General features: G+C 47.0%; 8 protein-coding genes, 1 long non-coding RNA gene and 3 pseudogenes across 22 annotated transcripts; 7 read left to right on the top strand and 5 right to left on the bottom strand.

Annotated features, from left to right (window-relative positions):
- The window catches only part of LOC147977661 (uncharacterized), a 2567-nt pseudogene extending 1414 nt beyond the window's left edge, over positions 1–1153 (bottom strand).
- A 476-nt stretch (positions 1154–1629) lies between these two features.
- Positions 1630–3259, bottom strand: LOC125547260 (uncharacterized; annotated as a pseudogene).
- Positions 3260–4855: 1596 nt separating this feature from the next.
- On the top strand, positions 4856–9103 carry LOC147977660 (uncharacterized). 14 transcript variants are annotated; one of them, XR_015617904.1, is made up of 8 exons: positions 4856–5177; positions 5384–5472; positions 5601–5870; positions 5964–6224; positions 6704–6831; positions 6948–7392; positions 7525–7554; positions 7699–9103. XR_015617904.1 is itself a non-coding variant. In XM_087545864.1 (8 exons), exons 3-6 carry the CDS (start codon positions 6125–6127, stop codon positions 7390–7392), a joined length of 369 nt encoding a protein of 122 aa, XP_087401990.1. In that variant the 5' UTR covers positions 5275–5472; positions 5601–5870; positions 5964–6124; the 3' UTR covers positions 7525–7554; positions 7703–9103. The 14 variants fall into 14 exon arrangements, 3 of the variants coding, with proteins under 3 accessions (XP_087401990.1, XP_087401989.1, XP_087401988.1); XR_015617903.1 differs by lacking the exon at positions 4856–5177 and having other exon boundaries at positions 5275–5472; positions 5601–5653; positions 5750–5870; XR_015617902.1 differs by lacking the exon at positions 4856–5177 and having other exon boundaries at positions 5275–5472; positions 6948–7040; positions 7345–7392; positions 7525–7598.
- A 3341-nt stretch (positions 9104–12444) lies between these two features.
- On the bottom strand, positions 12445–22818 carry LOC125548217 (peptidase uncH). Its single transcript, XM_048711883.2, has 18 exons — positions 22534–22818; positions 21237–21406; positions 20403–20510; positions 20240–20311; positions 19971–20118; positions 19203–19285; positions 18564–18619; positions 18212–18339; positions 18030–18120; positions 17848–17913; positions 17535–17757; positions 17204–17305; positions 16985–17070; positions 16787–16909; positions 14918–14987; positions 14726–14817; positions 12849–12953; positions 12445–12750 (listed from the first exon to the last, which is right to left on the bottom strand). Exons 1-18 carry the CDS (start codon positions 22794–22796, stop codon positions 12637–12639), a joined length of 2100 nt encoding a protein of 699 aa, XP_048567840.2. The 5' UTR covers positions 22797–22818; the 3' UTR covers positions 12445–12636.
- Positions 22819–28560: 5742 nt separating this feature from the next.
- On the top strand, positions 28561–29162 carry LOC147977659 (fatty acyl-CoA reductase 1-like). Its single transcript, XM_087514501.1, has 3 exons — positions 28561–28754; positions 28902–28976; positions 29099–29162. Exons 1-3 carry the CDS (start codon positions 28561–28563, stop codon positions 29160–29162), a joined length of 333 nt encoding a protein of 110 aa, XP_087370627.1.
- A 21165-nt stretch (positions 29163–50327) lies between these two features.
- LOC147977658 (uncharacterized) lies at positions 50328–53304 on the bottom strand. The gene is made up of 3 exons (XR_015599492.1): positions 52977–53304; positions 50973–51046; positions 50328–50797 (listed from the first exon to the last, which is right to left on the bottom strand). It is a non-coding gene; the product is annotated as an uncharacterized LOC147977658 (long non-coding RNA).
- Positions 53305–60564: 7260 nt separating this feature from the next.
- On the top strand, positions 60565–136044 carry LOC147977654 (G-type lectin S-receptor-like serine/threonine-protein kinase SD2-5). The gene is made up of 2 exons (XM_087545858.1): positions 60565–63013; positions 135898–136044. Exons 1-2 carry the CDS (start codon positions 61841–61843, stop codon positions 136042–136044), a joined length of 1320 nt encoding a protein of 439 aa, XP_087401984.1. The 5' UTR covers positions 60565–61840.
- On the top strand, positions 84352–84981 carry LOC147977657 (uncharacterized). Its single transcript, XM_087545860.1, has one exon. It carries the CDS (start codon positions 84352–84354, stop codon positions 84952–84954), a length of 603 nt encoding a protein of 200 aa, XP_087401986.1. The 3' UTR covers positions 84955–84981.
- Positions 122598–123229, top strand: LOC147977656 (uncharacterized). The gene has a single exon (XM_087545861.1). It carries the CDS (start codon positions 122627–122629, stop codon positions 123227–123229), a length of 603 nt encoding a protein of 200 aa, XP_087401987.1. The 5' UTR covers positions 122598–122626.
- LOC147977655 (uncharacterized) lies at positions 126563–127767 on the top strand. Its single transcript, XM_087545859.1, has one exon. It carries the CDS (start codon positions 126563–126565, stop codon positions 127163–127165), a length of 603 nt encoding a protein of 200 aa, XP_087401985.1. The 3' UTR covers positions 127166–127767.
- LOC125542319 (L-type lectin-domain containing receptor kinase SIT2 pseudogene) lies at positions 131711–133927 on the bottom strand (annotated as a pseudogene).
- A 1301-nt stretch (positions 136045–137345) lies between the features above and the next one.
- LOC125546445 (G-type lectin S-receptor-like serine/threonine-protein kinase SD2-5) lies at positions 137346–139280 on the top strand. Its single transcript, XM_087516419.1, has one exon. The coding sequence runs from the start codon at positions 137346–137348 to the stop codon at positions 139278–139280; it is 1935 nt and encodes a 644-aa protein (XP_087372545.1).
- Positions 139281–142352: the final 3072 nt, after the last annotated feature.

Below are 142352 nucleotides of genomic sequence, written 5' to 3'. Positions count from 1 at the left end.
AAATTGTCCATACATAAGGAAATTAGTATTGTCCATACACAAGAAAATAAATAACATGACACTGATCTCAATGGCCCTAGAACAAACCATCAGCAATTCTATCTCTCAATTGATTCATGTCTACCGAATCTTGCTCCATTTCTAGATCCCTCCTGTTACGACGCCTTCTTCTTGTTTCCTCAAGGAGAGGTTGATAATTCTCATCTCTATCACACCTGTCGAATTCTTTATCCGCCAACTGACTTTCGTGGATAAAATTGTGCAAGGCCATACATGCAACAATAATTTTTGTTTGCTTGTGTAGAGGATAACTTTGTATTTTAAAAAGGATCCTCCACTTATTTTTCAAGACTCCAAAAGAACGCTCAATGACATTGCGTAGTCTAGAATGAGTGTAGTTGAAGTGCTCTTTTTTACCTCTCGGCATGGTGCCTTGCTGGAACTCTTGGAAATGGTACTTCTGTCCCCTATATGGTGCAAGATAATTCGCCTTGTTGGGGTAGCCCGAGTCAACAAGATAAAATTTTCCTATTGATGGCAATGCATTTCAGTCAAAGTCAATGTCAATGTATAACAATTCAATCATGTACTGAATGTGAAGTATGGTACCTGGAGGTGGATGAGGAAACTTGTGACTAAACCGGCTAAGGGCATTCTTGAAGGGCCTCATATCATGCACCGATCCAGGCCACCCGGCAAGAACGAAAGTGAATCTCATGTCGAAATCACATACAGCCATAACATTTTGACTACAGTAGCCATGCCTGTTTAAGTACTGCGGAATCTTGGTAGGTGGCACCACAACTTGCACATGAGTCCCATCTATTGCCCCAATGCTGTCATTGAACCATGGATGCCACTAAGCATTTCTTAACCTTTCATGCACAACTCTGAATTCAGGATCTCGTGGCTTAATTATGTCAGCCGCAAGCTTAACCACACAATGCAATACTGTGTCAAACTTCCTAACAACTGTCTCCATGGACCTTACAAAACGATTCTCACTCTGCCTAATGGACTGACCATCTCCCACCATCCATAAAAACATAGCTAGAGCCTCAATTGATGACATCTTCTTAGTAGACTTCATCCCATAAGAATCCACTAGCAAATTATGTAGTTTATGAAACACAGGTGGATACATCCTAAACATTTTATAGCAGTCTGTTCTGTGTCCCAGAGTTCTTAGTACCCATTCATAGCCGGACTCTTTAGCTTTTAAAATCCTCCTTTCCCCCTTATCCATGAAACGCTCAATGTAATATGAACCAAACATTTGGACGATCATACCTATATTGTTGAACCTTTTCCGCCTCAACTGGAGTAGTGCTAGCACTCTATTTCTCCTTGCATCTTCCTCTTCCTCATCACTAGAGTCCTCATCTTCCTCTTCCTCTTCACTAGACTCATCAATACTATCACCATCACTAGAGTCATCCTGCAACATATGAATTATGTTCAACACATAGTAATTAGGTGCACATAGCGATTCAAAACATAAAGGGTCCACATAGCAATTCAAAACATAAAGGGTTCACATAGCAATTCAAAACATAAAGGGTCCACATTAGCCTAACTCATCATAGGAAACATGACACAATAGGAGACACTTGATACATGACAACCTAGCTACGACTCATCTTCGTCATACATCTTCTTTGCTTTGCACCATCTCTTCAACCATATGAGCCTAGCTTGAGGGGTCTTCATGTTCTGGAAGACAAATCTGTTGTGTTTGTCCTTGAATAAGTCACATGCTACAAAGTACTCAATTGACTCCTCTTCTGCCCCACACTCAATGGCAAGTTGCTGACATGTAGCTACTGCTACCTTACGCTCCTCACTTCTCTTTGCCTTTTCTTTGCCTTGGTCTACAATTGCTTGCAATATAGTGTTTGATGTCTCAGCTTCCTTGTCCATTCTGGTGGTGATCTCCTTCAAGGTCCTCAAAAATGGACCCTTAGTTTTGCCATTCTCCATGTTCATTTTGATTTTCTTTAAAGGACTACTTGCTGTACTCCTAAAATCAATTGAGCTGGCACCCCTCTTGCGGGTACTGGTACTCATTGGGCTGCCATCGTCGTTTGCCTCTGTATCTTCATCGTCGTTTGCCTCTGTATCATCTGCTGGCCCAGGTATGTAAGCAGAAGTACCGTCCACGGCTACCTCATGAAACATCTCATGCAACAGTCCAATGTACTCAGGGTTACCCTTTCTAAATTTCTTGAGATTTGGTCTACTCTACAAAATAGTATTTGTACAACATTAGCATATGTCTCTATTGCTCATGTACTTGTCATTGAAAAAGCTTTAATTGTCGTACCTTGATCTCCCTCTCCCACCAAGCTATAGTTGCCGTAACTTCTCCATGTTTGCCGTGGCCGCATCCGGTTTGTTGCTGCAACCATACCCAATCATTGTACACACCCTTCAGGTTCTGGATTTTGTTCTTCACTTCCCTCCCTGGATGCCACAATTTTGTCTTTTGATAATATTTCTCCTTCATATTTTTGTAGCCCTGACTGGTCCAAACTTTAGCAGTAAAATTGCCATCCTCTATCTCCTCACAAGCTAACTCACACAAAATGTACGTATTTTCGTTTGTCCAATTAGCCTTGCTTTTTGGCCTCTAAAATAAATATGTATAAGTAAACAGCCTAAATCTCCCTGTTTCAAAGAAATGGTGTGAGCAGAATTTCAAAGAAAATTGTATACCTTCCTATGTTGGTTCAGCGTGTTCTCATCTTCATCTTCGTCTTCTTCGATGCCGTCATCATCATCCATCGGAATCGCCGCTACCTGCGGCTGCCTACTGCAGCCCGCGCCATTTGAACCCCACGACGTGCAGCAACTCGCATGGCAGCAACATCCCCTCCCCCCGGCACCACGACAGCCTTGCCGCGAGCACCTGGTGCCCTCGCTACGGACAGACCTTGGCGAGGTGGACGACCTCGCAGCGGCAAGCCATCTGATCTAGCCCTCTGTGGGGGGAAATCTTGACCGGAGCCGCTGTCCCGTTGGAGGATATGCGTGTACATGGTCATGTCGGGGTACGAGGCGGCGCCGCAGTCGGCGTTGAGGTCAAGGTCCCCAGGTCCATGCGCGGTGCGGCGACGTTCCCGGCCCTCGGAACGCGGCCGCCGGAACTATCACGCCGGAGACGGGGTGGCGTCAAGCCCCACCCTTCGCCGTCCATGGCCTCCGCCGCAGCACCAGATGATTCCGTTTGAGACAAGAAATCGAACGGGGCGCCGTCCATGAGGGATGGATCTGAGACAAGACACTCATCCGATTAATGGAAAAACAAGCACAAAACTAAAGAAATCGAACGGGCGCCGTCCATGGCGGATGGATCTTGGCCTTCAGTCTCACCTTTCGTCCTCGCACGAACAGAGGGAGGGGGAGAGGAGCGCTCGAGTAGTCGGAGGCGGGAGGCGCTGCAGTAGGCGGAGGTGCGGCGGTAGGCCGAGCCGGCGGGGATCAGCGGAGGTGGAGGCGGCCGCGGCACGTTTTGCGGGGGCCCGGCGCCTCCTATGGAGGCCCGCTGCTCTCGTCCTCGCACGAACAGAGGGAGGGGGAGAGGAGCGCTCGAGGGGGAGACGAGGGAACAGGAGGGGAACCGGCTGTGTTAAAGAGAGGAATTAAATGAGGGGAGAGAGAGCTAATCCATATTTTAGTAGGGTTCCCTTGACTAAAACTTTTTAGCCTCAAGACTAGTTCTAGTCTTTTTTTAGTCACAGGTGCATGGAACTTTAGCCTCTAAAAGAGACTATTTTTAGTCAGACTAAAAATAGTCCCTTGAATCCAAGCACCCTCTTAATCCAGTGGTGAGTTGATCTCTTGTGGCAGAGTGGGCGGGAGTGTGCTGCCACCAGCCCACCATGGACCGGACACGGAGAAGCAGCTCCAACGGCACCCCAGGGACGCGGCTGACCTCCTCCTCCTTCCCGTATTCTTCTCCCGCCGCTGCACCTCCCTCTCCTCTGTCCTTTCCTTGTCCCTCCCCTCCTTACTTCGCTCTCCCTCATCTTCTCTCTCTCCTGCAGGGACGCCACTGCTGTCGTGACCCTCTCCCGTCCGCCGTTGCTCGACGTGTGCGCAGCCCCCGAAACCGCGACCTTGGTCTCCGTCTCTGCAGTCTCCCGTCCGTGTGTGACCACCCCAGATCGAGGGCTCCTCCTGAGCACGTCGATGCCGGATTGGAGAGGAGGTGGCGGATTGGGGAGGAGGGAGAGGAGGCGGGGATTGGGGAGGAGGGAGAGGAGGCGGGGACGAACGGCGGCGCGAGGAGCTGCGCCAGCCGCCGCGCACGACGAAGAGGAGGGGATCGGGAGGAGAGGAGGCGGCGCAGAGGAACGGTGGGAGAGAGAGAGGAAGTGGAGGCAGATATTTTTAGGCCTCGCCTCATCTCTGCCCGGTACGCGCACACCTTTGTAACCCTAAAGAGCAGCTGATTCGCTGGACCCATAGCTATAATGGTCCACCCGGCAGCCACCTTCGAAGAAGACGTGAATGTATAAAAGAATAAACGGTTGACGATGCGCCAGCATCCAAAACGAAGCTACAGGAAAACAATCGACCGGCCCAACGAGCTTAGCGCACGCGGGTGCCCCAGGATGGCGGGTAGCACAGCCAGGTTTATCTTTACCTACTACTACTACTACTATATATATATATATATACACACTAATAAACCAGCTATTGTTTCTGGTCGTCCGTCATCAGACTTTTTGCAAAAACATCCCCCTGTTTCTGTGAAATTAACCCGCAGTCCTTTGTTAAGTGAGAAAAATGTTTCGTTCAGAAATTTTACAAATAAAACCCTGTAGTTTCACGGATTCAATCCGCCGTCCTTTTTGAAGTGAAAAAAAAAAACAGAAACACTCCTCTTTCTCCCCCGATCCCAGCAGCAAAGAAGCGCCCCACCCCGCGCGAGCCTCGATCCGGTGCCGCGCCGATCTGGCGGCGGGTGCGGCGTCTTGCTCCCGTGGCGACGATGTCCTGCTGATCCAAAGAAAGAGGGAGCCAGGGCGTGAGGGAGAGAGGAAAGAGAGGAAGGAGAAAGGGCACAAGGTGAGGGAGGCTCTCACCGGCGGTGGCGGCTCCGGTGACCGGCCGGCGGTTGCGGGCTTGGATCTGGGTGATCCTTCTCCCCCGCCCTCCCCCAACGGCACGAGGTGCAGCGACCTCTCCCCCCCCCCCCCCCCCCCCCCCCCCCCCCCTCCTCATCCCTTCCCCACTCTCGGTTGATCCCCAAGGCTGCCCCCCCCCGCCCCTCTCCCATTAGATCTGGTCCGGACGATCACTCGACCGAGCTCGATACCACACTGCCTGTCTTGGATGACCGGAACATATTGTTGGCCATCTCACACTTTGGTTGCAGCAATTGGATGTGCCCTGTGAAACCTGCAACATTTGAGCATTGCAAGCGGCGGTATGGCAGTCTGAATCCTGAAGTTCTTGGGAGTGCAGGTGAGAACAATCCTAATTTGTTAGCTCCAGACAACCGACGAAAGAATATTGGTTTCCATTCCCGTGTTGCCAGTTTTCTACCCCGTGAAAAAATTGCAACCTTCGAATAACCTTGTTAGTTCTAATAGGTTGAGCGTTTGTTGGATATAGGGGAGCGAGACCCATAGCTCCTTAAAAAAAGGTGTATTTCCTCTCAATCACTTGCACAAGCAAACAAGTACTTCCTGGTCAGTTGTATTCGTTTTGTTATATTTATGAGAACTGCCTTTTCAAACAGGAGAAGAACGGCTATCTTGCTTTTCTGAAATCAACATGAGCTCAGTCTGGAAAAATGTTGGATATTCTTGAAGAAATACTTGCGATGAAGGATAGCCATTGTTTGCATGCTTCCTCCCTGTGTAAGAATTCCATAACCATTGTATTGTAAGTATTGTAGTTAGCTTATTTTTTGGCACATCCATAAACAAACCAATTTCTGTATGATGATTTAGGGTGCATTTGGTTCCTAAGCCATCCTCTCAAGCTCCCATTTCGACAGTTGTGATCCCTGGGTCTGCGAAGCCAGGTTTGCAGAAGAAATTGGGGGGCTCAAGTCTGCAATCAAGGGAGTCTGCATGGTGGTCTCTGTTATTTGAAGGCAAGGTTCTCGGGAATGAGCCACTGGCTAAATCGTTTGGTGATCTCAAGGATGTGCTCTCTGATGTGGGAAACGTGCTCGACGACAAGCTCTGACTACTACAGGATCCAACAAGGTAGAATTAATTTAGTTGCGGTTTTATATTGCAAAACACGCTGAAATTAGAATTTATCCGAGTTTCTTTGTTTAGGTGGTGTTGTAGAAATAGCAATGTCGATGCTACTGTCAAATGTTTTGTTCAGTTCGTACGTGCTACTAAAGATGCACTCGATCTGCCTTTGCTCGGTTCCTGAAAATTGTTATGTTGATTTTGTTTTGAATTTGCAAGCATGTAGATTAAATCCAAATGTCCAATGATAAGAAAATATTAACCTTTTATCAATAGAAGTGTACACCGAAATATCACCGATTTGCCAAGACTACAGATTTTTGTTATTATTTTGGTTAATCGCATTAGATAATTACGGCTCTTTGGATTAGTCTTCAATCCTAATGCTTTGAAAATGCAAGCAGTAGTTCTATATACCTTCTAATCACTGGGGTGCTTGTGTTTTCCTTCGCAGTATTGTGATTATCTTCAATCTTTATCTTCAGGCTTCTATTCTGAACCAATAAACTTGAACAGCTACAAGAAGCATCTTTCCATGGAGCTTAAATGCCTTTTCCAATACATAGTTAATCAACTGACGAAAGGATTGGGTACTGAGCTTCTTGTACTTGAGGTTTGTTGGCTATGTCGAAACTTTCTTGCTGTCTGAAGTTTAAATTGATGTACCATGTAGAAACTCTTCAGAAAATGGCAAATGTACAGTACACTGAGAACATGACTGATGAACAGGATGCTATGCCAGGAAGTGAAACGTTGTGGCTTCAAGGAGTGAAGAAATTGGATTGGGATCAATGGAGTAAATCAAACGAGGATGCAACTCATGTTCGTGTTGGTAGTCATTCAGACATTTATTAACTATGTAGCAAATAGTTCACATGGTAGAGCTAGCCGTGGTGCAGAGGCTAGATAGTTTTAGTATTCAGACTTTCAGTTGCTGCTAGCTCTACTCTGCTTTGTCCTTTCATAATGGCAATGTAGCAGCTGTGTGATACGTTTGCAACACGGAGTCTTCACTGCATATTACCTACCGGAACCGATATGTGTTTGTCGACATAAAATTTTAACCTAAATTTGCTATTCAGGTGGCAAATCCAATAATTGATGTACTGTATTTGCATTTTGCAAGATAATTTGGCTGCCAAAGTGCTACATCGTATCTCACTGGACCTATTGAGTAAGTGGTAATTTTTCATTTATATACCATTCAGATTTCTATATGCACTGTTCATAGATTCCTTGCATTGTTCAGTTACCAATTTTCGTAAGGGTCATACTTACTGGACCATGTCACACCCTTCCAATGCAGGTTGCTTCCATGACCATACTTCAAATAGGGGTATATTAGTTTGCCTCTCATCATCAACTTTGGACCCTCTTTATGTGGGCATTTTTTTTCAAAGCATACTTGTATAAAATAAACTGTATTTGGTTTTCAGTTTATATCTGTCCATGGTTTTGCTCACATTACAAATTTTGACAGCTAGGCAGTTCCCGAGTTCGGTCCAACTGAAACACTGCATTTATCTTTCTCCATGAGTATGGTGGAATCCAACATCCATTCAACCTCTAAATTGGGGCTCCATGGCTACCAACCGATGGAGCAAGACTGGAGACCACCCTCTCCTCCTCCAATTTGGAGCTCCATGGCTGCCATTCAACAGGCGCACTGCCATCGTTGCCTCCTCACCGCCTCACCTAGGAGAGCACAGGCGCCAACATCGCCCACGACCCGATCAACAAACTGTAGTTCAATTAGGTCTGTTGCTCCTCTTACATGCAGAGCCTGGGAAGATCATGGTCTTCTCTCATTCTCTTGTGAACAATATATACACTGTAGGTATGCGAGAAGAAATATTGTATTGCTTGGAAAAAGATATGCGAAATTAGGAGGCATCAATTTGACCATGTTTACAAGCTATTAGATGTGCATTTTTAAGATGCGGTTGTCATACTTTGTACTGGAATTTGACTTATAATTCTAAAAATTTGCTGAGCAATGTATCAACAGAATGCAGCTGCAACTTGAATTTTTTATGTCAACTGGACTTTAGATGAAGAACACATCTGTTTCTAGAATGTTGACCTGTTTCTATATGCAAAATGATCTATTGTACTTTATAAAACTAAATATGTGCAATGGTTGCTGACAAGGAATTTTTGCTTAATGCCTTTCTATTTTCTCTCTCATTTGAACCATAATGAAGATGATACGGTCAAATTATTTGAGGTGACTCATCCTGGTTTATTTTCTCATTGTCATATAAAGTGCCAAATATCAATATTCTACATTAATTTGCTGCCAATATTTTACAAATTAGCTTCAGTTATTTATTGTTTTGCATCTTTTTTTTCTTGAGATGCTTCTATATATATTTGCTGCGCACGACCCTTTTGTTGGTTACTTAATAATAATTGACATGTTTTTTTCTATACCTCACTCTTTCTTGGTGTTCCTGTTTTCTGTAGAATCAGTGTGGTATATTTCATAGTTGATGCAGTTATGCCGTTGTAGGTGTGCTTTTCTGGTACAGGGAGGAGAGTTCTATTTTTTTAGAACATACAGTAAGGATAGTTCAGCAGAAACTTTCACAAAGTAATAGTTATGTATTGCCTATGCCCGTGATATTGTTCTAACTTTCAGGAAGTGGTATCGAGGAACGTGTTTCTTGATGAAGGATCAAGGCAGATAGTTGAAGTACAAGATGCAAAAGTATGGAAATTCGTGGGCAGTCTGCTGCTTCTTTTAGGGGAGGGGATGGTGGTTCCCTTTATTGGTATCAAATAATAGTTACACTGTTTATGAGATTACATTGAGAAAAGCTCAGGGTTCATCCAATTACAGTGGTTTTTACCCTAAAAACAAAAGCTAGCTAGCTCTTGTGTCATCTCTTTCACTTCTCTTGCATGGTGCTTGCATTTGATCTTCCAATTGGATTAACAATTTAAGCATTAGTTTGTGAAGCCGGCGGATTGATGAAGCGCACAGTGGTCGAGGGAGACATGATGCGAGAGAGAGAAACTTTAGCACTTGTTTCGACACACATTCATTCCTCGCCCTTTCTCTTCAGCGAAGCACGTACCTATACGTACTCTAATCTAAGCATCACAGAAGTGAATTATAACTTCGAAACTGTTTAAAAAAATCTATAGGAATAACCCGTTAGTATTTGATTGAATAACTTTGAACCAGTTACTATTTTTAAAATAGGATGCTGTGTTGAAATAGAAGGCGGCAGTCTCCATCCATGTTTTCACCGAGTACTGTTTTCTCCCGTTGCATCGCACGGGCATTTGTGCTAGTATGTTCAATGACTTTCCTCTTCTCTTTTAGCCTGTCAATTCTCTCTGCTGACTACAGCATGTTAGGGCATCTCTAGCCGCGCCCCCAACAGGCCCTCCCAGGCCACTTTTTCGGCGCCGGTGCCGAAAAAACAGCCCAGTCGCGCCCCCAGGACGCTGAAAATCGCCGGTTCGGACCTTTTTTCCGCCCGGCGGTCACACGCTGAACCCGGCGCGCTGGGGAGCAGTTGGGGGCTCCGGCGCTAGGGCAAAGCACGCCTGGCCCACACCGAAAGGGAAAAGTCAAGGTTTTCTTCCCCCGACTCGCCTCGCACCCCCCGCGCCCTCGACCACCACTAGCTATATCCCGGCGACGGCCGCCGCCCTACTCCGCTAGATAGCCATTCCCCGCCGGAAAATAGCAGCGCTTCGCCGCGGCAGCCCCTCCCACAGCAGCTGGGCGTTTCCGGCCGCCGTTTTCGGCCGCGGAGGCGCGGTTTAGCGGCGGGTACACGCCCACCGAGCGCAAGGTGTTCGGCGTTTTGCCTAACTCGGATGACGAGGAAGAGCTCGCCGCGCTGCTGGAGGAGGAAGCCGCGGCCGACGTCTAGGAAGAAGAGCATCTCATGGTGCTCGCCGCCCTCGCCCAGCTGCTAGCGAGCAATGAAAAGCCGCGGCGAGGTGGCTCGGTGCCGGGGCGGGTGAAAGCAAAGAACCGACATCGTCTCGAAGGCTACTGCATGCTCTACTCCGACTACTTCGCCGATTCTCCACTTCATAGCAAGAAAACATTTCGGCGCCGTTATCGGATGAGCCGAAAGCTCTTCCTCAGGATTGTGAATTCCATCCGGGAGTTCGACAACTACTTCAAGTGCAAGATGGATTGCACTGGCGCTCTTGGATTCACCTCCATCCAGAAGTGCACGACAGCGATGAGGATGCTTGCATATGGAGCTCCCAGTGATTCACTCGACGACTATGGGCGCATGGCCGAGTCCACCAGCATAGAGTATTTCTACAAGTTCTGTCGGGCAGTGGTGGCAGTGTTTGGGCCACAATACTTGAGAACATCCAATGCGGAAGACACTGCTCGGATCCTAGCCCAGAATGCAGCAAGAGGATTTCCTGGGATGCTTGGAAGCATCGACTGCATGCATTGGAAATGGAAGAATTGCCCATTTGGTTGGCAGGGGATGTACAAAGGCGCCAAAGGCGGTTGCAGTGTGGTGCTTGAGGCGGTAGCCACACAGGACCTCTGGATTTGGCACTCCTTCTTTGGTATGCCAGAAACTCACAATGACATCAATGTGCTGCAGTGCTCTCCTGTTTTTGCCAAGCTCGTTGACGGCCATTCTCCTCCGGTGAACTTTGAGATCAATGGGCACCAATACAACAAGGGGTACTACCTAGCAGATGGCATCTATCCGAGATGGTCGACATTTGTGAAGACGATCTCAAACCCTGCGGCAGGAGGCAAGAACGCCTGGTTTGCGAAAGTTCAGGAGGCTTGCAGGAAGGATGTCGAGCGGGCATTTGGTGTGCTCCAATCTCGATTCGCTGTTGTTCGGTACCCCGCTCAGACCTGGTCCAAAGATCAAATGTGGGAGATTATGACTTGCTGTGTCATCTTGCACAACATGATCATCGAGAGCGAGCAAGAAGACCCACTGTTTGACACTGAACCATACTACAGGCAGGGGCCTCTAGCCGAAGTTGATCACAATCTACCGGCAACTTGGACTACCTATCTCAGTATGCGACAGGAGATCCGAGACCCACAGGTGCATCATCAACTGCAGAAAGATCTGATTGAGCACCTATGGAGGCTCAAGGGGGACGCCGTGTGATGAAATACGAGTTTTTATTTGTTGAACTATATAATTTGTATTGAACTATTTGTTGTTGTACTATTTTGTTGAAGTATTTGATTTTTCTGTGATGAAATATGTGATAAGAAATAATTGTGTTGATAATTGAACGCCGAGACATGGCGAAACCACCCCGAATATGGGCCTATTCTCGCCCACATGGGCCCTTTATTCGCCGAAATTGGGCTGCAAATGGGCCAATTTCGGCGCCTGGGGGCGACGACTGGGCGCAAAACCGCCCCCAGCGCCGATTGTATCGCCAGCTCGCCCCCAGAGGGCGATTTTTATGCGTCCTGGGGGGGCCAACGGCTGAAGATGCCCTTAAATCTCTGAAATGCAAGGCAATTTTCTCTGCTATAGTATGACAAATTTTCTTCTATAGCATAACAATTATTTTTTCTTTAGCACGAAAATACAAAGGTGAACATGGGTGCGCGCGCACCCACGTGAATAGTAAATTCATAAAAAAATACAAGAAAAAAATTAAAAAATTCTGAATTTTTTGCAGCATGAAACTTGGTCGATCATTCTACTCACGTGTGAAGTTTCATGATGTATTGACACCCATGGTATTCTTAGTGAAGAAAATAAAATACGACCATACTATTCATTAAACAGTGTTTTAATATAGTTTTGATTAGCTTCGATTTTGTTATTTTTTTCCCAGATTATCACGGATGTGATGTCTTCGTGAAATTTCATATGCGAGTATACTGGCTGACTATGTATATTACAAAAAATAAATTCAGATTTTTTCAATTTTTCAAGTATTTTTTAAAAATTTACTATTCATAAAGGGTGCATGTGCACCCATGTTTACCAAATCCGCGTCTTGGCAAATCTATTTGTTATAGGATAACAAATCTCTCTATTTTAGGATGGCAATTCCTGAAACGTTTCCCGGAGAGGTTTTTTGAGCGAACGCCGTTCACTCGCGTGAGCCTCCATGAGGGAACGTTCATTCGTGCAACGTCCTCCTGTAGTGAACGTCAGCTCTCTATTAGGGTCCACAACTTTTTGCATGCTCCACTTGAAAACATGACATGACTAGAGAACGCTCTTTCTTGTTGCTGGGCTAGTAGAAAACATCATGGTGGGCATCTCGTTCTATTTCACATAATCCAAAACAAATGTGAAGAGACGCACTGTAAAACACGTAAACAGTATTGTAAAACACGTAAACAGTTACATAGCGGCAAGACACCATTACACTAAAAAGTCAAGTTCTAAAAGAAAATGTAAGCTGACGCTACGATTGTTTCTTCTGCACTTCAATCGAAGTTTTCGATCTTGATTGGAGTTATATCATCCGCCACCTCAAATTTCCCGACTAATCGAGCGAAAAACACCATCTGCTGCTCCAAGGTAAACTTGATGTTTTCGGCCTGTTCAGAGTGAAAAATGTGAAGATGAAATCCATGACAACCTTGAAAGTTAACAGGGTAGAAGATGTAGTAAGGCAACTATTAGTACAGTATTCAACCTTGCGGAACCCGTGCTGCTCCCCCTCGTACTCAACCAAAGCAACAGGCAGACCTCTTTCTTTCAAAGCCTGGTATATTTTACGTGCCTGGTTTGGTGGTACGACCTGCGAAACATTAAGGCAAGTGAAATATTTTGCTACGGTCTATTTCGGCCTTAGCTAAATGCAGGTTGTAGTTTTGCACAAAACCAGAGCAAACTTTTGCATGTGAGATTGCACCTGACATTTTGCACAAAGAAATGTTGCAGGCAATGATTCATCAATCTTAAGTATGTTCAACAAAGTACATACAAACCCTATGCAAATATGCACTAGTAGAAAACAGGGCTATGGTCCAGGCCGGCTCAGCCCATTAGTCCCGGTTCAGTCTAGAACCGGGACTAATGTGAGCATTGGTCCCGGTTCGTGCGGCTAAGGCATTAGTCCCGGTTCACTCGGGCCCTTTAGTCCCGGTTTAAGACATGAACCGGGACTAAAGGGTGCGATGACCTTTAGTCCCGGTTCGTGCCTCAAACCGGGACTAAAGATTAGACCTTTAGTCCCGGTTTGAGACACGAACCAGGACTAATGGGGTTGAGACCTTTAGTCCCGGTTCGTGCCACGAACCGGTACTAAAGATCCCATTTTCAAACTCTACGCCCCCCCCTTGGATCGCCTTTTCAGTTTTAAAAAAAATAAAAGAAAATAATGGAAATATCAAAAAAATAAAAGAAAATAAGTTTCTCATGTGATATGTGGTCTAGTTGTTGGGAAAATTTGCAAATGTGAATTTTGACTTTATTTGCAAAATCTCTCTAAAATTTGTAAAAATGGGCATAACTTTTGCATACTAACTCGGATGAAAAAGTTTTTTATATGAAAAATCATCTACTCGAAAAGTTACATCCAAATTTAACAGGGGGACAGCATTAGTTTAAGATCTAGAGTGGAAAAAATTGAAAAATATTCAAACAGTGGGCAAACTGTGGTCAAACAATGGTCAAACTAATTATTCTAGAATATTAGTGTTACTAAATAATTATTTTAGTTATTTCAATTTTGGTCAAATCTGGTCAAACTGTGGTCAAACTGTGGTCAAACAATGGTCAAACTAATTATTCAAGAAATATTAGTGTTACTAAATAATTATGTTTTTTTAAAACAATAGTTTCAAACTCAAACAGTGAAATGTGTCACTTCATGCTCAAGCAAAATTCCTGAAGGTTAATAGGATTGGCATCTTACTATTGTCAGGAAAACAACAAGTGCAGACTTGGAGCGAGGGAGAATAGAACCCGGAAGTTAAGCGTGCTTAGGCTGGGGGAGTGGGAGGATGGGTGACCATTCGGGAAGTTAGATGATTTGGAATGATGAGGGGTGATTAGAGGATAAATTGAGAAGTGATGAGGGGTGGTGATTACAGACTAGAGGTTAAAATAATTCAGAAGTTTGGAAATAAAAATAATTCAAAAAAAAAATCAATTTTTTTTTTCAAAAAAAATCATAAAATTTCCTTTAGTCCCACCAACCGGGACTAAAGGTGGAGCTCCACGTGGCCGCGCCCTTTAGTCCCGGTTCTGGATTGAACCGGGACTAAAGGGTCAGGGCATTAGTACCGACACTTTAGTCCCGGTTCAGAAACCGGGACTAAAGGCCCTTACGAACCGGGACTATAGGCCCTTTTTCTACCAGTGATGGAAGCCTGGCCATTAGTTTTACAGGACGAACTATAATATGACAATCTGAAGAACAGAGTGGCTAATCCACTACAGAAGAAACATGATCTCAAGAGTCCAAAGATAACTTCAAATGTTAAAGAAACACACATGTGCATGGTTCTACTGACTTGTGTACTCATGAATTCATGATAACCAATGTGGTTGATGATCAACACCTACCTTATCATCCAATCCTTGAAACAGAATTACTGGGCATGTAAATTTATTGACAAAGTTGATTGGTGACCTCTCATAGTAAGCTCTTTCATTTCCTGAAAGGATGTAGTGGAAGAGGCAACTATTAAATTAATCATACTAATTGATGCGTTGAACTCCCCTTTCCAAAACAAAAATGATGAGATACTTTCTTACCGACAAGATTGTCGATATAATGGGAGTCATATTTCTGCGAGTCTGCTCTCATCAAAGACAAATCACCAATCTGATCATCAATTCAGCAAAAGAGTTAGTTTTTATGTTTATACAAACAAACAGCAAAAAAATAGAATGACTAAATTATAGCAACCAAAATGGCACTAAACTGCATTTTCAAGTTTCAACCAGTCCACTAATAAAAACGATCGTATGGATATGGTTATTGGTTAATATGGTATCGAACCAAGACCAGGCCGGTTATGCAAAGCTGGACGTTCGGTTACCAGCCGGTTGATGTGGTTATTGCTTATCATTATTGTTGGCAAATTACTAACCGCTAAAGGTTTGGTTTATTTTGTACAAAACCGAACTAATTTGGTTATTACCAAACAACGAACACTTGCAAGGCCCAGCCCATCTCAGCGCTCATCCTGGACAATTGGGCTCTTCGCCTTTGGTCCGACTCACAATTAAGCATGAAACAATGGTCGGCCGCACAACATTAGTTCGTTATGACATTAAACTAGCATGTGTACACTATCTACTTGGTGCTTGCTAATGCTAAAATGCTTCCTGCTATAAGAAAATGCTATATGATATGACTAATGCAGCATAGATCCGCCTTGTTGTGATTGGCTGCTTGTTGCTTGTTGCTTGCTCCTTGCTTAGGTGCTGTTGGTGTTGATACTAGCATGCTTCTGATGTTAATTACTCAATTTGTCATGTGTAAATTTGTACTTTGTGATGTGAACCTGTAAAGTCATCGAGATACTTTAACTTATTGTCAATTTGTCATGTGTTAATTTACCGCAACCGTACCAGAGTTGTTTGGTATTAACTGCAACCAAAACACATAAAGAATTCATGAAACATTTAACAAACTATTAAACCATATTAACCAAACGCACCCAGGGTCATTATGGATGGCATGATGACTAAGATTTGTCCATAAGCCCTAGTCCCTAGAGCACTCCTTGAGCTTATTCCCAAAGCCAGCAAATACGTTGTGAGGATATATTATTAGCTGTATATATCAACTAAAAAGGCACATCACACTTGGCCCTGTTCGGAACTCGGAAATTTCACAAGAAAGAGTTCAACTCCCACAAGAATCAGGAAATTTTCCTGAGTTCCAAATAGAGGCTATAAGGATGCGCACAGGGACACATGATGTTCTTGAATATTCCTGCCTTGAGCCAGGCAAAGAGATGCAGCCATTAAGGAAACCTACAGTTGGAGAAGGACTAAGGTCTAAGAGAGATCTCTTTGCGTTCTCCCTCCGAATGAGCAAGGTGCTTGCGACGCCGCTCCAATCCTGGCTTGGCTTATGACCAAGAGCCTAAGCTAGGGCGGGTATTATGGAAGATTTTAGAATTTCTTTGCTTCCAAATGCACCAGACGGCATTAATGGAAGCTTCCATGAGGAAAGGCCTTGCGAAATCTCTTCTGGCCCAAGAAACCATTGAGTTGGTACTCTCATTATAGCAGCTGAAATGGAAGCCAGCAGAGGAAAACTTCGGATTTAGCTTCTGCTGCTCTTTACCTACCTGAGGAGAGTAAATTTCTTTGAGAACAGTAATAGGTTTCTCTTCTTAGTGTAGGGTTTAGCATCTACTGTGGTCTGTTCTGTTGTATGTAGAACACTTTGTTTCTGTTTTATAATGAAATGGAGAAGGGATTTTTTTCGCGTATCCGAAAAAGGGGATGAATGAACAAATATAGCCTCCATGACTACCATTTTGAGAATGCAGGCACGTACTGTTTCTAAGAAAACAAATACAGAAACTGCAGAAACCACTGAGTATCTGGTGAAAGTTTGTTTATAGCAAGCCAATAAATAATATATTCTGAAAAGATAGCACTTACACCATACAAAGATGCTCCAGCCTTGAATGTATCTCTGAATGCGAGTGAAGCTAAAGTAGTGTATCCGCCCGCTGATCTCCCCGTTATACATAGGCGTTGTTCATCTACGCTCCCGCTCTCGACCTTAATTAAGTAAGATGCACTGTGAGCATTGTTAAAAATTCTTATACTATTAGAATCGTTGATCATAGGACGTACCAGGAATCTTGCACAGCTGCAACAATCATCAACATCGACAATACCCCATTTCCCCAATAATCTCTCTCGGTATTCTCTCCCATATCCTTCAGTTTATATTTCAATATAGTTTAGCATACAGTAATAACAATTAATAATTTAAATGAACCTGAAGCCTTAATTACAATCAATATAGAATGAAGAATCCGTCTAATCTGAATACTAGAGGCAATGACAAACCAGTGCTTCCTCCGTAGTTAACATCAAGAAATGCCCATCCTCGACTAGTCCAATACTGGACACTAAGGTCTAGAATTTCACGTGTTTCAGCCGTAGGTCCTCCTGAAAATTGTGGGAAGCATCAAAGCTGCATGGTTTTGTTGTAATTATGGAATACGGAGGATCCTGTAACTCACTTAACAATCCAACTTTCAATGAAATAAACGGACACGTGCGTGCCCTCGCACACCCACCCACCCACACACACACACACACCGCACGCGCATGCCACACTGAAATTGTCTACGAATAATTATTTTGAGACATCAAAAGGGTTCATTAATTTCCTTACCATGCGTTTTGACCAGCAATGGAGGCTTTTCATCTGGTAAACCTTGAAACATGGGATTCAAAGGTGGGTAGAAATAGGCATACGCCTTCTGCCCAGGGCTGGATGTAGGGAACTCAATAAATTCTGGGGTGCTGAAGAAAGGTCTATACTGCAAAGCATCTGGTGAGGAAGACCAGACTATTGAGAAACTAATTGCTTTTGTTTTGTTCTTATCCAAAGTCCCCTGGAAAGAAACACATACATGTTGCATGAGTTGATGCTCTAATACATCGTCGGTACATAACCAATAATGTGGATGTCACATCCTAGACACCTTTGCAATTGACATTGGGACACTTGCAGATGCACCTTCGATATAGAAGTAATCATTTCCAGCAACCTGCCAAAACACGGAAGAGGTCATCTCAACCACCAGCATGAAATTGATGTAACATGACATGGTACATACATGAAACAAAAACTTCAGATGGAGGACCTGTAGATTCTGGTACTTACCACATTGGACAAATCGGAGAAAGGGGTGTCGAGCAATGAAACTGAGCCTGAATCACAATCTAGAACACCAAGATATGACCTTCCGAGCTGCCTGTGTTACATCGGTATTGGGATTGTATTTAAAGATGTTTCATCAACAAAATATGACAATGAAACATACAACTTTACAGAATCATCAGAACCTGTAAGTTAAAATGATGTGATTGCTTTTTCCAAGAAAAGCGTAAGAGCTGTTGCCAAAAAGCCACAATGGTCTGGTGAACTCAGCATCTAATGTGTACGCCGGAACAACCTCATTGCTGTGTTCAACCTGATACATAGTGCAGAGATATTTTACGCAAGCAAAGATCAGATGGTGACAAAGAATGTAGTATTTAATCACCATGCCATTTTTCATGACATTTAAAGTTATTACTCCAATCTCCATGACCCAAAACATGAACAGTGTCATCAAAATGTATGTTCCATTCTTTGTCCACTCCCTCTGTCAGTTATGAAAAACAGAGCTCAAGTACTGAAAGAAAACCACATTACCCATTTATAAATGTTCCAGAATCCACTCTCTCTGTCAGTTATGAAAAACAGTTCTCCTGCAGTTTGCATGCATCAAGCCATGGTTAAATTCTGGTTGTCAGTAGCCACCTTATAGTCGTAGAAGCGAATATATTAATACTAAAGTTGTTTAGGTAATCAAACAGTTCAATCACTAGGCAGTGTGATATGTGAACAGAAGACCCAGAAAACAATAGCACATATGCACTTCCGTATTGAAGATAACCTTTATTGATCTATAGAGAAAAATTCCCCACAAACTATGATAGTCCATTTAGTTAAAGCAGCTCCAAGAAATATTGAATCAATAAATTGATAGACCAACAACAGAAACTAGTGACGTCAATCTCAACATAATATAAAACAATCCGATCGTCAAATAGAAGAATGTACTGAAACGATGAAAAAGCACAAGTAGAGTAGGTTGTTTGACTTTGTTCAAGAAAACTACTTTAGAAACCATGAAGATGTGCAAAAAAAGTGTTTAACTTACTTAAGAAACAAAACGAAAGAGCGAAATAATACGCTTACGAGGAACGTCTTTATCACCCAAGTAAGCATAGTAACATATCTTTAAGAAAATAACAAGGAATATAGGCAAATTTAGCTGGCAAATGACACCTTTTGGAGACCATTTAGGCTCAGCAAGGGATTCCACCAGCATTGGGTTGCCTCCAGCAACACAGACCCGTTTGGTCAACTCTCTGCACACAAACAAATCAGCAGCAGTTAGAAATTTTAAAAGCCCATGATAAATGGAGTGTAATACTAGAGCTTGCTGCAACATATTAAGCACACTAGTCTAGTCACTAATCTAGCCTGTTCCATGATGCAAGCTACTCCCTCTGCTCCTAAATATAAGTCTTTTAGAGATTACACTACAAATTATATACGGATGTATATAGACATACTTTAGAGTGTAGATTCACGCATTTTGCTCCGTATGTAGGCCATGGTGGAATCTCTAAAAAAACTTATATTTAGGAATAGAGGGAGTAATATATATATACAAACAGAACCCCATATACGCTTCTAGGAAAATGTGAATACTGTATAGTTCCTTAATTAGAACGAAAATATGCAAGTCCAAGTCAAAACTGACATTAAGAGAATGTCACTGGTTGGGGCCTGTGGTGGTCTAGGGTTTTATAGCCGTTCACCAGAATGGCAAGGCCGAAAGTCTCACCACCCCGGAACCATCTGGTGGAGCTACGGCACCTACGCGAAGACAAGGATGCCATTATATACGCCAGGCCGATCAACTTGTATGACAGGTAAACAAAACAGATTTGGATCCTAAGGATCTTATCTAAGGAAACAAACTGTATCTAATCTTACAAGGAAACACAGCATGTACTAATATCTAGTTCAAACGATAATTCCATTTACCCGCTTTCAGAGAAGTAGCCGACCCAGAGTTCTGATTTATCCCATGGCATGTTTGGATGACCCCACTCAATCCATGCCATCCGCTTTTTGTTTTGATCAATTCTTGGAGAAGCATAGAAGTCATTCCCACTGACCAGCACCTTCGGTTCTTCAATACAGAAAATATGTGAGGTACTGTCAGTCAAAACATCAACCCAGAGTAAACATAGGAAGAATCAAACAAAAATATAGATCTACTTGGTACAAGCTATATAATTTTCTAGTCTTACCATGGATATCCCCACCGCTTAAGTTTATACACGCAATTGTTGTAGCGGGATTCAAGTTACTCGTTCGCCGATCTATCAAGAAATTTGAGCATGTCAAGAGTACAATAGTTCATCCTGCAACTAGACTACATGTAAGTCTGTAAACAAATTATATGTGAAGTACCTTCCATCACAGTAACATAACGGCTGAAGTGTGGATCAAAGACACCACCAGCATAACTGACGTCAGGTGCACCATAATCGGGTGTAAGAGGCACGGGCAGACTTCTAACTGTAATAATCATGTGAAATGATCTCAAATGAAAAAACGTCATAGTTTAATTTAATTTGCCGAAGATGAAATATCAAATGGTTCTAAAGAGATGATATTACTTAGTGCCAATTCCTACAACCCTCCTAGCCATCTTGTGTACTCATCCTTGTACAGCCTTCTTAGTTTCTTACTTGTACAGTTTTTTATAATTAACAAAACATATGCTGCTGAGACCTCCCCTACAGTTTTCAGTCAAACAAGATTGGCTAGTTTTCTTGTCAAACACAGCATATCACTTCGTCGGCTGTCAATGATAAGTATTCAACCTAAATGCAAGTTCTTCTCCTGCAGTCATGATCCATGACTCATGAGGATTAGGACAGAGAGCCTTAGCTAGCCTACCTATTGATTCCGATATTGGGTGATCCCACAGATAAGTTTTTTAGGCATTCAATCCTGGGCTTCAGAACTACTCCGTATATTGTATCGGCTATGTTGGCATCACTCTTTCTCTGTTATATTTTCCTTCATACTCTATTGCATATTGTACTCGTATTACCCATTTGAATGAACACAATATGCAATCTATGCAGTAGCCCATGAAGGGATATGTAATGGAATGTAAGATTATTGTATCTGACACCATACAATTCCAACTTAACTACCTGTTTCTATTGACATGTCACATGTGGATTGGTGTTATGTTGAACTAGGTCCATTATAAGTGATTACCATCCCACTTACTTTCAGTCGGCTGCTTGTACAGACGTTGATCCTTGTAGTTTGAGAAAACAACAGTATTATCTTGGACTGCAAATGCACCACCTCCGTATTCTTGAACAAGGGTGCGTGCTGCGAATTCCTGAGGTATGACATCCACAGGCTTGTCACCCTCCTTTACAATAACCATACGCCTGGATACAAAATTAGTTAAATATGACACAAAATATTCAATTTTGAGTTTGGATGCAAACTAATTGAAGCCTACCGAGACTGAATATGGTACAACAAATATTCAGCGTTAACATAAAGTAATTGACACAAGCCGAGGAGTTCGATATATTTTTCGAAAAGGGGCGCTTTATTACTTAGGAGTTCGATATATGGCATCATTGATTGTGGGCAAGGAAGGATTTTATCATTCAGTTCATCTGAATTACCAATACCATTTTATCTTGTGTGTAGGATGCATGCACTCATGGCATGCAATTTTATTCAGACAAAAGGCACTTGGACCTGTTTTTCACTGAAAGCGAAGTTTTCAGAGTATATATGCTGGTATCCAGCAGCTTACAGAAAATAGTATACCACTACAACTTCAACCAGGCACACCAAAAGCCACACCCACATAACAGCAGAAACACGACCCTACGAACAAACACTACTGCAAGCCAGGAAAAACAACAAGAAAAAAGAGCAGTGACTTGGAGAAAGAGGCCTCATTTGCCACGACGAATACGCTGGGGCCATAGCTTGCACGCTTGAATGTTCTCAAGCATGTTGACTTAACATTCATCAAGCAAATAGATCTGTGATATGTCAAATTTCATCACTCACATGCTCCTGTGCATGAACTTTTATAGTTTGTTTATACAGAGAAAAACAGTTTCAGACTTCCAGCTATAAGTCGTGGAATGAGTGTCGTTTGGGATGTCGTCCCTCTTCTCAGAACTGCCTAAATATAAGTCTTTTTAGAGATTCCAATATGAACTTCCTAAAAAGAGTTATATTTAGGAGCGGAGGGAGTAGATCTATACTCTTATGGTAAACAAAATACTAATACGCGGAGACCATAACACCCCAACTCCAAATAACATTTTCGTTATATTCAGTGCTATATATATGCACTTGAAGTGATAGAACCAGTCAGTCCTCTGGTACAGTGGTGCGTGCCCAATGCAGTTAGAAACAACTCCAGATATGCCCCTACAATGTTTAGCAATTCGAAGCTACGAGGTACCGTACAAATCTGGGAGCGTCTCCTCATGCCTTGCGGTGAATCAATAAGCAGTAGTAAGCATTGACGCAGTGGTTTACTCACCCTTTCTCCTCGGGGCGTCCCTCGATCCATAGTAGGCGGCCGTCTCCGGCAAGGGCGATGCCACCGAGGCGCTTGTCGGCGCCGGAGACGACGTCTGCGGTGATGGGCGACCTCCAGGACCCGTACGGCGCCGCCGTGGGCTTCTCCCCTCCCGCGGCGTCAGCCGGCGCTGGAGAAGCTGGGGAGGAGGAGGACATGCCGGGCGGCGCGGCGGAGGCGGATGCGGGGGAGGAGGCGGAGCAGGCTGGGAGAAGTGTCGCCATGGCCGGGGGCGTGGACTGTGATTTTATAGGGGTTTAGGTGGGGTTTTGGGACTATGGTGCGAGTGCAGCATCATTCTGACTATCATCCCGAATATGAAATCAAATCAACAGAGTTTTTTTCCTTTAAAGAAAATAATTTTTTAACTGGAATTTTGCATTATATGTTCCTTAACAAAAATGTTCTTTTAACTCGTACATTCTCTGCATTATATTCCGAGATTGAGCTCCCGTAGGGAGAGTTTCTGCCGTGCGTGTTGTCTTTTCTCTGTGTGAGATTGAGCTCCCCTGTAACAACAGCCGGTGTACCCAGCCCCAACTTGGTTACTCTTCGCTTTGGTGAAAAGCAGAGCCCCGCGCCTGTTTGTCTAAAAAGATGAGCTAGGAAATTTGGCGATCACTAGCCTTGGTTATGATGGTGTCTCGGGCTGGGTACAACAACTTGGTTGTTTCTCTCTTGGGGAGGGAGATGGGTTACTCAGATGGGCACTAGCCATTGTTTAATGGACCCGGATATCCAGCGAACGTCAGATTTTTTAGGCATGACAAATCGTAAGTTTTTCATGGCAAGCTGTGTTTGTAAGGATGGCAAGTTCAGTTGACTAGCATAATAAATCCGCCTCAGTTTATATTTTGCTAAAAAGATGGCCGTGCTTGCAAACTAAAATTGTCATCCTCGCGTCAGTATAAATTCCATAAAAAATATTTTATTTGCCATGTGTAAAAATCTGATGCCAGCGATTCCTATCTGCTATCGTCCATGTGCAATAGGTTAAATCGGACGTGGCAGGTAACTTGGTTGTCTTTAATTACCTTCTACGTTAGTTTTGTGGACGTCCACGGGTCTTCTCTCTTGCAAGTCTGGCTACTCTAGCCTTAGTTAGTTGTTTAATGGTAACGCAAACGATGTCAGTCAGGGTATTCGCGCCGTCACATGCTTACTTATATACCAACCATAAATTAAAAGGAGCGGATAGATATCGAGACCTCGAGAGCAAGCGCCTTAACAATGGGCCTTTTTTCATCAAACGACGCTAATCACAGTAGGCAAAAAGAAACAAATGACACCATAAACGCAACAAACTGTTCAACCATATGCCTTTAAATTGAATAGATGCTCTAAGAATAAACTTACTTAGCTGATCCAGGCACACACAATTTCTTGATTGTGGTATAAAGCTAGACTTGGTAGGTTACTGAAATGAGACAAAGTTCCCACCAACCAGTTAGTTAATTTAGCCATTTTTGGGGAAAATAATAATTAGTTTAGCCATACCAAAATGTCACAGGAGCTTAACTTAAAGGCTGTTGAAACACCTGATGCCTCGCATCAATGAATCTACATCCATATGCATATCTTAATCAGGCGGGGGCCAAGTTGACTAGTCGTGTCGTTCTTATCAGTCTAGACCAATGTGACACCTGGAATCATAGAACGCCTGACATCTGAAATGTGGTCACAAACACCATAGATGCGATGATGAAATTTCACATTTTCGCTGACCAATTGGTGATTTGTTCTGCCTTAAAACTCCTAAGGAGTGACTGTAGCTTAAGCCCGCGTTATCTAGCAATTGTTTTAGAGCATAGGCACTCCTGTCCCGCTTAAATAGGAAACAATGTCTTTTAGTGTTCCCGCAGAAAAAAACAACCATGTCTTTTAGTGGGAGACTCGCCCGAAACAATTTCAGCTAGTTGCGCAAGGGTTTTACTATAAAAAATTCTAGATTTGTTCCGTAGTTGCACACACTGAAAGTTGCATCATTTTTCTCACTGAAGTCGCATTGCCACACAGATCCACATGTCCAGGGTTTCCCCAATAAGATAGTTATAAACCAACAAACACTGTCAATATAAACAATATCATCTACCTCCCGATAGACTTGTAATCGTGTTTGCCATCGAGGGAGGCACTTCATCAAGTAGCAAGAAAATTTGTAACGAGCAAGTAACGATATTAGTAGCAAAAGTGCAGCAAGGTAGCCCAATCCTTTTGAGGCAAAGGACAGGCCAAAACAGTTTCTTATAATAGGCAAAGCGTTCTTGAGGATACACGAGAATTTCATCTAGTCACTTTCATCATGGTGATTCGATTCGTGTTCGCTACTTTGATAATTTGATATGTGGGTGGATCGGTGCTTAGGTGTTGTTCTTACTTAAACAAACCTCCTACTTAAGATTAACCCTCTCGCAAGCATCCGCAACTATGAGAAAAGTATTAAGAATAAATTCTAACCATAGTATTAAATTTTTGGATCCAATCGGTCCCTTACAGAATAGCGCATAAACTAAGGTTTAAGCTTCTATCAGTCTCATAACCCATCATCTAATAACTACTCCATAATGCATTTCCTTAGGCCCAAATATGGTGAAGTGTCATGTAGTCAACATTCACATGACACCACTAAGGGAATCACAACATTGATATTATCAAAATATCAAACACATATCAAGTTCACATGATTACTTGCAACATGATTTCTCCTGTGTCCTCAAGAACAAAAGTAACTACTCACAAATGATAATCATACTCAATATCAGAGGGGTATTAAATAGCCTATTGGATCTAAAAATATAATCTTCCACCAAATAAACCATATAGTAATCAACTACAAGATGTAATCAACACTACTAGTCACCCACAAGCACCAATCTATAGTTCCGGTAACAAGATTGAACACAAGAGATGAACTAGGGTTTGAGATGAGATGGTGCTATTGAAGATGTTGATCGAGATTGCCCTCCCCAAGATGGGAGAGTTGTTGGTGATAATGATGACGATTATTTCCCCCTCCGGGAGGGAAGTTCCCCCGGTGGAATCGCTCCGCCGGAGGGCAAAAGTGCTCCTGGCCAAGTTCCCCTCGAGATGGCGGCGCTCTGTCCCGAAAGTCCTCTCCTTTTTTTCTAGGTCAAAATGACCTATATAACAGAAGATGGGCACCGGATGTGGGCCTGGGTGAGCACAACCCACCAGGGCAAGCCTGGGCTCCCTGGCGCGCCCAGGTGGGTTGTGCCCACCTGGTGGGCCCCCTCTGGTACTTATTTGCTCCAATGGTCTTCATATATTCCATAAAAATTCTTCATGAAGTTTCAGCTTGTTTGGAGTTGTGCAGAATAGGTAGCCTAACGTAGCTTTTCTAGGTCCATATTTCCAGCTGTCGGAATTCTCCCTCTTTGTGTACCTTGCATATTATGAGAAAAAAGCATTAAAATTACTCCAAAAACATTATTATGCATAAAAACATCATAAATAACAGTAGGAAAACATGATGCAAAATGGACGTCAACTACCCCAACCTTAGACCTCGCTTTTCCTGAACCGAAAACCGAAATCGAAAAACATGTCCACATGCTTAGAGAGAGAGGTGTCTATAAAAACAAAATACGGACATAGAAGCATCATGTTGATTATTATAACAACAACATATTTAAACATAAAACTTTTATCATAGAACTTTTATCATAGACTTCTCATGAATACGTGACAATTCATCACACTATAGAAGTATAAAGCATAAACTCTATTAGAAACCAATAAACTATGTTCTCAGTCAACTTTGTAACTACAATTAATCATCTTTTTAGGAAGGGTCACGTATCGGAGCCTTTAGGTAAGTCCACATATTCAACTATCATATAGTCTTCTATGATTGCTAAAACTCACCACATACACATGAGCAAAACTTTTCAACCGGACACATAAAAAGATAGGGGCTTATAGTTTCGCCTCCCAACGTATTCACCTCAAGGGTGATGTCAACAATAATAACTCATGCCACCCATATTGAACTGGACATATGTACCTAGATCTTTCCTCACCACATGATGCTTGCCAAAGGAGAAAATAAAAAGGAATAGAGAGAAAACTTTGTCTCTTTGCATAAAAGTAAATACATAAAAGTAAAAGATAGGCCCTTCGCTGCGGGAAGAAGAGGTTGCCATTCACTTATTTGTTTGTATGCTCAACCCCTTAGTGCAAAAGAACGTCATGTTGTATTGCCCCTTGTGATGGTAACCTTTATTATGCAGTATGTCGCTTTTATTCTTCACCATCACAAGTTCGTACAATGCTCAATTTTCTTTTACACTAAATGATCTCACACTTTTAGAAGTAATTTTTATTGCCTTATTGCACCCATGACAACTTACTTGAGAGATCTTGCTCAATCCGTAGGTAGGTATGGTGGACTCTTGAAAATAAGATTTGGGTTTAAGGGTTTTTGGATGCACAAGTAATATCTCTACTTGGTGCGGATTTTTTGCTAGCAAAGATAGGGGGCAAGCACCACATGTTAAAGGATCTACGACAATATGACTTCTATGTGAATATGAACAAACATAAATCATTAAGTTGTCTTCCTTGTCCAATGTCAACAATTCTAGCATATAATATTTTGATGAGGGCTCGCAATCACAAAAGATTTCTAGGATAGTATATTTATATGTGAATCTTATTTTCCCTTATTAATTATTTTCTCTTGAGCTTGCGTTGGTTTTTTCCTTGAAGAGGAAAGGGTGATGCAGCAAAGTAGTGTAAGTATTTTCCTCAGTTTTGAGAACCAAGGTATCAATCCAGTAGGAGAAAACGCAACAAGCCATCGAATACCTGCACAAACAAACACCAACTAGCAACCAACGCGACAAAGGGGTTGTCAATCCTTTCACGGTTATTCGCAAAGTGAGATCTAATAGAGATGGATAAACGGTAAAGTAATATTTTTGGTATTTTTGATTTATGGAACGGAAAGTAAAAGATTGCAAAAGAAAGTAAATAGGAAACTAGAATTATAGATCGGAAACTTATATGATGGAAAATAGACCCGGGGGCCATAGGTTTCACTGGAGGCTTCTCTCAAGATAGAAAATATTACGATGGGTGAACAAACTACTGCCGAGCAATTGATAGAAAATCGCAAAGTTATGACGATATCTAAGGCAATGATCATGAATATAGGCATCACGTCCGTGTCAAGTAGACCGAAACGATTTCTGCATCTACTACTATTACTCCACACATTGATCGCTATCCAGCATGCATCTAGAGTATTAAGTTCATAAAGAACGGAGTAACGCCTTAAGCAAGATGACATGATGTAGAGGAATTAACTCAAGCATTATGATGAAAACCCCATCTTTTTATCCTCGAGGGCAACAATACAATACGTGTCGGTTCCCCTTCTGTCACTAGGATAGAGCACCGCAAGATTGAATGCAAAGCTAAACACTTCTCCCATTGCAAGAAAACCCAATCTACTTGGCCAAACCAAATCGATAGTTTGAAGAGACTTGTAAAGATATCAAATCATGCATAAAAGAATTCAGGGGAGATTCGAATAATATTCATAGATAAGATGATCATAAATCCACAATTCATCAGATCTCGGCAAACACACCGCAAAAGAGTATTACATCGAATAGATCTCCAAGAACATCGAGGAGAACTTTGTATTGAGAATCAAAGAGAGAGAAGAAGCCATCAAGCTACTAGCTATGGACCCGTAGGTCTGTGGTAGACTACTCATGCTTCATCGGAGAGGCAATGGTGTTGATGTAGAAGCCCTCCATGATCGATTCCCCCTCCGGCAGGATATGCCAAGCAGACCATGTCATTCTTCGTAGCTAACCTGGATTTGATAATGGAAGTGGTGAGTAATCAGTTCACAAATTACCAACCAAAATTTGGAATGAGACTTGATTAAGGTACAGGTGATTAACCAGCCATGAGGTGTGGTTCTGGTGAGGGTGGTTTGGACAGATTCCAAGGGACATGGTGGTGAACGCTATGATGGCTGCCATGGTAGCACACTCGAAGGATCAGCAACCACATATCATCTACCATGTAACATCATCACTGCACAACCCCGCAACCTACGCCGTCCTTGCAGATTGGGGCCACCGCTACTTCTTCTACAACCCACCATGCACAGGGAGGAATGGTGAGTGTGTGTGGCTAAAGAAGATGTGATTCTTTAGGAAAATTGTACATGATGAGCGTGTGCAGCTAAGATTGTACATGAAGGAGATTTATGAGCTCGTCTTGTGATTGATTGGACAGATGCTTCACCTAGTGAACATTACACTCTGTGGTGTTTTCTCACGGTGCTACAGTGAATACAACAGGAAACACAGATTCGTCACGCAGCTGATTGAGCTCTACGTGCCCTACGTCCTGTTCAAAGGACGGTAAGCAACTTTTTAATCTTGTCAGAACATAGTTTTCTTTTTGCTTTTGCAAAAAAAACATTCTACAAATATTTGTTACCTAAAAATTTGCAGTTTGAGTTGATTTTATCAATTTGATGTAGCTTTGATGATAACAACTTGGAGAGACTAAGGATGGTGAGGAACAAGGATCAAAATAACAAATAAGCATATTGCTTTGATTTTGACCCCAGGTCCATCAACTGGGATGACTATTTCTACAACGTTCACATTCCTGGCGTGCTCATATATATGCAGACTGAGTTACATTCGACTAGCCAAAATTCAAACGATGTTTCTAGGCTTTGAAATACAGTAATTTTACTGCTTCCACAGACTTTGTACTAAACCAGTGACAGGTAGTATGGATCGGATGGAGTATATTATTTATGAAACTCTGGTGAATATGTATTGTACAATATTTTGTTACGCTTATGAATTCTATCAATAAAATACATTTCTTGTATCAGCTCTATGTAGTATGTAGTATCAGCTTGTGCATCAATAAACTGTATGTCAGATTTTTTTTGAATATATATAAACACTATTCTGATCACGGGATCAGAATAATATTCTGATCACAAGCTGACCTGCCCTGCTAATAGTACGTTGAACTTCACTGTGAACTATGTTGAACTTCCGCCAACATTGCCCAAATGGGGCTTGCGATATACCGTTGGAAAGATATGGACACCAATATCATGACCCAACTTAAATTTTTGGCAAAATATAAGCGGCTTAAGAGCACTTTTGAAAACCCTTTTTTTCACACAAAAAACGTGAATCGTATTTTCGATCGCATTTCTAAACCGTTTATCGGAATGAGGCATATAATATGGCGTTGGAAAGATGCTGCAAAACCGCTCCTTCCACATGTTGAAAGTTTTTTCTAATTCCTTATGGTTAAAGAGTAATTTGAAAAAACGTAAAATTTCGTAAACCGAACAGCTGAGTTCATATTTTCGATGTCATTTCTAAACAGCTGATCCAATTGAGGCATATAATATGGCGTTGGAAAGCTTATGAAAATGCGCTACTTTTTCATTTTGGAAGTTTTTTCTAATTTTGAATGGTTTAAGAGTAATTTAGAAAACGGTCCAAGTCCTACCGAGTTCGTATTTTCGAGCTAATTTTTTAACCGCACGTCCGAATGCAGCAAATGATGTGACGTTGGAAAGTTTGAACAAATGCGAAACTTTTTGGTATGTATTGTTTCTCCCAATTATTTACAGTTTTAAGTCAGTTTCGAAAATGGCGAAAAACGTATTTTCGCCGTATTTTCTACAAATTTTAACGGAAAGGCGCAAATAATATATCATTGAAAAGCTACAAAAAATGTGAAACTTTTTCATGTTTATGGTTTTCTCTGATTCCTAGCTATTTTCATGTAATTTCCAAAACGGCGAGATTATTCGTTCTGCCTTTATCGCGAAACTGATTCTTCAAAAATGCACCGCGTGAAGAACCTGAACTTCTCGGCACGTGTATTTGAACTTCACTCTATTTTTTCACGTGCTTTTCTTGCTCGTAGCTCTTCATCCACCGCTCGTAGCTCTCCATCCACTCACTGGAATTGAGCAAGTGATATACCGATGGAAAGCTATTGTAAACACACAACTTTCCCGTGTTGATCATTTTTTCATACTCGCGACGATTTTAAAAGTTTTACATCTCAAATTCATTCACTATAGTAGTCGAACTTCATGATGTTTTCACGTTGAACTTCTATGACGTATTTTTCGTTTGTAATTTTCTCATGTTTTAAATAGTAATCTCGCTCGTTGGCGGGTTTTGCTCTCGGGTCGTGATGAAATTGCGTTTTTTACAATTTTACTGCCTGAGTTGTTCGACCTGAACTTCTCCTAGTGCTAGGTTGAACTTCGGCCAACATTGTCCAAATGAGGCTTCCGATATACCGTTGGAAAGCTATGGACACCAGTATCATGTTCCAAATTAAATTTTTGGCAAAATGTAAGCGGTTTAAGAGCAGTTTTGAAAATCGTTTTTTCCTCATACAAAAAACATGAATCGTATTTTCGATCGCATTTCTAAACCGTTTATCATAATGAGGCAAATAATATGGCGTTGGAAAACGGCTGCAAAACCGCTCCTTCCATATGTTAAAAGTTTTCTCTAATCCCCTATGGATAAAGAGTAATTTGGAAAACCGTGGAATTTCGCAAACGAAACACCCGATTTTGTATTTTTTCGATGTCATTTCTAAACGGCACGAGAATCTGAGGTTATCCAAATGATATGGCATTGAAAAGCTTACGAAAATGCGCTACTTTCTTATGTTGAAAGTGTTTTCTAATTTTGAACGGTTTAAAAGTAATTTAGAAAACGATACAAGTTCTACCGAGTTTGTATTTTTAGCTAATTTTGTTACCGTACGTCCGAATGTAGCAAATGATATGGCGTTGGAAAGCTTGAGGAAATGCGAAACTTTTCTGTATATATTGTTTCTCTCAATTCTTTACTGTTTTAAGTCAATTTTGAAAATGACTAAAAGGGTATTTTTGCCGTAATTTCTACAAACTTTGTCGGAATGGGGCAAATAATATACCGTTGAAAAGCTAAGGAGAATGCGATTTTTTTCCATGTTGATGGTTTCCTCTGATTCATAGCCGTTTTCAAGTAATTTCGAAAATGGCGGGATCATTCGTTCTGCCTTTATCGCGAAAGATTCTTCGAAAATGCACCGCGTGAAGAACTTGAACTTCTCGGCATGTCTACTTGAACTTCACTCTGTTTTTCACGTGCTTTTTTTGCCTGTAGCTCTCCATCCACTCACCGGAACCCTCACCGGAATTGAGCAAGTGATATATCAGTGGAAAGCTGCTATGAACACACAACTTTCCCGTGTTGATTGTTTCTTCATACTCGCGACAATTTTAACGGTTTTTCATTTGAAATTCATCCATTGTAGTAGTTGAACTTCCTGCTGTTTTCAGTTGAACTTCTGTGACGTATTTTCGTTTGTAATTTTCTCATCCATTCATCAGTGTTACACAAATGTTATTCCTTTTGTACAAATCTCTCTCACAATAATTTTTTTAACTTTCTCCAACAAAGGACTTGAACTTATAACAACAAAACTTTTATCCTTTGCTTTTTTATTCTTTTTTAATACAAAATGTACACCGTGTATTACATGAACTTCTTGCAGTTATCAACCTAAATTTCTCTCGGTTACATGAAAATATTTGAGTTTTTTAATGAATTTTTAATCTGATTTTTCTTAATCCTTCATTATGAATTTTGAAGCGCTCTATTTATAATAGTTGAACTTCTTTTTATTTTATTTTTGAACTTCTTTTTTCCATTTTTTAATAACGACGAAAATCTGAGTTTTCTATAATCATCGAACTTCTCCATCTTCTTAATATGGACTTCCTGGTTTTATTTCTTAATCCTTTTTTTATGAAATTTTGAAGCATTATTTTTTTAAAAGTTGAACTTCTTGTTTTTTATTTTTGAACATCTTGTTTCCATTCTTTAATAGCGAGGAAAATCCGAGTTTTCTATAATCATCGAACTTCTCCATCATTTTGGTTATTTTTTAAAAAACAAGAAAAATCCAAATGTTTTAATGAGCATCGAACTGCTCTGTTCTTTTAACTTGACCTTCTTGAACACAACATTTTGACCTTTGCATAAATGAAAAATTAAAATTTTAAAATTTTAGACATCGGAAAACCCTTTTTTCTAAACATTGGATTGCTCTGTTTATAAATGAACTTCTTAGGTTTAACATAAAAAAATTGTACAAAGAGTTAACATACTTGCCCTTCCCGAACACAACATTTTAATCATTAACTTGAACTCCCGACGGATCTTTTTTTCTGTGGACTTGAATGTGGATACTGATCTATTTGAAACAACACGTACTTGTGAGAATATGCCCACTTGTGGATACTGATCTATCTGAATCCAGTGAACATTATTATTTTAGTATATCTTCTTCTAATCATTTAGTACTACTCTGCACATGGTTCCATAGGTGTTGTCACTCACGGACATTAGCACAAGCACCTGATGTTCTAGTACAGGAAATGACCAAATGAAAATCAAGAAATTATTTCTAGCATGCACTTTATTTTCTTGTATACCACTTACATATCCACCAAGTAACTTAAACAGTACAGAAGAACCTGGCCGAATGTTCATTAGCACAAACTGTAAAAATGAGCTATCAAAAACACACACAGACGTTCAACCATAGCAGCAGCCATCCAAGTACAGCCACAGCAGCAGCCGTCGAGCAGACAAAGTGCAGTAGTAGCTCGCCTCCCATACAGAGTGAGCACACACACATCGAGCTGAAAAGGCTGGCCAGACCGGACTTCACAAGCGGCACGGCCACATGATAACCCACAAGTATAGGGGATCGCAACAGCTTTCGAGGGTAGAGTATTCAACCCAAATTTATTGATTTGACAGAAGGGGAGCCAAAGAATATTATCAAGTATTAGCAGCTGAGTTGTCAATTCAACCACACCTGGAAACTTAGTATCTGCAGCAAAGTGTTTAGTAGCAAAGTAATATGATAGTGGTGGTAGCGGCAACAAAAGTAAAGACAGCAAAAGTAATGTTTTTGGTATTTTGTAGTGATTGTAACAGTAGCAGCGGAAAAGTAAATAAGCATAAACCAGTATATGGAAAACTCGTAGGCACCGGATCAGTGATGGTTAATTATGCCGGATGCGGTTCATCATGTAACAATCATAACATAGGGTGACACAGAACTAGCTCCAATTCATCAATGTAATGTAGGCATGTATTCCGTATATAGTCATACATGCTTATGGAAAAGAACTTGCATGACATCTTTTGTCCTACCCTCCCGTGGCAGCGGGGTCCTATTGGAAATTAAGGGATATTAAGGCCTCCTTTTAATAGAGAACCGGAACAAAGCATTAGCACATAGTGAATACATGAACTCCTCAAACTATGGTCATCACCGGGAGTGGTCCCGATTATTGTCACTTCGGGGTTGCCGGATCATAACACATAGTAGGTGACTATAGACTTGCAAGATAGGATCAAGAACTCACATATATTCATGAAAACATAATAGGTTCAGATCTGAAATCATGGCACTCAGGCCCTAGTGACAAGCATTAAGCGTAGCAAAGTCATAGCAACACCAATCTCAGAACATAATGGATACTAGGGATCAAACCCTAACAAAACTAACTCGATTACATGATAAATCTCATCCAACCCATCACCGTCTAGCAAGCCTATGATGCAATTTCTCACGCACGGCGATGAGCATCATGAAATTGGTGATGGAGGATGGTTGATGATGACGACGGCGACGAATCCCCCTCTCCGGAGCTCCGAATGGACTCCAGATCAGCCCTCCCGAGAGGTTTTAGGGCTTGGCGGCGGCTCCGTATCGTAAAACGCGATGATTTCTTCTCTCTATTTTTTTCTCTCCAAAAGCAAATATATAGAGTTGGAGTTGGCGTCGGAGGGCATCCAGGGGGCCCACGAGGTAGGGGGCGCGCCCTAGGGGGGGCGCCCCCCACCCTCATGAGAAGGGTGTGGGCCCCCTGGTCTTCATCTTTGGCGAGGATTTTTTTATTATTTTTTCTAAGATGTTCCGTGGAGTTTCAGGTCATTCCGAGAATATTTATTTTCTGCACATAAAACAACATCATGGCAATTCTGCTGAAAACAACGTCAGTCCGGGTTAGTTCCATTCAAATCATACAAGTTAGAGTCCAAAACAAGGGAAAAGTGTTTGGAAAAGTAGATACGATGGAGACGTATCAACTCCCCCAAGCTTAAACCCTTGCTTGTCCTCAAGCAATTCAGTTGACAAACTGAAAGAAAGGAAGAAAAACTTTTACAAACTCTGTTTGCTGTTGTTGTTGTAACTATGTCAAGCCAGCATTCAAGTTTTCAGCATAGATCATAACTAACCACATTTGCAATAAGTCTCAGGTCTCATGATTACTCATATCAATAGCATAATCAACTAACAAGTCATAATAATAAATCTCGGATGACAACACTTTCTCAAAACAATCACAATATGATATAACAAGATGGTATCTCGCTAGCCCTTTCTGAGACTGCAAAACATAAATGCAGAGCACCTTTAAAGATCAAGGACTGACTAGACATTGTAATTCATGGTAAAAGAGATCCAATCATAGTCATACCCAATATAAATTAACAGTGATGAATGCAAATGACAGCTGTGCTCTCCAGCTAGTGCTTTTTAATAAGAGGGTGATTACTCAACATAAAAGTAAATGGATAGGCCCTTCGCGGAGGGAAGCAGGGATTTGTAGAGGTGCCAGAGCTCGGTTTTGAAATAGAGATAAATTGTATTTTGAGCGGTATACTTTCATTGTCAACGTAACAACTAAGAGATGGCGATATCTTCCATGCTAAACACATTATAGGCGGTTCCCAAACAGAATGGTAAAGTTTATACTCCCCCTCCACCAACAAGCATCAATCCATGGCTTGCTCGAAACAACGAGTGCCTCCAACATACATCAGGTCCCAGGGGGAGTTCTATTTGCAATTAATTTTGATTTAGTTTGCATAAAGCATGGGACTAGGCATCTCGGTGACCAGCCATTTTCTCGTGAGTGAGGAGCGGAGTCCACTCCTCTTGGGAATAACCCGCCTAACACGGAAGATAAGGACAGCCTTGGTTGATACATGAGCTATTCGAGCATACAAAACAGAATGATTATTTGAAGGTTTAGAGTTTGGCACATAAAAATTTACTTAGAACGGCAGGTAGATACCACATATAGGAAGGTATAGTGGACTCATCTAGAATAACTTTGGGGTTTGAGGGATTGGATGCACAAGCAGTATTCCCGCTTAGTACAAGTGAAGGCTAGCAAAAGACTGGGAAGCGACCAACTAGAGAGCGACAACAGCCATGTACATGCATTAAAATTAATAAACATTGGATGCAAGCATGAGTAGGATATAATCCACCATGAACATAAATATCGTGAAGGCTATGTTGATTTGTGTCAACTACATGCGTGAACATGTGCCAAGTCAAGTCACTTAAATCATTCAAAGGAGGATACCACCCCATCATACCACATCATAATCATCTCAATAGCATGTTGGCACACAAGGTAAACCATTATAACTCATAGCTAATCAAGCATGGCACAAGCAACTATGATCTCTAATTGTCATTGCAAACATGTTTATTTATAATAAGCTGAATCAAGAATGAGGGACTCATCATATTTACAAAAACAAAAGAGGTCGAGTTCATACCAGCTTTTCTCATCTCAGTTAGTCCATCATATATCATCATAATTGCCTTTCACTTGCACGACCGAACGGTGTGAATAATAATAAGAGTGCACGTGCATTGGACTAAGCTGGAATCTGCGAGCATTCAATAAACATGAGAAGACAAGGCAATATGGTCTCTTGGTTAAATCAGCAATAATGCATATAAGAGCCACTTCAACAATTTAATTATGGTCTTCTCCTACTGACCCCCAAAGAAAAGAAATAAAACTATTTACACGGGAAAGCTCCCAACAAGCAAAAGAAGAACGGGAAATATTTTTGGATTTTCTTTTTAATTATTACTACTACAGCAGAAAAATAAACTACTACTAATTTTTTGGTTTTTCTTAAGGTTTAACAAACACACAAGAAGAAAGCGGGAAAAAGAAAATAAACTAGCATGGATATTACAGTGAAAAAGTATGAGCACCGACATCTAGCAATGAGTGTGTGTGAGCATAAATGTAATGTCTGTGAGAAATACGTACTCCCTCAAGCTTAGGCTTTTGGCCTAAGTTGGTCTATGGCCACGGCTGGCCCGGCGGATATCCATAATAATAGTTGTTGGGGTCGTACTGTGATGAGGAAGAATAGTTGATGTGCAGTGGTTATCGCCTGCTGAGCGCAGCGTGGAGTCGAGCTGCCTCTGCTCTCCTCTCGTACTCTTCTGCCTCCTCTCTGGTAATAACATATCTTCCTTTTGTCTGTGAATCAAAGAATGCAGGAGCAGGGAGAGTAATACGGAAAACACGTCGTGTATCAAAAATTAAACGATATAAGAGAGGTGATTCAGGCCTCTCAACAAAATGGTGCGAAGGCATAGAGTCATAATCTGAATATGCAGGAGGCAACTCCGTATCACCCTCACGAATGTCTATCTCAAGAAAATGAGCTAAGCGGGTTGCATAAATTCCTCCAAAGAAATCACCATTATGTCTATTATGATGCAACCTATGAGCTACAATGGCTCCCATATGATAAGATTGGTCTCCTAACACAGCACTCATAAGAATGCTGAGATCAGGGACACACATGTGACATGCTTCATCCTTAGCATTTATGCATCTACCGATGAAGAGAGCAAAATAATGTATAGCAGGAAAGTGAATGCTCCCTATGGTAGCCTGCGTTATATCTCTATATTCCCCCACAGTTATACTAGCAAGAAAGTTTCTAAATTCAGATTTAGGGGGATCCCTAACACTACCCCATGATGGAAGTTTGCAAGCAGAAGTAAAATCCTCTAAGTCCATGGTATAAGATTTTTCATAGAGATCAAACATGATTGAAGGAGAATTACGTCAATATGAATACTCAAACCTCCTCACAAATGAACTTGTGAGATCATGATACCGGGGGCATTTGTTAGCCTCAAAATCCTCAAGACCGGCATTGCGCAAATATGCTTTGAATTCTTCTTTAACTCCTGCACGGTCCATAAAATTTTCCGACGGCCATTCGCAAGGCCGTACTGGAGCGTCTCTTGGTGGATCCTCGTGAGCATCGCTTATAGCAATCTTGGGTCCTTGCTTCTGAGAGGAACCACCTTGAAACATCTTCCTAAGCATATTGTTTTTCTCTGAAAAATTCTGAAATTTTTAGTAACTTCAAAATAAAAGTAAACCAACTTCAATAAAACTGATAGCAACTACTCCTACAAGTGCCTAGAGCCTATATCAAGCATTAGAACTACTTGGAACCATATAAATTTGACATGCAAGCTCAAGAACATGGTCACCTATGCAGCACAAATTTGCAAAGAATAAAGCACTAGAACAAAAACTAATTGGACCAATGGAGGAGTCACATACCAAGGAACAATCTTCCCTAGCAGTTTTGCGAGAGGTGCTTTGAGCAAGGAGATCGAAAATCACAGAAAAAGTGGCTCGAACTCGTGCTTGAGTTGGTTTTTCGGGTTTGTGTGAGACAGGAAGAAGATGGGTGCTGGGATAAGTGGAGGAGGGCCACCGTGGGCCCACGAGGCAGGGGGCGCACCCTAGAGGGGGGCGCCCACCACCCTCGTGGCCAGGTGGCAACTCCTCCCGCGGTAATTTTTGCACAGTAAATCCTCAAATATTCTCGAAAAAATCATATTAAATTGGCATGTCATTCTGAGGACTTTTATTTTCGGGATATTTTTATATTACACGGATAAGCCAGGAAATAGACTGAAAATACTATTTTTACTTTATTTATTATAAATAACAGAAAGTAGAAGTGGGGTACAGAAGTTTGTGCTTCTAGTTTCATCCATCTCATGCTCATAAAAAAGAATCCACTAACAAGGTTGATCAAGTCTTGTTAACAAACTCATTCTGATAATCATGAAACCGGAGAAATTTCGAATAACACTAAGTTACCTCGACGGGGATATGCATATCCCCTATAATAAGTATATCATATTTCTTTTTGACAGTAGGAAGAGGAAATTCAAAACCTCCAATTATAATCGATGGAATTTTTCCAATAGAGTTGATACTATGAACTTGAGGTTGTTTCCTCGGAAAGTGTACCGTATGCTCATTACCATTAACATGAAAAGTGACATTGCCTTTGTTGCAATCAATAACAGCCCCTGCAGTATTAAGAAAAGGTCTGTTAAAATATCAAGATTAACAAAGTCTGTTAAAATAGTAACGTTTGCAACCAAAACAAGCACATCCTCACAGATACCGATAGGTATAGCAGTTGATTTATCAGCCATTTGCAAATATATTTCAGTAGGTGTCAGCTTATTCAAGTCAAGTCTACGATATAAAGAGAGAGGCATAACACTAACACCGGCTCCAAGATCACATAAAGCAGTTTTAATATAATTTCTTTTAATGGAGCAAGGTATAGTAGGTACTCCGGGGTCTCCAAGTTTCTTTGGTATTCCAGCCTTAAAAGTATAATTAGCAAGCATGGTGGAAATTTCAGCTTCCGGTATCTTTCTTTTATTAGTAATGATATCCTTCATATGTTTAGCATAAGGATTTGTTTTGAGCACATCAGTTAATCTCATACGCAAAAAGATAGGCCTAATCATTTCAGCAAAGCGCTGAAAATCCTCATCATCCTTTTTCTTGGATGGTTTCGGAGGAAAAGGCATGGGTTTGTGAACCCAAGGTTCCTTTCTTTACCATGTTTCCTAGCAACAAAGTCTCTTTTATCATAACGTTGATTCTTTGATTGTGGGTTATCAAGATCAACAGTAGGTTCAATTTCTACATCATTATCATTACTAGGTTGAGCATCATCATTAATATTTTTACTAGGTTCATGTTCATTACCAGATTGTATTTTAGCATCAGACATAGATATATTATTTGAATTATCGGGTGGTTCAGCAATAGGTTCGCTAGAAGTTTGCACAGTTCTATCATTTTTCTTCTTCTTCTTTTTAGAAGAACTAGGAACATCAATATTATTTCTTTGATAATATTGCTTGATTCTCTTAGGGTGGCCTTCAGGATACAAAGGTTCCTGAGTCATTCTACCAGTTCTAGTAGCCACTCTAACAGCATAATCATTTTTCTTACTATTCATTTCATTAAGCACTTCTTGTTGAGCCTTAAGTACTTGTTCTAATTAAGTGGTAACCATAGAAGCATGTTTGCTAACAAGTTTAAGTTCACCTTTAATATCAGCCATATAATCACCCAAGCGTCTAATCATATAAGCATTTTCTTTTAATTGTCTACGAAAATAAGCATTGAAGTCGTCTTGCTTAAACATAAAGTTATCAAACTCATCCAAGCACTGACTAGCAATTTTAGTAGGAGGGACTTCAACTTTATCATATCTATAGAGAGAATTTACCTTTACTACCTGTGTCAGGATATCGGGATCAGGAGGTTCTTCAGTAAACAAAGAATTAAGATCATATGTTTCTTCAACAGGCGGTGAATTAAGACCATGTATTTCTTCAATAGGAGGTAAATTCTTAACGTCTTCAGCTTTAATACATTTTTCTTTCATAGATTTCTTTGCCTCTTGCATACCTTCGGGACTGAGAAATAAAACACCTCTCTTCTTCGGAGTTGGTTTAAGAATAGGCTCAGTAATTGGAGCAGGAGTTGGCTCAGGAGCTGGCTCAGGAGGTGCCCAATTATTTTCATTTGTCAACATATTATTCAATAAAATTTCAGCTTCATCCGGTGTTCTTTCCCTGAAAAGAGAACCAACACAACTATCCAAGTAATCTCTGGAAGCATCGGTTAGTCCATTATAAAAGATATCAAGTATTTCAGGTTTCTTAAGAGGATGATCAGGCAAAGCATTAAGTAACTTGAGAAGCCTCCCCCAAGCTTGTGGGAGACTCTCTTCTTTAATTTGCACGAAGTTGTATATTTCCCTCAAAGCAGCTTGTTTCTTATGAGCAGGGAAATATTTAGCAGAGAAGTAATAAATCATGTCCTGGGGACTACGCACACAACCAGGATCAAGAGAATTAAACCATATCTTAGCATCACCCTTTAATGATCACAGAAATATTTTGAGTATGTAAAAGTAACGCGATATCTCATCATTAGTGAACAGGGCAGCTATATCATTTAACTTAGTAAGATGTGCCACAACAGTTTCAGATTCATAGCCATAAAACGGATCAGATTCAACCAAAGTAATTATATCAGGATCAACAGAGAATTCATAATCCTTATCAGGAACACATATAGGTGAAGTAGCAAAAGCAGGGTCGTGTTTCATTTTATTTCTAAGTGATCCTTTGTTCCATTTAGTTAATAACCTCTTAAGCTCATATCTATCTTTGCAAGCTAAAATAGCGGCAGAAGATTCCATATCAAAAAGATAACCCTCAGGAATAACAGGCATATTTTCATTATCACTATCATCATCGTATTCAGATTCAATAATTTCTTTTTCTCTAGCCCTAGCAATTTGTTCATCAAGAAATTCACTAAGGGGCACAGTAGTATCAGGCATAGAAGCAGTTTCATCATAAGTATCATGCATAGCAGAAGTGGCATCATCAATAACATGCGACATATCAGAACAAATAGCAGAAGCAGGTGTAGGTGTCGCAAACTTACTCATAACAGAAGGTGAATCAAGTGCAGAGCTAGATGGCAGTTCCTTACCTCCCCTCGTAGTTGAGGGATAGATCTTGGTTTTTGGATCTCTCAAGTTCTTCATAGTGTCCAGCAGATATAAATCCCAAGTGACTCAAAGAATAGAGATATGCTCCCCGGCAACGACGCCAGAAATTGGTCTTGATAACCCACAAGTATAGGAGATCGCAACAGCTTTCGAGGGTAGAGTATTCAACCCAAATTTATTGATTCGACACAAGGGGAGCCAAAGAATATTCTCAAGTATTAGCAGCTGAGTTGTCAATTCAACCACACCTGGAAACTTAGTATCTGCAGCAAAGTGTTTAGTAGCAAAGTAATATGATAGTGGTGGTAGCGGCAACAAAAGTAAAGACAGCAAAAGTAATGTTTTTTGTATTTTGTAGTGATTGTAACAATAGCAGCGGAAAAGTAAATAAGCGTAAACCAGTATATGGAAAACTCGTAGGCACCGGATCAGTGATGGATAATTATGCCGGATGCGGTTCATCATGTAACAGTCATAACATAGGGTGACACAGAACTAGCTCCAATTCATCAATGTAGTAGGCATGTATTCCGTATATAGTCATACGTGCTTATGGAAAAGAACTTGCATGACATATTTTGTCCTACCCTCCCGTGGCAGCGGGGTCCTATTAGAAACTAAGGGATATTAAGGCCTCCTTTTAATAGAGAACGGAAACAAAGCATTAGCACATAGTGAATACATGAACTCCTCAAACTATGGTCATCACCGGGAGTGGTCCCGATTATTGTCACTTCGGGGTTGCTGGATCATAACACATAGTAGGTGACTATAGACTTGCAAGATAGGATCAAGAACTCACATATATTCATGAAAACATAATAGGTTCAGATCTGAAATCATGGCACTCGGGCCCTAGTGACAAGCATTAAGCGTAGCAAAGTCATAGCAACATCAATCTCAGAACATAATGGATACTAGGGATCAAACCCTAACAAAACTAACTCGATTACATGATAAATCTCATCCAACCCATCACCGTCCAGCAAGCCTACGATGCAATTACTCACGCACGGCGGTGAGCATCATGAAATTGGTGATGGAGGATGGTTGATGATGACGACGGCGATGAATCCCCCTCTCCGGAGCCCCGAACGGACTCCAGATCAGCCCTCCCGAGAGGTTTTAGGGCTTGGCGGTGGCTCCGTATCGTAAAACGCGATGATTTCTTCTCTCGGATTTTTTTCTCTCTGAAAGCAATTATATAGAGTTGGAGTTGGCGTCGGAGGGCATCCAGGGCAGCCACGAGGTAGGGGTCGCGCCCTAGGGGGGGCGCCCCCCACCCTCGTGAGAAGGGTGTGGGCCCCCTGGTCTTCGTCTTTGGCGAGGATTTTTTTTTATTTTTTCTAAGATGTTCCGTGGAGTTTCAGGTCATTCCGAGAATATTTGTTTTCTGCACATAAAACAACACCATAGCAATTCTACTGAAAACAGCGTCAGTCCGGGTTAGTTCCATTCAAATCATACAAGTTAGAGTCCGAAACAAGGGCAAAAGTGTTTGGAAAAGTAGATACGACGGAGACGTATCACAACACCATACGCGCTGCACCCGCATGAGCAAGAGGGGCCACTGGGATCCCATGCACCTCCTCCACATTTCCTCTGTTGTGCCGGCATGCGCGGCCATGTTCGGACTGCCGTTGCAAAGAACCTTCCTTTGGGAAGGTCAAGGTGGTCCTAGTGAGAAGGACGACTGCCACTAAGTTAATTTTTTTTCCAACTGCTGCATTCTGATCGCTGGTACATTAGAGCCTTTAGATCATACAGTACAATATAGAGAGCAGATCTTAGAACAAACAACAACAAATAACTACTGCTTGTTGCTGAGAAAGAAGGGATGGAGAGAGATAGAGGTCAGATTGGAGCATGGGTGGAAGAAATGGAGGCGTGTCGACAACGAGGAAGGCCCTGGAGCCGTCTGATCCAGATGACCGGCTGCAGCGGCGTACAGTGCCATCTCTGGCTTAATAGACCGTGGGCTTTTGGCGGCGAGGAGTTGAGCTGCTACTGTTGAACGATGTGGACTGCAGCGGATGCCATGTTTTGTTGATGCATATGTAGGAGGAGGTGAGCAACAGGATGGGCCGAGGGCATTGGTCGGGAGGTGGAGGAGCAGCGTGGATCCGCCGGTCCGGCGACGCATCGGGCGGTGGTTAATGAGCCGATCCACTACAGGAGATGTCCGACGTTGTAGCTACTGGAGAAGGTGGGGAAGACCAAGGCAGCGTCGGGAGGTAGGGGACGGGCACCTCTAGCGCGGCAGAAGGCCGCTGGCGGCCACCACAACAAGGGCGAAGCAGGAGATCGTTGGCCGCGGCAGGGGGATCGGGCCGCTGCCGTCCCAGTGGATCCCTGGTGAGGGAGCTCGCCACATCGTGGTGGCGGTGGATCCGGGGATGCGTGATGGTTTGGGGAGTGCATCACGGCTGGTCGTTGGGGTCCGGGGAAGCTCGACCACAGCGGCGACCGGCGGCGCGCGACGTGCGGGGAGGTGCAGATCACGGGGGGAGAGGGCGGGTCCACTGGCGCGCCGGTAGGAGGCGGGGACGACGGCGCGCCGGAAGGAGGCGGAAGTGGTGGCGCGCCGGTAGGAGGCGAGGTAGGCAGCGGCAGCGATGGGATCAGGGGAAGGTTGGGGATCGGTGAAGGAAGTGGTGGACAAGCGGTCGTGGGTGATTTTTTTTTTTGCAAAGGGTCGGAGAGTTTGGGAACAACCCGATCGCTCTATATAGAACGCGCCGTGATCCAAATAACTATTCTAATTCAGGGATTAGAATAGTGCTATCATACATACATACATACATACATACATACATATATATAGAGGACAGCACTATTCTAATTCTAGGATTAGAATAGTTATTTGGATCACACCGCGTCTATATAGGACCTGATGAGGTGTTCGGGAACCCCCCGAGCTAGTAGCGACAAAAAAAACCCAAGACCACGAACTGCCAGAACTTCCCCCGATCCCCGCCGATGGCCGCACCCACCTCTCCCACCAGCCCCCGCCAGTGCCGGCGACGCGGCCGCCGCCCACCCGCAGTATCTCGCACCGTCGCCACACCACCCCCGCCTCCAGGTCCGGCACCACCTGGCTCGCCGCCAAGCTCCCACCCCGACCCCGACCGCCCCCTCCCTCCCACGGCGCGGCCTCCCCAGTCCCCCCGCCGTCGCGGCGACCTCCCTGATTTGTGCGGCCGCGCGACCTCCCGCCGCTGCGACCAGACCCCCGACCTCCCTACCACCGCCGCGGCCGCACCCCACCTCCAACCGCATCGTCGGCAACCACCGTCCCTCTTCCAACCGGCCTCCAACCACCTCGCTCCCCCTCCACCACCGGCAAGGCTTTTCCTCCCCCTTGTTTCTCTGCCGGATCCAGTGGGAATGAGGCACCGATCGACCAAGCAGACACGGCCTCCTCTGCTTCCAACACGGGGACGCCCTCCCGCCCGCGCGCTGCTGTCAAATTGCCGGTTGTCACCTTCTGCTGCTCCTGGGTGGTGGTGCGGTCTACCTGCTTGGCCGCCGTGGGGAGCCTGCTGCATGGCTCACGCGCCTCCCCAACTGCAGGTCGTTCAACACCGCAACCCAAGGCCGTTCAACTCCCATGATCTCCCTCTTCTCTGACGCTGCCGAGGACTGGAGTGCAGCACCACTGCCTCTGGTGCTTTTCCATTTAGCAATTTGTGTTATGATGTTTTGGTACTTGCTGTTGTAGCTCAACCCTGCCCTATGACGTTGTCGGCGGCCTCCTCCCTCGACGAGCTGGCTCTGATCCCACGGCCAAGACGGGCTCCCTTGCAGAGAGTTGGCTCTGGTTGTGCTCGAGGCCGCTGTCGCTTATGGCCGCTGTATACCAAGTGCAAAGATGTTTTGTGAAAGTTCTAGTACAGCTATACGGCGGCCGGCCTGAAGCTCTACTATGGATGTATGCCAAGTTCTACGACAGCTATACGCCGGCTGTCACGCTAGTTTGCATGACTTGCTGCTGCTGGTTATATACTTTCAACCTTTTAGCTTGCTGTTTTGAAGTCTCCCGAGAACATTCTTCTGAACTTGTGATATGAAGCTGCTACTTTTGTGATCGATTGGATATACATATTTCTCTTCTCCCAGGCGTGTGTAGCTGTTTGCTTGTATGGACACAACTCACATAGTCTCGAAAATCTCCAAAAGAACCAAAGTTCAGTTTCTGTCAAGTTACAAGTTCAGAGTTTATTTCTTTAATATCTGAAGAAGACTTGTAAACGATTATATTGCTCACTGCTCAAAATGAAGACTTGTACTTCTCTCTGCTCGTCTTTCCCCGTGAACCATGAAGTCTAGTAGTTTGTGAAGAATGATGTTAACTACAAGTGTATAGTAGTTTATGAACCATGATGTTAACTGAATTTTTTTGCAGCTCGGCGTATTGCTGCTGGAGCTGGTGTCCATGCAACATCGTGCATTAGGGACTCCTTCGTCGTTGACACAGACGGAGGTGCTCACAACCTTGGCGCTGCAGAGCATTATACATTGTTGTAAAGTTGGGTCACTTATATTTGGAATAAGGAAAGACGGCTGAAGGTCAAAAATATGTTAAAGTATACTTTCTGGAACACCAACACTCTCTCGACATCAATGTTGGCAAGTATTTGCACTTGCGTTCTGCAGAACAAAAGAAAAGTTGTGGCTTTGTTGTTCCATGCCGAATTATTAAGCGAATTGATGGACGCAACGTGCCGAGAACAAAATTTGAAGAAATTAACTAAAGATTGCCTTGACTCTTAATGGATCCATGTATGCGTGTGCGTCAGTGTGATGGAGGATTGTGGGCCAACTCAAATGCCATGCACGGTCTTGCGTTAGTGTGCTTTGGTGTGTGCGTTCTTAGTTTGGTGTGACTGCTTGAGTGTGTGTTTGTGTGTGTATTATAGCAAGCGTACTTGCTGTGTGGTACCCCTTGTGTCCTTGCTGGGTGTGTGATCCCACGTGTGTGATTTTAAATATAAACTTTGTCCTTGAAAAAAAGCAGAAATTTTAAAACACAGTCTGCTTTTAACATGTACAATTTCAATTTGAAAAAAAGCCACACCTAACAAAGTCCGCGATTCAAAATTTTGGAAGTTCATATATAACAATTAGGTCAGTGTATATGCTGGTATCCAGCAGCTTACATTATGCGAGGTAAATTAGGGTCACGCTATTCGTTACCCTGGGTGAGGAATTTTTATTCCTCACTCCAGCCGAACCACACGCTCCCTCGTCTCCAGCCAAGCACACATTCGACTGAAGAAACAAAGGCTGAGACGTAAATTTACCTGACGCATTGCCCTCCCAGAAATAAAGATAAAGGACAGTAAGACTTGCGAGGTAAATTTACCTCGCGCGTCTCGACAGCCGGTTCACCACTATATATTACCCACGATTTGTTCCGCACGCAGCCACATCGGTTCCCCTTCTGCGGAGGCCAACGGAACAGGTCCCTCTATCCTTGCAGCCATGAACTGGCTCCGGCGTCTTTGCTGAAGGAGCATCGGTCGTCTCGCCGGTGGGATTCGGGCGGGACCTAATTCAGCGTTAGTGGCGGCGCCAAGTGCCCAAGTCTGACCTCGACATCCATGAATCAATTTCGCCAGGGAAGCGAGCTCAGGGGCCTGATTGAATGGATCCCAAGATCTCACCGGCCGCGGTTGAGTCCTCATGGTCTAGGTATGATCACCTCCTCTTCAAGTTTATTCGCTTCTCCCACTTCATGTGCCCATGAGCTCGAGCTCCGCCCCTTGCATCTGCAGCCTCCACACCCTCCCCCCCCGGGGTGACTTTCCTACTTATTTTTGATAGACTGAAGGTTGTTTCTGTCGTCAAGAGTGCATAAAAAATGTGCATTATGAGTTTGGCGTCTTAACTGGGGAGGTAAGTTGTGATGGGGTATTTTGTTTGTCAAGGAATCATTCGTTCCTGTTGTAATGAGAGCAGAACGAAATTACCATGCATGTATGTGAAATTAAAGTGCTTATGGTAAGGTCTTATAATATCATTATTTGTCCTGGGGCGCCTGCCAGAACGCTAGCATGGCTGCAACCTCAGCATCTAGGCAGTTGCAGTTTTTCTTCAGCTTATAGTTTGCGTACTTGCTAGATGGTAATTTTGTTGGCTAAGTTCTTCTACTCTTTCCTGATTTTCAGGGAGATATCAATATCCAATTCCAAAGAAAGGTATTTCTCTCCAACTAGTGTTGTTTCTTGAGGTTGTTTTCTTAAATTGAAGCACAGCTCATTTTTTTAGTTCAGTATTTTTGTTGTAGGGATCCAGGTGGGGCCTCACCATACAAGTATGCTCTACTTACTGTGATCAATGATGATGAACTCCATCAAAACATACTATTTTTCCTCTGCAGAATTCCCCTTTTGTCAATCGACTTTAGTTGTATAGCCTGATTGACCTGTCAAACTCATTGTATTTTCCTTGCCGTTTTCTTGGGAAGGCATGGGAGAAAGATTTTGTTCTAGGATATAGCTTTGTACCGCAATGCATGATGAGCAAATCTAACTGCAAATACATTTGTATTGTTCAGAAAGGCTCTCTTGTTCTGTTACTCAGAGTCGTACATGCAGATAGTAGCTCCTCCAAACATTATTGTAATGTTACTACTTAATGTGGATTCTGGAGGTGCGGCTAAAATTTCCTACTAGAGGTAAGCGGAATTATTTTTGGGATTTCTGTCTGTTTAGTATGCATATTGTGACTTCCCTATCATCTAGGTATGGATTTAAAAAGCATATTGTGACTTTCCTGTCATCTTTGCATTCCTTCCCCTGTTCGGTAGGAAAATTTGGTTTCTTTTTTTCTGTAATATGAACTTAGTCTGGTACATTTAGCTGCTGTAGCCGTGCTTTTACTTTGGTATGCTTGTTTCTCGAATTGCTGCATCTAATTTGTGTTGCGGCTGTTTGCGCAGGCCCCTGCGTGGCTACCTGGTTGCTCCAATCTGCTGGCTCAACATTTGCTTGTTGAGGGTGCTGGCTTTTAATTTTTTTTGGGTTTGTCTTGTAAAACACTGGTCGTTTCTTTGATGGAATTCACCGAGGCGTGCTCATTGTTTATTTAAGGTCTGGATTTAAAGTAGATATACCTCATGTTGGAGTTGAAGTAAATCCTTCACGTACTAATTGTAGAGTTTCCTATCAGTTTTGAGCTGCTTTTGTGCCACCACTGATTTCCACATAAAAATTAGGAAATTACGTGATTAATTTTTAGGTACAAATTATATCACCAAAGGCATTCCCAGGATGATTAGCTTTTGTAGTTGAGAAATAGCTAACTCTCTCCCTTGCAAAAGAAAATGAAGCAGTTAGCTCTCATATGAACGTGTGTTTAGATCTTCTTGCTCTGTTATGGATTGATCTAACTAGAAGCTTCATATAGTTGGCAGGCCATTGTCTTTAGTTTGAGATTCATGATGATACTACTTGTTCTATACAGAAAATCCATGTGTATACGGGTATTGTATTTGCAGTTTTTCCCTTAAATATTGATTCTCTTTTCAATCTGAAAATTCGGTACTTAATATACTTCTTAGTCCCTTTATCTTGGCAGGGTTGTTGTATTCATAATACCATTTTCTTTTTAGAATGTTATTCACTAAATAAAATTTTAATGGCAATCCCCAAAGTTTCATTCATTTCTTACTCCAGTTATCTATGTGTTGGTTTCTTATTTAAAACTGCTGGGAGTTCATATTACCAAAGCTTCAGATGTCTGACCCATCAGGTATGTGCTCTATATAGGGCTTTTTCTTTGCGGGGAGTATATATATAGGGCTTTCATACATGTTATTTAGCTTAAGATGAGATATGCATCCTTTCAATGTAGGTGGTAACTGAATCAAGTACTTCAGTTTGGGCAATAGAGTGCAGGGGGTTCTACACATGAAGCATGCATCAAGGACCGATCCGAGGAAGCACGTGGAGCGTTATCGCGGCAATGCTGGCTGGGATGCTCATGTCACCTACGAGAACGAGCACAACCCCAACAAAGTCCAGCCGCTCGACTTGTTGATGCTCGCCATGAATTCAGAAGCCTGAGTGAAGCTGCCAATCCCAGAAAAAAGATAGAAGAACTCTGAATTTTTATGGCATGGATGGCACATGTCATTCAGTTGGTCTTTGGTTATTCAGTCTGACAACAAGATCTGAATGAATTCTTGGTCTCGCTACCCTAAAATTGTAACAGGAAGACAAAGATTTCACTGCCTTTCTTTTTCATGATGTCTAGTGAATACTCCTACTTGATTTGGGTGCAATGCATTTACCTTGCAAATTATTCTGTCGATGAAATCGTGCTTGTCAAATTTCCTTGTAGAAGTACCACTGGAAGTTTTTTCTTGTAATTTGTGTGTGTTCTCAGAAGATTGAGATAGGCTTGTCAATAAGTGTCATGTTGAGTGTATCTGAGCAAAATAATGTTGATTTCTTGGTTTCCGATTCCTGCTCTGCATTTTCCTCCAATGTATTGAACAACAGTTGCCTGCCAGAAAATCACAACGTTTGTTGACCTGATTAACTCCAGGTCACACAAGAAAGATTCTTGAGCATTGTTGCCAAGACATATGGATTACTGGAATCCTGCTTTACACATAAATCATAAAAATAACAAATTCAACACACTGCTCAACAAAGTAGCATCTAACATAATTGGTATCTACAGACCAAACTATCTTTCTGTAGTAGAACACTCTCTCATCAATGTTAAGATGGACAAGTCTTTTTTTCCGCCAAACTGCCACCATTTGTATTTCAAATTAGAGGTTGCAAAATCCCCATCTGGATCATTGCAGCTCCTCGTGACTCCTCTGTCCTGTTTGTTTGTTCGAGATTCACGGCAAAATGTAAGCAAGGAAAAAGCTGAAAAGAGGAACATTAATTTGAAAGGTACTCTCCATAATCCGTTCACACAGTACAATTCAGTGTATTCATGTCAAATTCTCATCACATCCTTACATTTCTAGACGTTTTTTGGTTTGCATAGGCCATAAAAACATCTTACATTTTGTTATGGAGGGAGTACAAAGCAGTATTTCAAAAATGAACACCACTGATTACATGTGAATGCCAAGACTTGACACGTGTCTGAACTTTCGTCAAGCGGCTTAATTTGCAGGTGTTTTGAGACCCAATGATGTTAGCTGTTCAACAGTATTTGCTGAACTTGAACATTGTGGTCCATCAGCGACAAGTCAAGATTAGGGTCCTAACAAAATTATAAGTTCATGCTTCTTCTCACCAATCCTGAATTTTGGTACTGATTCATGGCTTGGTCCGTTACTGCAGTATAATAAGTTACAAATTGACCTCATAACATACTTGCATCCACCACACAAATAAGGTTCCCCCGCCTTATCTTTACAATTCTTGGACCATCAGCACCTAAAATGAGCAACTCCCATCAGTACCAACCATAGCTGCCAGCTTATGATTGTTTAAGTTAACTTGCCAATGAAACTCGATGATAAGAGCTTGCATATATACAAAAGGAAACAACATATAACAATAACCGAAACAACTACATATGTGGAATAGAAGAATTATACTTTTTTTTTACCTGGAGTACAACCATTATCACCAGAATGGCCATGAAGTGATTCCCACTAGAAACATTGAATATGTTCAGCTCATCTGTTTCATTGCATTGAACTCATCAAACACCTTAGAAAAGCAAGATCACATGATATGTATACCCAACTATGTTAACAACATATACTTCTGATTCACATTCGATGAAACTATTAAATTACACCAGTACATCAGGAGGTAGCTACTCCTGAACTAAAAAATTCAGAAATTAAGCTTCTAATCCTCAATAAATGAATACAGTAAACACGTACAAAAATTCCAAGTTATGTTCTCTATTGGCCAAACACTTGCCAAGACTACCTTATCAAAAAATCAAGGAGATACTAGTAACTAGCCAAGTTAGGAGGAATGACAGCCATATCTTGCTTTGTTTCTTCAGATCCAAACGCACGCTAAAGGCCTTTCTTCTGGATAAAAACTGGTCTGTCAAGCCCTAAAATAGTTACGCTGTACGCCAGATGTAGAAATACACATCTCACAATTGCAGGGACAAACATAACTGTTCCCCTCCACAGTTTATCGCAAGAGATAAATTCCCTCTCTAATACATAATTAATGGAGGCGGTACCCCAGAATAATCTCATACATAATCAAGATGCACGTGTGATGATTTATAAAATGGATTATGTTAACCTTTGAGTCCTTCATTTTTCATGCACATGGGATTTCCCACAATTTATGCAGGGGCTAAACTATCATACTGTTGAGCACCAGGATCATCTTGATCCCGTGTAATGTAAAGATACAGAATAATCCTCACTTTCAGTCCACAGTTTCACAGGAACAATTTCATCTTATGATTGCTGTAAAATTCAGTACATACCACTAACGCAAATTTCGCTCTCCAACTAAGAAATTTAATGAGGCACTCTTCGCTACTAATATTATCAAGCATAATCAAATATCTCACAATATCAGCATGCAATCAACAAGGTGGACCATCAGCATGCATTGTTGGAACTAGAATGTGACACACAGAAATATGATCCAATCTCCCCAACAAGTAGGGAGTGGAAATTCTGCTCTTCTGTTACAAAGGGATAACAGTTAGTACTTAGTAGCATCTAAGGCCTAATATATATAAAGGCTTGTGTGACTGACAGGTAAACAACTGCCAATTAAAACAATATTTTTATTGCAGAACCTAAATATTATACAAGGAACATCTTTACCTCTCGTGTGAAAGAAACCCTATGCACACAAGGTTAGACAAATTAAACTACATAGTTTATATTGACCGAAGGAAAAGGAATGCACCTTAAGTTTGAAATGGAATATCCGAAAAGCGTACCTTACAGCGACATTCAAAAGAATTATCATGGAACCTTGATTTAAATCTTTTCAACTTGCTGATTGCTGGACTATCAAGGAGATCAAGGAGAAGAGGATCAGTCCTCTTGGTTTGTGGGTTGATCAAGGAGAAGAGGAGATATAGAGGAGGGAGTTAGTAGGATATTGGGCAAGGGAATTAATTTTATGCCCAATCTTTTGTTTGGTTATTTTTGGAAATTACTAGCAGGGAGTGAAGGAGAAAGGTTTAATGGCTTTCTTGATTAGTGAGTCAGAACAAGACCTAGATGCAACATTACCAAATTGACCATTAGTCTGTTTGTTCCCCACCAATCAACAATATGAACTAAATCGCTACATGATCAAATAACGTGTACCATGTGGTGATCATGGTCAAGTATTTAATGCATGTTTCTGACGCTCCTGCGGCAATAGTCCAGGATACGAGGCAACTAAAATAGGGATACCCTGGAAACATTCTGGCAATAAATTGAGGGATACGCTGCGAGCCTGCGAGGATCTCCTTCTAGTCGAGTAGTCGGGTGTAACAAAGCAATTTATGGAGAAGTTGTATGAATGAAGGAATCAAACAAAACTCTCGTAAAAATGAATCAAACAGACAGAGCTGGATCTTGAAGCAAATCGCTGGGACTGGGGTATATATCGGAGAGCGTCAAAGTACCTCTTCAAGCAGCAGACACGACTCCCGCGCCGCCCAACCACGACCAGCTCGCCCTCCAGCCGAGGACGCCGCCAGCAGCCCCTGGCTCATGGAGTGGGCCCGTCTTCGGCCAAGTGTTCGCCGCCGGCAACTCGGCCGACGAGGCCCCGTCCACACGGGAGATGCCCCCATATCATGAAGAAGCCCTGACCCCAAGTACTACCGACGTCGCAACACGACGGCTCCGCCCGCCGCGTCCCACGACGCCGAAGCCCAACCGCCGCTCGGTGCTCGCACGATCGCACCCCTGATCCACTCCGCCCCTGATTTTTTTGAGATGACTCACCCAAGATTAGAATTGGACGAGGGAGTTGGCCTTTTTTTTTCTTTAGGACGAAAGTGGGCTCTCGACGTCCACGTAAAATTACATCACGAGGGATAGAGTTTTACGTCAGAGGCGACCGGTGGAGCCTTGGTCCTGCGATTGGGGGGAGTTTGGCTCGGTGACTGGACCGGGGTGAAGAATTACTTATTCATCACCCTGGGTTACTAATAGACTTTCAATATATATATATATATATATATATATATATATATATATATATATATATATATATAACATAACATAACATAACAAAGTTTTGTGAAAGTTCTAGTACAACTGAACGGCGGCCGGCCTGAAGATCTACTATGGATGTATGCCAAGTTCTACGACAGCTATACGCCGGCTGTCACGCTAGTTTGCATGACTTGCTGCTGCTGGTTATATACTTTCAACCTTTTAGCTTGCTGTTTTGAAGTCTCCCTAGAACATTCTTCTGAACTTGTGATATGAAGCTGCTACTTTTGTGATCGATTGGATATACAGATTTCTCTTCTCCCAGGCGTGTGTAGCTGTTTGCTTGTATGGACACAACTCACATAGTCTCGAAAATCTCGAAAAGAACCAAAGTTCAGTTTCTGTCAAGTTACAAGTTCAGAGTTTATATCTTTAATATCTGAAGAGGACTTGTAAACGATTATATTGTTCACTGCTCAAAATAAAGACTTGTACTTCTCTCTGCTCGTCTTTCCCCGTGAACCACGATGTCTAGTAGTTTGTGAAGAATGATGTTAACTACGAGTGTATAGTAGTTTATGAACCATGATGTTAACTGATTTTTTTTGCAGCTCGACGTATTGCTGTTGGAGCTGGTGTCCATGCAACATCGTGCATTAGGGACTCCTTCCTCGTTGACACAGACGGAGGCGCTCACAACCTTGGCGCTGCAGAGCATTATACATTGTTGTAAAGTTTGGTCACTTATATTTGGAATAAGGAAAAATGGCTGAAGGTCAAAGGAAATTGTTCGAGAAGGTCAAAAATATGTTAAAGTATACTTTCTGGAACACCAACACTCTCTCGACATCAATGTTGGCAAGTATTTGCACTTGCGTTCTGCAGAACAAAAGAAAAGTTGTGGCTTTGTTGTTCCATGCCGAATTACTAAGCGGATTGATGGACGCAATGTGCCGAGAACAAAATTTGAAGAAATTAACTAAAGATTGCCTTGACTCTTAATGGATCCATGTATGCGTGTGCGTCAGCGTGATGGAGGATTGTGGGCCAACTCAAATGCCATGCACGATCTTGCGTTAGTGTGCTTTGGTGTGTGCGTTCTTAGTTTGGTGTGACTGCTTGAGTGTGTGTTTGTGTGTGTATTATAGCAAGCGTACTTGTTGTGTGGTACCCCTTGTGTCCTTGCTGGGTGTGTGATCCCACGTGTGTGATTTTAAATAGAAACTTTGTCCTTGAAAAAAAGCAGAAATTTTAAAACACAATCTGCTTTTAACATGTACAATTTCAATATGAAAAAAAGCCACACCTAACAAAGTCCGCGATTCAAAATTTTGGAAGTTCATATATAACAATTAGGTCAGTGTGTATATATATATATAAATATAACATAACATAACAAAGTGTGGAAATCAGAATAAAAACACTATTAGTTCACGAATAAAGAACAGAGAAGAGAAGGACGAACAAAGAAGAGAAGGAAGTTCGAAGTTTACGACAAATTATTGAGATTTTTCTCATTACTAAAAGGAAAATAAAACCTAAAAAGGTGACTTTCTCTTTTAAAAAACTAGAAGTTAAAATACAAATAGTCGAGTGGTTCAATGCTTATTACTGCATTAGGATTTTTTTCGTTACTAACGAATAACCCAAGAAGGCCAAATTAAAAAATAGAGCAACTCAAAATTTATAGAGAAAATGTAATCCCCATTCTAAAAAAAACCTAGAGGTTCAAATTTTAATAATGGGGAAGTTCAATGCTTATTATAATATCAACAAGGTCAAACTGAAAAAACCGAGCAGTTCAAAAATTTTATAAAAGAAGATTTTCCTTGTTTTGAAAATAAGACCTATAAGTTCAACTTTAAATAATTGAGGAGTTCGATATTTATTACATAACTAGACTTTTCCCGTTACTAATGAATAACATCAAGAAGTCCAAAGCTAATAAAAATGTGAAGTTGTTTAGTGTTTATAAAAACTGAGATTTCCTCAATGCTAAAATATTAAAACCAAGAAGTTCAATTTCAAAAAACGGAGTAGTTCAATGTATATAAAAAAACTCAGGTTTTCACATTACTAGAGAATAAAGCTATGGAGTTCAATTGGAAAAAGCGGAGCACTTTCTTATTTATTTGAAAAAATCTGATTTTTCTAATTACTAAATAATAAAACCAATAATTTCAATTTCAAGTAATGAAAGAAGTTCAATATTTATAAAAATACACAATGAAGTTCAAATAAAAAAGGTGTGGTTTTAGGTGAGCCAAATTTTTGTGCGGATGTGTTGTGATGTGCTTGTGCGTAGTACATTGAACAGAACAAAAAAACTATTTTGGGTGCCCTCTAAAATGTTGTTCCTATTGCTTATGAGAATTGACCCAAATTTTCCTATTGTTTTTTCACATGTTGGATTCAAGGGAAAATGTGTATAAAGAAGGTGTGATTTCAAAAGTTCAGCTGTAACGGACATCGAAGTTCAAACCAAAAAAATGTAAAAAAAAATCATGGAATTCAAAGAATAAAGCTATGGAGTTTCATGAAAAAACAGTAATGTCACGCGAAGTTCATGTTTCAGAAATTTTGAATTTCACGTGTACCATGTACAGAAGAAAAAAGATCAAATGAAAAAAGTGACCGCCTAGCTATTTCACCGAAAAGCAAAAAATGCATAAAATGTCGTGACAAAATTTTATAAGAGATTCAAATTTAAAAACCGAAGCAGGTCAACATTAAAAAAAATGAAGTTTTTAATATCTAGAAGACAAATTTGGAAGCTCAAAAAATTTGAGCAAGAAGTAAAAAAAAGTAGTTCAAAAATCTTTATAACGCATTTTCCACGTTTGTAAAAAACAGAGAAGTTCAAATTAAAAAGAGGAGCATTTCAAAAAGATCGTATAAAAACTGATTTTCCCCATTCTATAAAAACTAGATGTTCAAATTAAAATAATAGGGTGGTATCATTGTTTATATAAGAAAAAACATTTTCCATTTACTAACCAATAAATCTAAGAAGTTCAAAACTTTAAAAATGGTGAAGTTCGATGTCTATAAAAAATTCAGAATTTTCATATTATTAAAAAATAAATCCAAGAAGTTCAAAATTTTAAAACAGAGAAGTTCAAAAAACTCAATTTTCGTAGTTACTAAAGAATAAAACTAAGAAGTTCGAATTAAAATAACAGAGAAGTTCAAGTACTGCAAGGAATGCATTTCAGGTGAGAATCAAAGTATAGAAAAATAAATGCTTAAAAGGTTTGTTGAAGGAATTTCAAGTGCTGTGTCCGGAGAAGTTCAAAAAATCTTGCGAGAGAGGTTCACCTTGTATTTGCATGTTGGACTTTTTCCGTATAAAAATCGAATACAATTCCTTACTCAAAAATATAAAAAGGTGAAGTTCAAATTGAAATAACAGAGAAGTTCTGAGTTTATTAAAACCTAGGATTTACCTGTTCAAAAAATAAAAAACACAACACCCTTTTTTGCACTTTTAAAAACAACTCATAAATGAAAAAAAAATCTTGTGAGAGAGGTTCAAGTGCTCGGCGAGGAGAAGTTCAAAAATTCTTGTGAGAGAGGTTCACCGTGCATTTAGATGTCCAAAATACATAAAAAAGATGTTGTTTATTGTGTTTTAAAATAATTCACTCAAACCAGAGAGAAGTTCAAATTGATAACATCCAGAAGTTCACATACTGCATGGTGTGTGTTTCGTATAAGAAAAATACAATAAATTGAAATGGAGTGGAGTTCAAACAGACATGCTCCAGAAGATCAACTACTTCACGTAGTGCAAAAAATAGCACATCAAAAACAGAGTGAGGTTCAAACAGACATGCCCGAGAAGTTCAACTACTTCACGTAGTGCGTTTCCATTCGCAATGAAGGCAGAAATCATGATCTCGTCATTTCTCTAATTTACTTCAAAACGACAGGAATATCATTTGTGTAAGTTCAAGTCCTCGGTCGGAGAAAGTTTGTGTAACACTGACGAAATGGATGAGAAAATTACAAACGAAAATACGTCACAGAAGTTCAACGTGAAAACAGCAGAAAGTTCGACTACTATAGTGAATGAATTTGAGATGAATTTTTTTTAAAATCGTCGTGAGTATGAAAAAATTATTAACACGGGAAAGCTGTCTGTTTACATCAACTTTCCACAGGTACATCACTTGCTCAATTCCGGTGAGTGTTCTGGTGAGTGGATGGAGAGCTACGGGCAAAAAAACACGTGAAAAACAGAGTGAAGTTCAAGTAGACATGCCGAGAAGTTCAGGTTCTTCACGTGGTGCATTTTCGAAGAATCTGTTTCGTGATAAAGATAGAATGAATCATCTTGCCATTTTCCAAATTACTTGAAAACGGCTAGGAATCGAAGAAAACCATCAACACGAAAAAGTTTCGCATTTTTCTTAGCTTTTCAATGGTATATTATTTGCCCCATTCCGATAAAGTTTGTAGAAATTACGGCAAAAATACGTTTTTAGCCATTTTCAAAATTAACTTAAAAAAGTAAGGAACTGGGAGAAACAATATATACCAAAAACTTTCGAATTTCTTCAAGCTTTCCAACGTCATATTATTGGCTACATTCGGACGTACGGTTAAAAAATTAGCTCAAAAATACGAACTCGGTGCAACTTGGACCATTTTCTAAATTTCGTCAAGCATTCCAACGCCATATCATTTGCCTCAATTGGATTAGCAGTTTAGAAATGACGTCGAAGATACGAACTCGGCTATTTGGTTTGCGGAATTTTACGATTTTCCAAATTACTCTTTAACCATAAGGAATTAGAGAAAAACTGTCAACATTTGGAAGGAGCGGATTTACAGTACCTTCCAACGCCATATTATTAGCCTCATTCCGATAAACGGTTTAGAAATGTGATCGAAAATACGATTCATGTTTTTTGTATGATGAAAAAACGGTTTACAAAACTGCTCTTAAACCGGTTATATTTTGCCAAAAATTCAACTTGGGTCATGATACTGGTGTCCATAGCTTTCCAACGGTATATCACAAGCCCCATTTGGGCAATGTTGGCGGAAGTTCAACCTAGCACTGGGAGAAGTTCAGGTCGAACAACTCACGCAGTAAAATGCAAAAATGCAATTTCATCACAACCCGAGAGCAAAATCTGCCAACGAGCGAGATTCCTATTTAAAACGGGTATTTAGTTACTAAAAAACGTTTCTACATTACACTAGCATCATATAGAACACAACTAATCAGAATAAATCACGCGTGGAGACACGATTGTGAAGCTAGACCGAAGGTCGGATTCGTACAGAGAGAAGTTCTGGCACATTACTCAGGCAGTTCAGGTTGTGATCGAATATTATTCTGATCACGTTATCAGAATAGTGTTTATATATATATATAATATATATATAGGTGTGTGTGTGTTGCACTCTATTTGTCATGAGACTCCGATCTATATCTATGTGAAGTGTGCTACACGTATGGAAAGATAGTTGTCTATAATTGTCACCCATGGATTCTATCTTGGATCTCATCGCCTCAAAAGATATCTTGGATCTTGATTAAGCATATACTTATAACTTAATCAAAATGTCTAACACATACGTTAACATAGATGTCCAAAAGCTTGGACTTGTGGCAAGTGCTCAAGTCAACAAGGCATGCCGATGTAGGCTCCCGGCGATCCCTCGTTGCTATCCGGGAGTACTGTTTTCCAAGTGGTCGTGTTGGGCTGTTCGTCGCCGTCGCATCATCAAAGCATGCGGATCAGAGACAAAGATGTGCTTTCTAATTTGAAAAAAAGAAGGCACGACCTGACTAGTAGTACAACGCTTCGTATAAAAGTAGAACTCTAGAAGTGGCCGATGCAAGTAGAGTCGTAGCAGAAATGTCAGCAATGGGTGCCTACGACTGGGCGGCTCCCAACCTCCTGCCTCACCTGCTGTGTTGCTGCTGCTCATCGGCGACTCTGATGCCACCATGACAAACATCACCAAACTAATAGGGTTGACAATGGAATGGAAACTTTTCTTTTTTTCGGACGAAAAATGGAAACGGAGAGGAAATATGAAAACGGAAATAAAAATTTGCAAAACCAAAGTGGAAATGGAATTTTTTAGACGGAAACGGAAACAAAAACGAAACGGTGTTTTCCGGTGGAACATGCATGTAAACGGAACTTTCCGTTTTCGTGAATATGGAATTTCTGTTTTTACTATAGACCTATAGCTGCTTTGTAGCCTAACCATCAGAGAGAACACAATGACACAATTAGTAGAATGGATCTGAGGCCCAACTTGTACTACCATACATGTACTCAGTTTGACCCTATAAGCAATTGTCCGGTAGTACTACAATACTACGCTAAATTGCTAACATAATGATATTATTTTTTAGCCATGTTAACAACTCATTAAATTTGTTTGTTTTTGCGTGTATTTCTCTATGATTCAAGGGGTTTTTAAGTTCCGATCAATGCCTATTTCTGTTTCCGTATCTGCTTTGTATTCGCTCCGTGTCCGTTTCCGATAATATATGTTTCCGTATTCATTTTCAGGGTTTCTGTATTCGTTTCCGCTTCTGCAAAAAAAAGTGAAAACAAATATGATAGCACTCAGTTCCATCCGTTTCCACTCCGTTTTCATCCCTACCAACCAAGCGCGCATTCCCTCTTGCTCTGTCGCTCGCCTGGACAATTGACCGGGAACATGGTCGTTGACCGCCGACAATCACAGTTGACTTTGAAAAAAAGTTCATGTAATTTTAAAAAATTAGAAAATTTGAAGAAAAACAATCACAAGCTTGAGAAAAAGTTTCTTAATTTGCAAAATGTTCACGAGATTTTACAAAATTCACAGATTTTAGTAAAAACCCATATTTAAAAGAAACTGTGATTTTGAAAAGTTCATGAGAAAAAAGTTCATATATTTTCAAAACAATTACATGAATTTGAAACAAAATCCCAAATTGAAAAAAAATAAATAGGAAAAAGAAGAAGGAAACGAAAAAAAGACTAAACAAACCCGACCCGTAGCTACTAGAAGCTATCCAGAAAAAAGAAATAAACCATCTCATGTGGCGGCCCCATTAGTTCGGTTGAGGGGGTGGTGCACCTTGTACCAAATGGCATCTATTTGGCACCTTAAGCGCCAAATAAGAACCAGCCCGACAGAGCGCTGTCAGGAAAGGCCACCAATAGATTGGCCAGAGGCAGAGAGCCTCTTCAGCGCTCCTAGGCCGACCAGCACTTGCACGAGCATTGTGCGCTGCAGCCCAACTTGGTGCGCTACTGGATTTCAGGGAAAAGAACGACCCTTTGGTTTTTGCAGATGAAAAAAAATCATAGATTCAAAATGTTCATGGATTTAAATAAAGTTCACAATTTTTTTTTAAAAAATTGAGAATTTGAAAAATCTTCATAAATTTGAATCGATGTGCACAAATTTGAAAAACAAATGTTCAGAAATTTAAAAAAAGATCATCGATTTAAAAAAATCATGAATTTGAGAAAGGTTGCCAGATTTGAAAAAAAAGTTCACGGTTTTGAAAACAGTTCATGAAATATAAAATTCAAAAATGAGAAATAGAAAGAAAAGTGAAAAAGGGAATTACAAATGGAAAAACGAACAAACAACCGGAAGAATAAAAATTTACAAGAAAACCGGTCGAAAGCTTCTACAAGCTTCTGAAAAAGCACCAAATATCGTTTTCCGGATTGGGCTTTTGGAAGAAGAAAGGATTTACATAAGAAATTCCCAAATTTGCAAAAAATGCACTCGGATTCAAAAAATGTGCACACAGTAAAGGAGTTATGGTGAGTGAGACATGGATCCATACGCTTGACGGGGCATGTCATGCATGGAGGGAGGCCTCCGGCTGCTTGGACTGCTTCCAGGCAGCTCCAGACTCCTGTCAGCTTCAGCTTGTCCCAACCACCAAGCAAAGATACTTCTTCCTTGAGCTGCTGCCTCCATATTCCAGATGTGACCGCCACAGCAAAACATAAAGCAGATCAGGAATGAGCAAAGATGTGCAATCTAGCAAGTTTCCAAAATAGAAAAAATGATATGCAATTCTCTTTGAAAAGACGTACATATACAAGTCCTGCAAAAATCTAGGCTAGCTGTTGTCTGCTGAACGTGGAATGGAATAATTCAGCGGTCTCTGTTATCCCCACTATTCCACTCTGTTAGCTGCCACACAACAGAGACGGAGGCCTATTGCAAGGCTCTAGGGGGTTGTAACAATGCATGCAGGGTGTTCAAGAAGGACAAATACTGCTGTACCGGGAGCGCTGCAGACAATTGCAGCACTACGAACTACTCAGTCTTGTTTAAGAAGATGTGCCCAGCTGCCTACAGCTACCCCAAGGATTATCCCAACAGCACTTTCACTTGCCCGACGGGCACCAACTACCAGGTCGTCTTTTGTCCCCTGATCAATCAAGCAATATCACCTTCAGCTGAAAATCCCGTGGCTCTGCCTGCGCCTATTGAGCCAACAAGCATGAAACCAAAATCCTCCACTGTGAGAAGAATTGTGACAATTCTAGCTCCCGTAGGCAGCTTCATTTTGCTTACCATCGTGTTCCTTGTCACCTACTTTATACGTAAACGGAGAACACATAGACAGCTTGAGATGGAGGAGGAAGAAGAGTTTGGGGAGCTACAAGCAACACCAATCAGTTTCACATTTCAACAGCTAAAAGCAGCAACCGAGCAATTTGCAGACAAGCTCGGGGAAGGAGGATTTGGGTCTGTTTTCAAGGGACAATTTGGTGATGAAATGATTGCAGTAAAATGTTTGGATCGAGCTGGTCAGGGCAAAAGAGAATTTTCTGCAGAGGTTCAGACAATTGGCAGGATTCATCATATTAATCTTGTGAGATTGACTGGTTTCTGTGCAGAGAAGTCCCATAGGCTCTTGGTGTATGAGTATATGCCCAAAGGATCCTTGGATAGATGGATCTATGGTCGACATGACAGCTATGCTCCTCCTCTGGATTGGAGCACCCGGTGCAAAATTATAACTCACATAGCTAAGGGTCTCTCTTATCTTCACGAGGAGTGCACAAAACGAATTGCTCATTTGGATGTCAAACCACAAAATATCCTCTTAGATGATGAATTCAATGCTAAACTTTCTGATTTTGGACTATGCAAGCTCATTGATAGGGATATGAGCCAGGTGGTTACCAGAATGAGAGGCACACCTGGATATTTAGCTCCTGAATGGTTAACGTCACAAATCACAGAGAAGGCCGATGTCTACAGCTTTGGTGTTGTGGTCATGGAAGTCATCAGCGGAAGAAAGAACCTTGACACTTCCCGGTCAGAAGAGAGCATCCATCTTATTACTCTATTGGAGGAAAAGATGAGGAATGATCACTTGGTAGATTTGATTGATAGGAACAGCAATGACATGCAAGCACATAAGAAGGATGCAATTCAGATGATGAAGCTCGCGATGTGGTGTTGGCAGATTGATTGCAAAAGAAGGCCTAAAATGTCTGAGGTAGTAAAGTCTTGGAAGGTAGCATGAATGCAGACAACAAAATTGATCATAACTCTGTTGTTGCTACAAATGTGATCTCCTCGGTTCCACCTCTAGCTTCACATGTATCAGGGCCCAAGTGAAATGAGGCAATTCTGACAAGATAGGCAATTAGATAATGGGCAGGACAGGAGATTTTTCTTATGTAAATCAAAAGCCATGATATGTTGTATTCTTTGTCAGATTACTACAATCTGAAGCCCCTCATCTTTAGCTAATTTCGTTTTAATTGCTTTGTCCAGTTACCTATGAAAAGAAAAAAAAACTGAGTTACTATAAAAAGTTAAAATTAATAGTATGTTAAAAAATCGACCCCGTTTCCGCAGTTCGGCAGGCCATCCAGCTCCGCGGGTCCCTACCCGGAGTACTCCGACCAGGCGCTACCCGCCTCGCTGCTTCGCACCTCTGAGCCAGCTCGACACGGCGCTCCGACCCAGACACCGCCACGGTTTGCCAAGATCGACTTCGCCACCTATGACGGCACGGAGGACCCCCTCAACTGGCTCAACCAATGCGACCAGTTCTTTCGCGGGCAGCGCACCCTCGCATCGGAGCGTACCTGGCTCGCCTCGTATCATCTCCGCGGCGCGGCACAGACCTGGTATTACGCCCTCGAGCAGGACGAGGGCGCCATGCCCCCTTGGGAGCGCTTCCGCGAGCTCTGCCTCTACTTTATGTTTTGGATGATGATGACAACCCTTTGTGGTCTAATCGTGTGCTATATGTTTCAGGTTCTCGATGCTTAGGCTTACATCGGATTGCTATAGCCTCTCGAAGGAAAAGATCGAAGACGTGTCCTCTACGCTTTTATTTTCTTTGGTCGTAGAGTACCCGTACTATCAAGAGGGAATCCTCATTAGGAAGCTCTGGGGGAATCAGTTCACGTACACTTTTCTCAGCCTCTCTTTGCCTTCCTGAGGTGTGTGAGAGAGAGAGAGAGTTTTCCTTGCCTCTTCCCCTCTTTCCTGCTCAATGTTTCTGCCCAGCGGTTGTACCGCTCTCTGGAGTGGTTGTACCGCTGGGTCTTGTCGCTCACCAGCTTTGCTCGAGCGGTAGTACCGCCGCCTCTGGGCGGTGGTACCGCCACCATGCTGCGCAACAGCTGGGGCGGTGGTTCCGTCCATGCACTGCTCAAGTACCGCTCTCGCTTCTGGTTTGATGCGGTTCTTGGGCGGTAGTGGCCCGGTTGGTCCGGTCGTTCCACGATGACCGGTACCACCGGTGGTCCGAGCGGTTCTTCGGCTCAGAACTTAGCCGCCCAAGAGTTCAAGGCCATGCGGTTGTTCCGGCTAGGCACCGCCCAAGTACCGGTCAAGCTCCTGTTTTGATGCGGTGGTTGTGCGGTAGCCAGGCGGTTAGTCCGGTTATTTTTCTTAGCCGGTACTACCGCCCGCCTGTCCGGTTGTACCGCTTGGTAGGGTTCTGCAGTTACTCCGTGAGTCCCGGTTGTACCGGGACGAGGACCGGTTGTACCGCTGCAGTGCAAAAAAAACGCAGTAACGGTTGGAAATGTGGGTGACTATTTAAGGGAGCTTCTCCCACCTACCACTCCCACCTTTGACCTCTCTTACTCCACCATTAATGCCCTTCAAGCTCTCTTGCCCGATCTCTCTCTCTAGCCACTCAAACTTGTTGATTTGCTAGGGATTCAAGGAGGAGACCTAGATCTACACTTCCACCAAAGGATATTTGCTTCCCCCATACTTTCTTGTGTGGATTTTGTTACTCTTGGGTGTTTGAGCACCCTAGACGGTTGAGGTCACCTCGGAGCCATATTCCATTGTGGTGAAGCTTCGTGGTTTTTGTTGGGAGCCTCCAATTAAGTTGTGGAGAGAGCCCCAACCTTGTTTGTAAAGGTTTGATCGCCGCCTTCAAGGGCACCAATAGTGGAATCATGGCATCTCGCATTGTGTGAAGGCGCGGGGAGAATACGGTGGCCCTAGTGGCTTCTTGGGGAGCATTGTGCCTCCACACCGCTCCAACGGAGATGTGCTTCCTCTCAAAGGGAAGGAACTTCGGCAACACATCCTCGTCTCCACCGTCTCCACTCTTGGTTATCTCGTGCCTTTATTTAAGCAAGCTTACTTGTTTTATATCTCTTGCTTGTTGTGTACCTATCCTCGTTGCATCATATAGATTGCTCACCTAGTTGCGTATCTAGACAACCTACTTTGATGCAAAGTTTAAGTTGTTAAAGAAAATCTAAAAATTGTTAGTTGCCTATTCACCCCCCCTCTAGTCAACCATATCGATCCTTTCAATTGGTATCGGAGCCTCGTCTCTTTATTAAGGACTTTACCGTCCAAAGAGTATGGTTGATACCGTAGACGGTGTGGAGGAACACTCCGGTGTGAATCCGATCTTGTCTACGGGAGATGGGGGAACTTCGGTCTCTCGTGAGGAGTTCAATGTGGCCTTGGAGACATTGAAAACCTCCATGATGACCGAAGTCGAAAGCATGTTTACTAAATTTCATGAGGGGCTTAAACTATTCACTGCACCGTTGAAAGTGGGTGATCCCGCCAACAAGGTGACGGATGCTATCCCTGACAAGGGGGAAGCTAGTAGTGAAAAGGCTCCTTCTTCTAGTGGCAAGAATGGCACCGACATCTTTGCCCATGTGGAACCACCACTGGTTTATGGTGGACCGGTTCCTTCCACTCATTTGAATCATGCCGGTCCTCCCCCTAAGATTGTGAAAAATGAGGATTTTGATTCTTGGGTTTACCGCTTTAAACGTCATTTAAATCATGTGAACACTAACCTTTGGAGAATCATTGAAGAAGGTTTCTATCCACATGATCCAAGCAACTTCACTCCTCGAGAAGCCGCGGACAATCAATTCAATGAGAATGCTCTCTTCATCATTCAAGATGCAATTCCACCCAAAGACCTACCTCATCTTCGTCCTTTCGCCTTGGCCAAAGATGCATGACATTGTGTCGTGTCTCTCTACCGGGGAAGCGCAAGCATTCAACGCTCCAACTATGAAGTGGTACAAGATGAGGCCGATGAGTTTGCAATGAAGGAAGATGAAGAACCTCGTGAGCTCTATCGGAGAGTAACCAAACTCGCGGTCTCACTACGAGATCACGGGAGCAAGGACACGGATGCCAATTGGATCAAGCGCAAATTCCTCAAGGCAATGATGCCCTATCACAAGGCCATGTCCTCCATCATTCGTCAAAGACCGGACTTCCACACTTTGACCTCAAGCGAAGTGTTGGATGAGTTTGTGGCCATGAACATTTTGGACAAGACCGCCGACAATGCAGTGCTCCGTTCTCAACGGGCAAAGAAGCCTAACCTTGCATTGAAGGCCAAGCTCATCGTGGAAGACGAAGAAGAGGAAGAAGAGGAGAGCAACCCCGAAGATACAAAGTATGCATATCATGAACACATGGCACTTGCTTCAAGGCAATTTTGGAGCAAGAAAAACTCGAGGCAAAACTTTAGCAAAAACAACTCGAGTGGTACAAGGGGCAAGAAACGTGTAAGGACTTGCTACAATTGCGGCAACGTGAGTGATTTTGTTGCGGAATGCCCGTATGAGAAGAGGGAAGACAATGGTGGAAAGCTCATCCGAAAGGACAAGGCCAAGTCGTTCCTCAACAAGAACAACTTCTCTAAGAAGACTCCTCCCAAGGCTTTGGTTGTGCAAGAAGAGTACAATGAGGATGATGACGATGATGAAGATGATGAGTCGGTTGCCATGGCCTCCATTGCCATTGCAACAACGTCACGGGTGTCTCTCTTCGACTCACCCAACGAGAGCATCACCGCCAAGTGCCTCATGGCTAAAGCCACCAACAAGGTAACCTCCAACATCAAAACTACCATCATTAATCATCCTTCCCCGACGGATTGCATTAATGAACTTGAGGGAGCTAATGTGGAGGCTAACGAGTTTGAGGCCTTTATGGGCAAACTCAAGGGAAAATCCAAGAAGCACTTTGTTGCTCTCTTGGAACAACTTGGTGAAGCCAATGACATGATCGAGGCTCACGAGGACACCATCTCTAAGATGGAAGGGCATAGTCGTGACTATGCCGATGAGATCTCGGATCTTTCCAATGCTCTTGAGGAAGAGCGTGGTCTTCGTTTGGCTCTTGAGGAGTCACACAACGTTGATCATGCTAAGTTAAAGAAAGATTATGATAATGTCCTCATTGTTTCTCGTGTGCTAAATTCCGAGAAGGCCAGACTCGGGGTTGATCTTGCTAGACTCAAAGAGGAGTTTGATATACTTGACAAAGCCCACAAGGCCTTGAAGGGTATTCACGCTAGTCTCAAGGAGTCTCATGATCAACTCCAAGTGAAGCTAACTAAGGAGAAAGCAACTTTTCCTCATATGGTTTTAATTGATAATGCAAATGCTACTAACCCATGTTGTGAGCATATACATCTTGTTGAGGAAAATGCTAAGTTGAAGGAGCAACTTGAGAGAGGTCTTGCGACTTGCATACAAGGCAAGAAGAACCTCAACGATCTCTTGATCAACCAAAAGGGAGTTGTGGACAAGGAAGGGGTTGGGTACGTGCCCGACTCCAAGAACAAGAAGAAGAATGACAAGACCAAACAACCTCCTCCCCTCATGTAGACCTTTGTGAGGGAGGGAGAGAGTGCCCCCGAGGAGAAGAAGAAGAACAATGTCAAGAAGGGCAATGTCACCCCTCCCAACAGAGTCGGCGATTTTAATCCTTCTTATGTGTTATGCCGTGCTAGTGATGGTCATGTTTATGCCAAATTTGTTGGTTCTCTTCATGAATACATTGAATGGTCTATTTGGGTTCCTAAGACCCTTGTTACTAACATCAAAGGACCCATTACAAAATGGGTACCTAAAACCAAGCATTGATCTGTTGTAGGTGTTTGCTTCCGGTGGTGGATCATGGTTGCTCGATAGCGGAGCTACAAATCATATGACCGGAAGCAAGGACTTGGTGGTGGACATGCACAAGGTTCCATCTGTGCCCACCAATGTCGAGTGGGGTGACGCCTCATCTTCTAAGGTATTGGGACTTGGCAAGGTGGTCATCTCTCATGATCTCACGATCGAGAAGGTCATGCTTGTTGAGTCCCTTGCATACAATTTACTTTCCGTTCGTCAACTTGCAATCATGGGCTTTGCCACTTTCTTTGATATCGATACTGTGGCCCTCTTGTGGAGCAAGACTCTTAAAGTAGACTTTGTTGGGCATGTCGAGAATGGTCTATATGTGATTAACTTTTCGGAGCGACCCACTAAGACCGCGACATGCCTAATGGCTAAAGTTGATGTGGGATGGCTTTGGCATCGCCGTTTAGCCCATGTCAATATGAGATCTTTGCAAAGTCTCCTCAAGGGGGACCATGTCCGTGGACTAACGAATGTTAGTTTTGCTAAAGATCGTGCTTGCAGTGCCTGTATCGAAGGAAGCTACATGAGAAGGCTCACCCTCCCATGACTATCATTTATTCAAAGAGGCCTTTGGAGCTCCTTCACATGGATCTCTTTGGGCCTCCATCCTTCGATAGTCTTGGAGGTAGGAAGTATTGCTTGGTGATTGTGGATGACTACTCAAGGTACACGTGGGTGTATTTCTTCAAGAGGAAGAGCGAGACCCAACAAACCGTCATTGACTTTGCAAATGAAGCACAACGTCAACACAATGCAAAGATCTTCACAATAAGAAGTGACAACGGCACCGAGTTCAAGAACTACACCTTGGATGAATTTCTTAGTGATGAGGGAATCAAGCATCAATATTCCGCACCATACACCCCTCAACAAAACGGTGTTGCGGAGAGGAAGAACCGGACGTTGATGGATGCGGCAAGGACCATGATGGCGGAGTTCAAGTCTCCGTACAACTTTTGGACCGAAGCCATCAACACCGCGTGTCATGCATCCAATCGGCTCTACCTCCGCAAGGGCTTGAACAAGACTCCATATGAGATACTCACCGGTAACAAGCCCAACCTCAAGTACTTCCGGGTATTCGGGTGTAAGTGTTTCATTCTCAAGAAAGGTGTTCGGTTGTCTAAATTTGAGGCTAGAGCTCATGAGGGCATATTTGTTGGTTATGCTACAAACTCTCATGCTTACCGTGTCCTCAATAAATCCACGGGACTTATTGAGGAGACGTGTAACGTGGAGTTTGATGAGAATAATGGCTCCCAAGTGGAGCAAAGTGGCACTTGTGATGTAGGTGATGAAATTCCTCCTCAAGCCATAAGAAGAATGGGTGTTGGTTTTATCCTACCCATTGAGGAACCCCTTGTGGCCGAAGGAGAAGGACAATGCTCCACTCAAGTGGAGCCATCACCAACCCAAGGCCCACACGCTTCCGAAGAACAAAGTGAAGGCCCTCAACCTCATGAACAAGACCAAGGGCAAGATCATACTCAAGACGGTGTTGACACACCAAGTGATGCCCAAGGTCAAGTTCTCTCCCCCGAGCAAGTTCAAGATCAAGAACAAGTTCATGACGGCGCTCAAGATGATCAAGTAACCACTCCTCAACTCACCATCGAGGTGGAATTAGAGCGTCGTGCCGCCAAGATTGCATCCAAGCTCTCCACCAAGGATCATCTCATGATGAATGTGCTTGGAAGCTTAAGAAAGGGGGTAAGCACTTGTAGACAATTAGCAAATTATTGTGAGCATCACGCGTTTGTCTCTTGTGTGGAACCCCACAAGGTCTATGAGGCGCTAGAAGATCCGGATTGGCTCAATGCCATGCACGAAGAACTCAACAACTTCGAGCGCAACAAAGTGTGGAGATTGGTGCCAAGGCCAACGGGGAACCACAATGTCATTGGAACCAAGTGGATATTCAAGAACAAGCAAGATGCCCATGGGATTATCATTCGCAACAAGGCTCGTTTGGTAGCACAAAGCTACTCCCATGTCGAGGGTATCGACTACGGTAAACCTTTGCTCCCGTTGCTCGTCTTGAATCCATTCGCATGTTGATTGCATATGCTTCTCATCATAACTTTAAGTTACAACAAATGGATGTGAAGAGTGCTTTTCTTAATGGTCCCATTAATGAATTGGTTTACGTCAAGCAACCCCCGGGGTTCGAGGATCCCTACTTTCCCGATCATGTGTATCAACTCGATAAGGCGCTCTATGGCCTTAAACAAGCCCCACGTGCATGGTATGACCACCTTACCGAGTTGTTACAAGACCGTGGTTTTGAAGTTGGGCTAATCGACCCCACTCTTTTTACTAAGAAGGTCAAAGGGGAGTTGTTTGTGTGCCAATTATATGTTGATGATATTATCTTTGGTTGTCCTAACAAAGCTTTCAATGAGGAATTTGCCGCTCTCATGACCTCAAAGTTCGAGATGTCCTCCATGGGAGAGTTGAAGTTCTTTCTAGGGTTCAAAGTGAAGCAAAGAAGAGAAGGAACCTTCATCAATCAATCCAAATACTCAAGAAATGCTCAAGAGATTCAAGCTAAGTGACGTCAAGCCGGCTTCCACTCCAATGCCCACCAAGTGCCAACTTGACTTAGATCCCAATGGTAAAGTGGTGGATCAAAAGGTATATCATTCCATGATTGGATCCTTGCTTTACCTTTGTGCATCTAGACCGGACATCATGTTGAGTGTGGGAATTTGTGCATGGTTTCAAGCCGCACCTAAGGAAAGTCACTATGTGGCGGTCAAACGAATCTTTCGATATTTGGCTCATACCCCAAACTTTGGCCTATGGTACCCCATAGGATCAAACTTCAATCTTGTAGGGTACTCGGATTCCGATTGGGCGGGAGACAAAATGGATAGGAAGTCCACTTCCGGAGGGTGCCAATTCCTTGGTTGCTCTTTGGTAAGTTGGTCTTCCAAAAAGCAAAGTTGTGTGTCTCTCTCGTCCACTGAGGCGGAGTATGTTGCCGCCGGTAGTTGTTGTGCTCAACTCCTATGGATGAGGCAAACTTTAAAGGATTATGGTGTCACTTGTGACAAAGTGCCTCTTTGTTGTGACAATGAAAGTGCCATCAAGATCTCTCTCAATCCGGTGCAACATTTCAAGACGAAGCATATTGAGATCCGATATCACTTCATCCGGGATCACATTAGACGAGGAGAGATCGAGCTCAACTGTCAACACTCATGACAACCTTGTAGATATTTTCACGAAGCCCTTGGATGAAGCAAGATTTGGCGAGTTAAGGCATGAGCTAAATATCATTGATTCGAGCAATGTGGCTTGAACCCTTGCACATCCTACCACGCTCAATTTGTTGTCTAGTTTAGGTGTAGGCATGGACATAGGGGGAGTGTTGTTCTCTCAATGAACTCTCCCTCCCCCCATTATGCATAAATTGATCGTGTCTTTCACATTAGCCATATTTGATGGTACTTGTGCTTCAAAGGCGAGTTCTGGTCATGGACCCAAGGATAATTCTTCGCGGTGCCATACCAATTGACTCAAACATAGGTGGCCTCGGCCACCGTCCTCTCTTCGGGAGGTTGGAGTTAACCATGTTGTTCTCGTGTTGTTTTCTCTCCTTCTGTCTTTGCTCTTTGTGTTAGGTTCTCCTAGGGTGTTGTTTCTCTCCTGTTTTGTGCCTCTTCTTCCTCCCTTCGGATTGCACTCACTTGATCTTGGCTTGGGATTAGGTGGTCGGGCGGTACAACCGGTACCACGAGCGGTTCTACCGCTGGTACCGGGTTGTGCCGTCCCAAGGGTCTCCGTTCGGTGCTTGGGCGGTTCCACCGCTCAAACCCACGGTAACCCACGTCCGGTACTACTGGTTGATGCCGTGCGGTACTACCGCTGCCTCCCAGGCACCGGAAGTACCGCCTCCATCCACCGGTCTGTACCAGACGAGCGGTACAACCGCTCCCCTAAGCGGTTCTACCGGGGTGTGTGTACGGGCCTATATATACTCGACGGGGCTGAAGGGTTGTCTTTTTCCCTTCGTCCTCGTTCCTCTTCCTTTTTGCCCTAGCCGCCGGCCATCTCTACCCCTGCCCCGGAGTGCGTCTCGCGCTTCGGATCCTTGGCTCTCCGTGGATTCTCTCCGTGGAGGCCTCCCGATCTCTTCCCATGGATGGTGGTAATGCCTCGTGTTCTTTGCCTCTAGATTTTTTTAGGGTTCTTCCTTGTCTAGGGCTTTACTTATCTTTCTGCGTTTAGTGTTCGATCTATGGCTTAGAAGATTTCTTTGTTAGCCTCCTGTCTTGTTTGCAGCACTTAGAATTTCGAATATTACTTGTGTGATTCGTATGCCTCGGTTAGATCTATCTTCCCTGGTAGTGCCACTGTCAGCGGTTCTACCGTCCCTACGGGCGGTAGAACCGCTAGAGCGGTACTACCGCCCCTACGGGCGGTACAACCGCTGGAGCGGTACTACCGGCGGAAGATCCGGTACAACCGGAGTATATCAACCACTAAGCACTATTCTATCTTCTATGTTGTTGCAACTTGTTCCTTTTCTGCTACTGGGTGCAATCCTCTCATCCTTGTTGGGTTTTTTTGTGTTCTTTTTGTGTGTGTGTTCAGGTGGCTCTAGTTCTCGCTCTGCTCCTCGCAAGACCAAGAAGAGGGCACGAAGGACCTTCCGCCCGGTTGTGTCTGATGATGAAGAAGTTGTGATTCCCACCAAGCCCACTCACCGTGAAAAGTGTGCAGCTGCTAAGCAACGTGTGGTTATGCCGTTGCATCGTTGGAAAGCCAAGGATTGGGAAGCCTTCCGCTCAAAGAATCCGTATGAGGTTCCCATTGCTCCCCGTTGGACCACTGTTCAGTTCCGGAATGAGATGCAAGTGCGGATTGTTCATGAACTCTTTGAGCACAACAAGAACAGATATGCCAAGCAGTGGACAATTGATTTTGATCATTGGAGAAACAACATGGAGTATTTTGGTGAGGCACTAGCTCTCTGCGAGGAGTTTGATCTTGTCAAGATCATGTCTGTCAACTATGACTTTGATGTTCAACTTATCCATCAGTTCTATGCCACGGTTCATTTTGGGGAAGATGATGCGTGCACTCTCACCTTCATGTGTCGCGATGAATTGTTTCACGTTCCCTGGTGGGCTTTCTGCAATGCTATTGGGTACGAGGATACCGGTCTGGAAGGAAGGGGTGGCATTCGCCCTCATGATTTTCCTGAGTCCATGCCTAAGGAGAAGCTTGCCCCTCTGTACATTCGGGGCCGTGGGATTATTGGAGAATCCAAGGATTTTGAGAAGGTCTATGACATCATGCACCGAGTGTTCCGCAATGTGCTCTTGCCCAAGGTGGGAAATCAAGATGAGATTCATGGCTATCTGGTTGATTTGATGGTTGCTATGAAGACCATGGTGGGGACAGGGGCAACGTTTGATGTGTCAAATTGGCTGTGGCATGAGGTGTACAACATGGTCATCTACCGTAAAGTCCCAGTCTATGCTCCGTTTGTCATGTGCTTTCTAAACTCTGTGTGGGCTGTTCATCGTCCTGGAGAGCTCCTCACTTCTCCAGACAACCTCACAGTTCATGAGGTCAAGCTCCTTAAGAAGAAGAAGCATGCCGAGCCTCACTTCCCTGAACATGCTCCTGAGGATGTCTATGCTACTTCTGACGATGAGGATTTTGAGCTGAAGCCAGGGGCCAAGCCTTCGTGGGTGGCCAAACTTACTGCCAAGGTGAAGAAGACCTTTTGTCTCTAGGCTGACATCTAGAAGAAGATGTATGAGGCACATGTCAATGAGAAGCTTGCACGGCGTCGCCAAATTGCCATGATGAAGCACCTCAACATGCAGGTTCAGAGTGGCTCTGAGAAGAGCAACACCCTAGAGGAGCGTTGGATCTCTACCCATAGTACCTGGACTGATGATGAAGCCCCTCCCCAGCCATCATCCTCGTTTGCAGCAGCTGACAATGCCATTGAAGAATCTGATCACGACGACGATGACGACTCTGATGATGAAGATCCAGATGCGATCGAGGAGTCAGAGGAGGACGCCTGAGCTTCGGGTCGCTAGCTTCGCTCTTTTCCTTTTTGGTGTCTTGATGCCAAAGGGGAGAGGGTTCTATAGGTCTCGGGGATTTGCTTGTTTTTTTGTTTTTTTCTCTTGTTCTCGTCTTTTGTGTTTGTTTGTGGACTTGTTTCGTTTCGTGCTGTGTGTGAGACTTGTTACTCCGTTTACCTTTCTGTTCGTAGGTCATTATCGTTATTATTGCCTCTAAGTATTATATTGTCTATCCTGTTGAGCTCAGAGTGATGAGTCTATAAAATCTAGGGGGAGTCTAGTCCTGAAAGTGTGACCATGCTTTCTAACAGCTAGTACTTGTTGGGGCACACATTCAGGGGGAGTTCCGTCTAGATTTCATTGACTTATCTCTCGCAAATCGTGTTGTTGTCATCATCCACCAAAAAGGGGGAGATTGAAAGGGCATTTCTCTACTTTATGTTTTGGATGATGATGACAACCCTTTGTGGTCTAATCGTGTGCTATATGTTTCAGGTTCTCGATGCTTAGGCTTACATCGGATTGCTATTGCCTCTCGAAGGAAAAGATCGAAGACGTGTCCTCTACGCTTTTATTTTCTTTGGTCGTAGAGTACCCGTACTATCAAGAGGGAATCCTCATTAGGAAGCTCTGGGGGAATCAGTTCACGTACACTTTTCTCAGCCTCTCTTTGCCTTCCTGAGGTGTGTGAGAGAGAGAGAGAGTTTTCCTTGCCTCTTCCCCTCTTTCCTGCTCAATGTTTCTGCCCAGCGGTTGTACCGCTCTCTGGAGTGGTTGTACCGCTGGGTCTTGTCGCTCACCAGCTTTGCTCGAGCGGTAGTACCGCCGCCTCTGGGCGGTGGTACCGCCACCATGCTGCGCAACAGCTGGGGCGGTGGTTCCGTCCATGCACTGCTCAAGTACCGCTCTCGCTTCTGGTTTGATGCGGTTCTTGGGCGGTAGTGGCCCGGTTGGTCCGGTCGTTCCACGATGACCGGTACCACCGGTGGTCCGAGCGGTTCTTCGGCTCAGAACTTAGCCGCCCAAGAGTTCAAGGCCATGCGGTTGTTCCGGCTAGGCACCGCCCAAGTACCGGTCAAGCTCCTGTTTTGATGCGGTGGTTGTGCGGTAGCCAGGCGGTTAGTCCGGTTATTTTTCTTAGCCGGTACTACCGCCCGCCTATCCGGTTGTACCGCTTGGTAGGGTTCTGCAGTTACACCGTGAGTCCCGGTTGTACCGGGACGAGGACCGGATGTACCGCTGCAGTGCGAAACAAAACGCAGTAACGGTTGGAAATGTGGGTGACTATTTAAGGGAGCTTCTCCCACCTACCACTCCCACCTTTGACCTCTCTCACTCCACCATTAATGCCCTTCAAGCTCTCTTGCCCGATCTCTCTCTCTAGCCACTCAAACTTGTTGATTTGCTAGGGATTGAAGGAGGAGACCTAGATCTACACTTCCACCAAAGGATATTTGCTTGCCCCATACTTTCTTGTGTGGATTTTGTTACTCTTGGGCGTTTGAGCACCCTAGACGGTTGAGGTCACCTCGGAGCCATATTCCATTGTGGTGAAGCTTCGTGGTTTTTGTTGGGAGCCTCCAATTAAGTTGTGGAGAGAGCCCCAACCTTGTTTGTAAAGGTTCGGCCGCCGCCTTCAAGGGAACCAATAGTGGAATCAGGGCATCTCGCATTGTGTGAGGGCGTGAGGAGAATACGGTGTCCCTAGTGGCTTCTTGGGGAGCATTGTGCCTCCACACCGCTCCAACGGAGATGTACTTCCTCTCAAAGGGAAGGAACTTCGGCAAGACATCCTCGTCTCCATCGTCTCCACTCTTGGTTATCTCGTGCCTTTATTTAAGCAAGCTTACTTGTTTCATATCTCTTGCTTGCTTGTGTACCTATCCTCGTTGCATCATATAGGTTGCTCACCTAGTTGCATATCTAGACAACCTACTTTGATGCAAAGTTTAAATTGTTAAAGAAAAGCTAAAAATTGTTAGTTGCCTATTCACCCCCCCTCTAGTCAACCATATCGATCCTTTCAACCGGCACCGACCCTTCCTAGCTCAGGGGCACCCTCACCGACCGGCCTCCCGATTCATCAGGTCCGGTTCCCGCCCTCCCCGCCGCCACTTCCAACGTGGGCGGCTGGGTCTTCGCCATCGCCGGTCTACACCACGGCTCCGGAGCAACCGACCCCGTTTCCGCAGTTCGGCAGGCCATCCAGCTCCGCGGGTCCCTACCCGGAGTACTCCGACCAGGCGCCACCTGCCTCGATGCTTCGCACCTCTGAGCCAGCTCGACACGGCGCTCCGACCCAGACACCGCCACGGTTTGCCAAGATCGACTTCGCCACCTATGATGGCACGGAGGACCCCCTCAACTGGCTCAACCAATCGACCAGTTCTTTCGCGGGCAGCGCACCCTAGCATCGGAGCGTACCTGGCTCGCCTCGTATCACCTCCGCGGCGCGGCACAGACCCGGTATTACGCCCTCAAGTAGGACGAGGGCGCCATGCCCCTTTGGGAGTGCTTCCGCGAGCTCTGCCTCCTTCGCTTTGGGCCTCCGGTTCGCGGGAGCCGCCTGGCGGAGCTCGGCCGCCTTCCCTTCGCCTCCACGGTGCAGGACTACGCCGACCATTTCTAGGCCCTGGCATGCCATGCGTCGGGTGTGACGGCGCAGCAGCGGGCCGACCTCTTTGTCGGTGGACTTCCGGATCACATCCGCGTGGACGTGGAGCTTCGGGGACCCCAGGATCTCGAGTCGGCCATGTACTACAACCGCGCTTTCGAGCGCCGCGCGGTGGCCATCCAGCAGGAATCACCATCCCGGACCGCTGGGTCGCTACCCGGGCCGGATTCCGCACAGGGTCGGCCTGCACAGGCTACTGCGGCACCCCTCGCCGTGACCGCGGCACGCCCGTTCCACCGGCTCACCTCAGCCGAGCTACTCGAGCGTCGCCGCCAAGGGTTGTGCTTCAACTGCGACGAGCCCTACATGCCCGGCCATGCTTGCCCGCGACTCTTCTACCTGGAGGTTGCAGACTACATTCCGGAGGACGCCGTTGCCGCCGACCTGGCCTCCCCAGCTGTAGAGAAGGTGTTTGACGCTGGTTGATCACGTAAAGGAGTTCCGCAAGCGCTTCCCCACCTTACAGCTCGAGGACGAGCTGTTTGTGCAGGCGGGGAGAAGTGTTATGGCCGGTTTAGCTAGGCCCACCGGGCAACCTTAGCCCACAAGTTAGATTAGGTTAATTCTTCTGCAAGTTATCTAGGTTATAAATATAGGCTGTAAGTCTCTTTTTGGAATTAAGCAATAAGAAGATTATTATCTCTATTGCCCGGCTCCCAGAGGAGCCGGAACCCTAGCCGCCTTTAACCCTAGCCGCCGCCGCCATCTCCCTCCTCTTCCGCGACGGCGCTCAACCGCTGGCGCGGCCGCTCATCGCCTCGCCCAGCTCCCTCCTTCCCCTACTGCTTATGCCCCAGGCCTGGTAGGGTACAAGTTCCTACCACTAGCACATAAGCAGGATGTAATTGAAATGATGAAGCTCGCAATGTGGTGTTTGCAGATTGATTGCAAAAGAAGGCCTAAAATGTTCGAGGTAGTCAAGGTCTTGGAAGGTGCCATGAATGCAGAGAGCAACATTGATCATAACTTTGTTGCAACAAATCAAGTGTATTTCGGCGCTGATGGAAATGTGGTCTCCTCGGTTCCACCACTAGTAGAAAAAGGGTCAAACGTGAAGCACATTAGTGCCGGTTTGATTTTGGCTCGGTACTAATGGTACCATTAGTGCCGGTTCGAATGGATTTGCATTAATGCCGGTTCGTGTTGAACCTTTAGTACCAGTTCATGGCACGAACCGGTACTAAAGGGGTGGTGGCAGGCTGGCGTCAGGCCGGGGCCCCACGAGCCTCTTTAATCCCGGTTTGTGGCACAAACCGGTACTAAAGGGCCAACCTTTAGTACCGGTTCATGCCACGAACCGGCACTAAAGGGGTCTAACCTATAGTCCCGGTTGGAGTCACAAACCGGGACTATAGGGCAATTTTCAAACTTGAAAAAATCATAACTAAATCATCCTAATTCAGAAAAATACATATAATATATCAAAATTTGCAGAAGAAACAGATTGATCCGCTGAAACAACCAATTTTCCGTTTCGAAATTTTTTTAAAATCACAAAATTCCAAAGGGAAAATAGAGTTTTTGGGCATTTTAGACGTTTTTTCCTGAAAGTGTGACCATGCTTTCTAACAGCTAGTACTTGTTGGGGCACACATTCAGGGGGAGTTCCGTCTAGATTTCATTGACTTATCTCTCGCAAATCGTGTTGTTGTCATCATCCACCAAAAAGGGGGAGATTGAAAGGGCATTTCTCTACTTTATTTTTGGATGATGATGACAACCCTTTGTGGTCTAATCGTGTGCTATATGTTTCAGGTTCTCGATGCTTAGGCTTACATCGGATTGCTATAGCCTCTCGAAGGAAAAGATCGAAGACGTGTCCTCTACGCTTTTATTTTCTTTGGTCGTAGAGTACCCGTACTATCAAGAGGGAATCCTCATTAGGAAGCTCTGGGGGAATCAGTTCACGTACACTTTTCTCACCTCTCTTTGCCTTCCTTAGGTGTGTGTGTGTGAGAGAGTTTTCCTTGCCTCTTCCCCTCTTTCCTGCTCACTGTTTCTGCCCAGCGGTTGTACTGCTCTCTGGAGCGGTTGTACCGCTGGGTCTTGTCGCTCACCAACTTTGCTCGAGCGGTTGTACCGCTGCCTCTGGGCGGTGGTACCGCCACCATGCTCTGCAACAGCTGGGGCGGTGGTTCCGTCCATGCACCGCTCAAGTACCGCTCTCGCTTCTGGTTTGATGCGGTTCTTGGGCGATAGTGGCCCGGTTGGTCTGGTCGTTCCACGATGACTGGTACCACCGGTGGTCCGAGCGGTTCTTCCGCTCAGAACTTAGCCGCCCAAGAGCTCAAGGCCATGCGGTTGTTCCGGCTAGGCACCGCCCAAGTACCGGTCAAACTCCTGTTTTGATGCGGTGGTTGTGCGGTAGCCAGGCGGTTAGTCCGGTTATTTTTCTTAGCCGGTACTACCGCCCGCCTGTCTGGTTATACCGCTTGGTAGGGTTCTGCAGTTACACCGTGAGTCCTAGTTGTACCGAGACGAGGACCGGATGTACCGCTGCAGTGCAAAAATACACAGTAACGGTTGGAAATGTGGGTGACTATTTAAGGGAGCTTCTCCCACCTACCATTCCCACCTTTGACCTCTCTCACTCCACCATTAATGCCCTTCAAGCTCTCTTGCCCGATCTCTCTCTCTAGCCACTCAAACTTGTTGATTTGCTAGGGATTGAAGGAGGAGACCTAGATCTACACTTCCACCAAAGGATATTTGCTTCCCCCATACTTCCTTGTGTGGATTTTGTTACTCTTGGGCGTTTGAGCACCCTAGACGGTTGAGGTCACCTCGGAGCCATATTCCATTGTGGTGAAGCTTCGTGGTTTTTGTTGGGAGCCTCCAATTAAGTTGTGGAGAGAGCCCCAACCTTGTTTGTAAAGGTTCGGTCGCCGCCTTCAAGGGCACCAATAGTGGAATCACGGCATCTCGCATTGTGTGAGGGCGTGAGGAGAATACGGTGGCCCTAGTGGCTTCTTGGGGAGCATTGTGCCTCCACACCGCTCCAACGGAGATGTACTTCCTCTCAAAGGGAAGGAACTTCGGCAAGACATCCTCCTCTCCACCGTCTCCACTCTTGGTTATCTCGTGCCTTTATTTAAGCAAGCTTACTTGTTTCATATCTCTTGCTTGCTTGTGTACCTATCCTCGTTGCATCATATAGGTTGCTCACCTAGTTGCATATCTAGACAACCTACTTTGATGCAAAGTTTAAATTGTTAAAGAAAAGCTAAAAATTGTTAGTTGCCTATTCACCCCCCCTCTAGTCAACCATATCGATCCTTTCAACCGGCACAGACCCTGCCTAGCTTAGGGGCACCCTCACCGACCGGCCTCCCGATTCATCAGGTCCGGTTCCCGCCCTCCCCGTCGCCACTTCCAGCGTGGGCGGCTGGGTCTTCGCCATCGCCGGTCTACACCATGGCTCCGGAGCAACCGACCCCGTTTCCGTAGTTCGGCAGGCCATCCAGCTCCGCGGGTCCCTACCCGGAGTACTCCGACCAGGCGCCACCCGCCTCGCTGCTTCGCACCTCTGAGCTAGCTCGACACGGTTTGCCAAGATCGACTTCGCCACCTATGACGGCACGGAGGACCCCCTCAACTGGCTCAACCAATGCGACCAGTTCTTTCGCGGGCAGCGCGCCCTCGCATAGGAGCGTACCTGGCTCGCCTCGTATCACCTCCGCGGCGCGGCACAGACCTGGTATTATGCCCTCGAGCAGGACGAGGGCGCCATGCACCCTTGGGAGCGCTTCCGCGAGCTCTGTCTCCTTCGCTTTGGGCCTCCGGTTCGCGGGAACCGCCTGGCGGAGCTCGGCCGCCTTCCCTTCGCCTCCACGGTGCAGGACTACGCCGACCATTTCCAGGCCCTGGCATGCCATGCGTCGGGTGTGACGGCGCAGCAGCGGGCCGACCTCTTTGTCGGTGGACTTCCGGATCACATCCGCGTGGACGTGGAGCTTCGGGGACCCCAGGATCTCCAGTCGGCCATGTACTACACCCGCGCTTTCGAGCGCCGCGCGGTGGCCATCCAGCAGGAATCACCATCCCGGACCGCTGGGTCGCTACCCGGGCTGGATTCCGCACAGGGTCGGCCTGCACAGGCTACTGCGGCACCCCTCGCCGTGACCGCGGCACGCCCGTTCCGCCGGCTCACCTCAATCGAGCTACTCGAGCATCACCGCCAACGGTTGTGCTTCAACTGCGACGAGCCCTACACGCCCGGCCATGCTTGCCCGCGACTCTTCTACCTGGAGGTTGCAGACTACATTCCGGAGGACGCCGTCGCCGCCGACCTGGCCGCCCCAGCTGTAGAGAAGGTGTTTGACGCTGGTTGATCACGTAAAGGAGTTCCGCAAGCGCTCCCCCACCTTACAGCTCGAGGACGAGCTGTTTGTGCAGGCGGGGAGAAGTGTTATGGCCGGTTTAGCTAGGCCCACCGGGCAATCTTAGCCCACAAGTTATCTTAGGTTAATTCTTCTGCAAGTTATCTAGGTTATAAATATAGGCTGTAAGACTCTTTTTGGAATTAATCAATAAGAAGATTATTATCTCTATTTCCCGGCTCCCAGAGGAGCCGGAACCCTATCCGCCTTTAACCCTAGCCGCCGCCGCCATCTCCCTCCTCTTCCGCGACGGCGCTCAACCGCCGGCGCGGCCGCTCATCGCCTCGCCCAGCTCCCTCCTTCCCCTACTGCTTACGCCCCAGGCCTGGTAGGGTACAAGTTCCTACCACTAGCACATAAGCAGGATGTAATTGAAATGATGAAGCTCGCAATGTGGTGTTTGCAGACTGATTGCAAAAGAAGGCCTAAAATGTCCGAGGTAGTCAAAGTCTTGGAAGGTGCCGTGAATGCAGAGAGCAACATTGATCATAACTTTGTTGCAACAAATCAAGTGTATTTCGGCGCTGATGGAAATGTGGTCTCCTTGGTTCCACCACTAGTAGAAAAAGGGTGAAACGTGAAGCACATTAGTGCCGGTTTGATTTTGGCCCGGTACTAATGGTACCATTAGTGCCGGTTCGAACGGATTTGCATTAATGCCGGTTCGTGTTGAACCTTTAGTACCGGTTCGTGGCACGAACCGGTACTAAAGGGGTGGTGGCAGGCTGGCGTCAGGCCGGGGCCCCACGAGCCTCTTTAGTCCCGGTTTGTGGCATAAACCGGTACTAAAGGGCCAACCTTTAGTACCGGTTCGTGCCACGAACCGGCACTAAAGTGGTCTAACCTATAGTCCCGGTTGGAGTCACAAACCGGGACTATAGGGCAATTTTATAACTTGAAAAAATCATAACTAAATCATCCTAATTCAGAAAAATACATATAATGTATCAAAATTTGCAGAACAAAAAGATTGATCCGCTGAAACAACCAGTTTTCCGTTTCAACAATTTTTTAAAATATCAAAATTCCAAAGGGAAAATAGAGTTTTTGGGCGTTTTAGACGTTTTTAGACGTTTTTTCCTGAAAGTGTGACCATGCTTTCTAACAGCTAGTACTTGTTGGGGCACACATTCAGGGGGAGTTCCATCTAGATTTCATTGACTTATCTCTCGAAAATCGTGTTGTTGTCATCATCCACCAAAAAGGGGGAGATTGAAAGGGCATTTCTCTACTTTATGTTTTGGATGATGATGACAACCCTTTGTGGTCTAATCGTGTGCTATATGTTTCAGGTTCTCGATGCTTAGGCTTACATCGGATTGCTATTGCCTCTCGAAGGAAAAGATCGAAGACGTGTCCTCTACGCTTTTATTTTCTTTGGTCGTAGAGTACCCGTACTATCAAGAGGGAATCCTCATTAGGAAGCTCTGGGGGAATCAGTTCACGTACACTTTTCTCACCCTCTCTTTGCCTTCCTCAGGTGTGAGAGAGAGAGAGAGAGTTTTCCTTGCCTCTTCCCCTCTTTCCTGCTCATTGTTTCTGCCCAGCGGTTGTACCGCTCTCTGGAGCAGTTGTACCGCTGGGTCTTGTCGCTCACCAGCTTTGCTCGAGCGGTTGTACCGCTGCCTCTGGGCGGTGGTACCGCCACCATGCTCTGCAACAGCTGGGGCAGTGGTTCCGTCCATGCACCGCTCAAGTACCGCTCTCGCTTCTGGTTTGATGCGGTTCTTGGGCGGTAGTGGCCCGGTTGGTCCGGTCGTTCCACGATGACCGGTACCACCGGTGGTCCGAGCGGTTCTTCCGCTCAGAACTTAGCCGTCCAAGAGCTCAAGGCCATGCGGTTGTTCCGGCCAGGCACCACCCAAGTACCGGTCAAGCTCCTGTTTTGATGCGGTGGTTGTGCGGTAGCGAGGCGGTTAGTCCGGTTATTTTTCTTAGCCGGTACTACCGCCCGCCTGTCCGGTTGTACCGCTTGGTAGGGTTGTGCAGTTACACCGTGAGTCCCGGTTGTACCGGGACGAGGACCGGATGTACCGCTGCAGTGCAAAAAAACGCAGTAACGGTTGGAAATGTGGGTGACTATTTAAGGGAGCTTCTCCCACCTACCACTCCCACCTTTGACGTGTCTCACTCCACCATTAATGCCCTTCAAGCTCTCTTGCCCGATCTCTCTCTCTAGCCACTCAAACTTGTTGATTTGCTAGGGATTGAAGGAGGAGACCTAGATCTACACTTCCACCAAAGGATATTTGCTTCCCCCATACTTTCTTGTGTGGATTTTGTTACTCTTGGGCATTTGAGCACCCTAGACGGTTGAGGTCACCTCGGAGCCATATTCCATTGGGGTGAAGCTTTGTGGTTTTTGTTGGGAGACTCCAATTAAGTTGTGGAGAGAGCCCCAACCTTGTTTGTAAAGGTTCGGTCGCCGCCTTCAAGGGCACCAATAGTGGAATCACGGCATCTCGCATTGTGTGAGGGCGTGAGGAGAATACGGTGGCCCTAGTGGCTTCTTGGGGAGCATTGTGCCTCCACACCGCTCCAACGGAGATGTACTTCCTCTCAAAGGGAAGGAACTTCGGCAAGACAGCCTCGTCTCCACCGTCTTCATTCTTGGTTATCTCGTGCCTTTATTTAAGCAAGCTTACTTGTTTCATATCTCTTGCTTGCTTGTGTACCTATCCTCGTTGCATCATATAGGTTGCTCACCTAGTTGCATATCTAGACAACCTACTTTGATGCAAACTTTAAATTGTTAAAGAAAAGCTAAAAGTTGTTAGTTGCCTATTCAGCCCCCCTCTAGTCCACCATATCGATCCTTTCATCCGGCACCGACCCTGCCTAGCTCAGGGGCACCCTCACCGACCGGCCTCCCGATTCATCAGGTCCGGTTCCCGCCCTCCCCGCCGCCACTTCTAGTGTGCGCGGCTGGGTCTTCGCCATCGCCGGTCTACACCACGGCTCCGGAGCAACCGACCCCGTTTCCGTAGTTCGGCAGGCCATCCAGCTCCGCGGGTCCCTACTCGGAGTACTCCGACCAGGCGCCACCCGCCTCGCTGCTTCGCACCTCTGAGCCAGCTCGACACGGCGCTCCGACCCAGACACCGCCACGGTTTGCCAAGATCGACTTCGCCACCTATGACGGCATGGAGGACCCCCTCAACTGGCTCAACCAATTCGACCAGTTCTTTCGCGGGCAGCGCACCCTCGCATCGGAGCGTACCTGGCTCGCCTCGTATCACCTCCGCGGTGCGGCACAGACCTGGTATTATGCCCTCGAGCAGGACGAGGGCGCCATGCACCCTTGGGAGCGCTTCCGCGAGCTCTGTCTCCTTCGCTTTGGGCCTCCGGTTCGCGGGAACCGCCTGGCGGAGCTCGGCCGCCTTCCCTTCGCCTCCACGGTGCAGGACTACGCCGACCATTTCCAGGCCCTGGCATGCCATGCGTCGGGTGTGACGGCGCAGCAGCGGGCCGACCTCTTTGTCGGTGGACTTCCGGATCACATCCGCGTGGACGTGGAGCTTCGGGGACCCCAGGATCTCCAGTCGGCCATGTACTACGCCCGCGCTTTCGAGCGCCGCGCGGTGGCCATCCAGCAGGAATCACCATCCCGGACCGCTGGGTCGCTACCCGGGCCGGATTCCGCACAGGGTCGGCCTGCACAGGCTACTGCGGCACCCCTCGCCGTGACTGCGGCACGCCCGTTCCGCCGGCTCACCTCAGCCGAGCTACTCGAGCATCGCCGCGAAGGGTTGTGCTTCAACTGCGACGAGCCCTACACGCCCGGCCATGCTTGCCCGCGACTCTTCTACCTGGAGGTTGCAGACTACATTCCGGAGGACGCCGTCGCCGCCGACCTGGCCGCCCCAGCTGTAGAGAAGTTGTTTGACGCTGGTTGATCACGTAAAGGAGTTCCGCAAGCGCTTCCCCACCTTACAGCTCGAGGACGAGCTGTTTGTGCAGGCGGGGAGAAGTGTTATGGCCGGTTTAGCTAGGCCCACCGGGCAATCTTATCCCACAAGTTATCTTAGGTTAATTCTTCTACAAGTTATCTAGGTTATAAATATAGGCTGTAAGACTCTTTTTGGAATTAAGCAATAAGAAGATTATTATCTCTATTGCCCGGCTCACAGAGGAGCCAGAACCCTAGCCGCCTTTAACCCTAGCCGCTGCCGCCATCTCCCTCCTCTTCCGCGACGGCGCTCAACCGCCGGCGCGGCCGCTCATTGCCTTGCCCAGCTCCCTCCTTCCCCTACTGCTTACGCCCCAGGCCTGGTAGGGTACAAGTTCCTACCACTAGCACATAAGCAGGATGTAATTGAAATGATGAAGCTTGCAATGTGGTGTTTGCAGATTGATTGCAAAAGAAGGCCTAAAATGTCCGAGGTAGTCAAGGTCTTGGAAGGTGCCATGAATGCAGAGAGCAACATTGATCATAACTTTGTTGCAACAAATCAAGTGTATTTCGGTGCTGATGGAAATGTGGTCTCCTCGGTTCCACCACTAGTAGAAAAAGGGTCAAACGTGAAGCACATTAGTGCCGGTTTGATTTTGGCCCGGTACTAATGGTACCATTAGTGCCGGTTTGAACGGATTTGCATTAATGCCGGTTCGTGTTGAACCTTTAGTACCGGTTCGTGGCACGAACTGATACTAAAGGGGTGGTGGCAGGCTGGCGTCAGGCCGGGGCCCCGCGAGCCTCTTTAGTCCCGGTTTGTGGCACAAACCGGTACTAAAGGGCCAACCTTTAGTACCGGTTCGTGCCACGAACCGTCGCTAAAGGGGTCTAACCTATAGTCCCGGTTGGAGTCACAAACCGGGACTATAGGGCAATTTTCAAACTTGAAAAAAGCATAACTAAATCATCCTAATTCAGAAAAATACATATAATATATCAAAATTTGCAGAACAAAAAGATTGATCCGCTGAAACAACCAGTTTTCCATTTCGACAATTTTTTAAAATCACAAAATTCCAAAGGGAAAATAGAGTTTTTGGGCGTTTTAGACGTTTTTTCCTGAAAGTGTGACCATGCTTTCTAACAGCTAGTACTTGTTGGGGCACACATTCAGGGGGAGTTCCGTCTAGATTTCATTGACTTATCTCTCGCAAATCGTGTTGTTGTCATCATCCACCAAAAAGGGGGAGATTGAAAGGGCATTTCTCTACTTTATGTTTTGGCTGATGATGACAACCCTTTGTGGTCTAATCGTGTGCTATATGTTTCAGGTTCTCGATGCTTAGGCTTACATCGGATTGCTATTGCCTCTCGAAGGAAACGATCGAAGACGTGTCCTCTATGCTTTTATTTTCTTTGGTCGTAGAGTACCCGTACTATCAAGAGGGAATCCTCATTAAGAAGCTCTGGGGGAATCAGTTCACGTACACTTTTCTCACCCTCTCTTTGCCTTCCTCAGGTGTGCGTGAGAGAGAGAGTTTTCCTTGCCTCTTCCCCTCTTTCCTGCTCACTGTTTCTGCCCAGCCGTTGTACCGCTCTCTAGAGCGGTTGTACCGCTGGGTCTTGTCTCTCACCAGCTTTGCTCGAGCGGTTGTACCGCTGCCTCTGGGCGGTGGTACCGCCACCATGCTCTGCAACAGCTGGGGCGGTGGTTCCGTCCATGCACCGCTCAAATACCGCTCTCGCTTCTGGTTTGATGCGGTTCTTGGGCGGTAGTGGCCCGGTTGGTCCGGTCGTTCCACGATGACCGGTACCACCGGTGGTCCGAGCGGTTCTTCCGCTCAGAACTTAGCCGCCCAAGAGCTCAAGGCCATGCGGTTGTTCCGGCCAGGCACCGCCCAAGTACCGGTCAAGCTCCTGTTTTGATGCGGTGGTTGTGCGGTAGCCAGGCGGTTAGTCCGGTTATTTTTCTTAGCCGGTACTACCGCCCGCCTGTCCGGTTGTACCGCTTGGTAGGGTTCTGCAGTTACACCGTGAGTCCCGGATGTACCGGGACGAGGACCGGATGTACCGCTGCAGTGCAAAAAAACACAGTAACGGTTGGAAATGTGGGTGACTATTTAAGGGAGCTTCTCCCACCAACCACTCCCACCTTTGACCTCTCTCACTCCACCATTAATGCCCTTCAAGCTCTCTTGCCCGATCTCTCTCTCTAGCCACTCAAACTTGTTGATTTTCTAGGGATTGAAGGAGGAGACCTAGATCTACACTTACACCAAAGGATATTTGCTTCCCCCATACTTTCTTGTGTGGATTTTGTTACTCTTGGGCATTTGAGCACCCTAGACGGTTGAGGTCACCTCGGAGCCATATTCCATTGTGGTGAAGCTTCATGGTTTTTGTTGGGAGCCTCCAATTAAGTTGTGGAGAGAGCCCCGACCTTGTTTGTAAAGGTTCGGTCACCGCCTTCAAGGGCACCAATTGTGGAATCACGGCATCTCGCATTGTGTGAGGGCGTGAGGAGAATACGGTGGCCCTAGTGGCTTCTTGGGGAGCATTGTGCCTCCACACCGCTCCAACGGAGATGTACTTCCTCTCAAAGGGAAGGAACTTCGGCAAGACATCCTCGTCTCCACCGTCTCCATTCTTGGTTATCTCGTGCCTTTATTTAAGCAAGCTTACTTGTTTCATATCTCTTGCTTGCTTGTGTACCTATCCTCGTTGCATCATATAGGTTGCTCACCTAGTTGCATATCTAGACAACCTACTTTGATGCAAACTTTAAATTGTTAAAGAAAAGCTAAAAGTTGTTAGTTGCCTATTCACCCCCCTCTAGTCAACCATATCGATCCTTTCATCCGGCTCCGACCCTGCCTAGCTCAGGGGCACCCTCACCGACCGGCCTCCCGATTCATCAGGTCCGGTTCCCGCCCTCCCCGTCGCCACTTCCAGCGTGGGCGGCTGGGTCTTCACCATCGCCCGTCTACACCACGGCTCCGGAGCAACCGACCCCGTTTCCGCAGTTCGGCAGGCCATCCAGCTCCGCGGGTCCCTACCCGGAGTACTCCGACCAGGCGCCACCCGCCTCGTTGCTTCGCACCTCTGAACCAGCTCGACACGGCGCTCCGACCCAGACCGCCACGGTTTGCCAAGATCGACTTCGCCACCTATGACGGCACGGAGGACCCCCTCAACTGGCTTAACCAATTCGACCAGTTCTTTCGCGGGCAGCGCACCCTCGCATCGGAGCGTACCTGGCTCGCCTCGTATCACCTCCGCGGCGCGGCACAGACCTGGTATTACGCCCTCGAGCAGGACGAGGGCGCCATGCACCCTTGGGAGCGCTTCCGCGAGCTCTGTCTCCTTCGCTTTGGGCCTCCGGTTCGCGGGAACCGCCTGGCGGAGCTCAGCCGCATTCCCTTCGCCTCTACGGTGCAGGACTACGCCGACCATTTCCAGGCCCTGGCAGGATCTCCAGTCGGCCATTTACTACGCACGCGCTTTCGAGCGCCGTGCGGTGGCCATCCAGCAGGAATCACCATCCCGGACCGCTGGGTCGCTACCCGGGCCGGATTCCGCATAGGGTCGGCCTGCACAGGCTACTACGGCACCCCTCGCCGTGACCGCGACACGCCCGTTCCGCCGGCTCACCTCAGCCGAGCTACTCGAGCGTCGCCGCTAAGGGTTGTGCTTCAACTGCGACGAGCCCTACACGCCCGGCCATGCTTGCCCGCGACTCTTCTACCTGGAGGTTGCAGACTACATTCCGGAGGACGCCGTCGCCGCCGACCTGGCCGCCCCAGCTGTAGAGAAGGTGTTTGATGCTGGTTGATCACGTAAAGGAGTTCCGCAAGCGCTTCCCCACCTTACAGCTCGAGGACGAGCTGTTTATGCAGGCGGGGAGAAGTGTTATGGCCGGTTTAGCTAGGCCCACCAGGCAATCATAGCCCACAAGTTATCTGAGGTTAATTCTTCTGCAAGTTATCTAGGTTATAAATATAGGCTGTAAGACTCTTTTTGGAATTAAGCAATAAGAAGATTATTATCTCTATTGCCCGGCTCCCAGAGGAGCCGGAACCCTAGCCGCCTTTAACCCTAGCCGCCGCCGCCATCTCCCTCCTCTTCCGCGACGGCGCTCAACCACCGGCGCTGCCGCTCATCGCCTCGCCCAGCTCCCACCTTCCCCTATTGCTTACGCCCCAGGCCTGGTAGGGTAGAAGTTCCTACCACTAGCACATAAGCAGGATGTAATTGAAATGATGAAGCTCGCAATGTGGTGTTTGCAGATTGATTGCAAAAGAAGGCCTAAAATGTCCGAGGTAGTCAAGGTCTTGGAAGGTGCCATGAATGCAGAGAGCAACATTGATCATAACTTTGTTGCAACAAATCAAGTGTATTTCGGCTCTGATGGAAATGTGGTCTCCTCGGTTCCACCACTAGTATAAAAAGGGTCAAACGTGAAGCACATTAGTGCCGGTTTGATTTTGGCCCGGTACTAATGGTACCATTAGTGCCGGTTCGAACGGATTTGCATTAATGCCGGTTTGTGTTGAACCTTTAGTACCGGTTCGTGGCACGAACCGGTACTAAACGGGTGGTGGCAGGCTGGCGTCAGGCCGGGGCTCCACGAGCCTCTTTAGTCCCGGTTTGTGGCACAAACCGGTACTAAAGGGCCAACCTTTAGTACCGGTTCGTGCCACGAACCGGCACTAAAGGGGTCTAACCTATAGTCCCGGTTGGAGTCACAAACCGGGACTATAGGGCAATTTTCAAACTTGAAAAAATCATAACTAAATCATCCTAATTCAGAAAAATACATATAATATATCAAAATTTGCAGAACAAAAAGATTGATCCGCTGAAACTACCAGTTTTCCGTTACGACAATTTTTTAAAATCACAAAATTCCAAAGGGAAAATAGAGCTTTTGGGCGTTTTAGACGTTTTTTCCTGAAAGTGTGACCATGCTTTCTAACAGCTAGTACTTGTTGGGGCACACATTCAGGGGGAGTTCCGTCTTGATTTCATTGAATTATCTCTCGCAAATCATGTTGTTGTCATCATCCACCAAAAAGGGGGAGATTGAAAGGGCATTTCTCTACTTTATGTTTTGGATGATGATGACAACCCTTTGTGGTCTAATCGTGTGCTATATGTTTCAGGTTCTCGATGCTTAGGCTTACATCGGATTGCTATTGCCTCTCGAAGAAAAAGATCAAAGACGTGTCCTCTACGCTTTTATTTTCTTTGGTCGTAGAGTACCCGTACTATCAAGAGGGAATCCTCATTAGGAAGCTCTAGGGGAATCAGTTCACGTACACTTTTGTCACCCTCTCTTTGCCTTCCTCAGGTGTGAGAGAGAGAGAGTTTTCCTTGCCTCTTCCCCTCTTTCCTGCTCACTGTTTCTGCCCAGCGGTTGTACCGCTCTCTGGAGTGGTTGTACCGCTAGGTCTTGTCGCTCACCAGCTTTGCTCGAGTGGTTGTACCGCTGCCTCCGGGCGGTGGTACCGCCACCATGCTCTGCAACAGCTGGGGCGGTGGTTCCGTCCATGCACCGCTCAAGTACCGCTCTCGCTTCTGGTTTGATGCGGTTCTTGGGTGGTAGTGGCCCGGTTGGTCCGGTCGTTCCACGATGACCGGTACCACCGGTGGTTCGAGCGGTTCTTCCGCTCAGAACTTAGCCGCCCAAGAGCTCAAGGCCATGCGGTTGTTCCGGCCAGGCACCGTCCAAGTACCGGTCAAGCTCCTGTTTAGATGCGGTGGTTGTGCGGTAGCCAGGCGGTTAGTCCGGTTATTTTTCTTAGCCGGTACTACCGCCCGCCTGTCCGGTTGTATCGCTTGGTAGTGTTCTGCAGTTACACCGTGAGTCCCGGTTGTACCGGGACGAGGACCGGATGTACCGCTGCAGTGCAAAAAAACGCAGTAATGGTTGGAAATGTGGGTGACTATTTAAGGGAGCTTCTCCATCCTACCACTCCCACCTTTGACCTCTCTCACTCCACCATTAATGCCCTTCAAGATCTCTTGCCCAATCTCTCTCTCTAGCCACTCAAACTTGTTGATTTGCTAGGGATTGAAGGAGGAGACCTAGATCTACACTTCCACCAAAGGATATTTGCTTCCCCCATACATTCTTGTGTGGATTTTGTTACACTTGGGCGTTTGAGCACCCTAGACGGTTGAGGTCACCTTGGAGCCATATTCCATTGTGGTGAAGCTTCGTGGTTTTTGTAGGGAGCCTCCAATTAAGTTGTGGAGAGAGCCCCAACCTTGTTTGTAAAGGTTCGGTCGCCGCCTTCAAGGGCACCAATAGTGGAATCACGGCATCTCGCATTGTGTGAGGGCGTGAGGAGAATACGGTGGCCCTAGTGGCTTCTTGGGGAGCATTGTGCCTCCACACCGCTCCAACGGAGATGTACTTCCTCTCAAAGGGAAGGAACTTCGGCAAGACATCCTCATCTCCACCGTCTCCACCCTTGGTTATCTCGTGCCTTTATTTAAGCAGGCTTACTTGTTTCATATCTCTTGCTTGCTTGTGTACCTATCCTCGTTGCATCATATAAGTTGCTCACCTAGTTGCATATCTAGACAACCTACTTTGATGCAAAGTTTAAATTGTTAAAGAAACGCTAAAAATTGTTAGTTGCCTATTCACCCCCCTCTAGTCAACCATATCGATCCTTTCAACCGGCACCGACCCTGCCTAGCTCAGGGGCACCCTCGCCGACCGGCCTCCCGATTCATCAGGTCCGGTTCCCGCCCTCCCCGTCGCCACTTCCAACGTGGGCGGCTGGGTCTTCGCCATTGCCGGTCTACACCACGGCTCCGGAGCAACCGACCCCGTTTCCACAGTTCGGCAGGCTATCCTGCTCCACGGGTCCCTACCCGGAGTACTCCGACCAGGCGCCACCCGCGTCGCTGCTTCGCACCTCTGAGCCAGCTCGACACGGCGCTCCGACCCAGACACCGCCATGGTTTGCCAAGATCGACTTCGCCACCTATGACGGCACGGAGGACCCCCTCAACTGGCTCAACCAATGCGACCAGTTCTTTCACGGGCAGCGCACCCTCGCATTGGAGCGTACCTGGCTCGCCTTGTATCACCTCCGCGGCGCGGCACAGACCTGGTATTATGCCCTCGAGTAGGACGAGGGCGCCATGCCCCCTTGGGAGCGCTTCCGCGACCTCTGCCTTATTCGCTTTGGGCCTCCAGTTCGCGGGAGCCGCCTGGCGGAGCTCGGCCGCCTTCCCTTCGCCTCCATGGTGCAGGACTACGCCGACCATTTCCAGGCCCTGGCATGCCATGCGTCGGGTGTGACGGCGCAGCAGCGGGCCGACCTCTTTATCGGTGGACTTCCGGATCACATCCGCGTGGATGTGGAGCTTTGGGGACCCCAGGATCTCTAGTCGGCCATGTACTACGCCCGCGGTTTCGAGCGCCGCGCGGTGGCCATCCAGCAGGAATCACCATCCCGGACCGCTGGGTCGCTACCCGGGCCAGATTCCGCACAGGGTCGGTCTGCACAGGCTACTGCGGCACCCCTCGCCGTGACCGCGGCACGCCCGTACCGCCGGCTCACCTCAGCCGAGCTACTCGAGCGTCGCCGCCAAGGGTTGTGCTTCAACTGTGACAACCCTACACGCCCGGCCATGCTTGCCCGCGAATCTTCTACCTGGAGGTTGCAGATTACATTCCGGAGGACGCCGTCGCCGCCGACCTAGCCGCCCCAGCTGTAGAGAAGGTGTTTGACGCTAGTTGATCACGTAAAGGAGTTCCGCAAGCGCTTCCCCACCTTACAGCTTGAGGACGAGCTATTTGTGCAGGCGGGGAGAAGTGTTATGGCCGGTTTAGCTAGGCCCACCGGGAAATCTTAGCCCACAAGTTATCTTAGGTTAATTCTTCTGCAAGTTATCTAGGTTATAAATATAGGCTGTAAGACTCTTTTTGGAATTAAGCAATAAGAAGATTATTATCTCTATTGCCCGGCTCCCAGAGGAGCCGAAACCCTAGCCGCCTTTAACCCTAGCCGCCGCCATCTCCCTCCTCTTCCGCGACGGCGCTCAACCGCCGGCATGGCCGCTCATCGCCTCGCCCAGCTCCCTCCTTCCCCTACTGCTTACGCCCCAGGCCGGGTAGGGTACAAGTTCCTACCACTAGCACATAAGCAGGATGTAATTGAAATGATGAAGCTCGCAATGTGGTGTTTGCAGATTGATTGCAAAAGAAGGCCTAAAATGTCTGAGGTAGTCAAGGTCTTGGAAGGTGCCATGAATGCAGAGAGCAACATTGATCATAACTTGGTTGCAACAAATCAAGTGTATTTCGGCGCTGAAGGAAATGTGGTCTCCTCGGTTCGACCACTAGTAGAAAAAGGGTCAAACGTGAAGCACATTAGTGCCGGTTTGATTTTGTCCCAGTACTAATGGTACCATTAGTGCCGGTTCGAACGGATTTCCATTAATGCCAGTTCGTGTTGAACCTTTAGTACCGGTTCGTGGCACGAACCGGTACTAAAGGGGTGGTGGCAGGCTGGCGTCTGGTCGGGGCCCCACGAGCCTCTTTAGTCCCGGTTTGTGGCACAAACCGGTACTAAAGGGCCAAGCTTTAGTACCGGTTCGTGCCACGAACCGGCACTAAAGGGGTCTAACCTATAGTCCCGGTTGGAGTCACAAACCGGGACTATAGGGCAATTTTCAAACTTGAAAAATCATAACTAAATCATCCTAATTCGGAAAAATACATATAATATATCAAAATTGCAGAACAAAACGATTGATCCGCTGAAACAACCAGTTTTCCATTTCGACAATTTTTAGAAGTCACAAAATTCCAAAGGGAAAATAGAGTTTTTGGGCGTTTTAGACGTTTTTAGACGTTTTTTCCTGAAAGTGTGACCATGCTTTCTAACAGCTAGTACTTGTTGGCGCACACATTCAGGGGGAGTTCCATCTAGATTTCATTGACTTATCTCTCGCAAATCGTGTTGTTGTCATCATCCACCAAAAAGGGGGAGATTGAAAGGACATTTCTCTACTTTATGTTTTGGATGATGATGACAACCCTGTGTGGTCTAATCGTGTGCTATATGTTTCAGGTTCTCGATGCTTAGGCTTACATCGGATTGCTATTGCCTCTCGAAGGAAAAGATCGAAGACGTGTCCTCTACGCTTTCATTTTCTTTGGTCGTATAGTACCCGTACTATCAAGAGGGAATCCTCATTAGGAAGCTCTGGGGGAATCAGTTCACGTACACTTTTCTCACCCTCTCTTTGCCTTCCTCAGGTGTGTGAGAGAGAGAGTTTTCCTTGCCTCTTCCCCTCTTTCCTGCTCATTGTTTCTGCCCAGCGGATGTACCGCTCTCTGGAGCGGTTGTACCACTGGGTCTTGTCGCTCACCAGCTTTGCTCGAGCGGTTGTACCGCTGCCTCTGGGCGGTGGTACCGCCACCATGCTCTGCAACAGCTGGGGCGGTGGTTCCGTCCATGCACCGCTCAAGTACCGCTCTCGCTTCTGGTTTGATGTGGTTCTTGGGCGGTAGTGGCCCGGTTGGTCCGGTCGTTCCACGATGACCAGTACCACCGGTGGTCCGAGCGGTTCTTCCGCTCAGAACTTAGCCGCCCAAGAGCTCAAGGCCATGCGGTTGTTCCGGCCAGGCACCGCCCAAGTACCGTTCAAGCTCCTGTTTTGATGCGGTGGTTGTGCGGTAGCCAGGCGGTTAGTCCGGTTATTTTTCTTAGCCGGTACTACTGCCCGCCTGTCCGATTGTACCGCTTGATAGGGTTCTGCAGTTACAGCATGAGTCCCGGTTGTACCGGGACGAGGACCGGATGTACCGCTGCAGTGCAAAAAAACGCAGTAACGGTTGGAAATGTGGGTGACTATTTAAGGGAGCTTCTCCCACCTACCACTCCCACCTTTGACCTCTCTCACTCCACCATTAATGCCCTTCAAGCTCTCTTGCCCGATCTCTCTCTCTAGCAACTCAAACTTGTTGATTTGCTAGGGATTGAAGGAGGAGACCTAGATCTACACTTCCACCAAAGGATATTTGCTTCCCCCATACTTTCTTGTGTGGATTTTGTTACTCTTGGGCATTTCAGCACCCTAGACGGTTGAGGTCACCTCGGAGCCATATTCCATTGTGGTGAAGCTTCGTGGTTTTTGTTGGTAGCCTCCAATTAAGTTGTGGAGAGAGCCCCAACCTTGTTTGTAAAGGTTCGGTCGCCGCCTTCAAGGGCACCAATAGTGGAATCACGGCATCTCGCATTGTGTGAGGGCGTGAGGAGAATACGGTGGCCCTAGTGGCTTCTTGGGGAGCATTGTGCCTCCACACCGCTCCAACGGAGATGTACTTCCTCTCAAAGGGAAGGAACTTCGGCAAGACATCCTCCTCTCCACCGTCTCCACTCTTGGTTATCTTGTGCCTTTATTTAAGCAAGCTTACTTGTTTCATATCTCTTGCTTTCTTGTGTACCTATCCTCGTTGCATCATATAGGTTGCTCACCTAGTTGCATATCTAGACAACCTACTTTGATGCAAAGTTTAAATTGTTAAAGAAAAGCTAAAAATTGTTAGTTGCCTATTCACCCCCCCTCTAGTCAACCATATTGATCCTTTCAGCTGGCACCGACCCTGCCTAGCTCAGGGGCACCCTCACCGACCGGCCTCCCGATTCATCAGGTCCAGTTCCCGCCCTCCCCGTCGCCACTTCCAGCATGGGCGGCTGGGTCTTCGCCATCGCCGGTCTACACCACGGCTCCGGAGCAACCGACCCCGTTTCCGCAGTTCGGCAGGCCATCCAGCTCCGCGGGTCCCTACCCGGAGTACTCCGACCAGGCGCCACCCGCCTCGCTGCTTCGCAACTCTGAGCCAGCTCGACACGGCGCTCCGACCCAGACACCGCCATGGTTTGCCAAGATCGACTTCGCCACCTATGACGGCACGGAGGACCCCCTCAACTAGCTCAACCAATGCGACTAGTTCTTTCGCGGGCAGCGCACCCTCGCATCGGAGCGTACCTGGCTCGCCTCGTATCACCTCCGTGTCACGGCACAGACCTGGTATTACGCCCTCGAGCAGGACGAGGGCGCCATGCCCCCTTGGGAGCGCTTCCGCGAGCTCTGCCTCCTTCGCTTTGGGCCTCCGGTTCACGGGAACCGCCTGGCGGAGCTCGGCCGCCTTCCCTTCGCGTCCACGGTGTAGGACTACGCCGTCCATTTCCAGGCCCTGGCATGCCATGCGTCGGGTGTGACGGCGCAGCAGCGGGCCGACCTCTTTGTCGGTGGACTTCCGGATCACATCCGCGTGGATGTGGAGCTTCGGGGACCCCAGGATCTCCAGTCGGCCATGTACTACACCCGCGCTTTCGAGCGCCACGCGGTGGCCATCCAGCAGGAATCACCATCCCGGACAGCTGGGTCGCTACTCGGGCCAGATTCCGCACAGGGTCGGCCTGCACAGGCTACTGCGGCACCCCTCGCCGTGACCGCGGCACGCCCGTTCCGCCGGCTCACCTCAGCCGAGCTACTCGAGCGTCGCCGCCAAGGGTTGTGCTTCAACTGCGACGAGCCCTACACGCCCGGCCATGCTTGCCCGCGACTCTTCTACCTGGAGGTTGCAGACTACATTCCGGAGGACGCCGTCGCCGCCAACCTGGCCGCCCCAGCTGTAGAGAAGGTGTTTGACACTGGTTGATCACATAAAGGAGTTCTGCAAGCGCTTCCCCACCTTACAGCTCGAGGACGAGCTGTTTGTGCAGGCGGGGAGAAGTGTTATGGCCGGTTTAGCTAGGCCCACCGGGCAATCTTAGCCCACAAGTTTCTTAGGTTAATTCTTCTGCAAGTTATCTAGGTTATAAATATAGGCTGTAAGACTCTTTTTGGAATTAAGCAATAAGAAGATTATTATCTCTATTACCCGGCTCCGAGAGGAGCCGGAACCCTAGCCGCCTTTAACCCTAGCCGCCGCCGCCATCTCCTTCCTCTTCCGCGACGACGCTCAACTGCCGGCGCGACCGCTCATCGCCTCGCCCAGCTCCCTCCTTCCCCTACTGCTTACGCCCCAGGCCTGGTTGGGTACAAGTTCCTACCACGAGCACATAAGCAGGATGTAATTGAAATGATGAAGCTCGCAATGTGGTGTTTGCAGATTGATTGCCAAAGAAGGCCTAAAATGTCCGAGGTAGTCAAGGTCTTGGAAGGTGCCATGAATGCAGAGAGCAACATTGATCATAACTTTGTTGCAACAAATCAAGTGTGTTTCAGCGCTGAAGGAAATGTGGTCGCCTCGGTTCCACCACTAGTAGAAAAAGGGTCAAACGTGAAGCACATTAGTGCCGGTTTGATTTTGTCCCGGTACTAATGGTACCATTAGTGCCGGTTCGAACGGATTTGCATTAATGCCGGTGGTGGCAGGCTGGCGTCAGACCGGGGCCCCACAAGCCTCTTTAGTCCCGGTTTGTGGCACAAACCGGTACTAAAGGGCCAACCTTTAGTACCGGTTCGTGCCCCGAACCAGCACTAAAGGGGTCTAACCTATAGTCCCGGTTGGAGTCACAAACCGGGACTATAGGGCAATTTTCAAACTTGAAAAAATCATAACTAAATCATCCTAATTCGGAAAAATACATATAATATATCAAAATTTTCAGAACAAATAGGTTGATCCGCTGAAACAACCAGTTTTCCGTTTCGACAATTTTTAAAAATCACAAAATTCCAAAGGGAAAATAGAGTTTTTGGGCGTTTTAGACGTTTTTTAGACGTTTTTTCCTGAAAGTGTGACCATGCTTTATGACAGCTAGTACTTGTTGGGGCACACAGTCAGGGGGAGTTCCGTCTAGATTTCATTGACTTATCTCTCGCAAATCGTGTTGTTGTCATCATCCACCAAAAAGGGGGAGATTGAAAGGGCATTTCTCTACTTTATGTTTTGGATGATGATGACAACCCTTTGTGGTCTAATCTTGTGCTATATGTTTCAGGTTCTCGATGCTTAGGCTTACATCGGATTGCTATTGCCTCTCGAAGGAAAAGATCGAAGACGTGTCCTCTACGCTTTTATTTTCTTTGGTCGTAGAGTACCCGTACTATCAAGAGGGAATCCTCATTAGGAAGCTCTGGGGGAATCAGTTCACGTACACTTTTCTCACCCTCTCTTTGCCTTCCTCAGGTGTGTGAGAGAGAGAGAGTTTTCCTTGCCTCTTCCCCTCTTTCCTGCTCACTGTTTCTGCCCAGCGGATGTACCGCTCTCTAGAGCGGTTGTACCGCTGGGTCTTGTCGCTCACCAGCTTTGCTCGAGCGGTTGTATCGCTGCCTCTGGGCGGTGGTACCACAAGCATGCTCTGCAACAGCTGGGGCGGTGGTTCCGTCCATGCACCGCTCAAGTACCGCTCTCGCTTCTGGTTTGATGCGGTTCTTAGGCGGTAGTGGCCCGGTTAGTCCGGTCGTCACACGATGACCATTACCATCGGTGGTCCGAGCGGTTCTTCCGCTCAGAACTTAGCCGCCCAAGAGCTCAACGCCATGCGGTTGTTCCGGCCAGGCACCGCCCAAGTACCGGTCAAGCTCCTGTTTTGATGCGGTGGTTGTGCGGTAGCCAGGCGGTTAGTCCGGTTATTTTTCTTAGCCGGTACTACCGCCCGCCTATCCGGTTGTACCGCTTGGTAGGGTTCTGCAGTTACAACGTGAGTCCCGGTTGTACCGGGATGAGGACCGGATGTACCGCTGCAGTGCAAAAAACGCAGTAATGGTTGGAAATGTGGGTGACTATTTAAGGGAGCTTCTCTGACCTACCACTCCCACCTTTGACCTCTCTCACTCCACCATTAATGCCCTTCAAGCTCTCTTGCCCGATGTCTCTCTCTAGCCACTCAAACTTGTTGATTTGCTAGGGATTGAAGGAGGAGACCTAGATCTACACTTCCACCAAAGGATATTTGCTTCCCCCATACTTTCTTGTGTGGCTTTTGTTACTCTTGGGCATTTCAGCACCCTAGACGGTTGAGGTCACCTCGGAGCCATATTCCATTGTGGTGAAGCTTTGTGGTTTTTGTTGGTAGCCTCCAATTAAGTTTTGGAGAGAGCCCCAACCTTGTTTGTAAAGGTTCGGTCGCCGCCTTCAAGGGCACCAATAGTGGAATCACGGCATCTCGCATTGTGTGAGGGCGTGAGGAGAATACGGTGGCCCTAGTGGCTTCTTGGGGAGCATTGTGCCTCCACACCGCTCCAACGGAGATGTACTTCCTCTCAAAGGGAAGGAACTTTGGCAAGACATCCTCCTCTCCACCGTCTCCACTCTTGGTTATCTCGTGCCTTTATTTAAGCAAGCTTACTTGTTTCATATCTCTTGCTTGCTTGTGTACCTATCCTCGTTGCATCATATAGGTTGCTCACCTAGTTGCATATCTAGACGACCTACTTTGATGCAAAGTTTAAATTGTTAAAGAAAAGCTAAAAATTGTTAGTTGCCTATTCACCCCCCCCCCTCTAGTCAACCATATCGATCCTTTCAACTGGCACCAACCCTGCCTAGCTCAGGGGCGCCCTCACCGACCGGCCTCCCGATTCATCAGGTCCGGTTCCCGCCCTCCCCGTCGCCACTTCCAGCGTGGGCGGCTGGGTCTTCGCCATCGCCGGTCTACACCACGGCTCCGGAGCATCCGACCCCGTTTCCGCAGTTCGGCAGGCCATCCAGCTCCGCGGGTCCCTACCCGGAGTACTCCGACCAGGCGCCACCCGCCTCGCTGCTTCGCAACTCTGAGCCAGCTCGACACGGCGCTCCGACCCAGACACCGCCATGGTTTGCCAAGATCGACTTCGCCGCCTATGACGGCACGGAGGACCCCCTCAACTGGCTCAACCAATGCGACCAGTTCTTTCGCGGGCAGCGCACCCTCGCATCGGAGCGTACCTGGCTCGCCTCGTATCACCTCCGTGGCACGGCACAGACCTGGTATTACGCCCTCGAGCAGGACGAGGGCGCCATGCCCCCTTGGGAGCGCTTCCATGAGCTCTGCCTCCTTCACTTTGGGCCTCCGGTTCACGGGAGCCGCCTGGCGGAGCTCGGCCGCCTTCCCTTCGCCTCCACGGTGTAGGACTACCCCGACCATTTCCAGGCCCTGGCATGCCATGCGTCGGGTGTGACGGCGCAGCAGCGGGCCGACCTCTTTGTCGGTGGACTTCCGGATCACCTCCGCGTGGACGTGGAGCTTCGGGGACCCCGGGATCTCTAGTCGGCCATGTACTACGCCCGCGCTTTTGAGCGCCGCGCGGTGGCCATCCAGCAGGAATCACCATCCCGGACAGCTGGGTCGCTACCCGGGCCGGATTCCGCACAGGGTCGGCCTGCACAGGCTACTGCGGCACTCCTCGCCGTGACCGCGGCATGCCCGTTCCGCCGGCTCACCTCAGCCGAGCTACTCGAGCATCGCCGCCAAGGGTTGTGCTTCAACTGCGATGAGCCCTACACGCCCGGCCATGCTTGCCCGCGACTCTTCTACCTGGAGGTTGCAGACTACATTCCGGAGGACGCCGTCGCCGCCGACCTGGCCGCCCCAGCTGTAGAGAAGGTGTTTGACGCTGGTTGATCACATAAAGGAGTTCTGCAAGCGCTTCCCCACCTTACAGCTCGAGGACGAGCTGTTTGTGCAGGCGGGGAGAAGTGTTATGGCCGGTTTAGCTAGGCCCACCGGGCAATCTTAGCCCACAAGTTATCTTAGGTTAATTCTTCTGTAAGTTATCAAGGTTATAAATATAGGCTGTAAGACTCTTTTTGGAATTAAGCAATAAGAAGATTATTATCTCTATTGCCCGGCTCCCAGAGGAGCCGGAACCCTAGCCGCCTTTAACCCTAGCCGCCGCTGCCATCTCCTTCCTCTTCCACGACGGCGCTCAACCGCCGGCGCGGCCGCTCATCGCCTCGCCCAGCTCCCTCCTTCCCCTACTGCTTACGCCCCAGGCCTGGTAGGGTACAAGTTCCTACCACTAGCACATAAGCAGGATGTAATTGAAATGATGAAGCTCGCAATGTGGTGTTTGCAGATTGATTGCAAAAGAAGGCCTAAAATGTCCGAGGTAGTCAAGGTCTTGGAAGGTGCCATGAATGCAGAGAGCAACATTGATCATAACTTTGTTGCAACAAATCAAGTGTATTTCGGCGCTGATGGAAATGTGGTCTCCTCGGTTCCACCACTAGTAGAAAAAGGGTCAAACGTGAAGCACATTAGTGCCGGTTTGATTTTGGCCCGGTACTAATGGTACCATTAGTGCCGGTTCGAACGGATTTGCATTAATGCCGGTTCGTGTTGAACCTTTAGTACCGGTTCGTGGCACAAACCGGTACTAAAGGGGTGGTGGCAGGCTGGCGTCAGGCCGGGGCCCCACGAGCCTCTTTAGTCCCGGTTTGTGGCACAAACCGGTACTAAAGGGCCAACCTTTAGTACCGGTTCGTGCCACGAACCGGCACTAAAGGGGTCTAACCTATAGTCCCGGTTGGAGTCACAAACCGGGACTATAGGGCAATTTTCAAACTTGAAAAATTCATAACTAAATCATCCTAATTCAGAAAAATACATATAATATATCAAAATTTGCAGAACAAAAAGGTTGATCCGCTGAAATAACCAGTTTTCCGTTTCGACAATTTTTTAAAATCACAAAATTCCAAAGGGAAAATAGAGTTTTTGGGCGTTTTAGATATTTTTTCCTGAAAGTGTGACCATGCTTTCTAACAGCTAGTACTTGTTGGGGCACACATTCAGGGGGAGTTCCGTCTCGATTTCATTGACTTATCTCTCACAAGTCGTGTTGTTGTCATCATCCACCAAAAAGGGGGAGATTGATAGGGCATTTCTCTACTTTATGTTTTGGATGATGATGACAACCCTTTGTGGTCTAATCGTGTGCTATATGTTTCAGGTTCTCGATCCTTAGGCTTACATCGGATTGCTATTGCCTCTCGAAGGAAAAGATCGAAGACATGTCCTCTACGCTTTTATTTTCTGTGGTCGTAGAGTACCCGTACTATCAAAAGGGAATCCTCATTAGGAAGCTCTGGGGGAATCAGTTCACGTACACTTTTCTCACCCTCTCTTTGCCTTCCTCAGGTGTGTGAGAGAGAGAGAGTTTTCCTTGCCTCTTCCCCTCTTTCCTGCTCACTGTTTCTGCCCAGCGGTTGTACCGCTCTCTGGAGCGGTTGTACCGCTGGGTCTTGTCACTCACCAGCTTTGCTCGAGCGGTTGTACCGCTGCCTCTGGGCGGTGGTACCGCCACCATGCTCTGTAACAGCTGGGGCAGTGGTTCCGTCCATGCACCGCTCAAGTACCGCTGTCGCTTCTGGTTTGATGCGGTTCTTGGGTGGTAGTGGCCCGGTTGGTCCGGTCGTTCCACGATGACCGGTACCACCGGTGGTCCGAGCGGTTCTTCCGCTCAGAACTTAGCCGCCCAAGAGCTCAAGGCCATGCGGTTGTTCCGGCCAGGCACCGCCCAAGTACCGGTCAAGCTCCTGTTTTGATGCGGTGGTTGTGCGGTAGCCAGGCGGTTAGTCCGGTTATTTTTCTTAGGTACTACCGCCCGCCTGTCCGGTTGTACCGCTTGGTAGGGTTCTCCAGTTACACCGTGAGTCCCGGTTGTATCGGGACGAGGACCGGATGTACCGCTGCAGTGCAAAAAAATGAAGTAACGGTTGGAAATGTGGGTGACTATTTAAGGGAGCTTCTCCCACCTACCACTCCCACCTTTGACCTCTCTCACTCCACCATTAATGCCCTTCAAGCTCTCTTCCCGATCTCTCTCTCTAGCCACTCAAACTTGTTGATTTCCTAGGGATTGAAGGAGGAGACCTAGATCTACACTTCCACCAAAGGATATTTGCTTCCCCCATACTTTCTTGTGTGGATTTTGTTACTCTTGGGCGTTTGAGCACCCTAGACGGTTGAGGTCACCTCGGAGCCATATTCCATTGTGGTGAAGCTTCGTGGTTTTGTTGGGAGCCTCCAATTAAGTTGTGGAGAGAGCCCCAACCTTGTTTGTAAAGGTTCAGTCGTCGCCTTCAAGGGCACCAATAGTGGAATCACGGCATCTCGCATTGTGTGAGGGCGTGAGGAGAATACGGTGGCCCTAGTGGATTCTTGGGGAGCATTGTGCCTCCACACCGCTCCAACGGAGATGTACTTCCTCTCAAAGGGAAGGAACTTCGGCAAGACATCCTCGTCTCCACCATCTCCACTCTTGGTTATCTCATGCCTTTATTTAAGCAAGCTTACTTGTTTCATATCTCTTGCTTGCTTGTGTACCTATCCTCGTTGCATCATATAGGTTGCTCACCTAGTTGCATATCTAGACAACCTACTTTGATGCAAAGTTTAAATTGCTAAAGAGAAGCTAAAAATTGTTAGTTGCCTATTCACCCCCCCCCCTCTAGTCAACCATATCGATCCTTTCAATCGGCACTGACCCTGCCTACCTTAGGGGCACCCTCACCGACCGGCCTCCCGATTCATCAGGTCCGGTTCCCGCCCTCCCCGTCGCCACTTCCAGCGTGGGCGGCTGGGTCTTCGCCATCGCCGGTCTACACCACGGCTTCGGAGCAACCGACCCCGTTTCCGCAGTTCGGCAGGCCATCCAGCTCCGCGGGTCCCTACCTGGAGTACTCCGGCCAGGCGCCACCCGCCTCGCTGCTTCGCACCTCTGAGCCAGCTCGACACGGCGCTCCGACCCAGACACCGGCACGGTTTTCCAAGATCGACTTCGCCAACTATGCCGGCACGGAGGACCCCCTCAACTGGCTCAACCAATGGGACCAGTTCTTTCGCGGGCAGCGCACCCTCGCATCGGAGCGTACCTGGCTCGCCTCGTATCACCTCCGCGGCGCGGCACAGACCTGGTATTACGCCCTCGAGCAGGACGAGGGCGCCATGCCCTCTTGGGAGCGCTTCCGCGAGCTCTGCCTCCTTCGCTTTGGGCCTCCGGTTCGCGTGAGCCCCCTGGCAGAGCTCGGCCGCCTTCCCTTCGCCTCCACGGTGCGGGACTATGCCGACCATTTCCAGGCCCTGGCATGCCATGCGTCGGGTGTGACGGCGCAGCAACGGGCCGACCTCTTTGTCGGTGGACTTCCGCATCACATCCGCGTGGACGTGGAGCTTCGGGGACCCCAGGATCTCCAGTCGGCCATGTACTACGCCCGCGCTTTCGAGCGCCGTGCGGTGGCCATCCAGCAGGAATCACCATCCCAGACCGCTGGGTCGCTACCCAGGCCGGATTCCGAATAGGGTCGGCCTGCACAGGCTACTGCGGCACCCCTCGCCGTGACCGCGGCACGGCCGTTCCGCCGGCTCACCTCAGCCGAGCTACTCGAGCGTCGCCGCCAAGGGTTGTGCTTCAACTATGACGAGCCCTACATGCCCAGCGATGCTTGCCCGCGACTCTTCTACCTGGAGGTTGCAGACTTCATTCCGGAGGACGCCGTCGCCGCCGACCTGGCCGCCCGAGCTGTAGAGAAGGTGTTTGACGCTGGTTGATCACATAAAGGAGTTCTGCAAGCGCTTCCCCACCTTACAGCTCGAGGACGAGCTATTTGTGCAGGCGGGGAGAAGTGTTATGGCCGGTTTAGCTAGGCCCACCGGGCAATCTTAGCCCACAAGTTATCTTAGGTTAATTCTTCTGCAAGTTATCTAGGTTATAAATATAGGCTGTAAGACTCTTTTTGGAATTAAGCAATAAGAAGATTATTATCTCTATTGCCCAGCTCCCACAGGAGCCGGAACCCTAGTCGCCTTTAACCCTAGCCGCCGCCGCCATCTCCCTCCTCTTCCACGACGGCGCTCAACCGCCGGCGCGGCCGCTCATCGCCTCGCCCAGCTCCCTCCTTCCCCTACTGCTTACGCCCCAAGCCTGGTAGGGTACAAGTTCCTACCACTAGCACATAAGCAGGATGTAATTGAAATGATGAAGCTCGCAATGTGGTGTTTGCAGATTGATTGCAAAAGAAGGCCTAAAATGTCCGAGGTAGTCAAGGTCTTGGAAGGTGCCATGAATGCAGAGAGCAACATTGGTCATAACTTTGTTGCAACAAATCAAGTGTATTTTGGCGCTGATGGAAATGTGGTCTCCTCGGTTCCACCACTAGTAGAAAAAGGGTCAAACGTGAAGCACATTAGTGTCGGTTTGATTTTGGCCCGGTACTAATGGTACCATTAGTGCCGGTTCGAACGGATTTGCATTAATGCCGGTTCGTGTTGAACCTTTAGTACCGGTTCGTGGCACGAACCGGTACTAAAGGGGTGGTGGCAGGCTGGCGTCAGGCCGGGGCCCCACGAGCCTCTTTAGTCCCGGTTTGTGGCACAAACCGTTACTAAAGGGCCAACCTTTAGTACCGGTTCGTGCCACAAACCGGCACTAAAGGGGTCTAACCTATAGTCCCGGTTGGAGTCACAAACCGGGACTATAGGGCAATTTTCAAACTTGAAAAAATCATAACTAAATCATCCTAATTCAGAAAAATACATATAATATATCCAAATTTGCAGAACAAGAAGATTGATCCACTGAAACAACCAGTTTTCCGTTTCGACAATTTTTTAAAATCACAAAATTCCAAAGGGAAAATAGAGTTTTTGGGCGTTTTAGACGTTTTTTCCTGAAAGTGTGACCATGCTTTCTAACAGCTAGTACTTGTTGGGGCACACATTCAGGGGGAGTTCCGTCTAGATTTCATTGACTTATCTCTCGCCAATCGTGTTGTTGTCATCATCCACCAAAAAGGGGGAGATTGAAAGGGCATTTCTCTACTTTATGTTTTGTTTGATGATGACAACCCTTTGTGGTCTAATCGTGTGCTATATGTTTCAGGTTCTCAATGCTTAGGCTTACATCGGATTGCTATTGCCTCTCGAAGGAAAAGATCGAAGACATGTCCTCTATGCTTTTATTTTCTTTGGTCGTAGAGTACCCGTACTATCAAAAGGGAATCCTCATTAGGAAGCTCTGTGGGAATCAGTTCGCGTACACTTTTCTCACCCTCTCTTTTCCTTCCTCAGGTGTGTGTGAGAGAGAGAGAGTTTTCCTTGCCTCTTCCCCTCTTTCCTGCTCACTGTTTCTGCCCAGCGGTTGTACCGCTCTCTAGAGCGATTGTACCGCTGGGTCTTGTCACTCACCAGCTTTGCTCGAGCGGTTGTACCGCTGCCTCTAGGCGGTGGTACCGCCACCATGCTCTGTAACAGCTGGGGCGGTGGTTCCGTCCATGCACCGCTCAAGTACCGCTCTCGCTTCTGGTTTGATGCGGTTCTTGGGCGGTAGTGGCCCGGTTGGTCCGGTCGTTCCACGATGACCGGTACCACCGGTGGTCCGAGTGGTTCTTCCACTCAGAACTTATCCGCCCAAGAGCTCAAGGCCATGCGGTTGTTCTGGCCAGGCACCACCCAAGTACCGGTCAAGCTCCTGTTTTGATGCGGTGGTTGTGCGGTAGCGAGGCGGTTAGTCCGGTTATTTTTCTTAGCCGGTACTACCGCCCGCCTGTCCGGTTGTACCGCTTGGTAGGGTTCTCCAGTTACACCGTGAGTCCCGGTTGTACTGGGACAAGGACCGGATGTACCGCTGCAGTGCAAAAAAACGCAGTAACGCTTGGAAATGTGGGTGACTAATTAAGGGAGCTTCTCCCACCTACCACTCCCACCTTTGACCTCTCTCACTCCACCATTAATCCCTTCAAGCTCTCTTGCCCGATCTCTCTCTCTAGCCACTCAAACTTGTTGATTTGCTAGGGATTGAAGGAGGAGACCTAGATCTACACTTCCACCAAAGGATATTTGCTTCCCCCATACTTTCTTGTGTGGATTTTGTTACTCTTGGGCGTTTGAGCACCCTAGACGGTTGAGGTCACCTCGGAGCCATATTCCATTGTGGTGAAGCTTCATGGTTTTTGTTGGTAGCCTCCAATTAAGTTGTGGAGAGAGCCCCAACCTTGTTTGTAAAGGTTCGGTCACCGCCTTCAAGGGCACCAATAGTGGAATCACGGCATCTCGCATTGTGTGAGGGCGTGAGGAGAATACGGTGGCCCTAGTGGCTTCTTGGGGAGCATTGTGCCTCCACACCGCTCCAACGGAGATGTACTTCCTCTCAAAGGGAAGGAACTTCGGCAAGACATCCTCGTCTCCACCATCTCCACTCTTGGTTATCTCATGCCTTTATTTATGCAAGCTTACTTGTTTCATATCTCTTGCTTGCTTGTGTACCTATCCTCGTTGCATCATATAGGTTGCTCACCTAGTTGCATATCTAGACAACCTACTTTGATGCAAAGTTTAAATTGCTAAAGAAAAGCTAAAAATTGTTAGTTGCCTATTCACCCCCCCCTCTAGTCAACCATATCGATCCTTTCAACCGGCACCGACCCTGCCTACCTTAGGGGCACCCTCACTGACCGGCCTCCTGATTCATCAGGTCCGGTTCCCGCCCTCCCCGTCGCCACTTCCAGCGTGGGCGGCTGGGTCTTCGCCATCGCCGGTCTACACCACGGCTTCAGAGCAACCGACCCCGTTTCCACAGTTCGGCAGGCCATCCAGCTCCGCGGGTCCCTACCCGGAGTACTCCAGCCAGGCGCCACCCGCCTCGCTGCTTCGCACCTCTGAGCCAGCTCGACACGGCGCTCCGACCCAGACACCGCCACGGTTTTCCAAGATCGACTTCGCCAACTATGACGGCACGGAGGACCCCCTCAACTGGCTCAACCAATGCGACCAGTTCTTTCGCGGGCAGCGCACCCTCGCATCGGAGCGTACCTGGCTCGCCTCGTATCACCTCCGCGGCGCGGCACAGACCTGGTATTACGCCCTCGAGCAGGACGAGGGCGCCATGCCCCCTTGGGAGCGCTTCCGCGAGCTCTGCCTCCTTCGCTTTGGGCCTCCGGTTCGCGTGAGCCGCCTGGCGGAGCTCGGCCGCCTTCCCTTCGCCTCCACGGTGCGGGACTACGCCGACCATTTCCAGGCCCTGGCATGCCATGCGTCGGGTGTGACGGCGCAGCAACGGGCCGACCTCTTTGTCGATGGACTTCCGCATCACATCCGCGTGGACGTGGAGCTTCGGGGACCCCAGGATCTCCAGTTGGCCATGTACTACGCCTGCGCTTTCGAGCGCCGTGCGGTGGCCATCCAGCAGGAATCACCATCCCGGTCCGCTGGGTCGCTACCCAGGCCGGATTCCGCACAGGGTCGGCCTGCACAGGCTACTGCGCCACCCCTCGCCGTGACCGCGGCACGCCCGTTCCGCCGGCTCACCTCAGCCGAGCTACTCGAGCGTCGCCGCCAAGGGTTGTGCTTCAACTCTGACGAGCCCTACATGCCCGGCGATGCTTGCCCGCGACTCTTCTACCTGGAGGTTGCAGACTACATTCCGGAGGACGCCGTCACCACCGACCTGGCCGCCCCAGCTGTAGAGAAGGTGTTTGACGCTGGTTGATCACATAAAGGAGTTCTGCAAGCGCTTCCCCACCTTACAGCTCGAGGATGAGCTATTTGTGCAGGCGGGGAGAAGTGTTATGGCCGGTTTAGCTAGGCCCACCGGGCAATCTTAGCCCACAAGTTATCTTAGGTTAATTCTTCTGCAAGTTATCTAGGTTATAAATATAGGCTGTAAGACTCTTTTTGGAATTAAGCAATAAGAAGATTATTATCTCTATTGCCCAGCTCCCACAGGAGCCGGAACCCTAGCCGCCTTTAACCCTAGCCGCCGCCGCCATCTCCCTCCTCTTCCACGACGGCGCTCAACCGCCGGCGCGGCCGCTCATCGCCTCGCCTAGCTCCCTCCTTCCCCTACTGCTTACGCCCCAGGCCTGGTAGGGTACAAGTTCCTACCACTAGCACATAAGCAGGATGTAATTGAAATGATGAAGCTCGCAATGTGGTGTTTGCAGATTGATTGCAAAAGAAGGCCTAAAATGTCCGAGGTAGTCAAGGTCTTGGAAGGTGCCATGAATGCAGAGAGCAACATTGATCATAACTTTGTTGCAACAAATCAAGTGTATTTTGGCGCTGATGGAAATGTGGTCTCCTCGGTTCCACCACTAGTAGAAAAAGGGTCAAACATGAAGCACATTAGTGTCGGTTTGATTTTGGCCCGGTACTAATGGTACCATTAGTGCCGGTTCGAACGGATTTGCATTAATGCCGGTTCGTGTTGAACCTTTAGTACTGGTTCGTGGCACGAACCGGTACTAAAGGGGTGGTGGCAGGCTGGCGTCAGGCCGGGGCCCCACGAACCTCTTTAGTCCTGGTTTGTGGCACAAACCGGTACTAAAGGGCCAACCTTTAGTACCGTTTCGTGCCACAAACCGGCACTAAAGGGGTCTAACCTATAGTCCCGGTTGGAGTCACAAACCGGGACTATAGGGCAATTTTCAAACTTGAAAAAATCATAACTAAATCATCCTAATTCAGAAAAATACATATAATATATCAAAATTTTCAGAACAAGAAGATTGATCCGCCGAAACAACCAGTTTTCTGTTTCGACAATTTTTTAAAATCACAAAATTCCAAAGGGAAAATAGAGTTTTTGGGCGTTTTAGACGTTTTTTCCTGAAAGTGTGACCATGCTTTCTAATAGCTAGTACTTGTTGGGGCACACATTCAGGGGGAGTTCCGTCTAGATTTCATTGACTTATCTCTCGCCAATCGTGTTGTTGTCATCATCCACCAAAAAGGGGGAGATTGAAAGGGCATTTCTCTACTTTATGTTTTGGATGATGATGACAACCCTTTGTGGTCTAATCGTGTGCAATATGTTTCAGGTTCTCGATGCTTAGGCTTACATCGGATTGCTATTGCCTCTCGAAGGAAAAGATCGAAGACATGTCCTCTACGCTTTTATTTTCTTTGGTCGTAGAGTACCCGTACTATCAAAAGGGAATCCTCATTAGGAAGCTCTGGGGGAATCGGTTCGCGTACACTTTTCTCACCCTCTCTTTGCCTTCCTCAGGTGTGTGTGAGAGAGAGAGAGTTTTCCTTGCCTCTTCCCCTCTTTCCTGCTCACTGTTTCTGCCCAGCGGTTGTACCGCTCTCTGGAGCGGTTGTACCGCTGGGTCTTGTCACTCACCAGCTTTGCTCGAGCGGTTGTACCGCTGCCTCTGGGCGGTGGTACCGCCACCATGCCCTGTAACAGCTGGGGCGGTGGTTCCGTCCATGCACCGCTCAAGCACTGCTCTCGCTTCTGGTTTGATGCGGTTCTTGGGCGGTAGTGGCCCGGTTGGTCCGGTCGTTCCACGATGACCGGTACCACCGGTGGTCCGAGTGGTTCTTCCACTCAGAACTTATCCGCCCAAGAGCTCAAGGCCATGCGGTTGTTCTGGCCAGGCACCGCCCATGTACCGGTCAAGCTCCTGTTTTGATGCGGTGGTTGTGCGGTAGCGAGGCGGTTAGTCCGGTTATTTTTCTTAGCCGGTACTACCGCCCGCCTGTCCGGTTGTACCACTTGGTAGGGTTCTCCAGTTACACCGTGAGTCCCGGTTGTACCGGGACAAGGACCGGATGTACCGCCGCAGTGCAAAAAAACGCAGTAACGCTTGGAAATGTGGGTGACTATTTAAGGGAGCTTCTCCCACCTACCACTCCCACCTTTGAACTCTCTCACTCCACCATTAATCCCTTCAAGCTCTCTTGCCCGATCTCTCTCTCTAGCCACTCAAACTTGTTGATTTGCTAGGGATTGAAGGAGGAGACCTAGATCTACACTTCCACCAAAGGATATTTGCTTCCCCCATACTTTCTTGTGTGGATTTTGTTACTCTTGGGCGTTTGAGCACCCTAGACGGTTGAGGTCACCTCGGAGCCATATTCCATTGTGGTGAAGCTTCATGGTTTTTGTTGGGAGCCTCCAATTAAGTTGTGGAGAGAGCCCCAACCTTGTTTGTAAAGGTTCGGTCGCCGCCTTCAAGGGCACCAATAGTGGAATCACGGCATCTCGCATTGTGTGAGGGCGTGAGGAGAATACGGTGGCCCTAGTGGCTTCTTGGGGAGCATTGTGACTCCACACCGCTCCAACGGAGATGTACTTCCTCTCAAAGGGAAGGAACTTCGGCAAGACATCCTCGTCTCCACCGTCTCCACTCTTGGTTATCTCGTGCCTTTATTTAAGCAAGCTTACTTGTTTCATATCTCTTGCTTGCTTGTGTATCTATCCTCGTTGCATCATATAGGTTGCTCACATAGTTGCATATCTAGACAACCTACTTTGATGCAAAGTTTAAATTGTTAAAGAAAAGCTAAAAATTGTTAGTTGCCTATTCACCCCCCCCCCTCTAGTCAACCATATCGATCCTTTCAACCGGCACCGACCCTGGCTACCTCAGGGGCACCCTCACCGACCGGCCTCCCGATTCATCAGGTCCGGTTCCCGCCCTCCCCGTCGCCACTTCCAGTGTGGGCGGCTGGGTCTTCGCCATCGCCGGTCTACACCATGGCTCCAGAGCAACCGACCCCGTTTCCATAGTTCAGCAGGCCATCCAGCTCCGCGGGTCCCTACCCGGAGTACTCCGACCAGGCGCCACCCGCCTCGCTGCTTCGCACCTCTGAAGCAGCTCGACACGGCGCTCCGACCCAGACACCGCCACGGTTTTCCAAGATCAACTTCGCCACCTATGAAGGCACAGAGGACCCCCTCAATTGGCTCAACCAATGCGACCAGTTCTTTCGCGGGCAGCGCACCCTCGCATCGGAGCGTACCTGGCTCGCCTCGTATCACCTCCGTGGCACGGCACAGACCTGGTATTACGCCCTCGAGCAGGACGAGGGCGCCATGCCCCCTTGGGAGCGCTTCCGCGAGCTCTGCCTCCTTCGCTTTGGGCCTCCGGTTCGCGGGAGCCGCCTGGCGGAGCTCGGCTGCCTTCCCTTCGCCTCCACGGTGTAGGACTACGCCGTCCATTTCCAGGCCCTGGCATGCCATGCGTCGGGTGTGACGGCGCAGCAGCGGGCCGACCTCTTTGTCGGTGGACTTCCGGATCACATCCGCGTGGACGTGGAGCTTCGGGGACCCCAGGATCTCTAGTCGGCCATGTACTACGCCTGCGCTTTCGAGCGCCGCGCGGTGGCCATCCAGCAGGAATCACCATCCCGGACCGTTGGGTCGCTACCCGGGCCGGATTCCGCACAGGGTCGGCCAGCACAGGCTACTGCGGCACCCCTCGCCGTGACCGCGGCACGCCCGTTCCGCCGGCTCACCTCAGCCGAGCTACTCGAGCGTCGCCGCCAAGGGTTGTGCTTCAACTGCGACGAACCCTACACGCCCGACGATGCTTGCCCGCGACTCTTCTACCTGGAGGTTGCATACTACATTCCGGAGGACGCCGTCGACGCCGACCTGGCTGCCCCAGCTGTAGAGAAGGTGTTTGACGCTGGTTGATCATGTAAAGGAGTTCCACAAGCGCTTCCCCACCTTACAGCTCGAGGACGAGCTATTTGTGCAGGCGGGGAGAAGTGTTATGGCCGGTTTAGCTAGGCCCACCGGGCAATCTTAGCCCACAAGTTATCTTAGGTTAATTCTTCTGCAAGTTATCTAGGTTATAAATATAGGCTGTAAGACTCTCTTTGGAATTAAGCAATAAGAAGATTATTATCTCTATTGCCCGGCTCCCAGAGGAGCCAGAACCCTAGCCGCCTTTAACCCTAGCCGCCGCCGCCATCTCCCTCCTCTTCCGCGACGGCGCTCAACCGCCGGCGCAGACGCTCATCGCCTCGCCCAGCTCCCTCCTTCCCCTACTGCTTACGCCCCAGGCCTGGTAGGGTACAAGTTCCTACCACTAGCACATAAGCAGGATGTAATTGAAATGATGAAGCTCGCAATGTGGTGTTTGCAGATTGATTGCAAAAGAAGGCCTAAAATGTCCGAGGTGGTCAAGGTCTTGGAAGGTGCCATGAATGCAGAGAGCAACATTGATCATAAATTTGTTGCAACAAATCAAGTGTATTTCGGCGCTGATGGAAATGTGGTCTCCTCGGTTCCACCACTAGTAGAAAAAGGGTCAAAGGTGAAGCACATTAGTGTCGGTTTGATTTTGGCCCGGTACTAATGGTACCATTAGTGCCGGTTCGAACGGATTTGCATTAATGCCGGTTCGTGTTGAACCTTTAGTACCGGTTCGTGGCACGAACCGGTACTAAAGGGGTGGTGGAGGCTGGCGTCAGGCCGGGGCCCCACGAGCCTCTTTAGTCCCGGTTTGTGGCACAAACCGGTACTGAAGGGCCAACCTTTTGTACCGTTTCATGCCACGAACCGGCACTAAAGGGGTCTAACCTATAGTCCCGGTTGGAGTCACAAACCGGGACTATAGGGCAATTTTCAAACTTGAAAAAATCATAACTAAATCATCCTAATTCAGAAAAATACATATAATATATCAAAATTTTCAGAACAAGGTGATTGATCCGCTGAAACAATCAGTTTTCTGTTTCGACAATTTTTTAAAATCACAAAATTCCAAAGGGAAATAGAGTTTTTGGGCGTTTTAGACGATTTTAGACGTTTTTTCCTGAAAGTGTGACCATGCTTTCTAACAGCTAGTACTTGTTGGGGCACACATTCAGGGGGAGTTCCGTCTAGATTTCATTGACTTATCTCTCGCCAATCGTGTTGTTGTCATCATCCACCAAAAAGGGGGAGATTGAAAGGGCATTTCTCTACTTTATGTTTTGGATGATGATGACAACCCTTTGTGGTCTAATCGTGTGCTATATGTTTCAGGTTCTCGATGCTTAGGCTTACATCGGATTGCTATTGCCTCTCGAAGGAAAAGATCGAAGACATGTCCTCTACGCTTTTATTTTCTTTGGTCGTAGAGTACCCGTACTATCAAAAGGGAATCCTCATTAGGAAGCTCTGGGGGAATCAGTTCACGTACACTTTTCTCACCCTCTCTTTGCCTTCCTCAGGTGTGTGTGTGTGAGAGAGAGTTTTCCTTGCCTCTTCCCCTCTTTCCTGCTCACTGTTTCTGCCCAGCGGTTGTACCGCTCTCTGGAGCGGTTGTACCGCTGGGTCTTGTCACTCACCAGCTTTGCTCGAGCGGTTGTACCGCTGCCTCTGGGCGGTGGTACCGCCACCATGCTCTGTAACAGCTGGGGCGGTGGTTCCGTCCATGCACCGCTCAAGCACCGCTCTCGCTTCTGGTTTGATGCGGTTCTTGGGCGGTAGTGGCCCGGTTGGTCCGGTCGTTCCACGATGACCGGTACCACCGGTGGTCCGAGTGGTTCTTCCACTCAGAACTTATCCGCCCAAGAGCTCAAGGCCATGCGGTTGTTCCGGCCAGGCACCGCCCATGTACCGGTCAAGCTCCTGTTTTGATGCGGTGGTTGTGCGGTAGCGAGGCGGTTAGTCCGGTTATTTTTCTGAGCCGGTACTACCGCCCGCCTGTCCGGTTGTACCACTTGGTAGGGTTCTCCAGTTACACCGTGAGTCCCAGTTGTACCGGGACAAGGACCGGATGTACCGCCGCAGTGCAAAAAAACGCAGTAACGCTTGGAAATGTGGGTGACTATTTAAGGGAGCTTCTCCCACCTACCACTCCCACCTTTGAACTCTCTCACTCCACCATTAATCCCTTCAAGCTCTCTTGCCCGATCTCTCTCTAGCCACTCAAACTTGTTGATTTGCTAGGGATTGAAGGAGGAGACCTAGATCTACACTTCCACCAAAGGATATTTGCTTCCCCCATACTTTCTTGTGTGGATTTTGTTACTCTTGGGCGTTTGAGCACCCTAGACGGTTGAGGTCACCTCGGAGCCATATTCCATTGTGGTGAAGCTTCATGGTTTTTGTTGGGAGCCTCCAATTAAGTTGTGGAGAGAGCCCCATCCTTGTTTGTAAAGGTTCGGTCGCAGCCTTCAAGGGCACCAATAGTGGAATCACGGCATCTCGCATTGTGTGAGGGCGTGAGGAGAATACGGTGGCCCTAGTGGCTTCTTGGGGAGCATTGTGACTCCACACCGCTCCAACGGAGATGTACTTCCTCTCAAAGGGAAGGAACTTCGGCAAGACATCCTCGTCTCCACCGTCTCCACTCTTGGTTATCTCGTGCCTTTATTTAAGCAAGCTTACTTGTTTCATATCTCTTGCTTGCTTGCGTATCTATCCTCGTTGCATGATATAGGTTGCTCACCTAGTTGCATATCTAGACAACCTACTTTGATGCAAAGTTTAAATTGTTAAAGAAAAGCTAAAAATTGTTAGTTGCCTATTCACCCCCCCCCTCTAGTCAACCATATCGATCCTTTCAACCGGCACCGACCCTGGCTACCTCAGGGGCACCCTCACCGACCGGCCTCCCGATTCATCAGGTCCGGTTCCCGCCCTCCCCATCGCCACTTCCAGCGTGGGCGGCTGGGTCTTCGCCATCGCCGGTCTACACCATGGCTCCAGAGCAAACGACCCCGTTTCCATAGTTCAGCAGGCCATCCAGCTCCGCGGGTCCCTACCCGGAGTACTCCGACCAGGCGCCACCCGCCTCGCTGCTTCGCACCTCTGAAGCAGCTCGACACGGCGCTCCGACCCAGACACCGCCACGGTTTTCCAAGATCAACTTCGCCACCTATGAAGGCACAGAGGACCCCCTCAATTGGCTCAACCAATGCGACCAGTTCTTTCGCGGGCAGCGCACCCTCGCATCGGAGCGTACCTGGCTCGCCTCGTATCACCTCCGTGGCACGGCACAGACCTGGTATTACGCCCTCGAGCAGGACGAGGGCGCCATGCCCCCTTGGGAGCGCTTCCGCGAGCTCTGCCTCCTTCGCTTTGGGCCTCCGATTCGCTGGAGCCGCCTGGCGGAGCTCGGCCGCCTTCCCTTCGGCTCCACGGTGCAGGACTACGCCGACCATTTCCAGGCCCTGGCATGCCATGCGTCGGGTGTGGCGGCGCAGCACCGGGCCGACCTCTTTGTCGGTGGACTTCCGGATCACATCCACGTGGACGTGGAGCTTCGGGGACCCCAGGATCTCCAGTCGGCCATGTACTACGCCCGCGCTTTCGAGCGTCGCGCGGTGGCCATCCAGCAAGAATCACCATCCCGGACCGCTGGGTCGCTACCCGGGCCGGATTCCGCATAGGGGCGGCCTGCACAGGCTACTGCGGCACCCCTCGCCGTGACCGCGGCACGCCCGTTCCGCCGGCTCAACTCAGCCGAGCTACTCGATCATCGCCGCCAAGGGTTGTGCTTCAACTGCGACGAGCCCTACATGCCCGGCCATGCTTGCCCGCGACTCTTCTACCTGGAGGTTGCAGACTACATTCCGGAGGACGCCGTCGCCGCCGACCTGGCCGCCCCAGCTGTAGAGAAGGTGTTTGACGCTGGTTGATCACGTAAAGGAGTTCTGCAAGCGCTTCCCCACCTTACAGCTCGAGGACGAGCTGTTTGTGCAGGCGGGGAGAAGTGTTATGGCCGGTTTAGCTAGGCCCACCGGGCAATCTTAGCCCACAAGTTATCTTAGGTTAATTCTTCTGCAAGTTATCTAGGTTATAAATATAGGCTGTAAGACTCTTTTTGGAATTAAGCAATAAGAAGATTATTATCTCTATTGCCCGGCTCCCAGAGGAGCCGGAACCCTAGCCGCATTTAACCCTAGCCGCCGCCGCCATCTCCCTCCTCTTCCGCGACGGCGCTCAACCGCCGGCGCGGCCGCTCATCGCCTCGCCCAGCTCCCTCCTTCCCCTACTGCTTACGCCCCAGGCCTGGTAGGGTACAAGTTCCTAGCACATAAGCAGCATGTAATTCAAAATGATGAAGCTCGCAATGTGGTGTTTGCAGATTGATTGCAAAAGAAGGCCTAAAATGTCCGAGGTAGTCAAGGTCTTGGAAGGTGCCATGAATGCAGAGAGCAACATTGATCATAACTTTGTTGCAACAAATAAAGTGTATTTCGGCGCTGATGGAAATGTGGTCTCCTCGGTTCCACCACTAGTAGAAAAAGGGTCAAACGTGAAGCACATTAGTGCCGGTTTGATTTTGGCCCGATACTAATGGTACCATTAGTGCCGGTTCGAACGGATTTGCATTAATGCCGGTTCGTGTTGAACCTTTAGTACCGGTTCGTGGCACGAAGCGGTACTAAAGGGGTGGTGGCAGGCTGGCGTCAGGCCGGGGCCCCACGAGCCTCTTTAGTCTCGGTTTGTGGCACAAACCGGTACTAAAGGGCCAACCTTTAGTACCGGTTCGTGCCACGAACCGGCACTAAAGGGGTCTAACCTATAGTCCCGGTTGGAGTCACAAACCGGGACTATAGGGCAATTTTCAAACTTGAAAAAATCATAACTAAATCATCCTAATTCAGAAAAATACATATAATATATCAAAATTTGCAGAACAAAAAGATTGATCCGCTGAAACAACCAGTTTTCCGTTTCGACAATTTTTTAAAATCACAAAATTCCAAAGGGAAAATAGAGTTTTTGGGCGTTTTAGACGTTTTTTCCTGAAAGTGTGACCATGCTTTCTAACAGCTAGTACTTGTTGGGGCACACATTCAGGGGGAGTTCCGTCTAGATTTCATTGACTTATCTCTCGCAAATCGTGTTGTTGTCATCATCCACCAAAAAGGGGGAGATTGAAAGGGCATTTCTCTACTTTAGGTTTTGGATGATGATGACAACCCTTTGTGGTCTAATCGTGTGCTATATGTTTCAGGTTCTCGATGCTTAGGCTTACATCGGATTGCTATTGCCTCTCGAAGGAAAAGATCGAAGACGTGTCCTCTACGCTTTTATTTTCTTTGGTCGTAGAGTTCCCGTACTATCAAGAGGGAATCCTCATTAGGAAGCTCTGGAGGAATCAGTTCACGTACACTTTTCTCACCCTCTCTTTGCCTTCCTCAGGTGTGTGAGAGAGAGAGAGTTTTCCTTGCCTCTTCCCCTCTTTCCTGCTCACTGTTTCTGCCCAGCGGTTGTACCGCTCTCTGGAGCGGTTGTACCGCTGGGTCTTGTCGCTCACCAGCTTTGCTCGAGCGGTTGTACCGCTGCCTCTGGGCGGTGGTACCGCCACCATGCTCTGCAATAGCTGGGGCGGTGGTTCCGTCCATGCTCCGCTCAAGTACCGCTCTCGCTTCTGGTTTGATGCGGTTCTTGGGTGGTAGTGGCCCGGTTGGTCCGGTCGTTCCACGATGACCGGTACCACCAGTGGTCCGAGCGGTTCTTCCGCTCAGAACTTAGCCGCCCAAGAGCTCACACTACTAGAAAAAGGGCTATAGATGGGATTGACACTAATGGCGCACCACCTTCTGATACGCCATTAGAGTTGAAACTACTAATGGCGCACCTGGCCCAGGATGCGCCATTAGTATCAAATTTTTTTATGAACTAGTGCGCCTGTGCAAACATACTAATGGCGCATCCAGACATAGTGCGCCATTACTAGTTGTAACTAGTAATGGCGCACCTGTTGGAAAGTGCGCCACTAATTTTTTTTTATTATATTTTTTATTCCTTTTTTTTGCAAAACTAGTAATGGCACACTGTTCACCGTGCGCCATTACTAGTTTAAACTAGTAATGGCGCACTGTGGAACAGTGCGCCATTAGTATGGTTTTTTTTTTGCAAAACTACTAATGGCGCACCACCAGAAGGTGCGCCATTAGTAACCTGGATTACTAATGGCTCATTTAGAGTTGGTGCGCCATTAGTAAGTGGACCAATCCATCCATCGTAACTCTGTCCACGGATTGATGACATGGCGTCCATCTATCCATCCATCCATATCTCCATCCCACATCCATCCATCCATCTATCTACAGAAAAAATAAAAAATAAAAGAAAAGAAAAGGAGATACCCCCACCCGCAGGCCAAACCCTAGCTCAGATCCCCCCGTCGCCCCCTTCCTCCCTCGTCCCCATCTCCTCACCGCCGCCCCCTCCCCGATCTCGATCTGCCGCCGCCCCCTCCCCGATCTCGATCTGCCGCCGCCCCCACCGCCACCATCGGCGCCCCGCCGCCCCCACCGCCCCCGCCGCCCTCTACTCCACAGCCGGCGCCCCTACCCTCTCCTTCTCCCCTCTCCCTACATCCCAGATCCATTCGACCACGGCGACCACCTCCTCCACGGCCACCTCCTCCCGCTGGCGACCGCATCCACTCCGCCGCCGGCGCCACCTCCCCTCCACTCCCCTCCCTGGCTAGAGGTCCCCTCCCCTCAAAGGGCCTGCCGTCGATGAAGGCCGGCAAGGCCGGCTTCAAGGGCCCGCAGGAGGCGCAGCACCGCATTCGCATCACCCAAGCGTCAAGAACCTCGAGAAGGGTGATGATGATGGGTGGATCTCGTCGATCCGCACCTCCTCACCCACCACATCGCCGGATCCGCGACATGGGAAGGTGTCCACGAGCTCCGCAGCTCCCCTCTGCACCGACTACGGCCACCAGTTCAAGCTGGGCGCCCCCACATCGCCGGAACCGAGCTTCTTCCCCGTCGGCCGCCGCGCGCCTTCCCCCGTCGATCCGCATCGCCCTCGCTGCTCCGACTTCTCCGGCCTCCCCGAGCTCGTCATCCGCACCGCGGTGAGCCCCTCAGCCGATCCCCCTGTTTGGCATATCAATCGATCAACATGTGGAATTTTGGGCTCTGATTATTCTGAGAGAGGGATGGTACCATCTCCAAAATACATTTGCTTTCCATTGATTTGAACACCTGTTATGTGCCGTGATCTCAATGCGTATCCACCATTTTTTTCTTCAAATTTCTATTCTTCTACTTACAAACTACTAAATCTGTGAAGTGACCTAAAATGTCTTGCATTTGATTACATAGGCAGTAACAGACAAGTGGATATGCCAGTTTGATAATTAGTACTTGACCATAATATTTAGGTGGTTATATGCAGCTTTGTTTTCTGACTTGTTTCTCTTAGCAAGTAATCATTTGTAATGATGTACCAAGTTGGCTCATTCAATTTTTTTAAATTTCATATTAACCCAGATGGACATGGATCAACAGAGATAATATTATTACAGCATGTTGAGGCAGAGAACTACATCTGTTACAGTTCTTCTCTTGGCTCTCTGTTTAGAAACAGAGATGTAGTGTTTTATTTTATATATGCTGCATCCTTTTGTTCTGATTATCTAAATCAATCAACAGATGTAGGAACATGTTTATTCAGTAGCTTCTCGTAGAGAGAGGGGAATTGACGAATTGTCCAGATCCACGCAGGCAAATCAGAGTGCCTCTCTGCTAGAATATATGTTTGTTGATAAAACTGAGTACACCATGACTACCCGAATTGATTAATATTTCTTGATTTTCCTTCTTTTATATGCATGTCTAATCTCTGATTTATCCATATATATGTTAGCCGACAGAAAACGGTCGAATCTTAGTGCTGCTGCCCCATGAACACATTTTTTTAATTTGACTGTACATTCAAATGAAGCCAAGTGGAGTAGTATACTGGTAGTATAGTATAATAATATTATCAAAAGGTAAATGCCCTGATTATTTAACTCTGTCAGATAAATACTCGTCGAAAGTGGGCTCCTATCAAAATTCGTTTCCATTATAATCTTACTCATACAATATTCCATTATAATCTTACTCATACAATATTCCATTATAATCTTACTCATACAATATTCACACCATGTAATTCTGGAAATATATGCTCATATCTAGTTCTGCATAAAAAATGACAGTATTGACATGTTATAAATAGTTTGTTTGTGTTTCTGTTTATTTTGTTACATTTTGCAGGGATAAAGTGAAGAAAAAGAAGAAAAGATTACTAGAAGATTAGTTTTAGGATTTTCTTTTATTTCCTTGCAATTTTCCTTTTATTGGAAACTTGTAAAGACATTGTAATATTCTTACTATAATAAAAATTATGATTCTATTTCATTTTTGTTTTTAAATTATTTTTCCTTATAGGTTGTTTTCTGTAAATTTAGATTTTTTTTTGTTTTCCAAATACATTACTAGTGGCGCATTTAAGCCCTTATTAGTGGCGCACCTTCCTTTATTACTAGTGGCGCACTTATAAGGTTATTAGTGGCGCACCTGGAGGGAATACTAGTGGAGCACCGAATGGCATACTAATGGCGCACCACATGGTGCGCCATTAGTATCTGGCATACTAATGGCGCACCAGTGGTGCGCCATTAGTAAAAAATACTAGTGGCGTGCTACTAATGGCGCACCGGTAGTGCGCCATTAGTAGGCAAAACCGGTGCGCCATTAGTAGGCCTTTTCCTAGTAGTGTCAAGGCCATGCGGTTGTTCCGGCCAGGCACCGCCCAAGTACCGGTCAAGCTCCTGTTTTGATGCGGTGGTTGTGCGGTAGCCAGGCGGTTAGTCCGGTTATTTTTCTTAGCCGGTACTACCGCCCGCCTGTCCGGTTGTACCGCTTGGTAGTGTTCTGCAGTTACACCGTGAGTCCCGGTTATACCGGGACGAGGACCGGATGTACCGCTGCAGTGCAAAAAAACGCAGTAACGGTTGGAAATGTGGGTGACTATTTAAGGGAGCTTCTCCCACCTACCACTCCCACCTTTGACCTCTCTCACTCCACCATTAATGCCCTTCAAGCTCTCTTGCCCGATCTCTCTCTCTAGCCACTCAAACTTGTTGATTTGCTAGGGATTGAAGGAGGAGACCTAGATCTACACTTCCACCAAAGGATATTTGCTTCCCCCATACTTTCTTGTGTGGATTTTGTTACTCTTGGGCGTTTGAGCACCCTAGACGGTTGAGGTCACCTCGGAGCCATATTCCATTGTGGTGAAGCTTCGTGGTTTTTGTTGGGAGCCTCCAATTAAGTTGTGGAGAGAGCCCCAACCTTGTTTGTAAAGGTTCGGTCGCCGCCTTCAAGGGCACCAATAGTGGAATCACGGCATCTCGCATTGTGTGAGGGCGTGAGGAGAATACGGTGGCCCTAGTGGCTTCTTGGGGAGCATTGTGCCTCCACACCGCTCCAACGGAGATGTACTTCCTCTCAAAGGGAAGGAACTTCGGCAAGACATCCTCGTCTCCACCGTCTCCACTCTTGGTTATCTCGTGCCTTTATTTAAGCAAGCTTACTTCTTTCATATCTCTTGCTTGCTTGCGTACCTATCCTCGTTGCATCATATAGGTTGCTCACCTAGTTGCATATCTAGACAACCTACTTTGATGCAAAGTTTAAATTGTTAAAGAAAAGCTAAAAATTGTTAGTTGCCTATTCACCCCCCCCTCTAGTCAACCATATCGATCCTTTCAACCGGCACCGACCCTGCCAAGCTCAGGGGCACCCTCACCGACCGGCCTCCCGATTCATCAGGTCCGGGTCCCGCCCTCCCCGTCGCCACTTCCAGCGTGGGCGGCTGGGTCTTCGCCATGGCCGGTCTACACCACGGCTCTGAAGCAACCGACCCCGTTTCCGCAGTTCGGCAGGCCATCCAGCTCCGCGGGTCCCTACCCGGAGTACTCCGACCAGGCGCCACCCGCCTCGCTGCTTCGCACCTCTGAGCCAGCTCGACACGGCGCTCCGACCCAGACACCGCCACGGTTTGCCAAGATCGACTTCGCCACCTATGACGGCACGGAGGACCCTCTCAACTGGCTCAAGCAATGCGACCAGTTCTTTCGCGGGCAGCGCACCCTCGCATCGGAGCGTACCTGGCTCGCCTCGTATCACCTCCGCGGCGCGGCACAGACCCGGTATTACGCCCTCGAGCAGGACGAGGGCGCCATGCCCCCTTGGGAGCGCTTCCGCGAGCTCTGCCTCCTTCGCTTTGGGCCTCCGGTTCGCGGGAGCCGCCTGGCGGAGCTCGGCCGCCTTCCCTTCGCCTCCACGGTGCAGGACTACGCCGACCATTTTCAAGCCCTGGCATGCCATGCGTCGGGCGTGACAGCGCAGCAGCGGGCCGACCTCTTTGTCGGTGGACTTCTGGATCACATCCGCGTGGACGTGGAGCTTCGGGGACCCCAGGATCTCCAGTCGGCCATGTACTACGCCCGCGCTTTCGAGCGCCGCGCGGTGGCCATCCAGCAGGAATCACCATCCCGGACCGCCGGGTCGCTACCCGGGCCGGATTTCGCACAGGGTCGGCCTGCACAGGCTACTGCGGCACCCCTCGCCGTGACCGCGGCACGCCCGTTCCGCCGGCTCACCTCAGCCGAGCTACTCGAGCGTCGCCGCCAAGGGTTGTGCTTCAACTGCGATGAGCCCTACACGCACGGCCATGCTTGCCCGCGACTCTTCTACCTGGAGGTTGCAGACTACATTCCGGAGGACGCCGTCGCCACCGACCTGGCCGCCCCAGCTGTAGAGAAGGTGTTTGATGCTGGTTGATCACGTAAAGGAGTTCCGCAATCGCTTCCCCACCTTACAGCTCGAGGACGAGCAGTTTGTGCAGGCGGGGAGAAGTGTTATGGCCGGTTTAGCTAGGCCCACTAGGCAATCTTAGCCCACAAGTTATCTTAGGTTAATTCTTCTGCAAGTTATCTAGGTTATAAATATAGGCTGTAAGACTCTTTTTGGAATTAAGCAATAAGAAGATTATTATCTCTATTGCCCGGCTCCCAGAGGAGCCGGAACCCTAGCCGCCTTTAACCCTAGCCACCGCCGCCATCTTCCTCCTCTTCCGCGACGGCGCTCAACCGCCGGCGCGGCCGCTCATCGCCTCGCCCAGCTCCCTCCTTCCCCTACTGCTTACACCCCAGGCCTGGTAGGGTACAAGTTCCTACCACTAGCACATAAGCAGGATGTAATTGAAATGATGAAGCTCGCAATGTGGTGTTTGCAGATTGATTGCAAAAGAAGGCCTAAAATGTCCGAGGTAGTCAAGGTCTTGGAAGGTGCCATGAATGCAGAGAGCAACATTGATCATAATTTTGTTGCAACAAATCAAGTGTATTTCGGCGCTGATGGAAATGTGGTCTCCTCGGTTCCACCACTAGTAGAAAATGGGTCAAACGTGAACCACATTAGTGCCGGTTTGATTTTGGCCCGGTACTAATGGTACCATTAGTGCCGGTTCGAACAGATTTGCATTAATGCCGGTTCGTGTTGAACCTGTAGTACCGGTTCGTGGCACGAACCGGTACTAAAAGGGTGGTGGCAGGCTGGCGTCAGGCCGGGGCCCCACGAGCCTATTTAGTCCCGGTTTGTGGCACAAACCGGTACTAAAAGGCCAACCTTTAGTACCGGTTCGTGCCACGAACCGGCACTAAAGGGGTCTAACCTATAGTCCCGGTTGGAGTCACAAACCGGGAATATACGGCAATTTTCAAACTTGAAAAAATCATAACTAAATCATCCTAATTCAGAAAAATACATATAATATATCAAAATTTGCAGAACAAAAATATTGATCCGCTGAAACAACCAGTTTTCCGTTTCGACAATTTTTTAAAATCACAAAATTCCAAAGGGAAAATAGAGTTTTTGGGCGTTTTAGACGTTTTTTCCTGAAAGTGTGACCATGCTTTCTAACAGCTAGTACTTGTTGGGGCACACATTCAGGGGGAGTTCCGTCTAGATTTCATTGACTTATCTCTCGCAAATCGTGTTGTTGTCATCATCCACCAAAAAGGGGGAGATTGAAAGGGCATTTCTCTACTTTATGTTTTGGATGATGATGACAACCCTTTGTGGTCTAATCGTGTGCTATATGTTTCAGGTTCTCGATGCTTAGGCTTACATCGGATTGCTATTGCCTCTCGAAGGAAAAGATCGAAGACGTGTCCTCTACGCTTTTATTTTCTTTGGTCATAGAGTACCCGTACTATCAAGAGGGAATCCTCATTAGGAAGCTCTGGGGGAATCAGTTCACGTACACTTTTCTCACCCTCTCTTTGCCTTCCTCAGGTGTGTGTGAGAGAGAGAGTTTTCCTTGCCTCTTCCCCTCTTTCCTGCTCACTGTTTCTGCCCAGCGGTTGTACCGCTCTCTGGAGCGATTGTACCGCTGGGTCTTGTCGCTCACCAGCTTTGCTCGAGCGGTTGTACCGCTGCCTCTGGGCGGTGGTACCGCCACCATGCTCTGCAACAGCTGGGGCGGTGGTTCCGTCCATGCACCGCTCAAGTACCCCTCTCGCTTCTGGTTTGATGCGGTTCTTGGGCGGTAGTGGCCCGGTTGGTCCGGTCGTTCCACGATGACCGGTACCATCGGTGGTCTGAGCGGTTCTTCCGCTCAGAACTTAGCCGCCCAAGAGCTCAAGGCCATGCGGTTGTTCCGGCCAGGCACCGCCCAAGTACCGGTCAAGCTCCTGTTTTGATGCGGTGGTTGTGCGGTAGCCAGGCGGTTAGTCCGGTTATTTTTCTTAGCCGGTACTACCGCCCGCCTGTCCGGTTGTACCGCTTGGTAGGGTTCTGCAGTTACACAGTGAGTCCTGGTTGTACCGGGACGAGGACCGGATGTACCGCTGCAGTGCAAAAAAACGCAGTAACGGTTGGAAATGTGGGTGACTATTTAAGGGAGCTTCTCCCACCTACCACTCCCACCTTTGACCTCTCTCACTCCACCATTAATGCCCTTCAAGCTCTCTTGCCCGATCTCTCTCTCTAGCCACTCAAACTTGTTGATTTGCTAGGGATTGAAGGAGGAGACCTAGATCTACACTTCCACCAAAGGATATTTGCTTCCCCCATACTTTCTTGTGTGGATTTTGTTACTCTTGGGCGTTTGAGCACCCTAGACGGTTGAGGTCACCTCGGAGCCATATTCCATTATGGTGAAGCTTCGTGGTTTTTGTTGGGAGCCTCCAATTAAGTTGTGGAGAGAGCCCCAACCTTGTTTGTAAAGGTTCGGTCGCCGCCTTCAAGGGCACCAATAGTGGAATCACGGCATCTCGCATTGTGTGAGGGCGTGAGGAGAATACGGTGGCCCTAGTGGCTTCTTGGGGAGCATTGTGCCTCCACACCGCTCCAACAGAGATGTACTTCCTCTCAAAGGGAAGGAACTTCGGCAAGACATCCTCGTCTCCACCGTCTCCACTCTTGGTTATCTTGTGCCTTTATTAAAGCAAGCTTACTTGTTTCATATCTCTTGCTTGCTTGTGTACCTATCCTCGTTGCATCATATAGGTTGCTCACCTAGTTGCATATCTAGACAACCTACTTTGATGCAAAGTTTAAATTGTTAAAGAAAAGCTAAAAATTGTTAGTTGCCTATTCACCCCGCCCCCCTCTAGTCAACCATATCGATCCTTTCAACCGGCACCGACCCTGCCTAGCTCAGGGGCACCCTCACCGACCGGCCTCCCGATTCATCAGGTCCGGTTCCCGCCCTCCCCGTCGCCACTTCCAGCGTGGGCGGCTGGGTCTTCGCCATCGCCGGTCTACACCATGGCTCCGGAGCAACCGACCCCGTTTCCGCAGTTCGGCAGGCCATCCAGCTCCGCGGGTCCCTACCCGGAGTACTCCGACCAGGCGCCACCCGCCTCGCTGCTTCGCACCTCTGAGCCAGCTCGACACGGCGCTCCGACCCAGACACCGCCACGCTTTGCCCAGATCGACTTCGCCACCTATGACGGCACGGAGGACCCCCTCAACTGGCTCAACCAATGCGACCAGTTCTTTCGCGGGCAGCGCACCCTCGCATCGGAGCGTACCTGGCTCGCCTCGTATCACCTCCGCGGCGCGGCACAGACCCGGTATTACGCCCTCGAGCAGGAGGAGGGCGCCATGCCCCCTTGGGAGCGCTTCCGCGAGCTCTGCCTCCTTCGCTTTGGGCCTCCGGTTCGCGGGAGCAGCCTGGCGGAGCTCGGTCGCCTTCCCTTCGCCTCCACGGTGCAGGACTACGCCGACCATTTCCAGGCCCTGGCATGCCATGCGTCGGGTCTGACGGCGCAGCAGCGGGCCGACCTCTTTGTCGGTGGACTTCCGGATCACATCCGCGTGGACGTGGAGCTTCGGGGACCCCAGGATCTCCAGTCGGCCATGTACTACGCCCGCGCTTTCGAGCGCCGTGCGGTGGCCATCCAGCAGGAATCACCATCCCGGACCGCTGGGTCACTACCCGGGCCGGATTCCGCACAGGGTCGGCCTGCACAGGCTACTGCGGCACCCCTCGCCGTGACCGCGGCACGCCCGTTCCGCCGGCTCCCCTCAGCCGAGCTACTCGAGCGTCGCCGCCATGGGTTGTGCTTCAACTGCGACGAGCCCTACACGCCCAGCCATGCTTGCCCGCGACTCTTCTACCTGGAGGTTGCAGACTACATTCCGGAGGATGCCGTCGCCGCCGACCTGGCCGCCCCAGCTATAGAGAAGGTGTTTGACGCTGGTTGATCACATAAAGGAGTTCCGCAAGCGCTTCCCCACCTTACAGCTCGAGGACGAGCTGTTTGTGCAGGCGGGGAGAAGTGTTATGGCCGGTTTAGCTAGGCCCACCGGGCAATCTTAGCCCACAAGTTATCTTAGGTTAATTCTTCTGCAAGTTATCTAGGTTATAAATATAGGTTGTAAGACTCTTTTTGGAATTAAGCAATAAGAAGATTATTATCTCTATTGCCCGGCTCCCAGAGGAGCTGGAACCCTAGCCGCCTTTAACCCTAGCCGCCGCCGCCATCTCCCTCCTCTTCCGCAACGGCGCTCAACCGCCGGCGCGGCCGCTCATCGCCTCGCCCAGCTCCCTCCTTCCCCTACTGCTTACGCCCCAGGCCTGGTAGGGTACAAGTTCCTACCACTAGCACATAAGCAGGATGTAATTGAAATGATGAAGCTCGCAATGTGGTGTTTGCAGATTGATTGCAAAAGAAGGCCTAAAATGTCCGAGGTAGTCAAGGTCTTGGAAGGTGCCATGAATGCAGAGAGCAACATTGATCATAACTTTGTTGCAACAAATCAAGTGTATTTCGGCGCTGATGGAAATGTGGTCTCCTCGGTTCCACCACTAGTAGAAAAAGGGTCAAACGTGAAGCACATTAGTGCCGGTTTGATTTTGGCCCGGTACTAATGGTACCATTAGTGCCGGTTCGAACGGATTTGCATTAATGTCGGTTCGTGTTGAACCTTTAGTACTGGTTCGTGGCACGAACCGGTACTAAAGGGGTGGTGGCAGGCTGGCGTCAGGCCGGGGCCCCACGAGCCTCTTTAGTCCCGGTTTGTGGCACAAACCGGTACTAAAGGGCCAACCTTTAGTACCGGTTCGTGCCACGAACCGGCACTAAAGGGGTCTAACCTATAGTCCCGGTTGGAGTCACAAACCGGGACTATAGGGCAATTTTCAAACTTGAAAAAATCATAACTAAATCATCCTAATTCAGAAAAATACATATAATATATCAAAATTTGCAGAACAAAAATATTGATCCGCTGAAACAACCAGTTTTCCGTTTCGACAATTTTTTAAAATCACAAAATTCCAAAGGGAAAATAGAGTTTTTGGGCGTTTTAGACGTTTTTTCCTGAAAGTGTGACCATGCTTTCTAACAGCTAGTACTTGTTGGGGCACACATTCAGGGGGAGTTCCGTCTAGATTTCATTGACTTATCTCTCGCAAATCGTGTTGTTGTCATCATCCACCAAAAAGGGGGAGATTGAAAGGGCATTTCTCTACTTTATGTTTTGGATGATGATGACAACCCTTTGTGGTCTAATCATGTGCTATATGTTTCTGGTTCTCGATGCTTAGACTTACATCGGATTGCTATTGCCTCTCGAAGGAAAAGATCGAAGACGTGTCCTCTACGCTTTTATTTTCTTTGGTCATAGAGTACCCGTACTATCAAGAGGGAATCCTCATTAGGAAGCTCTGGGGGAATCAGTTCACGTACACTTTTCTCACCCTCTCTTTGCCTTCCTCAGGTGTGTGTGAGAGAGAGAGTTTTCCTTGCCTCTTCCCCTCTTTCCTGCTCACTGTTTCTGCCCAGCGGTTGTACCGCTCTCTAGAGCGGTTGTACCGCTAGGTCTTGTCGCTCACCAGCTTTGCTCGAGCGGTTGTACCGCTGCCTCTGGGCGGTGGTACCGCCACCATGCTCTGCAACAGCTGGGGCGGTGGTTCCGTCCATGCACCGCTCAAGTACCGCTCTCGCTTCTGGTTTGATGCGGTTCTTGGGCGGTAGTGGCCCGGTTGGTCCGGTCGTTCCACGATGACCGGTACCACCGGTGGTCCGAGCGGTTCTTCCGCTCAGAACTTAGCCGCCCAAGAGCTCAAGGCCATGCGGTTGTTCCGGCCAGGCACCGCCCAAGTACCGGTCAAGCTCCTGTTTTGATGCGGTGGTTGTGCGGTAGCCAGGCGGTTAGTCCGGTTATTTTTTCTTAGCCGGTACTACCGCCCGCCTGTCCGGTTGTACCGCTTGGTAGGATTCTGCAGTTACATCGTGAGTCCCGGTTGTACCGGGACGAGGACCGGATGTACGCTGCAGTGCAAAAAAACGCAGTAACGGTTGGAAATGTGGGTGACTATTTAAGGGAGCTTCTCCCACCTACCACTCCCACCTTTGACCTCTCTCACTCCACCATTAATGCCCTTCAAGCTCTCTTGCCCGATCTCTCTCTCTAGCCACTCAAACTTGTTGATTTGCTAGGGATTGAAGGAGGAGACCTAGATCTACACTTCCACCAAAGGATATTTGCTTCCCCCATACTTTCTTGTGTGGATTTTGTTACTCTTGGGCGTTTGAGCACCCTAGACGGTTGAGGTCACCTCGGAGCCATATTCCATTGTGGTGAAGCTTCGTGGTTTTTGTTGGGAGCCTCCAATTAAGTTGTGGAGAGAGCCCCAACCTTGTTTGTAAAGGTTCGGTCGCCGCCTTCAAGGGCACCAATAGTGGAATCACGGCATCTCGCATTGTGTGAGGGCGTGAGGAGAATACGGTGGCCCTAGTGGCTTCTTGGGGAGCATTGTGCCTCCACACCGCTCCAACGGAGATGTACTTCCTCTCAAAGGGAAGGAACTTCGGCAAGACATCCTCGTCTCCACCGTCTCCACTCTTGGTTATCTCGTGCCTTTATTTAAGCAAGCTTACTTCTTTCATATCTCTTGCTTGCTTGCGTACCTATCCTCGTTGCATCATATAGGTTGCTCACCTAGTTGCATATCTAGACAACCTACTTTGATGCAAAGTTTAAATTGTTAAAGAAAAGCTAAAAATTGTTAGTTGCCTATTCACCCCCCCCCCCCTCTAGTCAACCATATCGATCCTTTCAACCGGCACCGACCCTGCCAAGCTCAGGGGCACCCTCACCGACCGGCCTCCCGATTCATCAGGTCCGGGTCCCGCCCTCCCCGTCGCCACTTCCAGCGTGGGCGGCTGGGTCTTCGCCATGGCCGGTCTACACCACGGCTCTGAAGCAACCGACCCCGTTTCCGCAGTTCGGCAGGCCATCCAGCTCCTGATGCGGCGGGGTGACTGGAAGAGATGCGCAGCTAGGGCAGAGTGGTGGCCTGCCACAATAAGCGCAGGGGCGAGACCAGAAGCCACCACCGGAGCGCCGCCAAGAAGTGTGATGGGGCGGGGAAGGAAGGGAAGGGATATCTTTTTTGTTTTCTTTTTGAGGGAAGTGGCGCGGCTTGCTCTCTCTCTCTCTGAACTGAACTGAACTGAACTGAACTGGTATTAATCAGGTTCAAACTGCCATGTTTTGATGTGTTGACATGGCAATATATTTTACAGATTCCTAGTACCCCCTCCAGTTTTATATACAAGGCCACAAACTCATTTACAGGTACCAAGGTAAAAATCAATCCTATGTTTAAGTCAATGTTGCAAACTAGCTTGTCATCTTGTTTGTCGTGTTAATTAATGTGGTTTTCTCTCTCACACGCATAACAAGCCAACCCTCTCACTCCTCGTTGGTTGATTAATGTTGGCAATGCAAGCTAACATTCTCACTCCCGCATGCACACAAGGGATATTATTGTCCTCGGGTACTAGTAGGCAAACGCCATCAATTTTGCCTCGATTAATGTTAGTGGCCTTGTATAGTTGCAAATTGTAATTTTGATAGTGGCCTTGTATACGAAAATGGAGGGAGTATTATTAATTTTCATATGGTTCAAGCTAGGGATTAAATTTGTAACACCAACCTGCTGCCATCTGTCCTGTTGTCCCTTATGCATGCTTGTGCAGAGCTTTGCAAGGTCAGAGACTGCATATTATTATCTGGATTCTGGAACTGTAGAGCGTCTTGCAGACATCCCCTGACAATAAAATTTCAGAGACAAGAACTGGTTAGGTTAGCTTCAATAGACTCTTTTTTATAGAGCTTATCATTGTCATTGATTGACCAGCATGAGTCCAACACTAATGGGATAGAAAAAAAGACCTCAGCTGACAATATTGCTCGATTTCCTCGGAGAAGCGGAAAATAAGGCTCGAACCAATCTTGAACCGTCACAAGAAAAAAACTGTAAAATGCTACATATATATGGGATTCCGTTGCTCCTTTTCACCACTACTGGTAACTAACAGTGTTGGCAGTTGGCGGGGCAAATTATTTGTTTTTTCAGTGCTCGGTTGAGGATTTTGGTGCATTTTCAATTCAAAGATTTAAGACTTTTTGAGCTTGCCAAGCTGTGTGCTCTGTCTGGAGCTACAAGAACAATGGATGAATGGAAGGAACAGACCTGCAAAGTAGTAGTTGGAAGGTGTACAGGGCAGGAGGTAGCTGCCGTTCCTATCCTGTGACACTGGCAGCCACAATCTCTTCCCAAGGCTATCCTTTTGGAGGATACTTCTCAGTCTTGAGAAAGAGACTTGTGGGAAAGTAACCTGAGAGAATTTCCGAAAGGTATGCAGGTATTTTTTATTGTGAAGTACCCAGATTTGTTCAGTAGCCAGTAGCCACACACACACAAACACATACATATCTATCATTTATCATTTTCTCCCCATCAGGTTCTTCTAAAGCTAACACCACCCCAGCCTTTAATTAAACAACAATAGATAAACCCTCCTGGATGTCCTATCATCTACCTCCAGACAGACCTGTAATGCTATTTGCCATTGACGGAGGCACTTCATCAAGAACCTGATTGACATCTGTAATGTTGAGATATTCAGGAGAGAACTCGGGCAAGGGTAAGTCTCCATCGAGGTACCGCATAACAAGGCGCATACTGGGTCTTGCCACAGGTAAAGGATGCGAACACAACAGTCCCAGCTTGAGCACCAGCTCCGCCTCATCAGCAGCATATTCGTCCAGTCTTGGATCAACGGTGTCGAGGATCGAGCAGGAGCCGCTCGCCCATGTGTCGCGCACCCACTGGACAAGCACCAGCAGCTCGCCGCGGGCGTTGAACCCCACCGGACGCCTACCACAAGCCACCTCTAGCACAAAGGCACCAAAGGCAAACACATCTGTGGCCTTGGTCGCCTTGCCAAACCTCGTTAGCTCAGGGGCGAGGTAGCCCCTCGTGCCGGCCATGTGGGTGGTGTGCGCATCGGCACCATGGTCATGCAGCCTGGCAAGGCCGAAGTCACCCAGCCGACCGTTCATCTCTGCGTCGAGGAGGACGTTGCTGGCCTTGACGTCACGGTGTATGATGACCTGCTCCCAGTCCTCATGGAGGTACAGAAGCCCAGACGTGACGCCTTTGATGATGTGAAGCCTCTGAGACCAGGAGAGCATCATGTGCCTAGTATGGGCATGCAGGTAGCTATCCAGGCTGCCGTTGGGCATGTACTCGTAGACGAGGAGAAGCTCGACCTTGTGCCGGCAATAGCCGATCAGACGGACAAGGTTTCGGTGTCGTAGGCGACCAAGGATGATGACCTCAGCTGTGAATTCAGTCAACCCCTGCTTCGACTCCGAGGAGACCCGCTTCACTGCGATGTCCATGCCAGAGTTGCCAAGGACTCCTCTATAGACTTGCCCAAAGCCGCCTTTCCCAAGGAGTTGATTGTCGTCGAAGCCATTTGTTGCTTGGCGGAGGTCCTTGTACGCGAAGCGGTGGGGCCCAAGCTCAGCCTCCCAGTCTTCATTCCTCTCTGACATCCTCTTCTTGCACCACCACCATCGAAACAGAAGGCAAGTTGTTATACCTGCAAGTATGGCAAGTGAAGATATAGTTGCGGGCACCCATTTGACGACTTTTTTCTTGTCATGGGCTTCTTGTCTGGAACTATCTTGTACTTGTTTTAATGGCGGCAGCAGCAGCGATAAGTCAAGTGGTTTGGCCGGTCCATACAGGTTAAAGCTCCACCCAAAAATTTGTTGGGAGGCACACCAATCACCGCTGGAGGCAGAGAAACCGACGTATGCTGTGGTTGGAACCCCTGCCTTTGATTTGGTGTCATTCTTCAGGACCTTTGCAAGATCCATGGGGTAGTAAGACAATAGCGGTGAAGAGGGCTTATTCATGGGGACAGGAGCAAGCGTGACGTTGAGCTGCATCTCATAGTAGTCCACCCAAACCTGCATTGGCTTTCCACTAGAAAGTCTCAGTGGATTGAAGAAGTGGAAGTCCTTCTCGACATTGTCGCTGTAATACCCTGCGGTTGAAGAGGCGGCGGACGTTAGGTTGTTGAGATCAATCCCGACATGGTTGTTGTCTATATCTCTGAACTCCCAGTTGGCTACGGTGTCAAGCTCGATGGCGAAGAAACGGTTTGCAAGTGTGCCACCGTCGTCGTCCTGATTGACAAGTCCCAAGTATTGCCCATCTGTCCAGGTACCAGACAGCGGGGCCAAGGAGATGAAAAATGCCATCCCGTCGCCGGAAGTGTCAGAGTCACTGGGCGTGATGGAGAACACGAAAGTGGCCGAGAAGCTCATGGACACGCCATGGGAATTGACAAACGGAAGAGCTTCTGGATGGAAACCATGCCCCTGGGTGAAGGAGCTGTCGCCGCAGCTGCTGCTCGTTAGAGAGAGGACGCCGTGTTTTGAGATGGAAGCCTCACCGTCGAGGTGGAGCTTGCTGCGGGCGAACCCATTGTATATGAACTCCGTGACGCCATCAACACCATCATGGCAAGAGACGATCAAGAGGACGCACAACCAGATCAGACCTGGCATGGTGCTATATGCTGGTTTTCAGAGCGGAGTTTCTTTCTTTCTCCCTTTGGTTGTGTGGAAGTAGTTGGAGGAGCAGGGTAAGTATTAATACGACTCACTGGCCAACAGGAGTCAGTGGTGTAGTCTTCGCCACTACATTTCCCATACATGTCGATTTCAGTTTGAACGAGTCCTTGATGGAGCCATAGACTTGTCTACGGCCTAGTGACCCGTCAAAACAGCCAAACAGAATTATTGCCTTCCACCCAATTTCCCATTTTAACATTTTTCTGCAAAGCTAACAAATTGATAGTTTTATTTAGAGAGGTAAAAAATCACCACAGTCTCTATGAGAGCATTCAGATTTGAGATCGCGATATTACCGAGATGCTCCCAGCCTTCCACGCAGCTGCCGCCGCAAACAGTCAAGCTTTTGTTCCAGATCATGACCAATAATATGTGTTGCTGCTTCCAGAAGTGCCCTAGAGAAACCAAGATGTGTGGATTACATTATTCCCATATTGGCCATGGAACCGAGATAACGAGGCTTTGGCTGAGTTTCTTGGCTGCATGCGTACCACAAGGTTAGGTTACAGCATGCATGATAGGCTAGTCAAGGGACGGTTGTCACAAAAATCCATATTGGCCAGAGAACACAAAATGACGAGGCTCTGGACATCCTTCTCTGTTGCACGGGAATCACAGAACCATGGTGAATAAGACATTTTGGTCAGTCAAGACGCTGAGTTCCAAGCAGCTGCAGTATTTTGTCCAGTTTCTCCCTTGAACACAAAATATGTTGTTATTGTAGTTGAAACTAATAGCATGTTCAAATTTTCACACGTGCAAAGAAAGCAGAGGAATGCACCATACGAAAGAAAGTTGGGACCTCAAGGGACTAATAAACACCAAACGTTTAGTATCAACCAGCAGTGCAATTTCTACTAACACTAATCTAGTAAGTTCGGAAAGGCAGGAAGTTCCTTTATCAGTCTATAAGCTCCCTTTGTTGCTTCACAGTTCCTACATAATAATCCAGTTTTATCTGGATTGGCCATCATGCAGATCTAACTAAATTTCTTCTTTTGAGAAAAGGGCAGGAAATGGACTTTACATACACTTCCGTAACAATAGAACTTCTGTTTCAGAAATTTGACACATTTTGTGGGGACTGCTAAAAAATTCAGAGTTCTTTGAATAATTTTTATCTTCACAATGAGAGTCCTACTATTAAATAGTGACCAGAGGGAGAAGAGATAGTGATGTACATCGAATTCTTATATGTCTAAAAAGATGGAAAATACAGCTTTGAACTGCTCAACCTGTATAATATTGAATCAATATCCTACAAGTTGGATGCTTACAGCTATGGCATGCTTGTGTTGGGAATGGTGAGTAGGATGAGGAACCTAGATGACGGATCGATGGTTTGAGAACCAAAATGAGCATATGAGAAGGTAACCGCGTAGGGTGAAAGAACTGGAGCTGATAAAGGAGCTTGATAAGTCCAATGATACCTCCGAAGCCATTTGCTAAATTCACATGCGGGACGACGAACCGAAGTTAGAGAATGTACAACTATGCAGTGCAGGCACTGGGCCACTCTTAGAATTTGAAGCCAAGTTGATATCACATTTAGTTTTCTACTACTCAATTAGCGTTTGTGTTGTAAGATGAACCATCTACGAATATAATGTGATGAATCACATCCACATCAGATAATCAACGAACATAAGGATCCTTGGACAAGTGGATCTATGGTCGACATGACAATACTGCTCCTCCACTAGAATGGAAGGTAAGATCCAAAATTATTATTAACATAGCTCAGGGTCTCGCTTATCTTCATGAGGACCGCATGCAGAGGCTTGCTCATTTGGATGTCAAACCACAAAATATCCTCATGGATGACAACTTCAATGCCAAACTTTCTGATTTTGGTCTATGTAAGCTCATTGATAGGGAAATAAGCCAAGTGGTTACTAGAATGAGAGGCACACCTGGATATTTAGCTGATGATGAAGCTCGCGATGTGGTGTTTGCAGATTGATTGCAAAAGAAGGCCTAAAATGTCTGAGGTAGTCACGGTTTTGGAAGGTACCATGAATGCAGAGAGCAATATAGATCATAACTTTGTTGCAACAAACCAAGTGAATTTTGGCATTGTTGCAAATGTGACCTCTTCGGCTGCACCTCTAGCCTCACATCTATCAGGCCCCAGGTGAAATGAGACAATCCTGACAAGACATGCAATTAGATTATGAGCAGTACAGGAGATTTGCCTATGTAAAGCAAATGATATGTTTGTTGTATACTTGTATCTTCTCAAATTACTACAATCTGATGGCCCTTGTCTCGAGTTAATTTTACCTGCAAAATACTTGTAGTTCTACAGCAGCTGGACTGAACTTATTCATCGGAATGTTCAGTTTCTCTATGTAATGCAGGTCTGTTTGTAGATCAACTAATGTAGGTCTGTTTCTAGTCAGTGTGATAGAAATTAACAGCATGTTCTAAAATGCTAGAAACAGCTGGACTGAATTTGTTCACTAGAATGTTCAGTTTCTCCATGTAATGCAGGTCTGTTTTCAGATCAACTGTCGCAGGTATATTACTAGTCATTGTAATTGGAATCAACAACATGTTCCAAAATGCTCCTAGGCCCCAACAAAGCAGAGGAAATGGACAGAACGAAAGAAATATCTTGACTAACTAACACGGAAAACCACCGAAACAAAGCGGAGGGAAAACCACCGAAAGAATGGCTGGTGACACAGATGTTTTTCCACTTTATAAAGCTGTTTTTATTAACTCAAAATGTAGCATCAAGCGAATATAAAGTATGACGAGCAACACTCAGCCTCTGCATAACTAAAGATGTACACAACCAAGTACTAACAAACTGATAAAAGATAAAAAAAAGCCGACATATCGGCAACAATAAAATCATATAAGACCGACACTATGCCTACGTCGAAGGGGGTGGTGGACCATTCCGAAGATTATGCTGCCACCCATGTTGGGTATAAACCTCCCTGGCCACCCGCTCCAACCGTATACACTTTGCCTTGAACGGTGGTTGGTACTCCGTTCAATATAGCGTAGACCATGTATGAAGCGAGTGCGTACAGCGAAAAATATTCATCGATAGTATATTTCACTTAATAAAGCATGAACTACATCACAACGTGTTAGCATTGAGATAGAAACCACGACTGAGAGAACCTGTCATTAGTACCATACAGCTGAGTTGCCGGCCATCTCAAAATAACAAAAATCAGGAGCTAACAAACGAAAGCTATATTATATGTCCTCTACCACTACAGTAAGTTATATGGCCGGCTTGAGGACGGCAGTTGACCATTGAATGTTTCCACCACGCAAATTAACAAGTGTTGGAGAACTACGCACTGATGTTGCTGATCTCTGTTCCTCTAATTAGTTGTTATCCATAATTTCATCCCCAGACATGTCCTAATACATACTCAGATGAAAGAGAATTTATTCAGTTGTGCTTCGGCTAACAATGCGTGCAAACCGTACAACACAAATGGCAGCTGCGGCCACCTCCCCTCTAACTCCCCATCACCTGCCCCCGGTTCTCCTCTGCATCCTGCTCCTCCTGCCAGCCGCTGCCGCCCAGACGACACTGAAGATCACCAACATGTGCCCCTACACCGTGTGGCCAGCCGCCACGCCGGTGGGTGGTGGCAAGCGGCTGGACCCAGGGACGACATGGACCTTCGACGTGCCTGATAACACCAAAGGAGGGCAAGTATGGGCACGCACGGGCTGTTCATTTGACATCAATGACAAGGGGTCGTGCCAGACAGGCGACTGTGATGGCGTGCTCACCTGCAATGGCCGTGGTAAGCAACCCTTCACGCTTGCAGAGTTCTCGCTCAACCAGTTTGAGCACAACAGCTTATTCTACATCTCCCTCGACAACGGCTTCAACGTGCCCATGGAGTTCCTGCCAGTGCAGGTCAAGGGGGAACAAAGAAGGTGCAAGGGAACACGCTGCGGGGTAGACATCACGTCGCAGTGCCCGAGCGAGCTCAAGGTGCCGGGAGGCTGCAACAGCACATGTCCAGTGGTATCCAAATTGCCTTGCAAGTACACAGACTTCTTTGTGCAGATGTGCCCGGAGGCAATCATCGACTCAAGTGATTCTCCCTCAGTGATTGTATTCAGCTGCCCATGGGGAACCACATACCAGATCAACTTCTGCCCATCGATCAATCAAACGCCTTCAGCTGCAAGTCCTCCTCCTTCATCAAAACCTCCAAGTCCTCCAGACACAGCTCCTTTTGGGTCATCAAAAGGGCGCACTGTTGTTGTGATTGCAGGTGCCATAATCAGTTTCATTTTAACTGTCACCTCCATCCTTTTTGTCGTACATAGAAGAAGAAGAAGAAGACGCAGACACCATGAGATGGAGGAGGACGAGGCAGAGTTGGGTAAGCTACAAGTAACACCAATGAGGTTCACGTTTCAACAGTTAGAAGTGGCAACTGAACAATTCAAAGACAAGCTTGGGGAAGGAGGATTTGGGTCTGTTTTCGAGGGACAGCTTGGCGAGGAAAGGATTGCAGTAAAACGTTTGGACCAAGCTGGTCAGGGAAAGAGAGAATTCTTAGCAGAGGTTCACACAATTGGCAGCATTCATCATATTAATCTGGTGAGATTGCTTGGTTTCTGTGCAGAGAAATCACATAGGCTCTTGGTTTATGAGTATATGCCAAAAGGATCCTTGGACAAGTGGATCTATTGTCGACATGACAATACTGCTCCTCCGTTAGAATGGAGGGTACGGCGCAAGATTATCATTAACATAGCAAAGGGTCTTACTTATCTTCATGAGGACTGCATGAAGAGAATTGCTCATTTGGATGTCAAACCACAAAATATCCTCATAGATGATGACTTCAATGCTAAACTTTCTGATTTCGGTCTATGTAAGCTCATTGATAGGGATATGAGCAAGGTGGTTACTAGAATGAGAGGTACACCTGGATATTTAGCTCCTGAATGGTTGACATCACAAATCACGGAGAAGGCTGATGTTTATAGCTTTGGCATTGTGGTCATGGAAATCGCGAGTGGAAGAAAAAACCTTGACACTTCTCGGTCTGAAAAGAGCATCCATCTTATTACCCTATTGGAAGAAAAGGTGAAGAACGGTCATTTGGTAGATTTGGTTGACAGGAACAGTAATGACATGCAAGCACATGAGCAAGATGTAATTCAGATGATGAAGCTCGCGATGTGGTGTTTGCAGATTGACTGCAAAAGAAGGCCTAAAATGTCGGATGTAGTCAAGGTCTTGGAAGGTACCATGGATGCAGAGAGCAATATAGATCATAACTTTGTTGCAACAAACCAAGTGAATTTTTGTATTGCTGGAAATGCAACACCTTCGGCTCCACCTCTAGCCTCAGATCTATCGGGCCCGAGGTGAAATGATACAGTCCAGACAAGATAGACATTTAGACTATCAAAAGGAAATGTTCTGAAAACAAAATGCATCTCGTTCTATCGAATCAAATTAATACAATCTAAAGCCGCTTATCTGTTGATTTTCTCTGACAAATATTTCAGTATTGCAGACCATGTTAACAACAGCTGGGCTAAATGTATTCATCAATTTGTTCAGATTCTCTATGTAATTCGAATATGTTTTCTAGCCACTGTTTTTGAAATCAATAGCATGTTTTCTAGCCACTGTCCTTTAATAAGGAAGAGAAATTGGCAGAGTGAAGGAAATTTGGGAGTGCGGATTAACTAGCACTGGGATCAGTTATAAATCTCGAGTGCTTTTAGGTCCTCCCAGTATTCACTGTGTTTTTTGTTAGTAATGTTCACTGTACGTGGCATTTAATGTTTCAACTCAATCAGCATTCTGATAATAACAAAGTGTATGGCATCATCATAAATAAGGTTCAGTAGTCTGCAGCGTCGCATGTTTGTACCTTCATGCTCATGGAAAGATCAACAATGCATTGCCCCGTGTCGCTTGCATTTGACTGAATTATCTCTGCTATCTGTGACCATGTAATGGTATTGCCATGACAAGAGACTTCAAAACAGTTTGATACTGTATTTAATAACAATGGTCAGAAGGTGGATAAGAAGCTGCTGCTTACCATGCAGTGCCGATGCCACTCGTTTGGCATCAGTAAGGACCGACGTCTAAGTATAGGTGCCTTACGAAATTTCTTTAGTAAGCTGTTGATCGCCATCTCGTTGCCGGTTGCTGAAGCGAATGGCAGGAGGATCCCAGATTGTACTTAATTAGGCACAGATGATCCAAAAAACTGTATCGGGACTTCGGGAGAGAGAGGCGCAGCTAGGGCAGAGTGCCGGCCTGCCACAGGAAGCGCACGACGGCACGGGCGACCAGGAGCCGCCGGCAAGTGTGGCGTGGCGGCGGAGGAAAGGGGATGGCCCTGCTGATTTTCTCTCTGGTCGGTCTGGGCCTCGAACTGATACGTCAATATGGGTCATGTTATTGGGCCTTTCGAAGATGCCTTAGGCTTTCGGTTGACTGAATGGCTGCACTCTTCCTTGAGGAGGTAGCTGTGGCACAGCTTGTTCTGCTCTCTGAACTGAACTGGTACAATTAGGATGAATCATGTTTTGATGTGTCGACATGGCAATATATTTTACAGGATCATATGATAATTAATGGCCGTACTATTCAAGCTAGGGATTACAAAAGTTTGAAAAACAAACCTGCTGCGATTTGTGCCGTCGTTCCTTGTGCTTGTGCAGAGCTTTGCAAGGCCAGAGACTGCTTGTTATCTGGATTCTGGAACTGCATTTGAAGACCAATTTACTGAGCCTGAAAGCGATGGAGGAAGCTGAAACGAAAAGCAAACGCATAAAGATTAGTTGACCACCTAAGTCAAGTGGGCAACAACATAGCACAGGACCCTCGATGTAGTATCCAGTGATGCACGCACCCAGGTGTCCCCATGCTCCTCATTCAAATAATCAAACAGAGTCCGAAAAGATTTTACACCATCAACACAAACAATTTCATACTTAAAATCTTGATATAATTTTAAATACAATTTGTTTTATGTATGTAATCAAAACCAACGTGTACCACTTTGCCATGCTCGTCGTGCTACTCCGGCTCCTCGTCGTCCTCGATTTCGAACTCCTCAAAGAGGTGCTCCCACCGTGTATTGTTGATGCAAATGAGCAGCGCTCGCAGTCCATGGTGTGGGTGCTCAATGCAAATGCAGGAAAATAATATGGTTCACTTTTGTTGATGCGATGGCGTTGAATTTCGAAGGCAACAATAAGCAGCTATCGGAGATGGCAGTCGTAGCCGTTGTGGGGGAAAGGGGTGCAGCTAGGGAAGAGCGGCCGTCTGTCATAGGAGCGGCAGGACGATCAAAGCCATTGGAACTTGGGAGATGGTCCACACAAGCTTCTCTTTTATCTGTGTGTTGGCTGACTATATCTACTGAAAACCTATAAGCCTTCATACGGTACTTGGCCATGTGTCTGCCTTCAGTGATCTGAGTGTGTGTTATAATATTGCAAGTCACGGAACTATGTACCATGTTTTCTTGTGAATGTTGTCCAAAATCCAAACATATAATGTGTTCCAAGACTCCATCCTTAAGGTGTACCATTGCGGAAAAAAGGTGTGTACTGTCGGCTTTGGTTTGGAAGGCCAGCTTCAGCTTCGTTCCGGTCGGCCGCATCTGTTTGGTGTGTCCTGGTTGAGGGTGGGGCTCGGATGCCGTGGCGGCGGCCTGGTTGGTGGTAACCGGGGTGCTCATGGGCATGTTGACCGGGGTGATTCGTTCACCCAATCCGGTGACGATGAGTGTTGGCCGGGGTGAAAACCCGTTCTGCTTTGCCAGGCCGATGGCGGCGGCGTTCTTTCGTCGTCCCCTTCTTGAAGGCATCGTCACGGCATCTCATTTGTCGTCGGAGTGCTCCGGGGGAAACTCTAATCCTTGGATTGCGGTGGTGACACAATGGTGTTGTTTCCTTGCTGAAGGCGCCGCTTTGGAGCTTATTGTTCGTCTTACACGGCTTCTCCTCTTTGCGGTGGCCCGCCCACGGTTGAGGGCCCCGACATCTTCGTAGTAGTGCTTATTGTATTCATCTGATGTTGGCTAGGATTTTGTTGGGGTAGTGTTGCTGTTATCAGCGTCCTTCTATCTAGCCTTGGGTGGGTGTGGTGTGGTGTGTGTTTGTATCAGTAGGAGTCGGTTGTTCGGTGATGCTTTATCTATAAAGCGGGGAAAACCCTTTTTCGTAACTGTCACGAAAGATTCTGAAGATAAATGCACAGAGGAGAATTAGATAGGAAAAATGTATGCGAGATACAATGGGCTAATGGCAAGAACCAGATGATGCCTCGTGTCCTGGTTGGTTTGCCATTATCCTAGCTCCTGATGGCACTTGTGTCTGTGCAGCCCATCTAAAGAAGCATGTCATTGTTTTCAGTTGTCCTATAATTTCTGCACTTTTAACAGAGCAGACAAGCACTTGTTTTTCAGTGGGG

This window comes from Triticum urartu, chromosome 3A (assembly GCF_056163025.1).
Source record: "Triticum urartu cultivar PI428250 chromosome 3A, HENAU_Tu73, whole genome shotgun sequence".
NCBI classification, from domain to species: domain Eukaryota; kingdom Viridiplantae; phylum Streptophyta; class Magnoliopsida; order Poales; family Poaceae; genus Triticum; species Triticum urartu.
This window is presented reverse-complemented; position numbering and strand designations above follow the sequence as displayed.

Excerpts from the sequence above, each read along its gene's own strand:
- LOC147977660 (XM_087545864.1), top strand. The coding sequence starts at position 6,125 with ATGAGCCACTGGCTAAATCGTTTGGTGATCTCAAGGATGTGCTCTCTG. Across the intron at positions 6,832-6,947 it reads CTGAGCTTCTTGTACTTGAG|GATGCTATGCCAGGAAGTGA; the intron begins GTTTGTTGGCTA and ends ACTGATGAACAG. Across the intron at positions 7,041-7,344 it reads CAAACGAGGATGCAACTCAT|ATAATTTGGCTGCCAAAGTG; the intron begins GTTCGTGTTGGT and ends GCATTTTGCAAG.
- LOC125548217 (XM_048711883.2), bottom strand. The coding sequence starts at position 22,796 with ATGGCGACACTTCTCCCAGCCTGCTCCGCCTCCTCCCCCGCATCCGCC. Across the intron at positions 20,511-21,236 it reads GTACAAGCAGCCGACTGAAA|TTAGAAGTCTGCCCGTGCCT; the intron begins GTAAGTGGGATG and ends TGATTATTACAG. Across the intron at positions 20,119-20,239 it reads AAGCGGTGGGGATATCCATG|AACCGAAGGTGCTGGTCAGT; the intron begins GTAAGACTAGAA and ends TCTGTATTGAAG.
- LOC147977659 (XM_087514501.1), top strand. The coding sequence starts at position 28,561 with ATGGTGGTGAACGCTATGATGGCTGCCATGGTAGCACACTCGAAGGAT. Across the intron at positions 28,755-28,901 it reads TGTGTGTGGCTAAAGAAGAT|TGAATACAACAGGAAACACA; the intron begins GTGATTCTTTAG and ends ACGGTGCTACAG. Across the intron at positions 28,977-29,098 it reads TACGTCCTGTTCAAAGGACG|CTTTGATGATAACAACTTGG; the intron begins GTAAGCAACTTT and ends AATTTGATGTAG.
- LOC147977654 (XM_087545858.1), top strand. The coding sequence starts at position 61,841 with ATGTGCCCAGCTGCCTACAGCTACCCCAAGGATTATCCCAACAGCACT. Across the intron at positions 63,014-135,897 it reads GAAGGCCTAAAATGTCTGAG|GTAGTCACGGTTTTGGAAGG; the intron begins GTAGTAAAGTCT and ends AAAATGTCTGAG.
- LOC147977657 (XM_087545860.1), top strand. The coding sequence starts at position 84,352 with ATGCACCCTTGGGAGCGCTTCCGCGAGCTCTGTCTCCTTCGCTTTGGG.
- LOC147977656 (XM_087545861.1), top strand. The coding sequence starts at position 122,627 with ATGCCCCCTTGGGAGCGCTTCCGCGAGCTCTGCCTCCTTCGCTTTGGG.
- LOC147977655 (XM_087545859.1), top strand. The coding sequence starts at position 126,563 with ATGCCCCCTTGGGAGCGCTTCCGCGAGCTCTGCCTCCTTCGCTTTGGG.
- LOC125546445 (XM_087516419.1), top strand. The coding sequence starts at position 137,346 with ATGCGTGCAAACCGTACAACACAAATGGCAGCTGCGGCCACCTCCCCT.